Source organism: Plecotus auritus, assembly GCF_963455305.1.
Source record: "Plecotus auritus genome assembly, chromosome: 1".
Lineage (NCBI taxonomy): Eukaryota > Metazoa > Chordata > Mammalia > Chiroptera > Vespertilionidae > Plecotus > Plecotus auritus.
The window spans coordinates 63,139,062-63,260,957 of record NC_137770.1 but is presented as its reverse complement, the minus strand read 5'-3'; the positions used below and the strand labels follow the sequence as shown (position 1 = coordinate 63,260,957).

At 45.5% G+C, this 121,896-nt stretch overlaps 1 protein-coding gene across 2 annotated transcripts; it reads right to left on the bottom strand.

Moving 5' to 3' along the window:
- Positions 1-8,485: 8,485 nt before the first annotated feature.
- On the bottom strand, positions 8,486-50,545 carry TNFAIP8L3 (TNF alpha induced protein 8 like 3). Of its 2 annotated transcripts, XM_080688277.1 has the most exons (3): positions 14,398-14,753; positions 13,927-14,060; positions 9,192-10,697 (listed from the first exon to the last, which is right to left on the bottom strand). In XM_080688277.1, the coding sequence occupies exons 2-3, from the start codon at positions 13,928-13,930 to the stop codon at positions 10,135-10,137; spliced, it is 567 nt and encodes a 188-aa protein (XP_080544403.1). In that variant the 5' UTR covers positions 13,931-14,060; positions 14,398-14,753; the 3' UTR covers positions 9,192-10,134. The 2 variants fall into 2 exon arrangements, with proteins under 2 accessions (XP_080544402.1, XP_080544403.1); XM_080688276.1 differs by lacking the exons at positions 13,927-14,060; positions 14,398-14,753 and adding an exon at positions 50,227-50,545 and having other exon boundaries at positions 8,486-10,697.
- Between the last annotated feature and the right edge of the window lie 71,351 nt (positions 50,546-121,896).

Below are 121,896 nucleotides of genomic sequence, written 5' to 3'. Positions count from 1 at the left end.
CGCGCCTTCAGACCTCTGCCTTCCCCGGCTCCCGAGTCTCCGCCCGAGAGTCCAGACTCCCCCCACAAGAGCGTGGGTCCCCCGGGGCTTGCCTGGAGCCGGGGTTCAGTGCAGTTAGGACTGGGGCTCAGTGCAGTCAGGAGCCTCCAACTCCCTTCCACTAGGGAAAGCCTGTGGCAACCTCCACAGCCTTTGTGCGCACTGGCACGCGTGCGCCTTCAGACCTCTGCCTTCCCTGGCTCCCGAGTCTCCGCCCGAGAATCCAGACTCCCCCTGTAAGAGCGTGGGTCCCCAGGGGCTCGCCCGGAACTGGGGTTCAGTGCAGTCAGAACTGGGGTTCAGTGTGGTCAGAGGCTTCCTTCCCCCTTCCGCCAGAGAAAGTCAGCCAGGCTCTCAGCCGCCCTTCCTCTCTGCGCGCACAAAGACCCTTTGCCATACCTCCAATTCTCTGTGAGCTTTTCTCTTTCCTTCTAGTTGTAGAATTTTCACTCAGCCAGCTTTCCTGTGGTTCTGGATGGTGTCCGTTCTGTCTTTTAGTTGTAGTTTTGAAATTGTTGTGTGAGGCAGCAGTTTAGGTGCTTACCTATGCCGCCATCTTGGTTTCTCCTGCGCATGTTCAGTTTTGAGCAGCTTGCACAATTGCAGGAATCAGGTTGTTCAAAGAGGATCCTGTCTTCCAAATATGGGTTCTGATCACTGATTGTCACTTCTGATCACAGAGATGCAAAGAAGCAGGTGGTCATTGTTGCTGCACCTCCCATAATTGTGTTTTACCTTCCAGCTGGTGTGACCTACAGGGGACTTAGAGAGCTGGTGATACCAGTTTTTCTGTTTGGGTCTGAGTTTGTTGTCTCATGAAGTTGAACAATGAATTCATGGACAAGGAGGTAAGTGAAAATAAAATTTTATTGAGAGAGTTAGACTCCCCACAGTGGGGAGGGGGCCCAAGTTGGTTGCCGGTGAAGCTTCTTTGTCCAGGGGTAGATATATGCTTTGCTAGCTCCTGATTGATCATTCAAAGAATTCTGCCTTAGCAGCATCCATACATTTTAAAGCTCAAGTTCCCACCAGTGGGATGGGCCTGATTGAGGATTGCCATGTCAGGTCTGAGGTGATGTCACTGTCTTTTCCTCGCTCAACTGGGTTCAGCCCTGGGTCATCTTGTTTATTTCTGCGGTTTTTCTCAGAACAGGGCACAGCCAGCAAACTCTATCCTGCTATGTCTGCTATGTTCTGATATTCTTGGATTTCTCTATTTAGTTTCCCTTCTCCAGGTCCTGTCCCTAACTGCCTAGCTACCTTCTATCTCCTCACCAGCACCTTCTCCTCTTCATTTTTCCCTTCTGGGAGCCAGATATTAAAGACCAGGACATTTGAAAACAACTGCATATATGGAGATAATTAGAAAGTGACTGTGCATGCCCAGGGAAAGGCAAAGGCTCAGAAAACATCTGAAAAGACCTTACATTTATATCTTAGGCTGATCCTTATCACAGAGACAGCCTACAACAATAAAGCAAGAACAATAACAACCAAAAACAAAAACAAAAATAAACAACCAAACAAAAAAATCTAGAAAACCCTGGGAAAGGGGAGAAGCTGATATCCAGAGTTACCACATTTTTAGATCCAAATGTCCAGTTTTCAACAACAACAAAAATTGCCAATCAAGAATCCTATGTCTGGCAAAACTGACCTTCAAAAGTGAGGGCAAAATTAAGACATTCTCAGAAAAACAAAAGTTGAGGGAGTTTGGTATCACTAGGCCTAGCCTGTAAAACAAAAGCTCAAGGGAGTCCTACAAGATGAAATGAAAGGATGAAGAAATAAAGATCACAATAAAGGTAAACACACAGGCTAGCATTATTGTAATAACTTCACTTTTTGTTTTGTACATGATTTACAGGACTAATACATTTAAAATAATTATTAATTTATGTTTTTGGACATACAATGTAGAAGGATATACTTGTGTGACAGCAACTGAAAGGGGTGGGGACAGAGCTGTAAAGGAGCAGAGTTTTTGTATGCTATTGAAGTTATGCTGGTATAAATTCAACTGAGAGTGTTTAACTTGGGGACATTAAATGTACTCCCCATGGTAACCACCAAGGAAACAGCTGTAGAATACACACAAAAGGAAATGAGATTTTAGCATTTCACTTCAAAATATCAACTACACACAAAATAAGGAAGAAATGCAGGAACAAAAAGCTAAAGGCAGGCAGAGAACAAATAGTAAAATGACAGAAGTTCTTTCTTATCAGTAATTACTTCAAATGTAAATGGATTAAACTATCCAATCAAAAGACAGAGATTGGCAGAATGGAAAAAACACACATGATCCAACTATATGCTGTTGACAGGAGACTCACTCTAGATCCAAAGACACAAATAGATTGAAAGTGAAAGGATGGAAAAAGATATTTCATGCAAATAGTAGCCAAAAGAGAGCAGGATTGACTGTACTAATATCAGACAAAATAGACTTTAAATTAAAAAAGGTCACAAGAGGCAAAGAAGAATTCTACATAATGAAAGGCTAATATACAAATGACCGAATGGTGGAATGAGCGGTCACTATGATGTGCGCTGACCACCAGGGGGCAGACACTCAACACAGGAACTGCCCCCTGGTGGTCAGTGCGCTCCCACAGGGGGAGTGCTGCTCAGCCAGAAGCCGGGCTCACAGCTGGCGAGCACAGCGGCAATGGTGGGAGCCTCTCCTGCCTCCGTGGCAATGCTAAGGATGTCTGACTGACGGCTTAGGCCCACTAAGCCATCAGTCGGACATCCCCCCAGGGCTCCTGGACTGTGAGAGGGCACAGGCCAGGCTGAGGGACCCCCGCCCCCAAAGCACGAATTTTGTGCACCGGGCCTCTAGTGTTACATATTAATAAAAGGTTCAACACAACAAGAAGACATGACAATTATAAACATTTATGCACTTAATGATAGGAAGCAAAAACTGATAGAATTAAAGAGAGAAGTAGATGATTCTATAATAATAACTGAATACTTTAATATCCTGTCATCCTTAGACTTAGACGAATCCACCTCCTTGCAGAGGCCACCCTTTAAGAGGGTGGTGAGGCTTGTCTTTCCAAGAATGATGCAGAGGATGCTTGAGGCTCAACCTGGATCCACACAATGAGTCTTAGTTGTGCATGTCATTGGGATTTGTTTGTTCTGAACCTACACCTGTAGTGCATTCCAATATTGAAAAATTATTATGTGTGATGTGCAACAATATAAAAGAGCAACTTTTATATTGCTAGTAAGGCATGAATGGGCAGAGGGAGATGATAGCTAAAGGAACTAAGTTTTTTTTTTGAGGTGATGAAAATGTTCTAAAACTGTGGTTATGGTTGCACATATCTGTGAATATACCAAAATTTGCTGAATTGCATGCTTTAAATGGGTGGATTGTATGCTATGTGAGTTATATTTCAATAAAAGTGTTCATTAAAAAAGGTGCGTTCACAACACTGGGGTGCATGGAATGCAACATAAAGATGCATATTAGAGATATTTCAAAGAACGCTAGTTGTATATATGAATAAGGATAGTGTTATTTCAGTGAGAGAATGAGTTCCCCATACTGGGGTGCATGGAATACACTGGGGTGCATGTCATTGGCACAGAGAGAATGCTGAATGTATTAGGGTTATGTTAGGAGGGAAAGAGCACTCTTCCATCCCCTGGCTTGTGAAGGAAGAGCTTTTGGGCTGTAATGAGATGTACTAAAAATGTTTCAAACAGTGGGGGGAGAAGTTCTGAGAACTTCATAAATGTTCGATTTATTGGGAGAATGGCCTTATTAATATACTAGAGGCCCAAGGTACAAAATTTGTGCACTTGGGGGGTTCCTCAGCCCAGCCTGTTCCCCCTCATAGTCCGGGAGCCCTCGGGGGATGTCTGACTGCTGGCTTAGGCCCACTCCCCACTGGAGAGTGGACCTAAGCTGGCAGTTGGATATCCTTAGCACTGCCACGGAGGCCAGGGAGGCTCCCACCACCACTGCTACACTTGCCAGCTGTGAGCCTGGCTCAGGGCTTCTGGCTGAGTGGCATTCTCCTTGTTGGAGCACACTGACCACCAGGGGGCAGCTCCTGCATTGAGCATCTGCCCCCTAGTGGTCAGATCACATCATAGCGACTGGTTGTTCCACCATTCGGTCGATTTGCATATTAGTCTTTTATTTAATAGGATTTAAACCTAATTCTGATAATTTACTATGATATTTGACTCAAATCAGTAATGACTTATTCATGACTTTGCTTATCACCCTATTATCTCTACAAAGATGTATTGCTGGAGTCTGACACATTTTGATTTGAAATGTGTATCTCAGGAGAGGTTCAATCCTAACGTTGAATCCCAGCGAGCACCTGCTAAGCTGGTGACTGGCTGACTATCTGGGCCCACATTGCAGCTCAATGGTCTTCATGGATTGATTTTACCCTGCATTTTCTGGCTTAAAGCTTTTCCCTTTTGAAATCATGAACTTAGACCTACGGTCAGAAGTCCTGACGGGGATCATCGAGGAGTCATTCCTCAGTCTATTTGGAAGCTATTTCTTCATTTAAATAATGAATAGCTTCCCCCTAAGAAATCTGCAATGAAGAAATGTCCAAGCTTCTCTCCTGTGATGCTCAGAATACGGAGCTATGGAACTGGAAGCGTTCTTAGGGACCTTGTGCAACTCTCTGTCTCCCAAACCCAACTATCAATTTCTAAGGTCAAGTTGCAGCTGCTTCTTACACAGACCAGGGCAGCCCATTCCCATCACTAAGGAAATATGACCCTCTTGGCAGGGAAGACGTTGCTCTGAGAGGTGGGCAGAGGGAGCCCAGTCACCTTCGGGACGTAGCCTGCAAGCTCTTCCTTCACAAGCCAGAGGCTGGAAGAGCGCTCTTTCCCTCCTAACATAACCTAATTGCTGCTTCCCCACTAGCCTGGGCATTCAGCATTCGCTTTGTGCCAAGCCCTGGCTCCCACCCAGCCCCTCCTTGAGGTGGAGCCAATCCCCAGACTCCCTTTTCCCAGGAACTGGTCCAGAAAGGCCTTAGCAGTCAGCAAGGAAGAGTCCTATACCACGGCCTGGGGGGTCCGGTTGCCCAAACTCCGGCTGCCTGGGTGGGCGGCCAGCACACCTCCTCTATAGAGGCCTGCCCCAACTCATCAAAAAAAGGACAGAAAGGGAAAGGACAGGTTAGTGTGGCACTGAGGTGCTAATCAGGGTGGGGTATGAGAACGGCTTGCTCTGGCTTACTCCCTCCTCCTCCAGGGACTGGGAGGCATTCTGAGTGCCACATGCCTTATTCTTTAATTTAACCAAAGATTAAGCTGTTGGGATCCTGGAATCGCACACGCTCTTGACACCTGGGAATCTGCATGCTGCAGGTGCAGCTGGAACTGGGACAGTATGGGCAGGTCCAGGTCACTTCTCTTTGCAAGGAAGCTTTGCAAGCTTTCTCCACTACTCCCCTCCTTGGGAGCAGCAGTGCCTGGCATGTCCGGCGATAGCCTCTCTTGTACCTTTGAGATTTAGTATTAGGATTGCCAGGACAGGTTTGTCAATCCTTTGATTTATCCTTTGATTTATGTGGTAGCTCTACCTGGCCAGTTTTCATGTGGGAGCCTGCCCCTTTCTGCAGCAGGCATCTGTGTCCCTCAGACACAGGTTTACCTTTGAGGCCCACCAATGAGTCACCATCAAGGGCAGGGTGACACTCATTCTCTACAAACCTATACGTCCATATGTAGTAGCAACATTTCTCAAAATTGAGAACTCAGAGATGCGCAACTAGGCCTGCAGACCCCTAGGGGATGCCCAGGCCCAGAGAGAGAAACATATTAAGTTAAATAATTTTCTCTCATTTGAGTTGATCAATCAGCATGAATGACATTGTAAACACAAAGAGTAACTCAAACCCTGAAGCCAGATGGCACCAGCTGGTCATAAGATAGTCATCCCCACATGATTCGGAAGCTACTGATGTTGATCTTGATTTTTTTTTTTTTTTAAAGTTAGGATGAAACAAAAATCTTAAAACTCCATATAGAACTCATGAACTCTTGCCCCTTCCAGCTCACCCGCCACAGGATTCCTAGGTGCCATTTTGAGGACAGGATTGTAGAAAAGTCTTTTCTCTAACAAGCAAGGCAACCTTCTAAGAAAAGAGCAGGAGGTGGGCCTGGCCTGGGTTGTAGCCCCTAGAGCAGGGTCAGACTAAATAAGGGAAACCCACTGGCCACAGACTTCTGAGTGGGGAGAGCCTTGCAACCCTCTCCTTCCAGGCTATGTGACTCACGACTCCTGTCAATGTCCCAGCCCATTACTGGACATTGCAGTGTGCTGCTAACGCAGTGTCTTGGCAGCCAGTTGGCTGCTCTAGAATTTTTACTGATTGGTTTTGCTCTTGACATCTGGGACCATATAGTAATAATAATAATAAAAAAAAATCACCAAAGACATTGGGATGGAGGACATGAAGGCCTGATTTGAATTTTCTTCTTTTATATAAATGAATACAAGTTCATTGGAGCAGCCAGTGAATGTACTGATTTGCTTCCGAGAAATGTACAGATGGGGGAGATGGGAGTTGGGAGAGACGCACAGATGGAGACGTCTTTTCATTTTCATTTGTCACTGAGCAGAGACCTGGAGTTGCTGAGGGTGTCAAGACTCACAGATGCAAACACGGAGGAAGAGTGATACAGACGTATGGCAGGCACAGCCGGCAGGGAATGTGTTCCTGCAGGGTTCAGATTCACAGAGGACACCGAATCAGGGTGGGTGGGAACTTCAGCATGCATCCCTCGTGTCCTCCCGTGGGGACAGAGCCGAGTGCTCAGGGATGCTGAGACTCGGTGATGTTTCCAGATGACAGACAAGCTGCTCTGCCGCCCTCTCACCCCCTTTAAAGAATGAGTCCTTTCTCTGCCTTGGAATTGCACAGCCAGGCATTGCTCTCTGGTTTGTGTGGGGCTTGATCAACTGAGTGATTTTGTACTGTTACTTGTTTTGAAATCAGTTTTATTTCAGGTGCCACTTACATGTAGACACGCTAACCTTGCTTTTGTGGGTTCTCATTATTGAAAATTTTGTACAGGATTCTAAGCAAAATGCACATCCACAGAGTCCTGTTTTTGAAAGCCTCTGCTAGCCTGTCACACTTTTCCCAGCCAAAACAGCTTTTCAGGGCCACTAAGTAACATAGTTAAAACCCTGGGAATAAACCAATAATTAGATCCTTTCTTTGGTCACTGTTATGTAAAGTATTTGAAATTTGTAACCATTTCATTTGGATGAGGAAACTTGACAGTCACTAGAGTTTATATGCCAATGGTATGTTGAAATGTACACATAAGGTTGGGTTAGAGCAGTGGTCGGCAAACTCATTAGTCAACAGAGTGACAAACCGCGGATCGTGAGCCGCATGTGGCTCGCAAGCCTTGGTTTGCCGACCACTGGGTTAGAGGAATGGTGGGTCTCCTGCACCGGGATAGCCCAGCTCCCTCTGCTGTTGATAAGCTTGAGATACACCCAGCCGGCCTTGCAGGAGAGCTGCCTGGCTGCCGCAGTGGGGAGGCCTGAGGCCGTAGATGTTTTGGTCTACGCTCTGCTGTTGCCCCTGCTGAGACCTGTTGCTGGAAGTGCTGCTCCTTCTCTGAGCAGAGCAAGGAGGACCCAGTTCCTGCAGACTCATGGGCTGTCAGAACCTGCTCGTCCCTCCTTTGCTGCCACTGCTGTGTGCCATGGCCTGTGGAGCAGGGAGAACCTGCAATCAATCCTCTTTGGCTGGGGATCCCGTCTTCTGTCCTGCTGTGTCTCAGATGGACAGACGACAGCTCCACCCATTCTTTTTTGGGTCTCAGTTCTCTGGATAGATCCACCTGCTTAGTGAAAAAAGAACCAGCCCTCAAACTAGCACGCAGTCCTTAATCAGATGAGTACACCAAGGCAGGCATTGAGGGCTCTGCATGTAAAAATTCATGTGGCTACTGCTGGGCTGCTTGCTGCCTACTGGGTGGGTGAGAGGGGGAGTCATCTGCCTGTAATTCCCACCAGCTTTGCCCCAATGACCAACGACTCCAGCTCAGATGTGCACAAGGTATCATTGTTAGCCCTTATGTCTATGAGGAGGCACTGACTAGGCCATGCCTGTCAAATATGGAGAACAGGGGCTGACTTAACTATTCCCTATTCCTCCCTGGACATCCTTCCTATGAACTAATTTTGAGTGTTGGTAGCTGAAGAACTGAACTGAACGGTTTGCACTGATATTGACATGGGAGCCAGTTGAGGCTAAAAGGACACTCTAGGTTTGTTTCACATGTTCCCACAAACCATCTCTTGATGCTCCTGCTAGAGAGAGACCATGGAGTGGGATGTACCCTGGGGCTGAGCTAATGTGGTGTTCTACAAGAGAAGCATAGTGGGACAGGAGGTGATGTAGGAAGAGCACATCTTTTTTGTAAAAAAACTGTTTTTATTGATTTTTAGAGAGACAGAGAGAGGGAGAGAGAGAGAAACATTAATGCAAGAAACATCGATTGGTTGCCTCCTACAGGCCCCCTACTGGGGATTGAGCCCAACTCTGGGCATGTATCCTGACTGGGAATTGAACCAGTGACCTTTTGGTGCATAGGGTGACACTCAACCAACTGAGCCATACCAGCCAGGGCAAGAGCATGTCTCTTAATGTGGTGTCCTTTAGACAACATTATAAGACAATACAGTGTCCTGATGTTTATTAAGACTATGATGAAAGGATGTCAGAAGCCACAGTGTGAAAGCGAAGCTGTGAGACATTCAGAAGAGGCAGTCACCATGTCTGTGAGTTGGCTCCCCCTGGACCAGGGACACATACCCCACCTGGTTTCCCTTGGGGCCACTTCCCCATAGGGTCTAAGTGCAGAGGCCTTACTCTTCATTTTCTTCTTCCTTTAAATCCCATTATCTTTAACACTGTATCTAACACCAAGGAATTTTACTTTTTATCCTCACCTGAGGATATGTTTATTGATTTTAGAGAGATAAGAAGAGTAAGAGAGAGAGAGAAACATTGATGTGAAAGAGAAACATTGATCATTTGCCTCCAGTACGGCCCCAACCGGGAATCCAACTTGCAACCTTTTGGTGCATGGGACAACGTTCCAACCAACTGAGCAAGCCGGCCAGCACAGGAATTTTATTTTTGAATCACAATTCCAAAACCTCTTGTTGGAAGGGTAGTTCAATTTATTAACAAACTAGAGAAAACAGCACACAATGACTATGAGAGGCCAAGAAAGATGGGTAGGGGTTCACTTTGCCTGACTCTCCTGTGCAGCCAGAATAAACCCTCCTGTGCCTCACAGATTGTGCCCCTTAGAGGAGGGAAGGGGGTCCTGCAGGGAGTACAGTTCTCCGCTTCTGCGTGATGGGTGGGACTCTACCAGTCCACTGGAGGATCATAAAACCGCACATCTAAGATCCAGAAAACAGAGCTCTTGAAAAACATTTTCCCAATTTGCCGCTATACTTTTTCATACCTTTAGATTCATTTTCAATTTGTTTGAAATAGCACATCTAGAGACAGATTGCAAGCCCAGCCCACCAGAGACTATTGTTCTGTTCTTTGCTGCTTAATAGTCTAGTGGATCCCTCTCACACTCTGAAGAGAAAAGAAGACCCTACATTAGCATCTTCAAAGTCGTGAACATACATTGTTTCATTTGATCCTCACAGCAGCCCAGGGAGGCAGGCAGGCGGGCAGGATCCAGAGGGTGGAGTTGTAGCCGGTGGAGCTGGGAACCAAACCATGTCCTCTGCCTCCTGGGCCAGGGCTCCTTCCACTCCACAGATGAATCGAGCTCTCCTTGATGAGCAGGGCAGCCTTTCTGCTTAGCATAGAAGACATGTCCTTTCGGCTCGCAAACAAAGGTGGTTTAAAGTACAGACCTCGTCAGCAAGCTCAGGGGACAAACACACCTGAGCGCAACTCGGCATCCACATCAAAGGGATGAAAAGGACAGAACATGGGCGTCTTCGACGAGGGTTTCTTCCTGTTTTCTTGACTCTCACCCAGACCACACTGGGGGCTGTAACCGGAATGCAGCAAAGTCCAGGAGGAGGGAAGATATTCAGAGGACTTTCTCATCTAGCAATTTATTGATTCCTTCACACATCCTCTTGAGGCTGGGTCTACAGTTTCCATCCAGACTATAAAGGGTAGAGAGGAACTCCACATCAGCAAAGTGGTTGAAGACATGGTTGATGCGCCCGTGGGTCCTGGGGGTCAGGTGTCGCTGCACCAGTTCGTGCACCAGGTCCTTGCACTCGTGTAGGAGATTGGAGAGCACATTCCTATCGAAGGTGTATTCCACCTCATAGAAGCTGACGATGGTCATGGCTGTCTGGTTCAGCTTCTTCCTGAACTTCTCCACGATAGCAACCTCCTCCTGGTTGAACTGGTTGTTCCGGTAGAGGATCCCGATTTTGATGGCCACCTTGATTAAGTCTTTCATGATCTTGTGGGCTTCCTTCTTGTTGTGGGTGTGCTCTTTGGTGACTTTGTAGAGCTCATCAAAGATCTCACTGCTGGTGTCATCAATCAGCATGTTGGCCACGGTCTTGCTGGCTATTTTGCTCAGAATCTTTTTCTGGGCTTGAAGGGCAAAACTCTTTGAACTAAAAACATCGGGACCTAGGATAAGAAAAGAAATGAAAGTTATGGCAATATAAGAACCATTTATTATTTTCCTACAAGTGAAGCACACTAATTTGAACTTATGTTCTTAGAGCAAAAATTCATGCTTTTAGAGTCCACACTCTTTAACTAAACCCCACCCATGCCTGGTAGCCACATTGTCCTGTTCACATGACATGCTTGTTTACTCTTTGAACCTTCTAAATTGTGCTCTTCCCTCTCTGGAAGGGGGTCTCCTCGTGTTTAGGCCAAATCTGACCTTTTTACACCCACTTCATGCATACAGTCTTCCAGACTCTATTAGATCACAGAGGACTCCCTGTTGTGGCTGTTGCACTGGAAACCATTCAGTTTTGCAAATTATACAGGAGGAAATTATAGCTTAATGACAAGAATGTAGTCTTTTTTTTAAAAAAAAATCCTTACCTGAGGATATGTTTTTACTGATTTTAGAGAGGAAGGGAGAGAGAGAAACATCAATGTGAGAGAAAAAGATCCATCGGTTGCCTCCCATAAGTGCCCCACCTGAGATTCGAACCTGAAACCTAGATATATGCCCCGACCGGGAATCAAACCCAAAACCTTTTGGTGTATGGGATGATGCTCCAACTGAGCCACCTGGTCAGGGCAAGAATGTAGTCTTTTTTTCTTGGCTGAATCTCAGAGTTCATAGTTCATAGAGTCTAAGATGTATTTTTCCAGTTTGATATCTTGGAAATCAAGGTGCATTTACAGTCACTGTTGCCAGGTGGCGGTTGTGCTGTGGTTGTCATTACCTGTGTGCATATCAACTTATACAACAGGAGCCAGAAATTTGGGAGAAAAGTCAAGAGTACTTTTGTAGAAGATCTAGGAGAAACCAAGATGGCGGCATAGGTAAACACCTAAACTGCTGCCTCGCACAACAATTTCAAAACTACAACTAAAAGACAAAACGGACATCATCCAGAACCATAGGAAGGCTGGCTGAGTGGAAATTCTACAACTAGAAGGAAAGAGAAAAGCACACTGAGACTCAGAGGAGCTGCAGGAGGCAGAGGTACTGAGACACGTGCAGAGAGGACTGGCAACTAAGTGCACGGCTGGCTTTCTCAACTGGGAGGGAGACAAAAGCTTCCGACTGTGCTGAACTCCAGTTCCAGGCGAGACTCTGGGGACGCAGGCTCATTCAGGGAGAAACTGGACTGTCTGGCAGCGGGCAGAACTCGAGGGCGGCTTTCTCTCAGAGGTGCTTGCAGCGATTACCGCGGGACACTGAGACACAGGGGCCTATTAGGGCAGGGCTGACGGGAAACCAATGCTGTCTGCTCTGCCCTGAGATTCCGCCCCATCCAAGCTGAGCACAGAGGCTTTTGCAAGTCTTGTCTCATAAGGGTGTCTCCAGCACAGAAGTTCTCCCAGCATAGACACAGCTGATCCTCACAGCCAATTGGCCTGGAGGTCAATTCCTCCCAGTGATACCAACAACAATCAAGGCTTAACTACAAGACTGTGCACACAGCCCACAAAGGGGTGCACCAAGAGTGTCCACCTCAGGTAACTGGGGAGGCTGAACCACTGGACCCTATAAGGACACCTAGCACACAAAGCCATTCTATCAACTCAGAGAAGCAGCCAAAATGCGGAGAAAAGGAAAAAAACACAAATGAAAGAAATGGATGAAAGCAAATGACTGGATATAGAGTTCAAAACCACGGTTATAAGCTTTTTCAAGAATTTTCTAGAAAAGGCCGATAAATTTAGTGAGACCCACAAGGATATGAAGAAGGACCAACTAGAAATTAAGCATACACTGACTGAAATAAAAAATATTATACAGAGATCTAACAGCACACTAGAGGATCACAAGAATCAAGTCAAAGATTTGAAATACAAAGAAGCAAAAAACACTCAACTGGAAAAGCAAAAAGAAAAAAGAATCCAAAAATATGAAGATAGTGTAAGGAGTGTCTGGGACAACTTCAAGCATACCAACATCTGAATTATGGGGGTGTCAGAAGAAGAGAGAGAGCAAGATACTGAAAACCTATTGGAAGAAATAATGACCAAAAAGTTCCCCCACCTGGTAAAAGAAATAGACTTACAAGTCCAGGAAGTGCACAGAACCCCAAACAAAAGGAATCCAAAGAGGACCACACCTAGACACATCAAAATTAAAATGCAAAGGGCAAAAGACAAAGAGAGAATATTAAAAGCAGCAAGAGAAAAACAGTTAGTTACCTACAAGGGAGCACCCATACGACTGTCAGCTGATTTCTCAACAGAAACTATGCAGGCAAGATGGGAGTGGCAAGAAATATTCAAAGTGATGAATAGCAAGAACCTACAACCAAGATTACTCTACCCAGCAAAGCTATCATTCAGAATTGAAGGGCAGATAAAGAGCTTCACAGATAAGAAAAAGCTAAAGGAGTTCATCACCCCCAAACCAGTATTATATGAAATGCTGAAAGGTATTCTTTAAGCAGAGGAAGAAGAAGAAAAAGGTAAAGATAAAAATTATGAACAACAAATACATATCTATCAACAAGTGAATCTAAAAATCAAGTGAATAAAAAAATCTGATGAATAGAATAGACTGGTGAATATAATAGAATCAGGGGCATAGAAAGGGAGTGGACTGACAATTCTCGGGGGTAAAGTGGTGTGGGGGGTGCGGGAAGAGACTGGACAAAAATTGTATACCTATAGATGAGGACAGTGGGGAGGGTAAGGGCAGAGTGTGGGGTGGGAACCGGGTGGAGGGGAGCTATGGGGGAAAAAAGAGGAACAATTGTAATAATCTGAACAATAAAGATTTATTAAATTAAAAAAAAAAGTACTTTTGTAAGAAATATTGCCTCGCCAATGCTCCGACGGCACAGAGAACTGCACTGTGTGGGAAGTAAGACATTGACAGCACCAAGTCAAAGGTGCTTCAGCCGGTACTACTCTGACTGTGAAGAAGCTCAGAAAAACAAAGCCAACTTAGTTTCCACTTTATGAATGAGAAAGAGAAATACATGTTAAAAATAATATATCTAAGTAGGTCTAAAAAGGATGCTTCAATAAGCATAAAATAAAAATTCTAAGTAATAAAGCAATCACAATTTAATTGGCAGCACCTTTATCTTTCTTAAGAACAGCATCTTACAATCCATGGTGCCTTAGATCTGATGAAATCCCCTGTGAAGTCACCAATTAGCTGGAGCTGACATTTGAAATCAACCCCCCTGGCCAGCCTTACTCATTATTACTATCTTCCCAAGGAGATTCAAGTTGCCTGAAGACAGAGACAAGAGTTTCGAGTTGCCATAGCACCTAGACCCAAGTGCCCGTGGGTCCTGGGGGTCAGTTCTGTTTACAGCGATGAGATGGTGTCTGTTAAGTACCAGAGAAATATTGCAGAAGAATAAGAAAGTAGTACAATACAGTGCAAACTTACACTGAAAACACAAACCCCAACAATTTTCCTTTGAGAACTGAGGGCCCTGTAGGTCCCTACAGCTTTTGCCCAGTGCTCTGTGGCCACCCTGAAGTGACAGATGTGATATGCAGTGGACAGCCAGCTTCTGCAGTCCTTGTCTGGCCCGTCCCCATCTCATACTCCACCCCCTCTGCCCAGCCCGGACTCATTCCCTCAGTGGACAGTGATTAATCCCTGGACACTTAGGTCTTGCAGACACAGACTCAATAAACACTCAAACACAATGCTGACATAGGCCCCGGTGCTTCCTCCAGCCGCAGGCCTCTCACGACTGGCTGGGCCTTGCTCCCTCAGCCCTGGGTCATTCCAGGAAAGTGAATCCAGCTGGCAGGCTCTTCCAGCTGCAGGTCTCAGGGGACTCCACCCAGAACTAAAGCGGTGAGTGCTACGGCCTCTCACAGCCCCAGGAAGCTCCCTCCCTGAAGTCTGAGACCACAGCAATTGCAAGCAACTTCACAGCCAAGTAGCCCTGACATGGCCAAGATGTCCCTTCAGCCTCGGTGACTCTTCCGTCCCATGAGAAAGCTGACTTCCTGATTTGAGCCCTTCCAGAGTTTGAGACAAATAATATTCTTGCCCTGTCTGATGATGCACCACAGTCAGCAGACCTTTGTGTGAATAACCTTTGTTCCAAAAACATCAAATCAGTCCTCCAAAGACAAATATTTACAAGCATGTAGGATGTGCAAAAGATGGTGCTGTGTGCTCGGAAGTCAATTCCACAGGAGAAGCTGAAAGACTTTGTTATTGAAATAAGTATATGCCTCCTCAGGTGATTATTCTGACGGGAACAATGAAGTCTAGATAGATCCGTTCTGGAATATAAAAAAAACAGTCCTTTCTTTGTAGGAACAGTTCCTAAAAATTGCCTGAGAATGAAGTACTTTTAGAGGCTCTCAAAAATGCGGCAACCGTGCATTTATACAGAAGCACAAATCAACTGAATGTGTGTTCACCAGAGTGTAAGCTCTGTGGGAGCAGGGACTTGTGTCTAAGTGCTCCTGTCTGTCCATCCGTCCAGAGCCCAGTGTATTGGTGGCACACGGCAGCCAGTGGCTGGACGAGGGGAGCGCTGGCTCTGTGCCAGGCACTTCACGGTGTTAACCCTGTGAGCTGGGTGAAGCTGGCATTTCTACCATAGCCTCCCTGCCAGCCTGATTCCAAGCCCCCTCTGTTCACCAGCAGCCTTCCCAACATTGTTCTCCAGAGCACTGCCCGGCACACGTTTTGCTCAGCTAACCCCATAAGAATTTGAAAAACTACGAACCTCCTTGCATTATTATTTTAACTTGACAGCAAGTAGTTTTCACCTTATGGTTAAATAGTTATATATCTAATAGATATATCTTGTATATTGTTAATATTGCTATCTAAAAATTAACCTTTTATTTTATTTTTTAAAATACGTTTTTATTGATTTCAGAGAGGAAGGGAGAGGGAGAGATAGAAACATCAATGATGAGAGAGAATCATTGATTGGCTGCCTCCTGCACACTCCCCACTGGGGATGGAGCTTGCGACCCGGGCATGTGCCCTGACTGGGATAAACCTTGACCTCCTGATTTAGAGGTCGAAGATCAACCACTGAGCCGCACCGGTCGGGCTAAAAATTAACCTTTGAAATAATTCCTTTAAATGTGTCGTTGTAACAAACATATCACAGTGATAAAACGCCCATTACTGTCCATTTAAAAATGCTGGTGAGTGCCATTTGGGGTCCAACGTCCTTTTTATCCCTTGGTTTCTCTGCAATCATTGAGCATTTACTATTTGTTCAACTCTGCATGACGTTGAACCCCAGCTCTGAGGGCTGTGAAGGTGGACTTCAATGTGGGTAGATGAGGATGGCTACATAGGAGGTGGTTTCTAAAGGCACAGAAACAGGCCAGCAATTTTCCCCAAATTACAAAGGCCCTCATCAGTTTGTAGCATCTCTCTTGCATAAACATGTGTTTTTTACCTACAAAGGGGACTTGGGTACAAGTTCCTTGGTGAGGGCCCAGGAGGGTCACAGGTATAGCGTCTCAGAAGCCCTAAAGATCAATAGTCATCATCCAAATCACAAGGAAAGCTTTAAGAAAAAAACCACAAACAGCAACTAATAAGCAGATTCCCACACTCTGCCCAAGACCTCCAGAGTTAGCATCTTTAGGAGCAGGGCCAGTAATCCAAACTCCCTGAGTGCAGGGCCCGCCCATCATGACATGCCCCAGCGAGGATCCTTCGGAATACGTCTTATTAGATGTTCCTGGAAGGAAGGTTCTGTGGTCACTTCAGTGAGTTTGTGGAGGACTCTATATTGAGACTGGCTTTTGGCGATTCGTCATACCAGGTAGCTTATTAAAGGCCTTGAGAAGTTCTGCAGTAAAGATATCTGTGTAGTTTTATTTAGCCTACCACTTCTCTCACTTACTGGACCTTAGAAAATTATATATCCCGACAACAATATCCGGTGGCATACATTATGGGAAATGTGGGGAAAGGACTGACAGAAATAACCTCAAGACAGCACTCTAGTCAACGTTTACGACTCCCAGGGACCTGTGGGGGAGGGATGGGGAGGCACTGCTGTTTCCAGCATACATGCTTGATTGCATGATTTAAGGAGGGTGTGTGCACTGAGGGAGAGCTGGGAGGGGCAGTCCTACTCAAAATACTTTTTGCACATGGAAATCTTGGGCTTGTTTCCTACCATCCACCCTTGTGTCTCAGCTTTCTGCAGGGGGACCCTGTTGGTGACCCGCCCTCAGGAAAAACATTGCAGGCTGATGTGGAGGAAAAGGGGACACATGCTAACCTGACAAGCTCAGGGAAGGCCTGCATGGCGGCCTTGCAAACTCAGAGACCTAAAGTAACCACAAAGGATGGCCTGAAACGAAAACCATTTTAATTAAAACGCAGTTTATAGTGGGTAGTCACGTCCTAGGCCGGTATCTTCCCTGACAAAGGTTAATCTTTAACTTAACTGAGCCTATTGTCTTTTTGCATCTACGATAACATATCATTGAAATGTCAAAGTAATTTTCCTTTTTTCTGGGCCCCTCAAAGCACAGGCACCACTCTGCAGAGACCACAAATCCTCTTGTTGTTACTGAATTAATTGTTGACTGTTAACTATCTTGCACCCACCTAAGTAAAATAAGTATGTGTCTATCATTTTACTTTTTATCCAGTCCTAGAGGTTTTCCCACTTAGCTTTCTCCGGCCTCCTTAATCTGTCACCAGTGGAGTGCATGTAACCCACCTACATTTCCTCTTTTGATTGTAATGTATAAAACAAGATGAAAACCCGCCGTTCTCTGGAGCATTATCTCAATACTTTGAGATTCTGCTTCCCGGCAATTGTCGACAGTTTGGCTCAAATAAACTCACAAAAATTCTTTGCAGGTTTGAATGTTTCTTAGGTTAACACTGAGAGGAAGAGAGTGAGCCTCAGGAGCCAAGGTCAGGAGTGCACTTGGGATATCTGGGGAGACAGGCCTAGCTCTGGGCACAGGTTTGTTTATGGAAAGACCATGAGATCTAGAACAAACCTGTCTTCTTATTCCTGTGTGTAAGGCTTACTCCTGTGTATAAGGCTTAAGAAGGCTCTTTTAGCCAGGGATGATTCTCTCACCCATATTTGAACAAAAGTTCCCATTCCCCAGCCATAAAAAGTAATGGATTGTTTAAGTACCTCAGAATCTCTGAGAATGGAGATTGAAAACATGATTATGCAGCTACTGTATATCTCACCTGACTGGCACGATGAGACAAGATTGATGAAGCTACAAAATTCATCCTTGAAGAAAAAAACAGGGGCTTCCTTAAACGAAGACTGATGGAGGAGCTCAAGCGACAGCATTATGAAGTCAGTGCTCTGAGAATAAGCACCAGAACTATGTAGGGAGAATGGCATAATAATGGTCATGAACTAGTTTGGCGAAAGAAAGCAAAACATCATTTAAGTGGACCCTTCGCTGCATGGAAAAGTGCTGGGGCCAGTCTGAGTTGATGTTTCTATAAATGATGTTCAGCCATAGTACAAGCGATGTATGTTTTTACGTTTCTAGAAAACACGGAGCTCTCACAGATGGTGAAATGCCAAGCTGGTAGTGATAAACAGCGGGAAGCTGGGAGAGTGGGCAGAAAAGAGGCAGATGAGCTTCAGCATGGTAAGAACAAGGTACTACATTCTGGGGAAAATAAAAGGTGGTGAGGAGAGAGGACGGTCTCTGAGCTGTCAGCCACAGCCCAGAAAAGAGCCCTGACCTTCACCCGGGATTGTGTCCTGGTAGAGAGGGGCTGGGGGACAGACTCAACTCTTCTCTCCATACTCACAGGACTAGGTAACTTTCCTACCTATGGTCAAGGTGGGGGAAACTTGTATATGACTATGGCTACCTGTGTCAAAATTATAAAACTGGAAATTGTGTGTAGTAGCCAGTATGGACTCACATAGCATCACTTCATTTCTATCAACAGCTTAAGATGATGACGAGGCAGAGTTAGCTAAAAGCATTTAGTAGAAATTAGGAGTGGAGATAGTACCCAGAGGAAACCAATCTGTGGTGCTTAACAAACACCATCCATCAAAGCATGAGACCCAGGGTACAAGGAAGGCGGGAGGGGGGAGTTCCCAGGGCATGGGGAGGGGATGGGAAAGACCCGGGCAGAGAGGGATCTGTGGTAGTCCAAGTTGCTGGCACTCAATCACTCACACTTCAGTGTTGGAAGAAAAGTCCAAGAAAGCCTTCTTGAGATGGAACAGCCTCACAAACGACTTCGAATTTGAACTTTCACGATGCACACCCATCCCTCTGCTTAGCTGCACATGCTCTCAGAGAAGCTGATTAAACCAGTCATGTCCCCCAGGGTCCATCCTTCACTAATGACAAGGGGCCAGGAGCCAGGGGAGAGACTGACACCCTCCACTCTCCCTTCCTGCTCTTTGTTGTTCCCAGGCTGAATGAGGAGGAAGAGAGGTTGACCGTGGGGTAAGGTGGTCTGTAGGATGGCATCTCCATGGCGATGATATAGCACCTTCAAGAGAAGACACTGCTCTGCTTTAGTTCTTGGTTGCCCCTTTGCTGCTGTGGGAACAAAACCACTAAGGAACGATTAAGTAGTGTTCTGAAATAAAACCTGACACAGTTATGGTTCCCAGAAAAACTAATTGAGTTGTTGCATCTCCAGTGGAGTCAAACTGGAGAACATTTTCCTTTTCTTGTATAAAAGTGGGGTTCGTATACTGCTGGAATATTAAAGAAAAAACAGCACTGGTGGTGGTACAATGAGATGAAATCATCAAGGAACCTTTGAGTTAGGGACATGCCAAAACTTTGACCTCCTCCCCGCCCCCCCCACCCGGAAATGATCAAAGCTGAGAAGCTCATGAAAAATGCCCTTTCATACTTGAATGAGATGGCCTTTTTAAGACATTAAGAAAGATATTTTGGAATACTTTAAAAGGCATCACAGTACAATTTAGAGGGCCTGGGAGGGTCAGGAAATGGGTTTTTCTGAGTGGAGGATTAATCCAGCACATTCTTAAGGCCTTCTTAGGTTTGGCCCCTCCCCTACCTTCCTGAGGTCCCCAAGTTTCCATCACTCGCAATAAGAAGTAAGCAGCGCTGGTCCTGTGGAAGGGCTCGCCATGACTCGGAGGGCAGCAGCCCGTACCAGGCACCATTAGTGGGTGTGCACAATGAAAACATTAGAATCTCTATTCTGTTTCCTTGTTCTCTAACGGGATAAATTAAGCTTTTCTAATATTTAACATACAAGCTGGCCCTAGGACCTGGAGTAGGCAATTAGACACACATGAGCAGAATAGAAACAATAAGCCAGGTAGGGAAGGTCACCAGGGTGCGAAGACCCAGGTGCCTATGGGTAAAACTGGGAGGTCAAGTATTGTTGGGTGGAACCTCACCCCCAAGGTGACCTTCCCTCCCCTGGCATGTCCCTAGTTATGTGACAGACCCCCTTAGAGGAGGAACAAGGGGGCCAGAGAATAGCTTCAGATGACTCCCATACAAGCCCTTGCAGGACCACTCCCCTAAGCATTAAGCCCTAGCGATAAGGAGGTTCTGACCCACATCAAATAATCTTAGGAACAAAGCCTCGGGTCTAATGACCACAGAGACAGACAGAGTTTTGGACAAACTACAGATAATATCCAGGCCTCAGTTGTGTTTCAGCTCCAGGCCCAGAAAAGCAACAAAACCAGACAAAACAGACACCATGGCTACCTCAGGACCAGCTGCAATGACGAATGACCTCCTATCTGAATGCCAATCAATCAGTAGAGACCCTTAAAGGACACACCTGGAAAAGCTGATGAATATTCTATTGAGATCATCCCCTGAGACTGCCCCTAAAATCCTCGCTTTTGGAAACAGATAAAACCCCTTAAAGCAAAGGACCCAGCAAGTGCATTGCACGCTCTCTCTGGTGAGCAAGTCCGTGCCTTTCCCCACCCCTTCCTTCCTTAGGCGGCTCTCTCTCTAGAGCATTCTCTCTCTCTCTCCCTCCCTCTCTCCAGCACACCAATGCCTTTCCTCCCCCTTTCTTCCCTCAAGGTATGCACCTTTGCTTTCTTTCTCCTAAGCTCCAAAGGACCTTCTTTTGCCTCAGTAACTCATTTCTCACTTCTACCCGTGACTTTCTAAATGAACTTTTGCTTGTATTTGAGTTCCTTGGCTCGGAATTCTTTTCTTAGCCGAACTCAAGGACCGAGATATAACATCTGGTGCCTTTCCCACTGGTACGTGGTATCCTAAGGGAACCCTCACCTGGGCAGCGGGTAGTTAGTGTATCCCTCACTTTTTTGTTCCCTTTCCGCAATTTTGAATTATTTCGGCATATGTGTATGTGTGCTTGGTTAAACAGACTCACTGATTATATTATTTAGTTCTAACTAAACTAACTGTCACAAAATGTACCAGTGATTTTTAAAGATTCCTGCAAGAAACACAACTGAGGACTGAAGATGTTATGCTGATCGTGGCAACACAAGTGAACAGCAAGAACATGGCAGAGCTGACGTTTATCCTCAGCACAAGCACTTTTCCGCACCCCGCTTATAAGGTAAAAGTAATGATCTAATCAGATCTGACAAGAAATGGGCCATAAAAGTTTCAAAAGTTTGAATAAGATGATTTGAAATATGGATTTCAAACACTTTTACTTGCCTTGAGACATTCCCAGAGGCAATAAGCAGCCATGACGATTAGCAAGACAGATAAACGAATGGGGATTCTGATGCTGGCCTGTCCTATGGGCGAAGGGCAGGCAATGAGCCTCAGCAGACTGTTGGGGAAGAGTGATGAATTAAGGTTGAGGCTGGTGCTTCTCCCAGCTTGTGAGATGGGTGGGGTGGGGCTCATTAAGGCACCCCCAAAGGCAACAGGCATCTGGGAACGTGGGGGGAAGATGACTTCTCCAGTCCAGAGCATGCTGCGTTTGGGAGACCCTGGGGGGGCATGTGGGCCACACAAGGCTGTGTAGTGGGCACCTCCAACTAAACTTGTCCTACCCTGCCTGAGCTTCTCATTTTCCCATCCAAACCCTGTCTCTTCCCATAAAAGCAAGACATGGTGAAAAGACCCTTCTTCCCTAAATAATTAGCCAATTAGGGATTCTGAGGGATAATGCAAATATCTATTTCGGTGGTGTAAGCTACTCTCTGTTCACAGCTTGCTGGGCATCACTGTAGATCACTGTGTCAGAGCTACACTTTATCCTTCCTAGGCAGTCTCTCCCCTGTGTGGTCCACCACCAAACCAGCCCTTTTCCCTCACCAAGAGAATGAATTATTCTATATAATAAAGAGGTGATATGCAAATTGACCCTCACACTGTAACGCCGTCACAAGATGGCTGCGCCCACAGCGGAGGTGGGGTTCCCGTAACAAGGGATCAGCAGCTACCTGAGACTGCATGGCACCAGGCCGGGGTAGGGGACCTGAGGCTGTGCCCCCCCGCCTGGTGGGGCTTGATGGAGGACCTCAGGCCGCATACCCTGCCCGGCGGGGCTTGACAGGGGACCTCAAGGCGTGCCTCCCGCCCTGGCCCGGGCTGGCGGACCTCAGGCCGTGCTCCCCACCTGGCAGGGCTTGATGGGAGACCTCAGGCCACACCCCCCACCCTGGCACCAGACCAGGGGACCTCAGGCTGTGCCCCCTGCCCAGCGGGGCTTGATGGGGGACCTCAGGCTGTGCCGCCCACCTGGTGGGGCTTGACAGGGGACCTCAAGGCACGCCCCCTGCCCCAACCCAGGATGGGGGACCTCAGGCCGCACCCTGCCCTCCCCACTCAGCGGGGCTTGACGGGGGACCTGAGGCTGTGCCCCCCACCTGGCGGGGCTTTACGAAGGTGGGGCTGGCTGGGTCTGGATCTCGCCCAATGGGGGTGGGACCAGCCAGTCTGGGTCTCACACGATTTTGAGGCATGCACAGGTGGGCGGGAACTTGACTCTGGGTCCTGCAGCGTGTCCCAGACTCTGACAGGAGGAATATTTTCATATACATTTTACTAATTTTCTTTCATCTCTGACACATCTATTATAGAGAAAGGGCAAATAGCAATATTAAAATATTTCCTCTAATTAATTCCCTTTTAATGTGCACAAATTTCGTGCACCAGGCCACTAGTTTAAAAATAAGGGTTGGAATTGAAAGGCAGGCTTGGGAACAGTGGGTTGGCAGTTGGCAGATGGAGGGAGAAAGGACTGAGTTGCCAGAGACAACTAAATGAAGAGAGGGGGTGTTGCATTAGCCAGTCTCCACTTCCTCTGCCATGTGGCCAGTCACCCCTCCTCCAGCTTGAGCTTGGGTGTCTCTGAAATCTTGCCTTTGGCTCAGGCCTGGGAGCAGGCACAGAGATTCATTCATCCAGTGGTCTGTAGAGAGGATTAAGTGTTTTGGGGGGACACGCATGATGAAATTTCTTGGCTGTATTGGATATTTGAGGGTGCTGAGCAAGGATATACAAAAACAATGGTAGTCAAACAGGGCACTCCTTATAGGAAAGAAGGTTCAGATTATTGCAATACCTCAAATTAGATAATTACACGTTAAAAGCAACATTTGACCATCTTCAAGATGAAATCAGCCCTAACCGGTTTGGCTCAGTGGATAGAGTGTCGGCCTGTGGACTCAAGGGTCCCAAGTTCGATTCCAATCAAGGGCATGTACCTTGGATGTGGGCACATCCCCAGTAGGGGGTGTGCAGGAGGCAGCTGATCGATGTTTCTCTCTCATCGATGTTTCTAACTCTCTATCCCTCTCCTTTCCTCTCTGTAAAAAATCAATAAAAAATATATTTAAGAAATAAAAGATGAAATCATGTTGTTGTTGTTTTTTGTTGCAAAAATAAATTCCTGGGCCTTGAAATAACTTATTGTTTCAGGTGAAATGGGAGATATTTGTAATACTATCTACAATAAAATATATGTTAAAAAAAAACTAAAAACAAAAACAAAAAACTAAAAAAACCTAAACAAAACAAAAACATTGGCAGGGGCAGCTGTAAATCCTACGAGCTCCTTATCTCATCTTGTGTTAGTTTCCCACCAATCCACCCATCCATCAGCACAGAGGAATCTGTAACTCAATTAATAACCACGTCAGAGATAATGTTAACTTTTGAGCACAGATTTTGTGCCCAAGGCAGTGTATACCATGTATTGGATCCTCACAAGAGTTCTGCAAGAGAGGGACTATGAGTTCCGTTTTATAGATGAGGAAACTGAGGCACAGCAGGTTTAAGTAATTCACTCAAAGCTAAGAAGATAGTAAGTAGCAGAGCTGTAGTTCAAATCAGCTCCAGACAAAGCCTGCAATCTTTGCTTTCATGCATCTGCTTTCATAAAATTGTCTTTGGCTCCCTAATGACTGTGATTTCGCACTTATTTGAAACATTAGATAGACCTCAATTAAATCCCCATCTAACAAGGAGATTTAGATTTCATCCTTTTTTTTTTTATAAATACAAAAAGCCAGTCTTACTATACAATGGAATAATACCACATATTCATCAAGATGCATGAAGCTTTCATTTTTAAAGGGAATTTTATATATTTCAACAGAGGTACATATTGATTTTGTTTTTCATATTGATTATACAGATGGCTCTGAAAAATGAATGAGTGATAATTTTACTTATGAGAGCTAACTGTGAAGTCACCGGGGGGTGAATCATCTCCAACTCAACAGGTTAATTTTGGAGATCCAAGAGATATTTTTGTCTCACTGCAGAAGAAGAGCAACCATCACTAAAAACATCTACTTACATGATTTCTTTAAACACTTAATGCCCAGCCAGTGTTGCACAGTGGTTGAGCATTGACCTATGAAACAGGAGGTCATGTTTCTATTCCCGGTCAGGGCACATGCCTGGGTTTCAGACTCTATCCCCAGTGTGGGGCATGCAGGAGGTAGCCGTTGAATGATTCTCTCATCATTGATGTTTCTATCTTTCCCTCTCCCTTTCTCTCTGAAATTAAAAAAATTATCTATATATATAAAATGCTAATATGCAAAGTGTCCCCTCGGGAGTTTGACCAGGAGTTCGATCGCTGGCTATGACATGCGCTGACCATCAGGGTGTGGCACGGAATGAAGGAAGGCCCTGATTGCTGGCCAGGCCTAGAGACCCTATGTGTGCACAAATTTTGTGCACTGGGCCGCTAGTATAAATATATAAATACACACACACACACACACACACACACACACACACACTAGAGGCCTGGTGCATGAATTCGTGCACCAGTGGGGTCCCTTGGCCTGGCCTGTGGGATCGGGCTGAAACTGGCTCTCCAACATCCCCTGAGGGGTCCCCGAAAGTGAGAGGGCACAGGCCAGGCCAAGAGACCCCACTGGTGCACGATCAGGGCTGGGGAGGGACACAGGAGGTTGGCCAGCTGGGGAGGTACTGCGGGAGGGCTCCAGGGCGTGTCTGGTCTGTCTCACTCAGTCCCAATCGGCCGGACCCCAACAGCAAGCTAATCTACCGGTCTGAGCGTCTGCCCCCTAGTGGTCAGTGCACATCATAGTGACTGGTAGACCAGTCGACTGTCTGCCCCGTGGTGGTCAGTGCACATCATAGTGAGCGGTTGAGCAGCCTTAGCATATCATTAGCATATTATGCTTTGATTGGTTGAACAGACGACCGGGCACTTAGTATATTAGGCTTTTATTATATAGGATATATATATTAAACAACACTTATTCATTCCTCCCCCACTCTTTTTGTATCTAACAAATAACTAGTGTCTCTCCACCCAGTTGGAACAAATCTTAACATTTTGTCCTCGGAGACAGAGTGAGGTAAAGCCCTCCTTGTTTTCAACTCCCTCTCTTTCCCTTCTATCTCCCCAGGTTGAATTGAATTTCGGAAGTTGATGTGTCTTTGTCTCATCTATGTTTTATACTTTTGCCCATGAGTATGCATCATCCACATTATATTGCTCAGTGTTCTTACACTTTGGATAAAGTCATACTACAGAATCTTTTGCAACTCTTCATTCAACATCATGCTTTCTAATTTATCTAATTTAGTCATTTAGTTGTTTATATGAACATGCTATATAACCAACCATGTTTCCTGTTGATGGACATTTAAACTCCTCCCACTTTCTGCAAGAAAAAAGCCCACAGACGTGTCTCTTTGTGCACACACACAACAGTGTACCTAGAATGCAACTGCCAGGTCCTGTACCAGAGAGGCTGCCAATTGCTTTCCAGCGAGATTGCACTAATTTTCACTCCCAGCAGCAGTGTATGACTTCCCACAGTTCCACTTCCTCATCAACACTTCAAATAGTCCACCTTTCAATATTTTGCCAATCTGATAAGTACAAAATGGTATCTTGTTTTAATATAAACTTCTTTGATTCCTAGTAAGATTCAATATATTTTCTGTGTATATGGAACATTCAGGTTTTTTTTATCTGAGTTGCTCATTCATATAATTTACTCATTTTTATTCCCTCCCAATTTGATTGTATGTCTTTTCCCAGCTAATTTGTCAGAGCTTTTCATACCTTATGGATGCTAATTCTCTGCTGATCACACTATTGCCTCTCAGGCTGTAACATTATCTTTTAACTTATGTGGTATCTTCAGTCATACAGAAATTAAAAAGTTTAACATAGTCACATTTATCAGTATTTTTCTTTATAGTTAGTGATAAATTTGCATTGTTTTTTTAAAATATATTTTTATTGATTTCAGAGGAAGAGAAATAGAAACATCAATGATGAGAGAGAATCATTGATTGGGGCTGCCTCCTGCACGCCCCCTACTGGAGATCGAGTCTGCAACCTGGGCATGCACCCTTGAACGGAATTGAACCTGGGACCCTTCAGTCCTCAGGCCGACGCTCTATCCACTGAGCAAAACCAGCTAGAGCTGCACTGTGTTTTTAAAAATCTATTCCTGCCATTAGGTGGTAAGTGAGTCTTACAGATTTCCCCCAAATTTTAAGGTTTTGCTTTTCACATTTAGGTCTTTAATCCACCTGGAATTTATTTGTGCATATTGTATGAGGTACCTTTTTCTTCTCACAAGTTACTCAATTTATTGAATAGTTTAACCTTCTGCTGCTGATCTTTTAGGCCATCTTTTGTTTATCAAGTTTAAATAATTCAAGGGTCTGAGTTTTTTACTCTGTTCCATTGAGCAATATCCACTTCAGTACCAATATCACAGTCTTGATTGCTATAAAATTACGATACTCATAATAAACCTTGATAAGCCATAGGGAAGTTCTTCTCATTTTGTTCTTCTTATAAATTACCTTGACTATTTTTGCCTTTTTCATATGAATTTTAGGATCATTTGACCAAAGGCCATGAATACCCTGTATTAATATGGGGTAAACTGGAATCTTTATATTAAGCCTCCCATCCAACATGATGTATCTCTTCATTTAGTTGGATCTTCTGTGTCCTTCAATAATGTTTTATAGTTATTTCCATAAAGCTATTGCATATCTTTCATTAGATTTACTTCTAGGTCCCATATAGTTTTGGTTGCTACTATAAGTATAATTTTTTCTATTATAGTTTCTAAATGGTTATTAAGGAAATATAGGAACCCAAGTGATTCCTGTATATTTATCTCCAATTGAGAGATTCTGCTGAGTTCTGTTATTAATTCTAATAGATTTTATGTAGCACATCTTGTATTTTTTTTATGTGAACAACTACATTGCCTGTACAAAATGATTGTTTTTTTCTTCCTCCTATTTCTTTTTCTTGCCTTATTGAACTGGGGGTAACCTCCAGTACAATGCTGAATAGTAAGTATGTTATTTGGCATCCCTGTCTTGTTCATGACTTTAACAGAACTGTCTCTAAAATCTTCCCACCACATGACATCTGAGGTGGTTTTTTGATGGATATCACTTATCCAGTTAAGGAATCTTTCTTCTGTTCCTGTTTTGCTAACGCTTTGTTTCAAGGTAGGAATATATATCTAATTTTATCAAACACTTTCTTTGTACCTACTGAGATGATCATATGGTTTATCCCTTTTAATAAGTGAATTTAACCAATTATTAAAAGATCCTTTGATCAAAGTCATCTTTGCTTTCCAAAGATAAGCCGTACTTGGTCATGATGCATATGAATTTAATATACTGAAGGATTCTATTAGCAAATATTGTATTTAGCATATTGTAAATATGATAAAAGATGAGATGGGTCTATAACTTTTTCCTAGTACTGTCCTTGTCTGATTTTGATGTCAGAGTAAACTATCCTCAGACAATGGATCGAGTGGCTCTCTTTTTCTGTTCTCCGAGACTGTATAAGATGAAAGTTAACTGTTTTCTGAAGGTCTAGTAAAACTTGCCCACAAAGCCACTTGTGAGTAGTGTGTAATCTGAGAGTGGAGAATCAATTTCGGTAATGTTTATTCATGTGTGGGAGAGCAATAATCCCCCAAACAACAAAAAATTTCAATTTTTGATTTAACAACTATTTTAAGCTCTCTAGCTTTTTCTTTTCTTTTTCTAGAGCATCCACAAAGTAGGCAGTTTGTCTGAATGGGAGATCATTCTCAGGAATAAAGTGATAAACACCATCACTGGCATAATTTTCAATACTATCTTGTTTTATTTTGAGAGGAGAGACTGAGGAGCTATTTCTCAAAATATTTTTTCTTCAATAATTTACTTACAAAAAATGCTACATGAGCACTGAGAAAGTCAGACAGGTGAGCTAAAGGAAGAAATGAGTCCCCCCAAATCCCACCATGCATCATGGTTAGCATGTCTGTATTTTCCCAAACATTCTCCCAGGCATATATGCTTTATTATTCACAAACACTCTTTCACTGATGCTCAGAGACTTGGTGTATGCTCACAATTTGGGCAGTGTCTGCCATGTAGAAGTTGTTCAATAAATGTGAGATAAATGAATGACTGAATGCATGATTTAGTATGTCTTCCTCATTCTTTATGGCCCAGATTCTATCTGTTCAGGGTGTTCCCTGGAATGAGGTGTGTATTCATGAGTGCAGGCTGAACTGAAGGCACTCAAATGCCGTCTGAACTCAGCACAAGGTCCAGCCGTTGTCTTTCACATGGAGCCTCCTTCCTGGCCCTGTGGGGCTGCCTGTCTGCACTCCTATAAGCAGCAGCAGCATCTGGGGCACCAGATGCATCACCGCCACACCCTCGGTGCTCAATTCCTGCAGGAACCCTCCCTCCCTGACAGCAGCCCCCACCCCTCCTACCACCCCCAGAGCCTCCTCATTCACGCTCACCAGCTATTTTAATACTCAGGAGCTGTTGGGGATCCAGATAGCACAGGCCACGTCTGTCTCTCTGGTGATCCTCTCTCTCTGCTGTTAGTGCTCAAACTGTTCACCACAGCAGGCGCCCAAAAATCCAGGCTTAGGCCACCAGGCTGCTAACAAGGATAGCAGTGGGATGCTGAATTCAGAACTGGGGGAGGACGCCAACTTGGTAATATGTGAAATCAGTAAATAGATCGATGCAATAAAAATGTCAGTCTTTGGAAATCTTCATTTTTGGAGTGCAGGTGTAAAACCTAAAATGTTAAAAAGCAGGCAACAAAATGGAATAAACTCTAGTCTTTATTGGAAAATAAAATATGGCCTGAGACAGTGTATATTTCAGCTTAAAAATGGAGGCTTTTGGAAAGTGCTGGAGTTAGATAAAGATAGTAATGCATTAACCTTCAGCTTAAAAAAAGAAAAGAAAAAGATAAACGGCTAGCTGTATTAGAAAGGTCGAAACACCCGAGGGAGAAGAAACCAGAAGGTACTTCTGGATGGGAGACCATTTGGCAGACAGCACCGTGCCTCGCTCAATGTTCTACTCAACTTCTTTTAGTGAAATATCAATTTTGTGCAATGACATTTTTGGATTTCAGTCAATTTGAAAGTGGAGCAGCAGGAAAGGAACACGTAATAGATCACTTATAATACCCCTTACGTATATTCTGTCGTAATCGTTTTATTGTTCATGTGTTTGAGATCTGAGACATAAATCAAGCCTCATTTTGGATATCCACGGTGCCATGGTCAGTATCTAGCCCAGCCTGCAGATGGGAGGTGGGCACCTGCAAGCTCTGAGGTTGGGCTCCTATGCTCTGCGGGGACCCTACTCTGATGGAACCACCCTGAGCCCGGGAGTCCCAGTCACATCCCTCAAGAAGAGCCAAACCGATTGTGGGGACCTGCCTTCCTGGAAGTTACTCAGAAATGCATCTTTCTCTGAGGCTTCCTTTGTAAATTACACTTTCCCCATACTTGCCTCAAAGGCAGTAAATAACTATATATATAAAATATAAAACCCTAATATGTAAATAGACCGAATGGACAACCAAATAACCGATCGCTATGACGTGCGCTGACCACCAGGGGGCACGCGCGGAACATAGCGGGCTTTGGCAGCAGGTGGCAGAGCGCGGAACATGGCAGGCATCAGGCTGCGGTGGGATGGTGGAGCCGGTGAGCGGAGGCGCCAGACCAAGGTGGGATGCCGGTGGCTGTCATCGGGGTGAGCCTCTGGTGGTTACTGAAAATTCTTTGCTCCTATGCGCTGTGGTCCCGCCCGGCGCTTGCACCTACTGCCGGCTCCCAGCGCCAGCCCCAATTGCTTGGTGCCATCAGTGGGTGCGAGTGGTGGCTGCTGGCTCTGATAGTCCCTGAGGGCTTTTCCACCTCCCCCTGCTCCTGAGGGGTGATCAGGGCAGCAGTCGCTGCTCGCACCCACTGCTGGTGCCGGCCCCAATCGCTCTGCGCCATCAGCGGGTGCGAGTGGGGATGGTGCTGTCAGTGTGTGGGAGTGGTGGTGGTGGGAGTGAGGCTGCTTGCAGACAGGGGGCCAGGAGCCATGGTGGGAGGGGTCAGGCGGGGGTGCGGAGGATGGGCTGAGACCCGCCCCTGTGCCCACTACAGCCTCGCGGCCCACAGTACCTTTCAAGGTGCACAAATTCGTGCACTGGGCCCCTAGTCCTATATAATGAAAGGGTAATATGCAAATTACCCGGTTGCTATGACGTGCACTGACCACCAAGGGGCAGACGCTCAATGCAGGAGCTGCCCCCTGGTGGTCAGTGTGCTCCTACATGGGGAGCGCCGCTCAGCCGGAAGCCAGGCTCATGGCTCACAGCTCACAGCGTTCGCTTCACGGCTGGCGAGTACAGTGGCGGTGGTGAGAGCCTCTCCCGCCTCTGCGGCACTGCTAAGGATGTCAGTCGAACATCCCCCAAGGGCTCCTGGACTGCAAGAGGGTGCAGGCCGGGCTGAGGACCGCCCCCCCACCCCCACCCCAGTACATGAATCTTGTGCACCGGGCCCCTAGTCTCCAAGTAAAATTACATTTTGTGGTAATATGATAGTGCCTCCAAAAAGTTTCAGATCAAGTCACTGGATATGGTCACTCCGAGATGCTGACAGTGTCTGTCCTGTGGAGTCAGGATGCCAGCGCTGGGGCCACGGAGTCCCTCCCCAAATACAGGGCAAACCCCACATAGAAAACTGGAGAGCGGATCCCGGTCCTGTCTCTAGCCATCCGGGGCGGCAGCAGGGTGTGGAGGTGAGAGCCTGGCCCCACAGTGCACTCAGCGTGCGCCGTGGGCTCAAGTTTTCACCTTCCTGGTTTCTCGGTCTGTTTAACGAGGGAACTGAGCTAGATGATTCTAATTTCTTTTATAGTCTCAGTATAATAGTAACTTCTTCAGAGTCAGAAATTGAGTTTTTAAATCCATAAAGAAAACAACCCTGGCATATATGAGACGTGAGCCAATGGCTTATTAGTGTTCCCTCCTGTCTCGGGCTCCTCTCCATCCACGTAGCTGGCTTCTGGCTCTGCCACTGTGGTGCTCCTGCAGAGGAATGGCTCCTGCCTTTCCCTCCCTCTCAAACTCCTGGGGCACTGGCCTCGGAGCCTCCAGCTTTCCCTTTCTGTGGCTTCCCTCCAAAATGCTTCTCCATCCCCTGATTTCATGGGGCCCCGACTGCTCTGTGAGACGTCAGCCTGTGCTCATGACAGAGCAGGGGTCAGCAGACTCCCCAAGACCTCCTGGGCTGGTCTCAGGGCCCACAGACTACACTGCAGATTGCCAGCCCCAGCGGGCTGCCCTGTGCTGCCACACCTGGCATGGGAGTCGTGTCCAAAATCCGAGGGCCTCACATCCCTCTCTTCCCACCTCTTTGCCCCAAAGAGAAAGTGCCTCACCTTTCTCCAGTCTCTGTGCATCTTCTCCCCAGATCCAAGTGCCCCTCCTCCCTTCCTTGACCCCCCACATGGCCTATTCCAGCACCTCCCATGGGGCTGAACTTGTTTGTTCCCTGCAAGCTCCTGGAGTGCGGGGGAGGCCTGGACTGCCGTATCTATTGTGGTATCCCTGGCACATAGTAGGAGCTCAATAATACATTTAAACCTCAGAAAATCAACAGTGAATGGTCAGCCCAGGAAGTGATGTCACAGGGGATAGGATGGGGTTGCTGAGAGGAGAGGCCTGAGGGAGGATGGCCAGGGTAGGGGGTAGGGGGCCAGAGGAGCTGTGGTCTCCTTCCCTGGCTACACCCCAAACTCAATGGCAACTGCTTTCACCAACTTCATCCAGTGGCCTCTAGTTGTCCCTGAAGAGCGTTTGGACACATGGAAGGACATTTTTGTTCTCACGGGATGTGAGTGGAGGGTTCTATAGGCTATTAGTGAGTGGGGCCAGATATGCTAACTATTCTGCAACATACAAACAACTCCGTAAGACCAGTGGCACCCTGACACACCCCTCAGCCCTAGGCTTACCTGACCTCTGTAGCAGGGGACCTCAGTTGGTCTCTGCTTTCCTGACCACCCCACCCCTTGGTCCTTCTCAGCCTCTCCAGGGCTCCTTTGCCTCTGTCCATGCCTGAAGTCTGGCGTTCTCCTGAGTTCACGCAGGACTCTCTTCTCTCCTGCCTCATACTCTCCCCGAGTGAGATGTCACCCTTGTCCAGGTGCTGATCCTTCCTGCTATGTCCCCAGCCCAGGAGTCTCTCCTGAGGCCCACCCCCACATATATTACTGCTTACCAGACCCCTCTACTAGAGTCCCACAGACCTCCCCGCTCCACACGTCCAAAACGTGACTCATCTCCTTTCTCCAATCCTTTGCAGCCCTCCCCCTTGTATGATAAGTGGCTCGGCTGCCTGCCAAATGTCCAGACAAGAACCTGGGGGCCATCCTTGCCTTCTTTTTCACCCTCACCTCCCACATCTAATGGTGCATCACATTGTCGACTGAGCTTCCTTGGTATCTTCAAAGGCATCTGCCTTTCTCTGCCTCCCTGACACCACCTTAGAACAGACTCTCATCATTTCTCACCTGAACAACAGTCTTCTCACTCCTCTCTCTACTCCAGCTTCCATTCTGTATTCCGCTGGGCTGAGAGCTGGCTTTGATGGTGCTACTCCTTCCTAAGAACTGGCTTTTCTATGTTTACCTTTCTATATTTAAATTACATACTGATACCGTTAGTTCCTGATTTTATTTGCTTTTAACTTCCTATTATGAAAGGTGAGGATTTAAATCTCTTCTCCATTTGTTTCTACCTTCCCATTTGGTTCTATTTTACATCAAACTTCCTATAATTTAGATACCATCCATAGCTGAGTCATGGATGTTCCATCACTTCCATGACTGCACTTCCTTTCATATTCATCTTGTTTTCCCAGAGTTAAACACTGCCTTATTTTGGTTAGTTTTCTATCTGTCACAAATCCACCCCCAAAGTTCCTAGCAGAATATAAAGTCTTCTCAATAGTTTCAAAGTCATCAGCTAATGGTCCACTTCACCTTCCTTTCTGGGAGACTCCTCGGGAGCACTCCGCCATGGCTCGTGTCTGGGTGCGCGTCCCTCTAAGCCTGCTCCGGGCTGTCCCTCCCAGCTCTCCCTGCAAACCTGTCCCTCCGCTCCTGTGTCCACCTCCTGTGTCTTGGCTCTCCTGGCTTCCTCTTTCTTCACTTATTCCCCATCTCAGGGGACCATTTTGTCTAGCACAGGTGCCAGCAAAACACCTTGAAGGGCTAGAGAATAAAGGGCCAAAAGCAAAACAGATCAAGGTATTTATATAACTTCTAGAGGCCCGATGCATGAAATTCATGCAAGAGTAGGCCTTCCTTCCCCTGGCTGCCAGCACCAGCTTCCCTCTGGCACCCGGGACCCAGGCTTCCCTCTGGCTGCCAGCAGGCACCTGGGATCTGGGGTTCCCTGGCAGCCCTGGCTTCGTCCGGAAGGACATCTGGTCTAATTAGCATATTATGCTTTCATTATTATAGAAGATTTAAGATGTAACCATTAAAAAAAGTACAAATGCTCTTAGTTTGTGGGTGATAAAATATCGGTAGCAGGCTGGACCTGGCCTGGGGGAGCCTCAGCTGGCCGACTCCTGATCTCGCAGCTTCCTAAGGACTGGAACATGTTGAGTCCTAACATATCTTACAATGACTTTATTCCTCCTGCACACTTGATTGATGCTTTGACTGGATTCAGAACTCTGTCAGAAATCATTCACCTGGAGAATTCGAAGGCACTGTGCCACTTGTTGTTTAGCTCTTGGTGTTGCTATTTAGAAAACTAGTAACATTCCTAAAGGCCTGGTTTTCCCTCTGGAAGCTTTTAAGATCTTTGCTTCATGACTAGTCTCTAGTCATGGCCACAGGCCTCAGAGTTTCCACTGCCTTAGTCTCTCTATTGCACAGGAGGGCTTGTGGGTGGGTGGGGGGCCAGAGGCAGAGTAAATGGAGAGGAGCACCCGGTCTGAGGGGCTGCAAAGAAAGGGAGCATCAAGGATGAGGCAGAGATCTGGGGCCAGGGAGACAGGGCGGAAGTGGAGAAGTCAGGACTTGCTTCTGAGGTGAGAGGTCAGTAGACCCCTTGCTTTGGAGCCAGTATTTCTAAGTTTTGGCCTCTTTAAGGTTAAGAAGAGCTACCTTCCAGGTGGAGAGGCCCAAGAAGGCTAGCACAGCCATGAGAGGCAGACCCGCTGCAGGTCAGTGACTCTTGAGAGAATGGTCCTGCCCTCCAGCCCTCTGCCCCTCTGGCTTCCCTGCCACCTGACCCAACCGCCAGATCACCTGACCAGCTGTGCTTAATCCTTGTCGGCTCTCCCTCCTGCCTGAATGACACTCTCAGCCCTAATTACCAGCAACCTTCACCCATCTTCAGACTTTGCTTAGACTTCAGCTCCTCTCATTGGGTTATGACCATATGACAGAGCTATTTTTATGTGGAGAAGTTTGTTTTTTTAAAAAAATGAAACAAACAAAAACCCAAGGATGGCTGGAACCTGACTTCTTCACCCACCCATGAGCCTCAGCCCATCACTGACCTCCCTCCTGAGTTATTAGTTCTAATAGTTGTGTGTGTATAGTCCAGGGGTTGGCAAACTGCGGCTCGCGACCACTGACCTAGACTCTTGATTCCAATAATTACAGGCTGTTGTTGTTCCTTGTGATTAAGCCCCTATCCCAGTGGTTGGCAAACTCATTAGTCAACAGAGCGGCAAACTGCGGCTCGCGAGCTGCATGTGGCTCGCGGGCCGCAGTTTGCCGACCACTGGTATAGTCTCTAGAGGTTTCTGTATATATATCTGCAAATAATGAGAGCTGTACTTCTTCCTTTCCAATTTGAATGCCTCTTCTCTCCTTGTCTTGTTTGCTGTGGCTAGGACTTCTGATACTATGCTGAATAGAAGTGGTGATAGTAGGCATCCTTGTCTTGTTCCTGATCTTACAGGAGAAGCTTTCAGCTTTTCACCTGTATGATGGGTTTGTCATAGCCTTTGGTATCTTGAGATATGTTCCTTCTGTACTGACTTTGTTGAGAGTTTTTATCATAAAACTAGTGACCCGGTGCACGAAATTCATGCACATTAAAAGGGGATTAATTAGAGGAAATAATTTAATATTGCTATTTGCCCTTCCTCTATAATGGAAGTGTCAGAGATGAAAGAAAATTAATAAAATGTATATGAAAACCTTCCTCCTGTCAGAGTCTGGGGCACGCTGCGGGACCCAGAGTCAAGTCCTCGTCCACCCACATGCACCTCAAAATCGCATGAGATCCAGACCTGGCCGCCCACCGCCCTCCCCCCAACCCCGAATTGGGCTAGATCCAGACCAGGCCAGTCCCACCCTTGTCAAGCCCTGCTGGGCAGGGGGCATAGCCTCAGGTCCCCTGGCCTGGCACCAGTTCAGGGGGCATGGCCTGAGGTCCCCCAGCCCAGACCGGGGTGGGGGGCATGCCTTGAGGTCCTCCGTCAAGCCCCACCAGGTGGGGGACACGGCCTGAGATCCCCTGTCAAGCCCCGCTGGGTGGGGGGCATGGCCTGAGGTCCCTTGTCAAGCCCTGCCAGGCGGGGGGGGGGGGGGGGCGCGCAGCCTCAAGTCCCCCGGCCCAGCACCGGGAGGGGGGTGCAGGCTCAGGTCCCCCGTCAAGCCCCGCTGGGTGGGGGCGCGGCCTGAGTTCCTCCGACCCAGCACTGGGGGTGCACCTTGAGGTCCCCTGTCAAGCCCCGCTGGGTGGGGGGCACGGCCTGAGGTCCCCTGTCTAGCTCTGCTGGTGGGGGGCGCAGCTTGAGATCCCCTGTCAAGCCCTGCCAGGTGGGGGACATGGCCTGAGGTTCCCTGTCAAGCCCCACGGAGGGCATAGCCTCAGGTCCCTGCTGATTGCTTGTTAAGGCTCCTTAAGGGAACTTGGCCTCAGCTGTGGGTGCAGCCATCTTTGTGACAGAGTGATGGTCAATTAGCATATTCCCTCTTTATTAGATAGGATGATTTTGAATTTTATTAAATGCTTTTTCTGCATCTATTGAGATGATCATATGGTTTTTAGCCTTTATTTTGTTAATGTGATATATCATGTTGATTGACTTATGAATGTTGAAACATCCTTGGTGATTATACAAGGATGTATCCCACTTGATGATGATGTATAATCCTTTTAATGTATTGCTGAATCCAGTTTGCTAATATTTTGTTGCAAAATTTTGCATCTATCTCCATTAAGGATATATGCCTGCAATTTTCTTTTTGTGTAATGTCTTTGTCTGGTTGTGGTATCAGAGTAATGCTGGCTTCATAGGATGAGTTTGGGAGCATTCCTTCCTCTTGAATTTTTTTGTAATAGTATAAGAAGCATAGGTATTAATTCTTCTTTGAATAGTAGAATTCATCTGTGAAGCAGTCTGATTCTGGACTTTTATTTGTTGGATGTTTTTGGACTACTGATTCTACTTCATTGCTGGTAATAGATCTGGTTAGATTTTGTATTTCTTCCTGCTCAGTCTTGCAAGGTTATATCATTCTAGAAATTTATCTATTTCTTCTAGATTGTCAAATTTGTTGGCATATAATTGTAGTATTCTGCAATGATTCTTTATATTTTTGTGGTGTTGGTTGTAACTTCTTTCATTTATAATTTTATTTGGGTTCTTTCTCCTTGTTTCTTGGTAAGTTTGGTTGAAGACTTGTCAATTTTATTTCTTTTTTTGGTTATTTTTTATTTATCTTGTTCCATTCTTGCTTTCTTCAAGATTGTCTCTTTCTCTTTAAATTTTGCCATTTTAATTATAATAAATCTTGGTGTGATTCTCTTTGGGTTTGTCTTGTTTGGAACTCTATCCTTCTGTTTCCTTTCCCAGGTTAGGGAAGTTTTCAGCCTCCCTCCCTCCCTCCTTTCCTCTTTTTTATAAAATTCTTTATTGTTTAAAGTATTACATATGAATACTTCCCCCTCCATTGACCTCTCCCCGCCTCGTTCCCAACCCCCAAGCACATGCCCTCACCCCCCTACTGACTGTGTCCATGGGTTATGCATGCATACAAGTCCTTTGGTTGTTTTCTCACCTGCCCCCTCCTTCCCCTCTCCCTTCCCCTGAGGATGGATGGTCTGTTTGATGCTTCTATGTCTCTGTATCTATTTTTGTTCATCAGTTTATGTTGTTCATTATATTCCACAAATGAGTGAGATCATGTGATATTTATCTTTATCCAACTGGCTTATTTTGCTTAGCATAATGCTCTCCAGATCCTTCCATGCTGTTGCAAATGGTAAGATTCTTTCTTTTTTATGGCAGCATAGTATTCCATTGGGTAGATGTACCACAGTTTTCTAATCTACTCATCTGCTGATGGGCACTTAGGCCTTTTCCAAATCTTAGCTATTGTAAATTGTGCTTCTATGAACATAGTGGTGCATATATCCTTTCTGATTGGTGTTTCTGGTTTCTTGGGATAAATTGCTAGAAGTGGGATCACTGTGTCGAATGGGAGCTCCATTTTTAATTTTTTAGGAAACTCCATACTGTTTTCCACCATGGCTGCACCAGCCTGCATTCCCACCAGCAGTGCATGAGGGTTCCTTTTTCTCCACATCCTTGCCAGCACTTGTTGTTTGTTGATTTATTGATGATAGCCATTCTGACAGGTGTGAGATGGTACCTCATTGTCATATAACTTAACAAAAGGAAATAAACAATCCAATAAAAAAATGGGCAGCTCTAGCTGGTTTGGCTCAGTAGATAGAGCGTTGACCTGTGGACTGAAGGGTCCCAGGTTCGATTCCAGCCAAGGGCACATGCCTGGGTTGCAGGCTTGATCCTCAGTAGGGGGCATGCAGGAGGCAGCTGATCAATGATTCTCTCTCATCATTGATGTTTCTATCTCTCTCTCCCTCTCCCTTCCTCTCTGAAATCAATAAAAATATATTCAAAAAAATGGGCAAAAGACCTAAATAGACCTTTTACAAAAGAGGACATAAAGAAGGCCAAGAGACCTATGAAAACATGCTCAAAGTCACTATTCATCCGAGAGATGCAAATCAGCCATTATTTCTTTAAATAAAGTTCCTGTTCCTTTTTCTCTTTCTTCTCTGTCTGGGATTCCGTAATGCAAATGTCTGAGTACTTGATGTTCTTCCCAGAGGTCCCTTAAACTGTCCTGGTTTCTTTTATTTGTGCTTCTTTTTTTTTTAAATCCTTTTTTTTTGGTGCTATTCTGAATGGTTGATTTCCACTCGTGTGTCTTCCAAGTCTCTGATCTGTTCTAATGAGTTTCCAATTTGCTGTTGGTTCTTTCTAATGCGTTTTTCATTTCAGTTACTGCATTCTTCAGGTCTGCTTGGTTCTTTATTACACTTTCCAACTCTCTGTTGAAGGTCTCCTCAAGTTCCTTTGCTCCACCCTCAAGTTTGGTCAGCATCCTTATGACCATTTCTTTAAATTCTTTATCAGGTAAATTAGTTACCTCCATTTCCCTTGTTTGTGTATCTCTCCCCGCCCCACTGGTATTTTTCTTGTTCCTTCATTTGAGAGATATTCTTCTGTCTTCATTTTGTTTGACTTCCTATGTTTGTTTATATGAATTAGGCAAAAATAGCTATCTCTCCCAGTTTTGAAAAGGTGGCCTTTTGTAGAAGTGGCCTCTGTGTAAGCTGTGTGTGCTGGGTGGTTTGGGCAGGCTGGTAGGAGCCGAATGGGTGCCTCAGGCCTCAGGGGCACTGGCCTACTCAGCCAGAGTGGCTCTGGGTAGAGGGGCCAGATGCATATAGCAATGCCTTATTGATCCTGCTTGCTCCTTTTGTTTGGGGCCAAAATGGACTCTGGAATGAGTCTGGAAACCCAATGCAGTGACCTTGCTGATAGGCCAGAGCACCTGGCTAGAACCCCTACCCACTCTATGAGGCAGAGGGAGACATAAACAAAGGTCCTGACCGGGCCCTCCAACCCCAAAGAGTTCCTGCAGTCCTTAAAGAGCTCCTGTGGCTCCCAGCCTTCTTTATACGGTCTCTCCTGGTTTGTTAGACAGAAAGTGGTCGCGTGTAGAGGCAACCAGAGTGTAGGCAATATGTGCCAGGTGGTTTGGGAAGCTGCTTAGAGCTGGGCATGCAATTCCCACCCCTGAGGCACTGGCCTGCAGGCTGGAAGGCTCTGGGCACTGAGGCCTAGCAGTGAAGCGCCATTGTTCCTGCTTGCTCCAGAGGGAAAAGGCTCCAGCAAACGTAGCTGGGGGGTAATGGTGATTTGCAGGTAGGCCAAAGCACCTGAATAGAAGTGGAGGGAACGTACACAATGCTGCTCCTGGGCTCCTGTGCTCCCACAGCTCCCTGAGGGCTCTGGGGGCCTCCCAGCTTTCCCCATTGGGTCTCTTCCACTTGCTTGTTGTCAGAAGCTGTTCATTCAGCCCTCGGGTGTCTCCAAGGAGTAACTGCTCTCTATTTGGTTTGCTCAGGGGACGGGGAAGCTCAGGAGTTCCCGTTTCCCATGCCGCTGCCACCTTAGACCTCCTCTCACTGAACATTGAGATTGTTTAGGCAGAATGTTTATGTTTGTTTCTGTCCCCTTTAAGGGGGGGGGGGGAGTTTTAAATAGTAAAAATCCACCACTTACTTTCTGCTTTTGTATTTCTTCCTGGCTCAGCCTTGGAAGGCTATATACTTATGGACATTTATCCATTTCTTATAGATTTGGTAATTTAATATTTCTGAATCTGTTTCTTCATCTGTAAGCTGAGATTAAGAATACCTGCTTTATCCATGTCCTGTTTGTGCTACGAGATCATGTGTATAGGATATTTCATTGTTCTTATGACTTCTCAGCTGTTTAAGTTGGTGGCTGTTGAGGCCACCTGAAGAGCTGGGAAAAGGTGAAGGAAAGACAATGATCTGGGTATGGAGATGCTGAGTTGAGGTGTTTCCTAAACCAGTGGTCGGCAAACTGCGGCTCGCGAGCCACATGCGGCTCTTTGGCCCCTTGAGTGTGGCTCTTCCACAAAATACCACGGCCTGGGCGAGTCTATTTTGAAGAAGTGGCGTTAGAAGAAGTTTAAGTTTAAAAAATTTGGCTCTCAAAAGAAATTTCAATCGTGGTACTGTTGATATTTGACTCTGTTGACTAATGAGTTTGCCGACCACTGGCCTAGACAGTAAGGAGGGGCCCAGAGGCCTCTGAAATGCAGGATTCTTGCTCTGGAGAGAGAACTGGGCTAGGCCACAGCTTTGGGAATCTTTAGTTTTGTGCTGTAAGACTGGTGATCTCTTCCAAATAAAGGTGTACTGTCAGACAAGAACAAGGCTAAGAGCATGGTCTTAGGGAAAACAGTGAGGAATGCCGCAGGAGCAATTGTGGACGGGTACAGGGAAACCAGGATTATACACAGAGAGGCCAACAGGAAAAAAAATGCAAGAAAATTCAGGTTTAATTTCCATTGGATACAACTCTGGGCTCTTTAAAAGCAGACTCTGTATTAACTTAGTCCTGCCTGCCTTGTTTGGCTGAGACTGAATCGCTAAATTATGCAGTTAAATTCTAAGGGTAGAGAGGCTGACAGATGAACAAATTTCCGTACAAAAATGAAAAATCAATCTAAACAAAAATAAAATATGATTGGAGAATTAGAGGCCAATAAACCTATTCCTGACGCCTCGTAGCTATTAAACTAAAAGTAAGTTAACCTTTGCAATTAATAGTCACTGGGCATCTGTAAAACCTACCACATATCTCTTGGGTATTAAAGAAAAAAAGAGTAAAAATCTTCCGAGTGCTCCATGTAGGGCAACTCTGACTGAGAGACAGGTGTGGGCGGGGCCAAGGAAAGGGCCTGGGTGGGCCTGTGGTGGCCAGACCTCTGGGCAGATGTGCCCAGGAGGGAGAAGCCTCAGGAGAGGTAAAAGAGTGAAGGGGCAGCAAGAACATGGTGGAAAGTGTTAGAAGTAAACAGAGTAGGGGTGCTTTTGATATCCTGACACCCAGAATAACTTGGCTCCTTTTAAAAAAATTACATATGTTTTGGAAGAAGGGTAGAGGAGCCAGAGGATCTGGCTTCCAGGTCTGGTTCTGACACTGTCTGGCAGTATAGCCAGATGTTTTTAGTGTCCCCAAGTAAACATTTCAGAAAGGGGGACTCCAATCCCATATAATAAAAGCCTAATATGCAAATTGACCCAATGGCGGAACGACCAGTCGCTATGACATGCACTGACCACCAGGGGGCAGATGCTCAACACAGGAGCTGCCCCCAGCTGGCAGGTCCCAGGCTGGCCAAGGCAGGTGCCAGCGGGGGCCCCTTGATCGCCCCACAGATTGGCCTGGATCGCCGGCCAGGCCTAGAGACCCTACCTGTGCACGAATTTTGTGCACCGGGCCTCTAGTTCTCTTATAAAGCTCCCTTCTTTCCAAAATAAAGCTCTCTTGCATCTTTTCAAAACTGCTTTAGAACTACGCTCATTCCTTTGGAAAAGCATATCTATTCTTAGGGCTCTATCGGATTGTCGTCTTTGTATTGTTTTCACATATTCTACCAAGAGCTTGCATTCTTTTGGTCAGAAAATAATGTTACTAAAAAGCAGTAATTAAGAGATAGAGCTGAAAACCCAAACCCAAGTTGTATAGCTCTGAATCTCAAGTTCCTGTCACTGTGCTGCAGTCTCATCTTTGAGTTTTTTTCCTCCCCCTTGAATCCAACTGGTTACCATGCCCTGGGGATGTTATATCTGAAAAGATTCTAAATGCTGGAGTGGGGAAAAGCGGTTTAGGACCCAGCTAAGGTACACTCTGGCAAAGAGAATGTTGGTTTGTCTTCAGCACCTTTCTTGACTGCTGTTCAACCCTTCTCTCCCCTCAGTGTTTGCCACATTCACCATCCACCAGGTCCCCCTCACTCTGGAGGTAAGAGTGGCTGCAGGGTCCTCCCAGGACTTCCTCTCGATGGCAGCAGCTTTATGCTGCTCTCCCCATCTTCCCTCCCAAGCTACCCCTCAACAGCCCCTGTTCCGGAGCCAGTGCCAACCATCCTTGCCCATGTGTTACTGGGTTAATGCAGGTAATGTCTGCAGCTTAAAACAGAGTCCTAACCAAACAGAAGGAACCTAATGAAAGATCCTAATGGTCAAGGTTCTGGGTCTCATGGGAGCTGGTAGGAGATGCAAAGAAGCCTGGTGGCATCCACTGATCTAACTACATAGTCTACCTGGTACAAGAACACCATTTTTGGAGTTAGACGGGTTTCATATCCACCGACAAGCTGCACATCCCTGAGCAAGTTACTTAACCTTTCTGTGCCTTAGTTTTTCTGGCCTATAAAATGGGGCCCAGAAAGCCGGTATAAGGGTTAAATATAAATAGTTAACCCAGTCTCAAATACACTGTGCATGCTTAATTAATATAAAAGAATAAGTACAAACTCAAAACATCACTATTATTTTATACTCAGTACTAGCCCGCTGGGGCTGAACTCTGGCTGGCAAAGACTATCCTTACAGCTTTTCATCTTGTTTGATATTAACCACAACTTCTTGCACCCTAGTTTCTCTTACCCTGTAACCCCAACCCCAGTCTCTCTCGGGAATTTCTCATTGTTATCCCAAGGAAACCAAGGAACCAGACTCCAATGTGGTCAGAAAGAGGCCTGCCCTGCAGATGGCCCCATCACCCCTCTCCCATATTTTACACTGAAAGATCAGTTAATCTCAGCATAACCACAGGCCCCAAATCAGAAATGTGGGGTGTGCGTGCTCACCAGAACAGTCCTTCACAGAACTCCCTCCTGCACATAAAATCAGATGCCTCTACCATAGAAAAGAAACTGGGAGTCGCCATAAAGCTATGTATCACCAGAATGCTTCCTTTCAGGGCTAGAACGGTTTCACAGAAAGAAAGCATATTTGACTTCTGAGTAGAGAACCTAGAAGCCGGTGGCTGCTCCTGTGGCTTTTCAACAGTTGAAGCCAATACTGGACATTGCCAAGCGTGTCCTTTTTTTCCTGGAGAACTGAGTTACAAAGCACTGGTTTCTATTAGGGTGTGTCTAGCACTTTCTGTGCCGCCAAGCCTGCCATTTTTTATAGACTGCACACTAGATTTTCCATGAACAGCCTCAAATTTATTCCCAGGCAGTAATGTTTAGGAAACCCAATATGAACGGGAAGATTGTTCTAAGGCAGCCTCAGAATTTGTGCCATGCAGTAGCCTAAAAAGAGTATTTCTGATGCATAAAAAAAATAATGTGTATTTTTGGCATGCCTTAATATATGTGGGGCAAAGGGTAGTCACTCTTTTGATATGTTTTCTTGGATTGGGTTGCTAGGGGAAACTAAAAAAAAAATTCTTCTCTCTTCTTTATTTCTATACTTGTACAAAATATAGCCCAAACACCCACCTACACAGGCATTTTACATAAAGGGTTGGAAGCCAAGTGACTGACAAACACAACAAAATTATGTATATAGTGTTTTTTCTAGAGATTTACATGTGAATTCAAGTGGGAGCCAAAGGTAACTCTGGAGGAAAATAAACCAGTTAGAGAAAGTGCTAATGGGAAGTGTGACTATAATTTGGTTTTGTTGACAAATAAAAAAGTAAGTGCCATATTTTTAAAGAGAAATATAACAGGAAATAGAGCTTTATGTTTACATTCTCTCACCATCTCTAGAAACTTACATGTTGGCTACAACCACCACCACAGCACCCAGTTTTATGTTTTGAGGAAGACAGCTCTCTTCTCCCAGGTGGCCTCTTAGGGGGACTCCACCCTCAAGGCCATCCTTCCATGAAGCCTTTTCACCAGAACTCCAGACACCATGCCCCATGCTCCAAATCATACACTAGTTATTGCTGATGCCGCCCGGCCTTGCAGAGCCCAAACACTCCACAAGCTGTTGGGAGTGCTGCCTTCAGACGGCCCTCAGCAGAAGTATAATAAAAGCCTAATATGTAAATTGTTCAAACACACCAAGGGGCGGCGCGGAACATGGCAACATGGTGACGCTGCGCTGGCAGCGGGTGGCAGGGGAGGCGCTGCCGGCCCTGATGGGCCCCTGACCAGAGCAGGACCGGGGTGGGATGGTGGAGCAGGTGAGCGGGCGGTGCCAGGCCAAGGTGGGTGTGAGCGGGACCCTATTGCTCTGCTGATTGATCACCCTGCAGACAGCGACCAGTGGCGGTGGTGGGGGGCGGGAGGGAGGGAACTGGGGGGCCCAGCCCCGATCGATCACGCCACAGGTGGGATGGTGGAGCAGGTGAGGGGGCAGCGCCAGGCCACGGTGAGGTACCAGGTGGGGCTTCAGGGCTTCAAGGCTTCAAGGCTGGGGGTGTGAGCTGGGGCTACAAGCTTGGGGAGCTAGCTGGGGCCTGATCCCCACCAGCACCCCTAGGGACCCCACCCGTGCATGAACTTGTGCACCGGGCCTCTAGTTATATATAAAGGCCTGGCCCCTCACCACATCTCAGAACAGTTCGAAGGGCTATTCCAGCTCCAGAGCATGACACTTGGTTAGTTCTGCGTTACAATCCAGTGTCCCTCTATTTCTCTTTTCTTCTCCAGGTATTGATCCCAAGAGCAGTCTCAGATAAACCTACTACATCCTAACCTGCATCTCAGAGCCTGCTTCCTGGGGAACCAACCTACAACAGCATCCATACATCTACCTACCCATCCAGCTAGCAACCTACCACTATGTTTAGGGCACAGGAGTAGGGTTGGTGAGAGGTGAAAAAGACCCAGACGTTGGCCTTAGGACAAGAGATGAGACATATACAGAAATAACCATAAAGCACACAATGGAAAGTGGCTGGTGTCAAGAGAGAACATAAACAGAGATGAGGCTGAGGTGTAATCCCAGGCAAAGAGATGAGGAGTCGTCATGCACTGGCTTAGCTTGTGGTAATCAGTGTATGTTTCCTCTCCTCCCACCTGATCTCAAGCCCTGGTGGACAGGGTGGACTGTGTCCTTATCTCTCTTGGCTCCCCGTTACTTTCCAACACAGTGTCCTAGACAGTGCAAGGAATCTCAAAGCAATGAAGCAAAACCAAACATGGCAGGGAAGCGTTGGCAGTTCCGCTTCATTGGACAGGTTTCTGGCTGTTTATCTGGCCTTATAGTGCAGACTTCTCAGGAGGCTCGTCAAGATCTCATTTATTTATTATGTCCATAAAAATCTCGGGAACATGAAAGCACAAGACAAGGTCCTGACCCTTAAAGCAGCTACAGCCCACTGTGTGGACAAGGCAGAGGCCCCTGAATATGTCCACAAACAGGAATAAAACACGGGACTGGGACTAACAGCCAAGTGGTACGTCATCCCCAGGAGGTCCCTGCTCTCAGTTGGTCCGTTCATTAATCGTCCTTCTGTCAGTTGACAAAGGTTACTTACTGTACAGCCTCCTCCAGGAACCTAACAATGAGAATAAACCAACTCCAGAACCTCACCATCCCCAGAACTAATGCTCTGGCATGATTTACTGTCTACAGGGGGAAAGTACCTTTAAGGCAGACATCACGAAGTTCCTGATGGAAGGAGGGGCTGGGAGTGCGTCTCCTGCATTTCCCCACCCTCACCCCAGTCAACACGGCAGTCTCCTTCCACTCTCCCTTTCACTGCTTTGTACAATCTGTCACCAACTTCAGTTTGTTCTTCTGAAATGGCATTTGCGTCCTTCCTCTTCTGCCTTGCCGTAGCACTGCCACCCCCTCTGATATTGTGCCCACACCCTGGGAGCTGAGGCTCAAACCTGGGTCAGTCAAATGTGGCTTCTGCAAACCCAGCTCCCAGTTGGTCACATCTCTGCTCAATAGTAAGCCCAGGGGGATTCTCTCATCACCATCAGGACCAAGTTACTAAGAACCTCTTATAAGTGGCCCTTCCTCCACTCATCTAACTTTATTTCCCAGTACTCCCTAGCATATTGTCTCCATTTCATTCACCTCCCTGTTTATTTGTGCCTTTGCTCAAGTGGTGTCTGACTTTGGAAACACCTTCTCTCCTCTTGACCACCAATCGGTCCTATGCACTCCTTGCTACTTTGTTCACATGGACCAAGCTTAGGACCTAGGGGATGAAATGTTAGGAGCCTGCCGTTTTCCACTTCCTTTATTGTCTTCAAGTTCTGCTACCACATCTGCACTCCATGGCACGGAAATGCTTGTCTGCAGTACCTACCTGGCAGCAAGGATGCCTCGTCAGCTTGGTTGCCCTGGACCAGCTAGCTGTCTGCCTTTAGCTGGGTAGACTACCTTGGTCTTACAAGCCAGAAAGGGAAAAAGCTGACATTGCTAACGTTTACTCGCTTGTTGCATCTTTGGACAGACTCTCAATCACTGCGGAGTTAATAGACCAAGCTCTAGGGTTTCAAAGGACAGACTGCCAAGTTGGGTCTCTGGAATGAATCCAGTGTTCCATAAACTCTGCTTCTCTCCTAATCATAGAAAGAACCATAAAACAAGAGAAGGGCAGAGACGCTGCAGGCAGCAGAACGACACAGAGCATCGCCTGTGCTTCCTGAAAAACAGAAAATGCAGATTGAGACAGATCTCACCCCCCTTGGCCCTCCTATGCATGGTGGCGCTAGATGAGAGATCTGCTGGTGCTGAGATCTTTGGAAAAGTCTCTTGAAAGGGGTAAAGAGTAAGTGGTCCTTGGAGATGTCCTCACTCCTCTGCCAATTCGTGACTGGTGAGATGGGCAAAAATGGAAGAGAGACCAGGTGAGTACCTCCCGTGCCTCCTGCTACCTTGAAGGGAAAAATGTGTGTGTGTGTGTGTGTGTCCATGGGTAGGAGGGGGGTAAGGAGGTTACACCCTCTTCTCCTATTTGAAGTGGCATGAAAGTGGCCAATCTCCAGGTTACCAGGTGGATTGGGCAAGGGGTTCTCTGCTTTTTACAACTTTTCCTAGAGCTGGAGGAAAGGGTGGTGAAAGCAGATTTAAAATCCCCATCTTCATGCCTTGAGCTGGAAGATGATGAGGGTAAAAAGAGGTAAATTAAAAATAATCTACCCAAAACAAACAAGCAAACACACACACAACACACACACACACACACACACACACACACACACACATCATCTTGGAGAGAAAATTAAAAAAAAAACTCCTTAGACAGTTGCATTAATGTGATAATAATGACAACAATATTAATTGGCTTACAAATGCCTATGGGTTTACATTTTACAAAGCACTGGGGCGCATTATTTAGCAGTGTTCTTATGCCACATAATCCAATCAGGTGGTAATCAAAATAGCAGCTACCATTTATTGAATGACTATCAGGAATACTTTTCATGTGTTATTTATCCTCCCAGCCCCTTGTGGTACTATCGCTAATCCCCATTTTACAGAGGGGGAAACTATGTTTGGAGAGGCTAAGTAACTTGCCCATCAGGTAGAGATTGAAATCTAGGTCTTTCTGATTCCACAATCTAGGCTCTTGACCTTAATAAGGCCCATTTTAGGGCAGGGCTTTTTCACAGATTCAGGAAGGGCAGGGCATGGAGGAGGAAGGAGGCCTTATATGGCAACTCCCTATGAAATAGGTATGTGGGTGCGCGCGCGCGCGCGCGCGCACACAAACACACACACACACACACACAGATATCCAAGAGGTCCACTTGCTCTCCTGTCCTTCTGAGTTAAAACCCATCCAGCTTGCACAGATACCGGTCCACACTCCTTAGAGGGACAAAGGTCAGTCCCTATGGCTAACATACCTGTCATTTAACCTGTATCTGAAGCTGCAACAGAGTTTCCGTTTGACAAGATGCAGCCACAGCAAGGTGGTGAATTAACATCAAGCTTTGAAGCTTTGTCTCAAAGAATACTTTAAGACTGAAAATAATGAGTGAGACAGAATGCCGTGTAGCAGAATGGCTCGTGGCATTCAAATAAATGTTCAACTTGTGGGATTCAAGCACATGGAGAAAGAAGAAATGACTGTAGAAAACAGTGAGGCACAAACAAATGGTGACAGCTTACAAGAGCCGGCTGCCCTACTCTTCATCTGGCCGCCTGACTTCAGTGGTAATGTTTGCTGTTAGCTGTGCAGAGGCCTTCTGACACGGACCTGAGCACATTCAGATACTCAGCGTTGGGCAGGCTGGAGGGAGCAGCAGCAAGATTCTTAAGAATACCTTACTTGCCCCTTTCAGTACTAACTTTTCTAGAATGTCTCCCCCCTCCCCACCTTCTCCTCTTCTCCCCATCAACCCCAAAGGAGATCTCAGGGTGGGCCTGGAGAGCTTGTTAGTTCCTGGGATTTTGAGAAAGTAAAGTGTCAGTGTCACTGCCCGCCTCATTCAATTTTGAAGATATACTTAGATACACACAAAACACCCACTGCAACTTTTAAATGATGTGAGCAGATCCACAAGTCACCTGTGAAATGAAATCTTAATGTTTCACAGTCACAGAAACATACAGGCAGGCAAAGGGCTCATGTGTATTAATTACATACACAAAGCAGGTAGCCCTGGCGCACACACAAGGAATCTTGGTGATGCCACCTTTCCTTTCTGCAGCCTCTTCCCACCCACCTGAAGGTGTTGGCCACAGCCGTCCTGTGAGAGGCTGAGGGGTATGACCCAGTGGAAAAGGACTCCATCCTTGGCTACTCCCTGACTGTGAGATGTGGGCAAGCTATGACAGTCACCTGGCCAGGGGCTGTGAGGATGAAGGGGAATGATACATGTAGGGGCCTTGGCACAGCGCCTGGGGCTGTCCTGCCTGGTTCCAGAGCCTGCCTTTCCTACACCCACTCTGGGGCTGATGGTGCCCTCTTGTCACTTGGTCCCCATCCTTAGGACACTGGTCTGACATTGGGAAGAGTGGGGACTAGTCTATACCAGGTGGGTCCCAGCACTCAGGTCACAGGTCTGCTGCCGAGGGCTGGCCTTCAGGGTCACACAGGGGGCCGCAAAAAGGGCACGTGGCGCGGATGTTCTTGTCTCCGGTGCCTGGACTTCAGGGCGGCGGGCGGAGCCAGCCAGTGGAGGTGGGCAGAGCCCAGCAGTAAGTCCACCCAAGGCTGTGGGTGGTTTCCTCCTGTTGCTCAGTATCAGGGAGAGGCGGGGGAGGGCATTCATTTTTTCCTAAGCATCCACCCATTGCTTCAATAACTATTGATTGTGAAAAGCCTGCGGTGCCTCTTCCAGGTGAGGCCCGGCCGCAGCGCGCCCCCGCGCCTGTGTTCCGGAACCCTCCGCGGGACCTCCTGCGCGCGTGCGGGACAGCGGTGGGCTAATGCTTCTGCTTGGGCTGGTTTAGCGAAACGGCAGCCACTAGCTGTGGTTTGACCCCTGCACGTCCACCCGCGGGGTATTTCTTTCCCGGGTCCCCAGTCATATCCTCGCCCCGGGTCACCTGCTCCGCAGCGGCCGCGTCGCCCCGGATTCGAGGACGGGGCCAAGAGCTCGGAAAGTTATTTCAGAGGCAGATATGTTGCAACCCTCACCGTAGCAAACTGCAGGTCTTGGATTTCCCAAACCCTTCCCCACCCCCATCCAGCTCCGGAGACCCGAGCCCGCTGCGGGAGACCTGCTGCGCCGGAGCTACACGCAGACGCACCTCCTTTGCCTCCGGCGCGCCCCGAGTGTAAAGGGGGGAAAAGCCCTAGCAAACTCACAGCGCGGAGCAATTGCCAGTCGCTGCCTGGAAGGGACCCAGCTGCTGGGGATTGGCCTCCCGCCTGGCAGCTCCGAGAAATACTCGCGATTTCCTGCCCCGGCCTCTCCTCTCCCGGTCCCAGCCCTCCCGGCCGTGCTGCCGCGACCACTCAGTCAGTACCTGCGGCGGTCACGGGCTCGCCCTCACTTTGCTCGCCAGAATCCGAATCCATGCTGCGGGCTGCTGGCTGGGCGTCCACAGCCTCCTGCCCGTCTGCAGGGCGCTGGGAGACGGCGTCCCGGCTCGGGCTGTCCGGCGCAGTCGGTGCGGTCAGCCAGGAGGCGGCAGCCCGGGAGGTGCGGTCTGGGCTGTGCGCGGTGGCCGCGGCCAGGAGGCGGCTCCGCAGAGGCGAGCGCCGCCCGCTCCCCACTCCCGGCGCCCGCTGGCCGGTGCCTGCGCGAGGGGAGCGCGGGGCGGAGGGTGGGGCGCGCCTGGAGAGAGTGGGGAGGAGAGAGGGGAGGCGCGAGTGGTTAAGAGCGGGAGCAGCCGGCGCCTCGCAGGATCCAGACGGGGGTTAAATACCCCGGGGGCGGTGCCACGCCTCCTACCCGCGCCGGGAGTCAGGAGCCCGGACTCCGGGAGCGCGGTGAAGTGGCGCGGTGGGCGAGGCTGATCCCTTTTTCTTGGGTGTGGCCAAGTTTGGAGGATTCTTAGGTGAAAAGGTGCCAAACAGGAAAATGTGAAGTTCCGAGTGAGAGGCAATCGGGGCGCTCGGGTTCGTTGTGACTCCGCCGCTTACAGACCTTGGGCGGAGTGACTCAACTTGGGTCTTTTTCCTCACTTGGAAAAGGGGAAAGAGGAGAGTTTCCTTTTATCCGGAATGTTTTGGGGGAGTAAATAGAATAATGCAAGCGAGGGTTCAAGGGAAGTAAACGACGCCCGGCAGGTAAAGCTAACTCTCCAGGCGTGGGCAGGCAGGGTGGAGCAGCCGCAGGGGCGCTGGTTCCCAGCGCTGGGAACCCTGGGTCACATCAAAGGCAGGACCCACCCTGCCAGACTCGAGGGGCAAGAATTGATTTTAAAACCTTTTCTTTGTCTTTAACACAGAGTGTGCTGAACTTCCTCAATACGTCCTCTTTCCAGTTTCTTAAAAAAAGCATTTGTAAATTTATTCAGTCATTAAAAGACTAAGGGAAAAAATACACGGAGCAGTAGGGCCTCAGGAGATTGTTTGTTGTTAATTCTTGACTATCCACACAGTCTTATTGTCTCCTTGAATTATCAGCTCCAGCACTTGTATAACCTCAGGCTAGCTTCTCTTCATATGAAGTGTAGGCAGAGAATACAGACGAACTTGACTGAGCAAAATGAAATCAGGAAGAGCAGTCCACTAAAAAGCACCATTTATTGAGTGTTTCCTAAGCGCACTCCTACAATGATCCAATGAAAATTTTAGGTGAAGCCGTTTGAAAATGCTTTGTTGGAGGTCAAAAATTGTTTCAAGTTGGCAAATTTATAGAATTCAATCTATACTCTTATCTTCATTTTATAGATGTGGAAACGGAGTCTCCTGTTCCAGTAGATAACTTTCCTGTGGTCTCAGGTCCAGTAAGTGGGTGAGCAGGGACTTGAAGTCAGGGCTATGCCATGTCCAGGACAGCTCCTTAGGGTACAGTGTCACAAGTGGATTTGGCCTCTCTGTTACCTGGGGGGCTGCTTCCTTTAATCAGATATGGGCTTCCCAGATTGTAAATACAGCCCTACCTTGTGTTCTCAGAAAATGTTTTCTGGGTGACCAATCACATGGACTTCGGTAAAAGTTACATGGATTTCGATGGAGGGGTGGGAAGAGCCCCACCCTAAATGTGGGGTCTTGGGCAAATGGCATAACCTTCCTCAGTTTCTTCCTGTGTTGGCATCTCCTTCATAGGGTGGTTGTAAGGCAGTAAATGAAATAATGACTGTGGAAGCTATTACCCAACGCCTGGCACACAGTTCATGTCTGGTAAGTGGAAAGAACATTCATTCTTAGATCTAATCAATCCCATTTAGAAAAACAAATATTTAAAATCACATTCTTAAGGGACAAGAAAAAATTCATAGCAATATTTGGATAAAAGTTGATACTCAAAAACCAAATAGCTGAGATCATTTTAAAAGTTTGCCATCAGAGCTTTGCAGTCTTAAGGCAAAACAACGATAGCATCAGAGAACAGAGCATATTGGATGGAAAAGGCATCCAGCTTCCTCTAACTACCACCAAAACACCTCTGCATCCCAGCAATAGAGGAAACAGGGAAGCTCACTGCTGGAGCTTGATCAATAGTAAGCAAAACACCAGGAGTGCATGATTACGACACGCATGCCCATCAGTCATCAGATCTTCACTGAGTACCTAGTACTTTTCAGCCCAGAGATAAAATGGGGGTTGGGGGGCTGCTGGTCAAGGTGATCCTGAAAAGTCTATGAGGTGAGTCTTCAATAAGTAGCAATTATCCATCTACCTGTTCCTATATTCAGTCATAGTGTATTTCTGCAAAGGAGGCAGACATAGAATGAAAAATTGAATGTGGAATTAAACAATGGAGAAGAGAGATCCAAACTAAATAAGGTCCCCATTCCAATTTCCGATGATATGCAATCTGTTGTCATGGGATAGCAAGACAAAAGGAAATGACTGCTGGCATGCATGTGTGTTTAATGAGGAACATTAGTGGAACATACCTTATCTGTCCTCTCCCAGCATGGAAAAATCTGTATAAGAGAAGGAAGTCCTTAAAATAGTATCCCGCCACCATCACCCCCATGAACACAGTGAAATCTGTGGTGGTGAAGCTCCTTTACAAACCAACCCTAATATATTTCTTTAAGAAAGGAAAGAGAGAAAAAGCTCTTAGAAAAGAGGAAAGGGTTTCCGTAGTTCCTCTGTATATTTTTAGAAGAATGGCATCACTTTGCAGACTTGAATCTAGAGTCTGAGGGTTATAAACCACTTTCCTCAGTGTTTCCACTACATCTTTGCAGCCTGGCTGCTCTTCAGACATGAGTTTCTAACTCTTATTGGTCATTTCTTAGCTTCAGCCAAATGAAACTGTTGGCTTTTTAAGGAACTTGCCTCTCTGGTGGGAGAAGCATATCTATTTGTAAGGTGTCAAGAAACAGATAATAAAATAGATCCAGTTTTGCGAGCACAATAATACTTCTTTAATCTGAGCCAGGGCTATGACTCATCTGCCTGTCTCCTCTTGTGGGATGGAAAGGGAGCTGTCTGCAGACCTTCGGCAGGCAGCTGGGAGGGGCGAGGGAGGTTCCTCTCACCAGCTAGGGCTGCTGCTCTGCGTTAAAAACCCACATGGCTCTGGAACTGCGTTTCTCTGGGCTGAAGTGGCCCTTGGCACTTCAGGATGAGAGGTTGGCCAAGACAACTCCATTTTTAATAACTTGTGTCTCAAGGTGGATGCTGGCACCAAGGAAGCTTCTGCCCAGAGCCAAGGCCGCCTCCGTGGGGCTCTAGGCAAGCCGGGCAGCGGGGTGTGAGCTGGCTTCTTGCCGTCTGACGGAACAAGGTGCCAGAAGGCAGCCTTTAAAGAGTGGGCTTTTCCTATTTCTTTCCGGTTAGCAAAAATAAGTTTCATTGCCCCTGCCCCGATTTCCAATGCAATTCACACTATTGTAGAAAAATTAGAAAACACATATAAACAATGAAAAATAAAAATTTAAAATCCATTCATAATTCCACCGGCTACAATAACGTACATATCTTTTGAAAAAAACTCTCTCTTTGTGGTGTATAGCATTCCATTTTTGTAACTTGCTTTTTCCTTTTAACAATATGTTGTGAACATTATTCCATCCACTCTCTGACAACATGATTTTTAATATCTTCACAATATTCTATTGTACACATGTATGGGTATACCATAATGTATTTAAACACTCCTCTTTTGTTGGGCATATAGGCTGTTTCCAATTTTCTGTTAATAGAAGACAGCATCAGTGAACATCATCATGTCTAAATCTGTGCACACATCTGCAATCACTGTCTATGAACCTTCACCAACCGCATTTGGTCTTGGGAGAGAGAAACAAGACAGAAAATTGTACTAAGGTAGCTAACAAAGCAATCATTGTAAATATCCCGAGACTTTAAGGTTATAAAGAATTTTTATGGACATAATCTTCTCTCAGCAGAGAGTGGGTTGTTTTAGTTTATTCTTGCATGTATCGAGCATTGATTGAGCCCACAGGGGGTTCCTCTGGGATGAGGAGTGGAAAATTTCCTTCCACATTTTTATTGTGGGCGCTGTATACGCTGCACAGCCCCATCCAAGTCCAGACACCTTGTGGGAGGCTGGCAAATTGGCCATCAGGCTGTTCCCTCAGGTTCTTCGCTTTTGCCCTCCTTAACTGCCTCCTTAGCTGCCTGAGAAGCTAATGCAGTTATAGTGACTCTAAAGCACTGATTCAGAGGGAGAGGAAAATTGAGATGGAGGAAGGGAAAGAGGGAGAGAGAAGAACACTCTATGGCTCCAATCTCTGTTGTGATCTGGCTCAGCTTCCTGTGGGGTTGTTTGTAAGCCTCTTAAACAGCAGCACCAGGATTACAGGTTCAGCCCTGCTGGGAGAATCCCTGATTGCATATGGTGTCTGGTCCCACTGAGGCATTCACTCTGGGGCTGCAACTGCTGTATTGGAGCTGGTTTTACAGGGACCCACATGGCTCCTATGTGGGCACCTTAAGGGACTGTTTTAGCTGTGTCCATCTTCCCGGATCCTTACACAGCTCTGTTACATGGAAAGGGTCAACATTATTCCTATTGGGGAGAAGAGGGTGTCAAGACCCATGAGGCTTAAGCAGCCACTAGAGTCCCTAAAGTTTTTAGGAAGATAAGAGAATATCCAGAGGAGAAACCAAGATGGCGGCATAGGTAAACACCTGAATTTGCTGTCTTGCACAACCACTTCAAAACTACAACTAAAAGACAAAACGGGTATCATCCAGAACCATGGAGAGGCTGGCTGAGTGGAAATTATACAACTAGAAGGAAAGAGAAAAGCACACTGAGACTCGGAGGAGGTGCGGAAGTGCAGAAGTGAAGTGCAAAGGTACGGAGGCGCACGTGGAAAGGGCTGGCAACTGAGTACACTGTTGTCTTTTTCAATCGGGAGGGAGATACAAGCTCCCAACTGCTCTGAACTCCAGTTCTGGGCGAGACTCTGGGGACCCAGACTCATACGCAGAGAAACTGGACTGTCTGGCATTGGGCGGCACTAAAGGGCGGCTTTCTCTCAGAGGTGCTTGCAGCGATCATTGTTTCTGCACGGTGCCATGGGACACAGAGACATGGGACCTCTTCCAGGCAGGGCTGATGGTTAGCCATTGCTGTTTGCTCCAACCTGGTGATTCCCTGAGACCCTGCCCCACCCAAATTACAACCCCACCCAAGCTGTGCACAGAAGCTTTTGCATATGAATGGCCTGGCCCTCTGCAATCTGAAACCTAACATACTGCAGCTGGGTCAGAGAGCCCCAGAGCCGCCAAAAGAAGACCCAAGGCTCCACAGCAGGTTGCATTGCATCACAGCTGGACCTCATCTGGGCACATCCAAACCCCAAAGAAAGAGAAGGAATCTGCAGATCTCTTTGTAGCTCCTGCTGGGTGGCCTCTCTCCTTGGAGATCCAAGAGCCAGTGTATCCAGTGGTCAGAGAGAGACCATCTAGACTACAACTCTTCAGATCCATAAGAGACACACTCAGGTGGCAGACTCAGTGAGCGCCAAAGCCCCACTGAAGCAAGTCCTGCCCCATAAGGGTGTCTCCAGCACAGAAGTTCTCCCATCATAGACACAACTGATCCTCACAGCCAATTGGCCTGGAGGTCAATCCTCCCAGTGATACCAACAACAATCAAGGCTTAACTATAACAAGACTGTGCACACAGCCCACAAAGGGGTGCACCAAGAGTGTCCACCTCAGGTAATTAGGGAGGCTGAGCCACTGGGCCCTATAGGACACCTAGCACACAAAGCCACTCTATCAGCATAGGGAAGCAGCCAAAATGCAGAGACAAAGAAAGAGGTCACAAATGAAAGAAATGGAGGAAAGCAAACGACTGGATATAGAGTTCAAAACCACAGTTATAAGCTTTTTCAAGAATTCTCTAGAAAACGCCAATAAATTTAGTGAGACCCACAAGGATATGAAAAAAGACCAACTAGAAATTAAGCATACACCGACTGAAATAAAGAATAATATACAGAGATTCAATAAGAGACTAAAGGATCGCAAGAATCAAGTCAAAGATTTGAAATATGAAGAAGCAAAAAACACCCAACTGGAAAAGCAAAAAGCAAAAAGAAAAAAGAATCTAAAAATATGAAGATAGTGTAAGGAGCCTCTGGGACAACTTCAAGCGTACCAACATCCAAATTATGGGGGTGCCAGAAGAAGAGAGAGAGCAAGATATTGAAAACCTATTTGAAGAAATAATGACCGAAAACTTCCCCCACCTGGTAAAAGAAATAGACTTACAAGTCCAGGAAGTGCACAGAACCCCAAACAAAAGGAATCCAAAGAGGACCACACCAAGACACATCATAATTAAAATGCCAAGGGCAAAAGACAAAGAGAGAATATTAAAAGCAGCAAGAGAAAAACAGTTAGTTACCTACAAGGGAGCACCCATACGACTGTCAGCTGATTTCTCAACAGAAACTATGCAGGCCAGATGGGAGTGGCAAGAAATATTCAAAGTGATGAATAGCAAGAACCTACAACCAAGATTACTCTACCCATCAAAGCTATCATTCAGAACTGAAGGGCAGATAAAGAGCTTCACAGATAAGAAAAAGCTAAAGGAGTTCATCACCACCAAACCAGTATTATATGAAATGCTGAAGGGTATTCTTTAAGACGAGGAGAAGAAGAAAAAGGTAAAGACAAAAATTATGAACAAAAATGACAACAAATATCTATTAAGTGAATCTAAAAATCAAGTGAATAAAAAGTCTGATGAGCAGAATAAACTGGTGAATATAATAGGATCAGGGGCATAGAAAGGGAGTGGACTGACAATTCTTGGGGGGAAAGGGGTGTGGGGGTGTGGGAAGAGACTGGACAAAAATCGTACACCTATGGATGAGGACGGGGGGCGGGTAAGTGCATGGGGTGGGAACCAAGTGGAGGGGAGCTATGGGGGAAAAAAAGGAACAACTGTAATAATCTGAACAATAAAGATATTAGAAAAAAGGTTATTTAGGTTATTGGAGTGATAATGGTTAATAAAACTATATAGGTTTGAGGTGTACAATTATATGATACATCGTCTGTATATGGCAGCGATTTTCAACCCCTGTGCCGCAAGAATTTTTAAAACATGCAACACCTGACTGTTTAGTCAGGGGCACTGACCTCTTTTCCCTTAAACTGTTAAATAAAAAAATGACAACAGCCAAAAAAAAAAAAAAAAAGAAGAAAAAAAAAATAAAAGAGACTATCCAAAGACTGGATAGGGACAGCATGCTCCAGCTTTTAAAAGGAAAAAAGGATTGGATTCCAGGAATAACATTGGTAGCATTTTTGTCACTCTCAAGCAAAAATTCTGTAGCAAACAGGTTTATAAACATGAAAAGAAGAAAATGGTGATCATCAGCAGCCAACATGGCTTCATTATCATGTCCCATTAAAATGACCAGGTAGTTTTCTTTAAATAGAGTCAATAGGTGTATAAATCAAGATAACTTCATTCAACTTCAATGCAGCAAGTATTAGTGGAGCACCCTCAGGTACAAAGTGAAGGGAAATGATTGTTGTACATAAAGCACTTGATGAAGTCTTATGTAATTCTCTTGCTATTAGGTGGGTTTGAAACTGATTGAAAAACCCTATCCAGGAAGCCTTGATTCATCATTCTTAGTTAATGTGGAGGGAAGTCTCCAATGGAGTGACACAGAGCTCTGTCGTTGGCTCTGGTCTATTTTATTTTTTAAAAAACCAGTGTGTATGTGTGTGTGTGTGTGTGTGTGTGTGTGTGTGTATATCTCCACACAAAAGCCCCATTGATTTAGAGGATTAATTTGGTTGTACTTATCACATGTGTAGATTACCCTGCTAGGACAGGTTAGGAAAGGCTGGGAATTGCTTGGAATTATATCAAGAAGATATAATTCCAAGGTCCTGCTTGTCCATAAACTCAACACGAGTTAACAGTGGGATAGCAGTGCATTGCCACAAGAAGAGCAGGACTAATCCTCCTGTATTTGGGCTGGTATTATGGACATCTGGGGTCTCATGAACATATGGTGACACATTTTTTTAAAAAAATATTTTTTTATTGATTTCAGAGAGGAAGGGAGAGGGAAAAAGATAGAAACATCAGTGATCAGCTGCCTCCTGCATGCCCCCCATTGGGGACCGAGCCCGCAACCCGGGGAATGTGCCCTTAACCGGAATCGAACCTGGGGCCCTTCAATCCGCAGGCTGACGCTCTATCCACTGAGCCAAACCAGCTAGGGCTGGTGATACATTTTAAGGAGCCATTCCAGGTTGCTCCTGGAAGAGTGGAACCAGAACAATGAGGGAGATTTGGAAAGCATTCTATATGAGGAAGTTTGAGTGTCAGTCTGGTAAAGAAAGAAAACAAGGCATGACAGAATGGATGCCCTCCTGTGTGAAGACCTAGACTCTAGGCTGATGGATGACTAATGGGTAGTTGTTATAAGAAAGTAGAATTTGGACCTAGTGCCAGTCCAGGCCTGCTTGTCCTCAGATCCATCCCTTGCCCTTTCTCTGCTCTGTATGGAAGAGGCCTGACCCCTGCAGGCTGCATTTGCCAGGCTCCTGGAAGCTGGTCTCTAGCTGGATCCAGCCAGTGTGAGGCACTGACAGAAGATTGGAAAACAGGGGAAAGAAGAGCCAGAATATTCTCAATCCTCTGTCCCTCAGATCTTGGCACCTCCGACAATGGCTGCATCTCCTCCAAGGCTCCAGCTCCTACCAGATGGACCCACTGTGGTTCCAGCATCCATCTGGTGACCACAGCCTCTGTGTTCCAGTCACAGTACCTCTTCCCTTTCATCCCTCCAGCTTGGAGTGGCATTGGCCTTTTGCTGTTGCTAATAGGTTGCCACACTGTCTTCTGTTTGGCTTCTCAGCTCTTCCATAACTTAGTTAATGTGGAGGGAAGTCTCCAATGGAGTGACACAGAGCTCTGTCCTTAGCTCTGGTCTATTTTATTTTTTTTTCTACAGCCACTTCTCTTTATTACACTTTTGAAAAAAATATAACTTCTGCTTTCCTAGTTGGACCCATTAGTACAGACACATAGAAAGAGGAAGGAGTATTTTAATGAGAACAGGTGGATGACCATATTGTGGGAGGCTAGAGTCCATGATCTTTAGGATTCCTTTGGAAGTTGGGGCACATGCTCAAATCCTCAATGTGGCAGAGTTGGGACTAAAACTCAAGGTTCCTGACCCCTATGTCAATAACTCTTTTCTCTCCTGCATATATCTTTATTAACCACCCACCTGTGATTTGTCTTAATCACTCTTCTTATCTATGGAAGGGAAAAGTGAGTCTCCTATATGATTTTTCTCATTTATTTCTCTTGGAATTATGTGACAACCCAGTTCAATAATGCTCACTTGCTAATTATTTTACAGAACAAATACTGCTTGCCAAGTGTTGAGTGGAACCTTTTTTCCTCTCTTCAAAGCATCTGCTACTTAGAAAAACTAAATACATGTTCCTGTCTGGAACTTTCATTTACCTAAGTCTCTGATTTCATAACATCTATGTTGAATTGGGGGCTGTAGAAGAGAAGAGGGCTGTTCAAGGCTACCTAAGTCTGACTCCATCACTTTAGATATAAAGAAACAAATCCAGAAAGATGGAAAAACTTGCCAAAAGTTAGGGGCAAAAGTGAGACTAGAACCTAGGTCTCCAGCTCTAGTTCAGGACAATCGTCATACTGCCTGGCTTCTTCATGGACCCTTTACTCTGTTTCTGCCTTCTACTCCCAATATCTTTCCTCAATATAGGTATTTCCCACCCCCCCTTTTTCCCCCTCCTGCACACCAGTATTCCAGTAACCTATTTCACCTAGAATGGAATTATCAAAAACAGGACTTAACCAATCTCTCTTTTCAATTTCTTCATCTCATCAACGACTTTCTTCTACTCCCTTCTCTTCCATCCCTCCCTCCCTCCCCTTCTCTTCTGGATTCTCAAACTTTCCATTCCTCTCTCCTCTCTAGCCAACATTTTCTTTCCCACCCAGTATTCCATTGGAATTGTTCTTTAATTGATCCCTTTCTTCTGTGTTCAAAGCTCATCTGTCTAGTTGAAGCCATCAACACTTTCAAGGGAGGAATCTTTCATGCACTGGATCTGATTTCTGGTTGCCTAAAGCTTTTGATCATCCTCTGATAAAAGCCATAAATTAATGTCATCCCTGTGCCAATCTCTATTATTTCCCTGGTTTCTCCACTGTGGATGTAAGCATATAACACCTCAAACAGTATGTATAGATGGGAAATCCTCTATAGAATATAAAATTTATTTTAGTTTAAACCATTAACACATATTGTCCCATGGGAGTTTCCAGTGCTTGAACAACTTTCTCTTTTGGCTGTCAGTATTAATCTTAGCTGGTTTTTAGATCTTTCCAAATTTGTTATCTAGACATCCGTAAGTGGTTGTATTTATTTAAGCTCTTCCGGTTAACATCATTACAATACAATATTTCAGTCACAGTGACCTTGTTCAAATAAACAAGTCCTCCCCCCAAATAGACACATTGACACCACATTTCCAGTTGGCTTAATTATATTCCTCTATCCTTCCAAATCATGTGTTACTTTCTTCCAATGTGGGTTTTGTCAAGTCACATAGTTGTCAAGAATCCATGAACTCAGTTCACCCTTCACATACTCATACTTTAATTTCTCTTGATGAAGTTGATAGGTCTAAGGACTGAGTATTGGATTTCTGGTTCAGAAATAAGTATAGGGGACACCTGTTTCTTTCCTTAGCACAATGACATTGCTGCAAACAGAAACAGCGAGTGACCTACAGGAAAGAGGACAGCCTTGGACATCGTAATGCAGTCCTCTCCTAGATACAAAGTGGAGGGTGGGGTCAGAGGAATCCACACTCTCAGTTCCAAACAATCACATCTTCCAAAGTCTCCATTGTCCCAGGGCGCCAACAGCCTCCCAGTTCCTCAGGCTCATAGTCTTCAAATTAGTTCCCTAATTTCTGTCTTATTCCTACTTTGGCATTCACAGTCTTATCAAATTCTACTGCTATTTCTTTCACGAGTCTCTTGATTTTACCCCTTTCTTTCTATATCTGCAGTCTCCCTCCACCCAGCTCTTCACTCATGTCTTGATTGCTGCAACAACACTTTCTCCATCCTTGCCCACATCCCACTACTCCCAAGCCAGAGCTCAAGGCCTTTTTCTTCATCTGAGAACTTGTGTCTTTACCATCTGCTCTGCTCCCCATGCATGGGAGAGCCCTGAATATGTATCAAAACAAAGAACTAGCCAGAGTCTAGGCAGTGATGGGTTTGTCCCACGTCCACCCCACTTCAATCTCTCTTTGCAGACTGCCTTGCTCCACATTTAATTTATCTGGCTCTCTGTTTGTGGCAGCCCCATCCCTTGCCCCTCTTCCCCCCAGTCTCCCTATTTCCTGCCTGCCAGCCCATTGCTTTGCTGTGAAACTCGAGGTTTGGACTCTCTGGTTTGGCCTCAGGCCCTTCTCCCAGAATTATCCTCATGGGAACTTTTGGCCAGTGTGCCATGATGTCCCTGGAACCCACATCCTGTCCCTGGCATTGCCTCTGGACTACTGAGTGTTGGGTAATTTCTGCTGTGGTAGATTGAAGACACCTGGATTTTTGTCCTGGTTGTTTATAAACTTGATATGTGACTTCAATTAAGTCAATGCTGTCTGTCCCAGGCCTTTTCAGATGCCAGTTTTGAGGACCTATAGTTTACCATCTCTCATGCCTTGAACATGCCCCCCACTTCATTGCTAACATACTGACAAAGTCCCCTTCCCGTCGTGAGACAAGGGAGGGGATGAGTCCTGTAACCTGGTGTCCAGCATACCCGGGTCCCTGTGTATCTGCTGACCCACAGCTTTCCCTTTGGCTGTGCCTCGGTGAGTAAACCAGTGTGGTTGGGCTTTGCCTCAGTTTCCCCACTTGCACTCAGGTGTCCTCCTTGGGACAGTAGCCCCACCCCGAACACGGACTCTTTCTGAGTTCTGGCATCTCCTATTACTTGAGGCAACACGAACAGTCAGTTTTCATCTCCAGAGCATTTGCCTAAAACAACCTGCCATTTGTAGATTCTTACTTTGCTTTAAAAATTAATTTCATTGGGTATTTTTGAGTGGCCCAAAACAATTTTTTTTAAAAGAACTAGCTGTCTTACAACATCTTTTAAAAGAATATAACCCGAAACCGGGAGAAGTCAGAAATTAAAGGCCCCTGAACCATCAAAAAAGGTATCTTTGACTCAGAGGAGATTCCCTTAGGCTCTCACCCATAATCTAGTTTTCTTTCTTTACCCCCAAATTCTGTCAGGTGTGAGAACAAGAGGGAGGGATGGAGCAGGCACTCCAGGCAGCACCAGAGCCAGAGTGCAGGAGCTTCTGTCCTTGCCCACATCCCCTCGGCATTCACTTTCCCCTATATCCTGCTGGCTTCCTACCGCAAAACCTGCACACTTCTGGAAGTACCAGGGAGCCACGGGGAGCAGCTCTCAAAGAATGATGGAGAGGCCCTGGCTGGTGTGGCTCAGTTGGTTGAGCATAGTCCCATGCATCAAGAGGTGGATCCCAGTCAGGGCACATGCCCATGTTGAGGGCTCAGTCGCCAGTAGGGGGCGTGCAGGAGGCAGCCAATCAATGTTTTTTTCCTCTCTCACTCCTCCTCCCTCTCTCTCTAAAATTAATAAAAACATATTTTTTAAAAAGGATGATTTGGGGGTATATTCTAGGTTCCTGTTCCTTATGTGGGACAGCTCTGCAGAGGCTTGTAGAGGCTCCACTGAGCCCCAGCTGCCTCCCGGGGTAACTTGCACCTGTAAGGAATGCACCTGTACAGGCTGCCTTCCCTTTCCTGTCACACTTTCAGCCCCCTACTGTTGCTGGAATCACCTCCCAAGCAAGCAACGTGCCCTCAAATCCTTATCTCAGAGGCTGTGTCTGGGAACCAATCCTAAACCACGGCACAAGAACAAAAAGCTGAGAAATGATGGAAAAGAAAATAGAAGAACTTTGAAAAAGCAGAGACAGAAACGAAAGTATTTGGGGCCCTGGGGTTTTAACAAGGACCAGTGGAACTCAAGGGTCTGTGACCTGATCACTGAGGGCTATCATCATGATCTGGGTATAATGGATATTCTTTAGGAGGCCTGGGGAATAAATACCACCCTTTAGAAAGGTTTTTGCCTGAAAGAGTGAAAATAGGTTGTGATGCTTAAAGGAATAATTCATTAGCTATCTAGAAACTTGAGTTTCCTGCACAACCCTTTCCTTAATAGCCAGGATTTATTGGGTTTTCAATTGAACTAAAATCATTGACTTCAAGCTTCAAAGCCCCTGGCTCCAACAGCTTGGCTTGTTTAGATTTGTATTCTTTGTGTTTTTCATAGTCTTTGATTTCATCCTTTCTCACCCCCAGTTTGCATAATGGAGCTCTTTTGAAAAAAAAAACCACAAAAAAAGCCTGCCTTCTCATGGGAGTCCCCTTTCCCCCTTGACCACCTCAGTGGCCCTTCTTGTGCACCATTATCTCATTCTCCGGGTACAGGGATCGGCTCTGCATTCAGTATTCTGAAGGCCAGTACACTGAGATTTGTACTTCTGTTTTGTTTCCAATCCAAATTGATTATTTTTTCAGTTTTCATCCAGATGTTTGATATCATGTAAACACAGCTTGAAAGTGTTCCTGAACTGCTTACAGATGTACACCCATGAAATCCTTTCCAAATTATATATAATGATGCTCTGGGTCTATTTATATCCATGTCATAGTCTCTGGCTTGAGTTTTAGCTACAAGTCTAAGTTAGAAAGAAAGTGAAAAACTCACATGTATGGGTGATTTGTCTATTTGATTAAAGACTCCAGATATTTGGAAATAGGAATTGACATCATTTTCCACTGAATGCTGGCTTGTCTATAACTGTGGCATTATGGAGTGAATGTTTGTGTCCCCTGCAAACTCATCTGTTGAAGCCCTATTCCTCAATGTAAAGGTGTTTGAAGATTGGGCCTTTGGGAGGTTATTAGGGTCAGATGAGGTCATGAGGGTGGAGCCCTTATGATGGGATTAGTGGCCAAATAAGAAGAGACACTAGAGAGCGAGCACACTGTGAGAAACTGGCCATCTGCAGCCCAAGGCGAGAGGCCTCAGCAGAACCTGACCATGCTTGCACCTTGATCTTAGACTTCTAGCCTCCCTAATTATGAAACATTTGTTTTAATATCTGTCGTTTAAGCCACCCCAGTCTATGGCAGCCTGAGCATAATAATACACACAGGGACCCAGATCTGTTGATCCATTTAACATATGGTTACAGTAACTCTAAAACCTGCTGCACACCTATTTAGACCAAGCCAAGACCTCCTCATCTGATGTTTGGCACCAGAAAGACACCCTGTAACTCTTTAGGCCCCCTTAGTTCTTATCAAAATCTTGGTTGCAGGATATGGTATTTATGTGTGATTGCATAAAGGATGTCAAAGCAGATTGCATTTTTTAAAGATGGTAGCAACAATATCTCCTGTTCACATGCTTTTCTACAGTGTGACTTTGACAGACTTCCTATCAAGAAATGGGGTCTGTGTCCTACCCCCATAATCTGTGTGGGTTTGTGACTTGCTTGTAACCAACCAAATGCAGTGAAAGGGACTTGGTATAATTCTGAGGCTTGACCAGAAAAGAATATACAGCTTCTGGCTGGTTCTATGGGGCACTCATCTTTGGAGCCCTGAGCTGCCATAGGAGAATTCTTACTACCCTCAGGCCTTCATGCAGTGAGCAAGCCATAGCCAAATAGAGAGGCCATGTGTGAGCACTCCTGTTCCAGCCAACAGCCAGATAAACCACCAGACATGTATATGAAGATGCCTTCATATTTCAGCTTTGGAGTGGGCCCTAGGTGAGCCCCAAACATCTCCAAATTCTTAGCCCACAAAATTGGAAGCAAAATAAAATGGTAGTTGTGAGTTACTAAGTTTGGGTGTAATTTGTTATGCATCTATAGTAACTGGACTGGATGTATATTTCATTGATTCCTCTGTGACTAAAATCCCACCCCTGTGATCAAGCCAGACCAACAGAAACCCTCATTGCTTTGGGCTTTCTTGAGCAGCCCTCATGTGTGGTTTTGTACCAACAGGCCCGATCAGAGGCAGCTCTCCTGCAGAGATGCTGCTGAGGATGGGGCAGAGTTCACTTAGAGTTTACTGCAGGAAAATCTGTATTTCCTGGAAGCAGCTGGTATCTTTCATTTTGAATCTTACTGTTGCTCAGCTTTCCCTCTTTGCTTTGGCTTCTGAGAAGCTCCGGATCAACTTAGTGACTAACTTGTAACAACTAATTTTATCTTTTTGTATCCTGTTGTATTTATTTTTGTAAACTCCCTCAAAATAAGTTTGGAATAAGGTGGGATAGAAATGAATTAATGGGAGGATGAGTGTTTCTCCAATCATTCTAGTACACATTTGAGAATATCATTAGACTAAGCTATTTGTAGCATATAGGTTTATTATAACTAAACATCAAACATGTTCTACATTCTCTAAAACTAAAATAGAAGAAACTAAAAGGGGTAGTCTAGACCAGCAATTAAAAGAAATAATAATCCACTACAAAGAATATAATGTTATTTAGTAAGCAGCACAATGAGGTACTTAGGTAAGGAAAGCAATATTTATAGAGCACTCCCAGCCATTCCCTAGATCTGTTATGTACACAATTTCATTTAATCATATTTATTCTGATAAAACAACCTGATGGGCAAAAAGTTGTTTTATTTTGCAAATAAACAAACTGAGGCTCAGAAACTGAGAGGTTAATAAATTTGCCCAGGATCACACAGCTAAGTGGGAGAGCTGAGACTCAAACCCCATTCCCTTGCCAGTTATGGTGGGTGTCAGTGACACCTTTGAGGCCCAGTTAGAATTCTTCCCCTGGCACCGATCAAGTCTTGTTCAAGTGAACACTGTGCAGCTGCATCTCTGTCATAGGAGTGGGGTCTTATTGTAACCAGTTTTCCCTTGGATGCAGCAGGCAGGGAAGGCTGAGCCGCAGGAGAGGGGACAGCGACACGCTTGCAGGAGAGCCTCTTACACAACCACCGCTCGCTGAGCTCACACTTTCGGAATGGGATGTTTTGTTTCCTTTTTCTCCTCCCATGTTATCACCACCATACCCAGCCCTCTCTAGAAAATATCCCGCTTCTTCAAGGAAGCTCCCGGAAAACCTCTCAGATGTTGGCCATGGCTGTGGGTGAGGTTTCTGTCTCACTCACCAGGGTGACAGCCTGCTCGTTTCCGGACACTGTCACATAGGGAGGCGTTTGCCATTTCTCCCACATATGGACAGGAACTGCAGAAATGTGTTCTTGGTTCCGAAATACTGCCTCTCACTGGGTTCAGCCATGAGCAGATGGGTGAGCATCATGACCGTGGCTTCTGGGTGGGGGTTGGACTTCCTTGCCCTTGATGTTGTGACGTGTTCACAGTAACCATACCCTGCTTGCTGCGTCCTTTGCCAGGCAGTGATCTCTGGGAGAGGAAACCCCGACTTGTGGGCAAGAACTCCACCCCAGCTCTAGCCACTTTTGTCCGGGTTAGTGCCACCAAAACTATGACTTTAATTCTCAAGTTTCTCTAATGACTTGTCTGCATAAATGGCCTTGCGGTTGCTATTGGAGTTAGCCTTAGCAGTAGATGTGAAGTGACTCAATGGGTGTGATTTGGGTGAGCCAAACAGCTTGACACCTTTTCCCCTGCTGGCCACAGTGCCTGGCAGAGGGACCAGCTGGGCGAAGGGCCTGGGTAGGGAGCACAGGTGGTGTGCCGAAGGGCCAGCAAGGGGCCTGAGGGCTGCGGGGAGGCATGGGGAAGGTGGTTGGTGAGGAGGACAGAGAGGAGGAGGTGGGCAGGAATAGTTATTTCTGATTCCCAGTATGAGTGCCGGAAAGACTTGGAGTAAACCCTTGACTTGATGCAGCGTCTCATCCAGAGGGCCAAGAAGCTCCTTCCAGGGCCCCAGCTTACCTGGACGAGGCCCTGGAAACTCCCTGCCCATTTCCCTGGGGGCTGTAAACCGTCCCTCCCTCTGCATCAGCAAGTACCATCCCTTTCCATGCTCCCTGGGATGGTCCCTACAGGCTTCAGTTGGCCACCCCTCACCCCTACTCTGACACCAGGTGGGAGCAAGTCGCCTTGTAGATTGGTGCTCCTTAGCCCCGCCCAGTTCCAGCTTCTGTGCCACCCTCTATGACCCCAGCCAATCCTCCACCCCATTCATGAGGTTGCTTCTCTCTGCATGAAATCAGTGCATGGGAAAGGAGGCTGTGGACAACACCTCCCTCCTTGCAATTTTGGCTGCCCCCCACCCCCAAGCAGGTCTCTCCTGCCCTTGGGAGATTCAGTGAGTGATTGGTATGTGCTAAGCATGTGCTTTACATGTGTCAAGATTTCCCAATGAGACGGGTGCTTTTAAAGAAAGGCTAAGTCACTTGCCCAAGGTCACACAGCTGGTAGATGGTAAAGTTTTGGTTGAAACCCAAATCTGTCTTCCCCCAGGGCCCCTCCCAGGAAAATAGCCCTAGTTGAGTGTGTTCAGCGAGAGTTTCTGAACTGAGCATTGGAAGGGGCAGCTCTGTGGCTCAGGCTTGGAGAAGCTCATCTGTGCCCCCTGCTCACATGGTTCGCCCGCCAGGAACGAAGGTCTTGGAAACAACCTGCTAAACCTCCCAGCGACGGCTCTACTACACTAGCATCCAAAACGGTGCTGCTCCTCTGGCCTGGAGCTCCTGGTCGCAGAGAGAAAAGAACTGCGTTTGTAGTATTTCCCCGTGGATAAATGTTCTCTCTCCTGGCCTGAATGCTTGGCTTTGTACATCAGACATTTGCTAAGTGCTTTCTGGGACCATGGACTGGAGATACAGCTAATTATGGCCTGGTCCTGGCTGTCATAGGGCATCCAGAACACAAGACTGAGTGACCTCTTGAGCTGGCTGCACCATGACCCTGTTTTCCTGAGGAAAAGGCCATGCTGCTGCCTCCCCACAGTTCCCCTGAGATCTGCAGGTTCTCACTGAGCCCCTACTACCTGGGAAGTATGGGTGAGGCCTGCTGAGGGTACAGAGAGAAATGGGACCCTCTCAGCCTTAAGGTCTCAGTTAGCTAGAGTGGGGTGGGGAGAAATAGGGTGTGTCCAAGACAAGTACCCAAAAAGTTGACTAGCTGGCAGAACATTGGCCTCTGGTTGCTTAGCTATGTGCTTCAAAACAAAACAAGACAAAACAAAACACAAATTAAATAAAGGCAATGCTATTTTAACAAGATGGGCCTGCAATGAAAATGAACATGATCTAAAACATTTCTTCATAGAACATTCAAACTGCAGGTTATTTTCAGTGAACTTAAACCTCACATAGTTTTCCAGGAGGTTATTGCTTCTGTGCAATAGGTTAAGTCTGTTTTCCTGTAGTCTAGATGTAAAACTCATAGGGAAAGTCGCCCCCGCCCCATTTCCAGGAGTAAAGGCAAAAACATGTACATAATTTCCCTTGGTTCGCTGATACATCTCAGGATAATTTGTTTTCTGTTCCTGTTTCATCCAGGTCTCCCCACTTCCTCAGGGATTTCTGGGGCGGGCCTTCCCCAGAGGGGACTGTGGGGAGGTCATTCCTTCAGGTGGCACCTGTGGGGCACAAGGAAGGACTCAGCTGCCAGCAGGGAGTGTGATTTGAAAGGTGTCAAAACGTCCCCTCGGCCACCAAGTGTGGCCCCCATAACCTGCTATGGTGCCTACAGTCCCACCATTAGAGGTTGGTTCCCTCGGATGACATTGTTCTCAAATTTGTTCTGAGGGCATAGTGGTAATGCAATGGAGCTCCTTCTGCAAATGAGCTCTTGTACCCAAGGCCCAGATGTACATGACGACGTGAATTAGGGAACTCTCTCTCCTGGCATTTTAGGTGAAATTCTCTAGACATCTCCCCTTTTTGCCATCTTTCTTATCTGTTTTCACACCCTGATGGAGCCCTGGGGTGTGACAGTCCTGTGGTCCCCTCAGCTTCGGCTCTTGTGTTTCATTTTCTCTTGCATCCACCCCGCTGGCGGATGGGGCTACACTTGGCGGCAGAGCTCAGCCACACTTTGGTTTCCATGGGACACCCATTATGGAAAGTCTTTTGTGCATTTTGAAGATGTCCCTGAAGATTCTGTGGAGATCAAAGGAGAGTTCACTCCACCAGCAGCCTCACCCTTTCCCCCCTGTCTTCTCTCACACCCCGACCCTCCTGGGGCTCCAAATTCTTCTCCTTGCACTTGGATGACCAGCTGGTGACCTCAGCTCTCCTTGGACCCACCGAATGCCCCTCCTCACCACTGCACATGCTCCTTCTGCTGGGTCCTGGAAGACTCCATTGTTTTCCTGCCGCTTGACCTGGAGACTGGAGTCATCCCTCTTTGTGTCCCATGTCCAAATACCACATCCTGTCTACCCTAAATATTCCCATTTCTCCAGGCTGGATAGAATTCACTGAGAGAGAGAGAGAGAGAGAGAGAGAGAGAGAGAGAGAGAGAGAGTAGCGGGGAGGCATTAGGGAATAATCTGCTGGTGGAATAGGGGTGGGACTGGGGGCTTGTTTCCCAGCTATAGGTTCATTGTCAATGCCCTCTTTTAAATGGAGTATCAGTTTATTTGGGGTGACTTTTGTAGATGAGTTGATGGAGATTATGGGCAATGGCTAAGGTCCCCCAAGCCCTCCACCACCACAGTTACTTCTCTCAATCCCCACTGCTGCTGTTCTCACCAAGGGACATAGAATGATGGAATGATGGCATGGCCTTCCACCCCTTCTGATCCATTCTCCACACAGCCTTCTTAGACTGGCTTCCAGAGAGTTGAATCTGATCCTGCTGTTCCCTAGAGTCAGTGACCTTCACTGTCCTACAGCTAAAGACCCACATTCTTTACATGACCTGCAGGGCTCACCACAGTCTGGGCTCACTTCTCTAGCATCACTCTTGCCTCCCCCAAATCCTTGTTCTCCATTGCAGCCAGACTTACCTGTTTTCAGTGCCCTGAGTTCACGCGTGGTATTCGCACAGGCTACTCCATCTGCTGCTAACACTCCATTCCCAGCACCTGGGGAAGCTCTCTGTGTCTCAGATTAACCTCCCAGGTAGACAGCACTTTTCTGGGATAGGTTCTTGACATCATAGACTATCTTATAGGGTGCTGGCTTGGGATTTTTTTTGCTAGAGATGATAATAATGGCCACACAGCTGAGGGCTTCCCTTGCTGACAGTACGTGGCAAGAAAGAGATAAAAGACACCAGAAGAAGGGGAACTGGGAGAGGAGGAAGGAGGACCCTTCCTTTGAGAGGAGGGCGAACACAATGTTGAGGGTAGTGCAGAGGAATTGAGAGCTACAAAGCAGGAAAATGGAGGGAGTCCCCTGTCTTTTGAGGGATGTAGACAGCAAGGGTGTTGGTGAGAAAAAAGAGGGAGAAGGGCTGCTTTTGAGGAGATGTTACCAAGCTGCCACAGCTCACTTTACAAGCATTTTTTTCCCCATAATGGAAGCATCTTTATGGCTTGTGTTGATCATAAGCATAATAATACTTATAAAAATTCCAAATATTCAGAAATATAGACAGATGACAGTGAAATTTGAAATTTTCTCATTATCCCACATCCTAGAAATTCTCTCTCTCTCTCTCTCTCTCTCTCTCTCTCTCTCTCTCTCTGAGTTTTGTTACAAAAAATGGATTATGTCTGCTGCTTTGCACCCTGGACATCTTTTCAGCTCCATTCATTTGATTCTTACTGTTTCATCATTTTAATGATAGCATAGCATTCCATATTCTGGATATATCATAAAGACTTTTGTTCCTTAAGCTACATGATTTAAAAATTTTTAGAGGCAAAATGATGTTATATGCACTAAAGACTAGACACACAGAAAAATTTGAGGACAGAAATAAAATGGTCCCAGGATGTGGAATTATCTTGGGATTATCAGTGGCCAGTCTTCTTTGGGCTGGACTCCCTCCCACAATGAACCTTGACCATTGAGCACCAAAAGCCACTCGTTGGCTACTACCTTTCTTGCTCTTTTAGGTATTAAAGCAGAAAGCAGAATTTTCAGGTGTGCTTCTTATTCTAAGCAAGAGTGTGGATTTATTCTGGACATTTTGGTCTCTGTCAATAAAACATATAAGATGTTTAGGTCAGGGTTTCTCAACCTTGACTCTATGACATGTTGGGCCCGATAGTTCTTTGTTGTGGAGGATAGGCCTGCACATTTTATGATGTTTTAGCAGCATCACTGGCCTCTACCAACTTGATTCCAGTAGCACCTCCCCAATGGTGACAACCAAAAATGTCTCTAGATATTGTCAAATGTCCCTTGGGGGAGTAAAATCACATCTGGTTGAGAACCACTGGTCTAAATAAAAAGATTTGGAAGTCAGTCCATCATTCAGATGTTCTGTTGGTCTAGGTAACTTACACACTGAATTTGAAACCCAGTTTTCCTGACCTTATAACCTGGGCTTAGGAGGTAGGACCTCAGGATAATAAAGATCAAGGATCTAGAATTCAAATGGCCTGGATTAAAATCCTGAATCTCCTAGGTCTCAGTCATTAACCTCTGTAGGCTTAGTTTCTTCATTACGAAGTGGGGCAATGATAGTATTTACATAACTTGATGTAAATTAGGGATCTCTCCCTCTTTGAATTCTGGATGGTTAAGCAGATTAAATGAGATGTTTGCAAAATGCTTATCACAATACCTGACATTTAATAAGGCTGAAATCCATGTGGCCTATAATTGTTTGTGACGATAACTTCCCATGATGAAAAAGATAACTTAAATATCTGCATGCATTTGGCAGCATAGGCTAACTGCTATAACAAACAACCATGAAGTTTGTTATATAAGAGGGTATTTTTCACCCACCCAATAATCCATTACTGGTAGGTCTGCTCTCCTGGGCAGCTCCAAGCAGTGACTCAGGGACTGATGTACCATCCATCTCTTGGCCCCTCCACAATATCTTTCCTGAGTATAAATGTCGTGTGTGTGTGTGTGTGTGTGTGTGTGTGTGTGTGTGTGTGTGTGTGTAATTTCTGGGGTCAAATGCATTTGAGAAATAATTCACTTATAACTTCTTTCTTGGGGATAAAATGTGTCCATTAACATATGAAGGACTCTAATGAGTTCTACAGTAAAACCCGTTGAACTTCATTTCTCAGTAAGTCAAACAAGTCTCAATAAGTCAAACTTATTTTGGCATTGCCCTCCCCTCTCCCTCTCCCTCCGCCCCGCTTTTTTAAAAGTGCCCTACCAACTGTTAACATCCCACAGGACAAATGTCCTGTGCAGTGACCTTTGGGAAACGGATTTCTGGTTCTGAGCAGAGGAATGACGTGGTCAGGCCTTTGTATCAGGAAGGGAATTCCAGTCTCAGCTTAAGGTATGGTTTATAAAGGTGAGTGATTACACTCAAAGAGAAGGCTTTTGTCACAATGCAGGCAATGACAAAGGCCCAAACTAAGGCAGTGGCAGTCGGGTAGGAGAAGAGGGACTAGAGACATAACGGACATATCTTAGTCTGTTAGGGCTGCCATAACAAAACAACACAGGCTGGGTGGCTCAAACAACCGAAGTTTATTACTCACAATTATGGAGGCTGGAAAGTCTAAGAGCAAGATGCTAGCAGGTTTGGTTCTGGGGGACTATCTTCTTGGGTTGCAGATGGCCACCTTCTTGATGTGTTCTCACATGGGAGTTTCTTCCTCTTCTTGTAAGGACACCGATCCCATCGTGGGGCTCCACCCTCATGACCTCATCTAAACCTAATCACCTCCCAAAGGCCCCACCTCCAAATGCCATCATAGTGTGAGTTAGGGTTTCAAGATATGGATTCTGGGGGCGGGGGGAGGGGGAGGATACAAGCATTCAATCCATAACAATTCTACATTTCAGCTATAGAATTACTTGGACTTACTACGGTGTTTCCCCGAAAATAAGACAGTGTCTTATATTAATTTTTGCCCCCAAAGACACGCTAGGTCTTATTTTCAGGGGATGTCTTATTTTTCCATGAAGAAGAATATGGTACACATTTATTGTTAAATGAAAATAAAGGAAATTTATTACCTGTATACAGTACGGTAGTACGGTAGTTGTCAACACAAACCAGACAAACTGTGAATCCTACAGTATCAAGAATTTACTCATTTATTCAATGACAATCATGTCATCATCTTCTGGAACATCATCATAACAATCCAATTCCTGAATTTCCTGGTGAATTTCTTGTGACTCCATTTCTTTCAGAATCAGTGGACCAAATCTCTCATGTTTAGCAATAGCACTGTCTTTAAATGAGTACTTCTTGTCAAGGTAGCCTGCTCGCAGTGCATTTGCAATGGAACTGTCAGTGATTTTCTCCCATGAATTCTTCACCCAAGTCACAACTTCTTGCAGTTTAGGTTTCACAAAATTTCCACACTGATTTCTCTCCATTCTATTTTCAATGTAGTCATTAATTTCCATGCGCAAATTGTCTTTGAATGGCTTGTTTATTGCAATATCAAGAGTCTGGAGATAGGCCTTCATTCCTGTGGGAATCATTATCTGATCTATTTTTCTTTCGTGAAGAAATGTCTTCATGTCTTTAGCGCGGTGAGTGCTGGCTGCATCCCAGACTAGCAGACCTCTTTGGCTCCCTCGCATAACAAGCGGCAGCATTAAATCGACCCACTTCCTTATAACTGCTTGTGTGGCCCAGGCTTTTTCAGTTTCAAGAATAAAAATGCCCAAAACACGTTCAATCTTTTCCTTCTTGCCCTTAGAAATGATTAAAGGTGGGATTTTAGTGCCATCCAGACGAATTGCCAAAATACAGGAAACACGTGCACTTTCGTAAGCAGTGGAGGGAATGTACGCCAAGGAGGCACCCCGCTGTTCAATTGTTGTTTGAGATGATTGGCCCATAAACACTGCAGTTTCATCCATAACAATCATGTTGGAAAGATTGTATTTAGAGAAGTCAGCATCATCAATAAAGGACTTGAATGCAAGTGCTCGCTTAATAACTTGAGTATCTTCCAACCTAAATAATGTTGTAGATCTTCTTAAAGACAGTTCACTTCGCTGAAGGAAATTATCCAGCCAGTTGTGATGCTTTGAAGTCTTCGGGGGCTATGTCAAACTGTGGTGCCATTGCAAGGGCAAATTCTTGAATCTGAGCCCTATTCACAACCAAAGCCTTTGCTCTCCTGTCAACAACCCATTCACAGATCAGGTCTTTCAGCTCGGAAAATAATGGTTGCCGACCTGATCCACACTTGCGCTTTTTAGCATTTCCCTTGTCCACTTGTTCGGTGAGGTTACCATACTCTGCTCGCCATTTTCGGACCAATCGGATACTCAACATCTTCTCTTTGCAGAAAGCAGTAAGATTTTGGCCCCAAGAGTCCTCCACGATTCCTTTCTTGTACTCCACGGAGTAGCTTTTTCTTTTTGCGCTCATTTCTAGGGGTAAAAAAAAAAGGAATTGGGGTATCAAGGTGGGGGGAGGGGGATCACTCAAAATGATACAGGGGGGATCAGAGAGGGGAATCAAAATGGCACAGGAGAATCAGAGGGGGGATTACCATTTTAGTAACCCCTTTTGATCCTCCTGTGTCATTTTGATTGTCCCCTCTGATCCTCCTGCGTCATTTTGATTGTCCCCTCTGATCCTCCTGTGTCATTTTGATTGCCCCCTCTGATCCTCCTGTGTCATTTTAAGTGATCCCCCTTCCCCCACCCCTGTGCCACTGAACACCTTCACCAGACATCACCCCTACCCCTTTATCAGACATTTACCTCCTGGGGCCTGCCTGGGGACTGTTACTGGGCTTGCTGGGGCCTGGATCTGGGCTGGAGCAGGGTCTGCCACTGACTGAGAACCTTCAGTCATCATGAAGGCGGCCGCGAGCATCAGCTAGTGTCACCAGAGACAGACCAACACTCACCACCTTCGCCGCATCCCGTCCGCTCTAATCCTCCTGTTCTTCTACACGCATCTGTGAAAGTCTCCTCCTCTCTCCTGCCCCGCGCTCACCGCTCACTCCAACCTCCGCTCCGCCTCCACACAGCAGTGACGTCAGGACTCCGCCTAACGTCACTGGTTGCTAGACGCCAGTCTGGGCGGCCCTAGCAACCAGTTTACGGTAAATTAATTTTCTTTCTGAGACAAAGCCTGGGGGCCTTATTTTCGGGGGATGCCTTATATTTCACTCAGAAGGAAACCTGTAAGTAGGTCTTATTTTCGGAGGATGTCTTATTTTCGGGGAAACGCGGTAGCTGTCTAAGTGAAATGGAGATATCAGCGTTGTCTACACTGAGTGAAAGGAAAGCCTAGACATAAAGGCTGAAAGAGAGGTCTTGGAGGTTTGGAGGGAAGCTGATGAGTCTCTGACATCATCCAGAGCAGCAGCCACCAACCTTTCAGACCTCAGGGACCACCAGTGGTCCACAGACCACCGGTTGGTGACTGCTGATCCAGAGAAAGATCATCAAAGAGAAAAGCAGAAGGCTCAGGGCAGAGTCTTGGAGAACCATCCATTTGGGAGGGTTTGGAGATGCTCAGTCATAGAGGAGAGGGGAGGGCTGGGGTTGAAGCATGTCCCAGAAGTCAGAAAAGAGTGTGTTTTGAGAAGGTTCAGGTATCAAATGCTGCAAAGGAGTCTTCTGGGAAAGGGAAGAAAAGCCAGCATTGGATTTGACCTGGATTTAAGAGCACAAAGTTATAGAATGCAGGAGTGGAAGCTGACCTCAAGGCTTAGGGAGGCCATGCAGCTATCAAAGGTAGACCCCTCTCTGGGAAGTCTGTCTAGGTAGGGGGATTGGAGGGAGAGATTTAGGGGAGAGAGTTCTGAACCTTTCTGTAGAGAGGGGAGTCAGAGGTAAGAGAGAGATCGAAGACACCAGAGGAAGGGGATCTGGGAGAGGAGGAAGGAGGACCCTTCCTTTGAGAGGAGGGCAAACACACTGTTGAGGGTAGTGCAGAGGAATTGAGACCTACAAAGCAGGAAAATGGAGGGAATCCCCTGTCTTTTGAGGGGTGTAGACAGCAAGGGTGTTGGTGAGAAAAAAGAGGGAGAAGGGCTGCTTTTGAGGAGATGTTACCAAGCTGCCACAGCTCACTTTACAAGCATTTTTTTCCCCAAAATGGAAGCATCTTTATGGCTTGTGTTGATCATAAGCATAATAATACTTATAAAAATCCCAAATATTTAGAAATATAGACAGATGACAATGAAATTTGAAATTTTCTCATTATCCCACATCCTAGAAATTCCTCCCTCTCTCTCTCTCTTTCAGTTTTGTTACAAAAAGTTGGATTATGTCTGCTGCTTTGCACCCTGGACATCTTTTCAGCTCTATTCATATGATTCTTACTGTTTCATCATTTTAATGATAGCATAGCATTCCATTTTCTGGATATATCATAAAGACTTTTGTTCCTTAAGCTACATGATTTAAAAATTTTTAGAGGCAAAATGATGTTATATGCACTAAAGACTAGACACACAGAAAAATTTGAGGACAGAAATAAAATGGTCCCAGGATGTTTAATTATCTTGGAAAACAACTCTATTTTTTTACAGTTGTTCTTACTATGGTTCCTCGAGGAGCTGTTTGTTCCCATCTTTCTAGTTATACATAATTTCTGCAGAATAATTCTTGGCGCAACCACTCCTTAAAATATGTTATATTTTATTTGCAAATGAAAATATACTGCCTCCTGATATGAGACATTGAGAAGAACTCAGCATCCCTTACCTAGCAAAAGGGCATACTCTGAATCTGATAATGACAAAACATCCAGCAAACCCAAATTGAGAACATTCTACAAAATAACGAGCTATTCTTACAACTTTTTTTGTGAGTATGAAATTATGTCTAAAATAAAAATTAAAAATATTTTGAATGAAAATATGAATATAAGCACTTTCATTTTTATTATTGCCCAAAGACCTAAACATGCAGCTTGAAGTGGTTCCTTGGAAATGGTTGAGTCATGACTCATTAACCTCAAGGAAAATCACAGAAATTTTGCTTTCTTTGTCACTGTTGCTGATCACTCACCAGCTTTTTGGTTTTTTTTTTTAATTTAATAAATCTTTATTGTTCAGATTATTACAATTGTTCCTCTTTTTTCCCCCCATAGCTCCCCTCCACCCAGTTCCCACCCCACTCTCTGCCCTTACCTTCCCCCAACTGTCCTCATCCATAGATAGGTGTACGCTTTTTGTCCAGTCTCTTCCCGCACCTCCCACACCCCTTTCCCCCTGAGAATTGTCAGTCCACTCCCTTTCTATGCCCCTGATTCTATTATATTCACCAGTTTATTCTGTTCATCAGACTTTTTATTCACTTGATTTTTAGATTCACTTGTTGATAGACATGTATTTGTTGATCATAATTTTTATCTTTACCTTTTTCTTCATCTTCCTCTTCTTAAAGAATACCCTTCAGCATTTCATATAATACTGGTTTGGTGGTGATGAACTCCTTTAGCTTTTTCTTATCTGTGAAGCTCTTTATCTGACCTTCAATTCTGAATGATAGCTTTGCTGGGTAGAGTAATCTTGGTTGTAGGTTCTTGCTATTCATCACTTTGAATATTTCTTGCCACTCCCGTCTGGCCTGCATAGTTTCTGTTGAGAAATCAGCTGACAATCGTATGGGTGCTCCCTTGTAGGTAACTAACTGTTTTTCTCTTGCTGCTTTTAATATTCTCTCTTTGTCTTTTGCTCTTGGCATTTTAATTATGATGTGTCTTGGTGTGGTCCTCTTTGGATTCCTTTTGTTTGGGGTTCTGTGTGCTTCCTGGACTTGTAAGTCTATTTCTTTCACCAGGTGGGGGAAGTTTTTGGTCATTATTTCTTCGAATAGGTTTTCAGTATCTTGCTCTCTCTCTTCTTCTGGCAACCCCATAATTCGGATGTTGGTACGCTTAAGGTTGTCCCAGAGGCTTTTACACTATCTTCAAATTTTTGAATTCTTTTTGCTTTTCCGGTTGGGTGTTTTTGCTTCTTTGTATTTCAAATCTTTGACTTGATTCTTGTGGTCCTCTAGTCTGCTGTTAGGTCTCTGTATAATGTTTTTTATTTCAGTCAGTGTATGTTTAATTTCTAGTTGGTTCTTTTCCATATCTCAAGGGTCTTGCTGAATTTATCGGCCTTTTCTAGGAAATTCTTGAAAAACCTTATAACTGTGGTTTTGAACTCTATATCCAGTCATTTGTTTTCCTCCATTTCTTTCATTTGTGATCTGTTTCTTTGTCTCCGCATTTTCGCTGCTTCCCTGAGTTGGTAGAGTAGCTTTGTGTGGTAGGTGTCCTCTAGGGCACAGTGGCTCAGCATCCCCAGTTACCTGAGGTGGACACTCTTGGTGCACCCCTTTGTGGGCTGTGTGCACAGCCTTGTTGTAGTTAAGTCTTGATTGTTGTTGGTATCACTGGGGGGAATTGACCTCCAGGCCAACTGGCTGTGAGAATCAGCTGTGTCTACGCTGGGAGAACTTCTGTGCTGGAGACACTCTTATGAGATAAGACTTGCAAAATTGCAAAAGCCTCTGAGTGCAGCTTGGAAGGGGCAGAGTCTCAGGGAGGAGCAGACAGCCTTGGTTTCCCGTCAGCCCTGCCCTATGAGGCCCCTGGGTCTCAGTGTCCCTCGGTAATCACTGCAAGCACCTCTGAGAGAAAGCCACCCTCAAGTTTCTCCCACTGCCAGACAGTCCAGTTTCTCCCCGAATGAGTCTGGTTTCCCAGCGTCTCACCCGGGACTGGAGTTCAGTGCAGTCGGGAGCTTCCTTCTCCATCCCGCTTTAGAAAGCCAGCTGCAAACTCAGCCGCCTGTGCACACAGCCACCCATGCACACAGCCACCCGTCTTCTCCACGTGCGAGTCTCCGTACTTCAGCCTTTTGCAGCTCCTCTGAGTCTCAATGTGTTTTCCTCTTTTCTTCTAGTTGTAGAATTTCCACTCAGCGAGCTTTCCTGTGGTTCTGGATGGTGTTCGTTTTGTCTTTTAGTTGTAGTTTTGATATTGTTGTGCGAGGCAGCAGTTTAGGTGCTTACCTATGTCGCCATCTTGGTTTCTCTTCCTCTGTTAGGAAGGCACTCACCAGCTTTTATGCCTGGTTCTGATGACACACAATCTATCAGCTCTCTCCCACACTTGCCCTCCTCTCATTGAATTTGTCCATTCATCCACTGACTCCTCCCCAGCCTGGTTGGGGCTTGTGCAGAAGGCAAACAATTGGTGTGATATTTCTCTCTGTCTTTCCCTCTCTCTTCCATTCTCCCTAAAAATCAATGGAAAAATATTCTCGGTTGAGGATTAACAACAACAACAACAACAAAAAACAACAAAAAAAGTGAGGCCCTTTTCACCCACTTTCTACCTAAATAATACTGTAGGATGGTGGCCCTTAAACTAGTGTGTATTAGAAACACAAGGGGCCCTTGAAAAATTAGATTCCAGGCTGGCTGGTGTGGCTCAGTAGTTGAGCATCAACCTATGAACCAGGAGGTCATGGTTCAATTCCTAGTCAGGGAATATGCCTAGGTTGTGGGCTGGATCCCCAGTGTGGGGTCTGCAGGAGGCAGTTGAGCATTGATTCTCTCTCATCATTGATGTTTCTATCTCTCTTTCTCTCTCCCTTCCTCTCTGAAATCAATAAAAATATACTTAAAAAAAAAAGAAATATTGGATTCTAGGGTCACATCCTCAGAGAGTCTGACTATTTGGGCCTGGGGTTGGCCCAAGGAATCTGCCTTTTCACTAATCAGTGATTCTAATACAGGTGGTCTAATACAGGCCACCCTCTCAGAGATCCTGCTTTAGAATCATAAAATTATCTGAAGGCAGAACTGGAAGGGACTCTAGGTTACTTCATTCAACACTCACTCCCCACTTTGCTGAGAGAGACACTGAGTTTAGGTGACTCACCCAAGGTCACACAGGGAGGCAGTGGCTGAGCTAAAATGGAAACTCAGGTCCCCTGACTCACAGAGTGACTGGCTACACCAGGAGGCTACCTCCTCTTTATCAGGAAACAGAACCTTTCCTGGCTCAAGCTAAGGTTGCCCTGAGCAACATCTTGGCAATGGCTTCAGTGCTCAGCCTTCTTTGTCAAAAGACCTTCTAGAAACTGTTTTCTACTCTTGTATAACAGCTTTTTATTTCTTTCTATAATCTTGTTGAGAGCATCTTCAGATTAGGAAACATTTCTTCAATTATTTCTTTGATAGTAACAGATGCTTTCCTGCACTTATTTTAAAGTTTCTTCTGGCATCCTTCTTAATTAAAGACTGCAATACCTTTTAATGAGAAACCTTTCTTTTGGTTATTTTAACCCTTTCATTGTAAAACAAAACATAAATAGAAAAACAACAACACAGAAAACTAATGATAGTTACTGGATTGTTGTAAAGCAAACATCCTACTTACCACCCAGGTGAAGACCTGGAATTCTGCCAGCTACTCCAGAAGCCTTCCATGTACCCTGTCCCATTGACAACCTCCTCCATCTCTCCAAAAGTAACTGCAATCCTGATTTCTTTGGTAATCACTTCCTTGCATATCTTTATAGTTTATTACCCCCATTCTGCATTCCTTAACAGTAAAGTTTAATTTTTCTCTTTAAAAAAATCTGATGTCTCTTAAATATCTTTTAAACTGCAGGTTCCCCCCACCCCTTTCTTCTTCCTACAATTTATCTTTTGAAGAACGTGATCTATTTGACCTATAAAGTTTCTTTCACTTTTAATTTTGCTGCTTGTAAGAGGTTTGATCAAATGACATCTGATCTTTTTAACTGGATTATTAGTGGTATGTGTTCTTTCATCAGGACACACAGACTGTCTATTTTTAACTCTTTTTCTCTTATATCTGGATGCCTTGATCCATTAATTTATTGGGGGTTGGGAGGTGGTACTATTCTCTCATTTTGTTTTGAATTATTTACTGGAATAATTTAATTAAAGGGGACCACTCCTCATTTACTATTTTTTAGTTGCTGACATTGTCACCTGAGTGAGAGACGTATTCCCCAGAACCCCTTGTAGTAAGGTATGACCATGTGACTGCGTTCCCACCAATAAGCTGTAAATGGAAATGTCAGGTGTGACTTCCAGAAAGTCTCTTTAAAGGGAGAGGAGGACATTGTTTTGGCCTGTCCTCCTTCCTGGTGCTTAGGCTGCTAATACGATAGTTGGAACTCAGCAGGCATTGAGCCATATGGTGGTTTTGGAAGCCTCCTGTTAGGAGTGAGGAGTAAGAAGGAGCCTGGGCCCCTGATGACAAAGCGAAGCTTCCACACTAGGCCTGTTTTCTACACCCGGGCTACTGCTAAGTGAGAGACATAGAAACACCTATCTTGTTTAAGCCACTGTAGGTGGGTTTCTGTTATATACAACTGAACATAATCTTCTCCAGTACCCTCCCCTGATACCGTAGAGGAGGGACATGTGCCAGAAGACATGGGTCAGGGAGAATTGCCTAATGAGGCCACATCAGGGAAGGCTTTCCTGAAGAAGCTGGGACCAAGCTAGATCTCAAGGAGAGTCAAGAGGTAACTGTTTGAGTGGGAACTCAGGAGGATGTAAAAAGCCTTTGGCAAAGGAATGGTTTGTGCAAGGCTCTGTGGTGGGAGTGTGTCGTATAAAAGAACCCCAAAAGGTGAAAGAGTAGCTGGTCTCAGACAGTACTTCCTGTGGCTGGAGAAGTGAGAAGTTTTATCTTCCTCCTAAGAACAATGGAAGTGTTTTAAGCAGGAGTGGGGACCCACAATCAGAGTTTCTTTCAATAATGCCATTCTGGCTGCTGAGAGAGAAAGATTGGACAAGAATGCATGTGGGAAAGCCAGTTGGCCAGGTGAGGCATGATAAATTAACTTGGTGTGGTGGAGCTGAAGAGAAGGGGCAGGTTCCAGAGATATGTAAGAAATACAGCAACAGAGCTCTGCGGTGAATTGCAAGTGGGGGTACGAGGGAGAGGAAGTTGCCTTCACTGCTTGTGGGTTCTGGCTGATGTAATGGGATGGAAGATATGCTAAAAGCACTGAAAGAGTCCAATCTGGTGGACAAGATCATGAAATCAGACTTGGCCTTTATAAGGATGGAAAAATCTTTTTTCCTTCCACCCATCTTAGGTCCATTAGCTGGGGCCCTGTAAATTAGACTGACAAAAAGACAGATTAACAAGAGGAGAACAATGAGAAGTTTATGAACATGTGCAGTGTGTATACACATGGGAAGACTCAGCAATAACTCAAAGGGGTGTTTACAACTTGGGCTTATATAGCATCTTAACAAAGAATAATAAATTTTTAGAGACGTGACAAGACAAAGGAAAAGGACTTTGAGTTTCTAGGATGACAAGTTGTGGGAAGGCAAATATATGGGGGAACTAATGGAAGACAAGGGCTAGGTAGTAAAGTTGTTATGCAGATTCCTTTGGTGCTAGCTCTGGGCTGACAAGGGTCTAGAATTGTCTCTGGTGATTAACTTTTGTCCTTCCTTGTAAAAAAATTTTTTGTCCTGTCCTGGTTTTAGGCAAATAGGGGGAGGGCAGAGAGCTTTTCTTAGATCTGCTCTTTCTCAATTGCTGTCAGCTTAAAATAACCTTTCTGCCAAAATAGCATATTTTAGATGACATATTCTGCTACCCTTCATCTTGATAGGTATAAAATGTTTGTATTTGTTTGCAAAGTACCACAAATTGGGTGGCTTAAAACAACAGAAATCTATGATGTCAGTTTTGGAGATTAGAAGTTTGAAATCAAGGTGTTGGCAGGGCCATGCGCTCTCTGAAGGTTCTAGAGGAGGATTCTTCTTTGTCTTTTTCTAGTTTCCATGGGTGCCGGCAGTCCTTGGGATTACTTTGCTTGTAGCTACATCACTCCAATATGCTTCCATCATCACATGGTCTTCTCCCTGAATGTCTGTGTCTCTACTTTTTTTTTTTATTTAAAAAATATATTTTATTGATTTCTTACAGAGAGGAAGGGAGAGAGATAGAGAGTCAGAAACATCGATGAGAGAGAAACATCGATCAGCTGCCTCCTGCACACCTCCCACTGGGGATGTGCCCGCAACCAAGGTACATGCCCTTGACCGGAATTGAACCTGGGACCTTTCAGCCCGTAGGCTGATGCTCTATCCACTGAGCCAAACCAGTCAGGACTGTGTCTTTACTTTTTTATAAGGACATCGCGTCATATTGGAGTTAGGGCCCACCCTAATCAGTATGACCTCACTTTTAATGAACTAAATCTACAAAACCTCTATTTACAAATAAGAACAATCTCACAGGGACTTGGGGTTAGCACTTTAATATACACTGAGTGGCCAGATTATTATGACCACCTGACGTTTGTAGGCAAATTAGCCGTACACTGCATCCTATGGGATATGGAAGCTGAAGGCCTGTTCGAACACCTTTGCTGTCTGCAGTTACCAAGATGAAACGTCTCCAATTCGCACAGGAATACAAGGATTGGACAGTTGAGCATTGGAAAAAAGTCATGTGGTCCGATGAATCACTTTTCCAGTTGCATCATGCAGATGGCAGAGTGAGAATTTCGCAGAAACAGCATGAAAGCATGCACCCCACATGCATGAGTACAACCCTTCACGCTGGTGGGGGCAGTGTTATGGTTTGGGGCATATTTTCCTAGCATGATTTGGGCCCTTTAATTTGTGTGGAACAACGTCTGAATAGCACAACATACCTAAGTATCATTGCTGATCAAGTTCATCCTATCATGTTGATGGCCTATCCCAATGGAGCTGGCTTCTTCCACCAAGACAATGCGCCATGCCACGGTGCTCGTATTGTGCAGGAGTGGTTTCAAGAACATGAGGGAGACTTTACTTGGCTTAGGTGGCCCCCACAATCACCAGATCTCAAGCCAATTGATCATTTGTGGGATAAAGTCAAAAGAGCCATCAGGCAGCTGGTTCCACAACCATCAAATCTCACAGAACTGGACAGTGCTATTCATCAGGCATGGTGTCAGATTCCTCGCATCACCTTTCAACATCTCGTGGAGTCAATGCCAAGAAGAATCACTGCAGTATTGAAGGCAAAAGGTGGCCCAACGAAGTACCAATGGGGTGGTCATAATAATCTGGCCACTCAGTGTATATTTTGGGGGAACACAATTCAACTGAAATGGTGTCTATTCTCCAAGTGGAATCAATAACTAACGGGGAGTGGACCATGAGAATCGTAGTGATAGGGCTGTGGGAAGAGTGGAATATAGTGTTGATTGTTAACAAATAGCCAGATATTTTTCTACCAAAATGGGTTTATTTGGGAACAACAAAGATTTGAAATTAGGAATAGGCAATCTAATGGCAAACCATCAAAGTTTAAAGAACAAAGGAGAGGAATGCTCTTTATAGACTTGATATGGGCTGTTGTAAAGAAAGAGTCCATTGGAGGAAATAGAAAGTTTGAAATATAGTGACTTTTCGTTGGCTGAACTATGGCAGTCTCCCATTGGCTAAGTGGTTACTGGGTGGGGAGGACTCTTCCTGCTGAGGTAGTCAAGTAGTATCACTTCCTGTCTGAGATGCAAGGTGTGTCTCTTCCTGTTGGGGTCAGTGGAATGCAGTTGGTGAACCTATGTGAGAGTCCTCTCTTCTAACTTCCTAACTCCATTTTAAATGAGGTTTCTGTTTATTAATTTTCACAATGGCAAGAAACAAATGGTGACAATGTAGTGTGAAAATGAGCAAAGTAAATGTAAAAGGAGAATTGCAAGGTGGGGTCTGTGGAGGAAGGAGGGCAGAGGGAGTCCACAGAGATGTTAATTGAATGGGAAGCTGAGTAGGACTCTTCTGGGAAGGCAAGGAGCAATGTGAGCAGAAGCATGGAGAGGTGAGTGCTCACCTGCAGCCTTTGGGGTCTGTAGAGTGCAGGGAATCACCTGGCTTGGGGTCTTGAGAGATTTGGGTTTTGTGCTATGCTTTGCGTGCAACCCTAAGGCAGAGACAGCTGCTGGGGGCTTCTTGTGCGATCCACAAGATCAGATTTGAGTTTTAAACCAAAGCTAGCAAGCCTGCATTGTAAATGGACTGAAGACGTTTTTGTGGGGGTTTGGTAAGTTAGGATACCAGCATCCTGGCTGCCCGCTCTCCCATGCATTCGGACTCTGATTCCCTATTTATTTATTTATTTATTTATTTATTTATTTATTTATTTAAATAAATCTTTATTGTTCAGATTATTACAGGTGTTCCTCTTTTTTCCCCCCCATAGCTCCCCTCCACCTGATTCCCCACCCCACCCCATGCCCTTACCCCCTGCCACTGTCTTCATCCATAGGTGTAAGATTTTTGTCCAATCTCTTCCCGCACCCCTCACACCCCCTTCCCCCTGAGAATTGTCAGTCCACTCCCTTTCTATGTCCCTGATTCTATTATATTCACCAGTCCATTCTGTTCTTCAGATTTTTTATTCACTTGATTTTTAGATTCACTCGTTGGTAGGTATGTATTTAATCTCATTTTGTTGTTCATAATTTTTATCTTTACCTTTTTCTTCTTCTTCCTCTTCTTTAAGAATACCCTTTAGCATTTCATGTAATCCTGGTTTGGTGGTGATGAACTCCTTTAGCTTTTTCTTGTCTGTGAAGCTCTTTATCTGACCTTCAACTCTGAATGATAGCTTTGCTGGGTAGAGTAATCTTGGTTGTAGGTTCTTGCTGTTCATCACTTTGAATATTTCTTGCCACTCCCGTCTGGCCTGCATAGTTTCTGTTGAGAAATCAGCTGACAGTCGTATGGGTGCTCCCTTGTAGGTAACTGTTTTTCTCTTGCTGCTTTTAAGATTCTCTCTTTGTCTTTTGCCCTTGGCATTTTAATTATGATGTGTCTTGGTGTGGTCCTCTTTGGATTCCTTTTGTTTGGGGTTCTGTGCGCTTCCTGAACTTGTAAGTCTATTTCTTTCACCAGGTGGGGGAAGTTTTCTGTCATTATTTCTTCTAATAGGTTTTCAATATTTTGCTCTCTCTCTTCTTCTGGCACCCCAAAAATTCGGATGTTGGTACGCTTAAAGTTGTCCCAGAGGCTTCTTACACTATCTTCATATTTTTGGATTCTTTTTTCTTTTTGTTTTTCTGGTTGGGTGTTTTTTGTTTTCTCATATTTCAGATCTTTGGTTTGATTCTTGGGGTACGTTGATCTACAGTTGAGTTACTGTATATTCTTTATTTTAGACAGTGTATGCTTAATTTCTGACTGGTCCTTTTCCATTTTTTGGCATTCTCATTAAGATCCTTGAAGGTCTCACTAAGCTCCTCGGAGGTCTCATCAAGTTTCTCAGCGGTTTTTAGAAGATTCTTGAGTAACCTTATAAATGTGGTTCTGAACTCTATGTCGTCCAGTAGTTTGCTTTCCTCCATTTCTTTCATTTGTGACATGTTTCTTTGTCTCTGCATTTTGTTGCTTCCCTGTGTTGATGGAGTGGCTTTGTGTAGTAGGTGACCTATAGAGGCCAGTAGCTCAGCCTCCCCAATCACCTGAGGTGGACGCTCTTGGTACACCCCTTTGTGGGCTGAGTGCAAAGTCTTGGTGTAGTTAAGCCTTGATTGCTGTTGGTACACTGGGAGGAATTGACCTCCAGGCCAATTGGCTGTGAGGACCCTCTGTGTCTATAATGGAAGAACTGCTGCACTGGAGACACGCTTTATGGTGCAGGACTTGTTTCAGTGGGGCTTTGGTGCTCACTGAGTCTGCCTCTTGAATGTGTCACTTATGGATGTGAGGAGTTGAAATCTGGTGTCTCACACTGACCACTAGGTACACTGGCTTCTGGATCTCCAATGGGGTGCAGGTCAGCTACTGTCTGAGGCCAACCAGCAGGAGCTACAGCGAGAACTACAGTTTCCTCCTCTTTGCTTGTGGTTTGGAGGTTTTGGAGCTGTCTGACCTGGGCTGCAAATTTGCTATGTTAAGCTGCGATAGGGCAGGTCATTCATATGCTAAAGCCGCTGCTTGGAGCTTGGGTGGGTTTGTAGATTGTGCGGGGCGGGGTCTCAGGGCATCGCTAGGCTCAGCTTTTCAGCTCTCAATGCTCTTTTCTCTTTCTTTCTAGTTGTAGAACTTCCACTCAACCAGCTTTCCCGTGGTTCTGGGTGATAGACGTTTTGTCTTTTAGTTGTAGTTTTGAAATTGTTGTGTGAGGCAGCAGTTTAGGTGTTTACCTACGCCGCCATCTTGGATCCTCAGCTCTGATCCCGATTTCGATACCCACCTCTTACCCTAGCGGTTTTGCTGACTATCTGGCCTCAGATGCTGTACAAGAGTTTTAGCTCTGTTTATTCCCCACCCCATTAGTCAGCAAGCCAGGTTAACTCAAACTTGCTCCAAAGCCAAAATGCTGACAGTACAAAGGTTGCATGGCACTACATTGCATCAGAGACTCAGAAAATTTCAGAGCTGGGAGGACTTTGGGCATCAGGTAGTCTAAGCATATCATTTCCCAATATGGAAGTAGAAACCCAGAGAGATGAAGTCACCTGCCCCAGGTCACACAGCTAGAAAGTAGGAAGCAGAGCCGAGATGAGAGCCCAAATTCTCTGATGCCTAGTTCAGTCTGATAAATCTTTTCCCTCCTATTATTTTGATAGAAAAAGAAAAGTGTCAGTTTGCCACATAGAACTGTGAAAGTATTGTCATGTGATATTTAATCCACGTTTGGGCCCTTTTCTTCACACTGTCAGAGGAATTATCAAAAGAAAATTATTGGAAAGTGTTAGCTGTGTATTATGGCTTCCAAACGCATGAGCACAGATGTCCACTGGCAAAGTTGAAATAAAATTGGAAGAAATTAAAACTCATTTTGTTTTCCAGGCCCTGCTAATTCTTGCTGCAGATGAGTGCTCAAGCTTAGTCTCCTCCCCCTTATTATTAAACAAAAGCAGAACACAACAAAAATAGATACTAATGCAGAAATCTGCTCCAGTTTCTTCTTTTGTGTACCAATGTTTTTGTTGGCCAAATCACATTACAGAACGTCCATTACAATGGTTTATCTTTGTAAGCCTCAAAGTGACTATTAGAATGTGAAGGGATGGTCCGGTCTAAAGCAAGATGATATGAGACCCTTATCTCTTTGGTCTCTATACCCCTGAACTAGTGATACAGAGAGTAATTAAGCATGAAATCCATCCAAGGATGAATAAGACAAGAAGCCATGTCACCTGGTGGTTAAGGCTACAAGCTTTGGAGCCAGACTTTCTGGGTTCAAATCCCAGCTCTGTCATTGACTAGCGGTGTGACTTTGGGCAAGATGTTCAACCAGTTGGTGCTTTCATTTCCTTATCAGTGAAGCGGGGATGATGATTCTGTCCCTGCCTTCCAGGGTTATTTTGAGGACTTAGAACACTAAGGCCAAGTGCTTGGCTTGGTAACTGTTAGCTGGACCATCATGGCACATGACCACGCTTCTCTCCTTGACCAAACTTTAGTTGGGCTCCTCTTCGCCCTCTTTGATTGAGCCTCAACCTGTGCTTCTGGGCCTGTTCTTGCCAAGCCCAGTTTTAGTAAGAATCCTGCTAAATCAACTTAGAGGAAATCTCGCCCCCACTACTGACATCTGGTCATCCTCGGTATATGATCAAACTTTTCATCCCCCACCTTTGGTATCTGAATATCCTGACCTGCCTTCAGCAAGAATCCTATAAAGTCAGTTTAGCAAGAATCCCCCTACTCTTGGTATCTCCTCTTAGTAATTTTTCACCCACTCATCATTGAATACCTCCTAGGCCCCAGGTCCTGTTAGGGGCAATGGTAGAATCAGATGAGGTTTTAGCAACATGGAGATTATAACTGAGTGCTCCTTGGCTATAAATCCCCACTTGTCTTTGTTGTATTGGGTGCTGAGTTCATCTCTCTCCCTTACTGCAAGACCCCTATTGCAGTGTACAGGGTCCTTTCTGTTCACTCTCTCATTTAATTTTTGCCAAAAGCCTGTGGCTAAGCACTGTTACCTAATTTCAGAGATGAGGAACTGGAGTCAGAATGGTTGAATGACTGCCCAAAGTCAATCAGCCCATAGGTGCAAGGGAGAGGGTTTGGTGCTAGAGCCCATGCCCATGCCCCTCTGGCCCTGTGGGAGGCCTCATGAGTGGTGGGCACAGATGAAGGATGGGGTACAGGAGAAAACAATGGGAAATGGATCTGACATTTGATGTAACACAGGGCCACACGTAGGGGTCTTTAAGGAGTTGTTGGGGGCCAGGGATTAGACTTTCTTGACTGATACTTCAGACCAAACAAAGCATTTGCTAGGCTAGTAACGGTGACCTGGGAGATGAGAGAGAGAGAGAGAGAGAGAGAGAGAGAGAGAGAGAGAGAGAGAGAGATTGGATAAAATTTCTACACCATCTCCTATGTTCCAGCCCAGAGCTTACCACCTCTTCCTCAAAAAGGATTCTTGACCCCTGGGCTGGCATCCACAGACTCCATGGTCTATATTGGCATCGATCCCACTCTCCTCCATGAGAGGGTGTGCTCTGGCCAGTGGGGCCCTCAGCCTTGGGGCCATGCACCTGAGCCAGAGATGGTGCAGTCCAAACTCTTCAATTTATGGATGATGAAAATGAGATCCCAAGAAGCTAAACTGATTTGTTTGGATTCACAGAGAAGCAGAGTTAGATGTCCTGATTTATTAATTTATCTGATAAATAGCTATTGGGCATAGCACTGTTCTGGACTCCCAAGCACAGCCTTTCAGGAACCTCTGAGAACCCTACCTTCTCTATTTGAGCTCAAAATTCTATTTTCTTTGCTCTTTTCCTAACTCATCATTGAATTCCTCCTAGGCCTCACGCCCTGTTGGGGACAATGGTAGAAGCAGATGAGGTTTTAGCAACATGGGGATTGTAACCGAGTGCCCTTCTGTGTTCCCAGGTCCTTCACTTGCTTTGCTTGTCCACTGCCTTCAGCTCTCCCCAACCCCCTTCCAGATGTCTGCTTGTTTCCCTCTGAGCTTCCACATCCACGTTCCTAGCATTTGTCATTCACATCAGCAGCCTCCAGTTTTCTCTCTCTGCCAACTCGTTTCTGGACTTTCTCCAATCTGCCTCTATCCAAAGGATTAAGTGGCTCGTCCAAGGTTACATGGCAGTTCCATCATGGGCTCGTCTTTGGACTCAGACTGGAGATGGATTTGCTCAGAGGGAAAAGGATCTATTATTTTATGAAAACTTACCAGAAATGGCATATATCCCATATATACATTCCTTTCTTTTAAAAATTCAAGCTTTAAAATAGTAGACTCAAATTCCTCATGTCCTGCTTTTCTGCTCAGCTCTGCCCTTTCCTCATACCGTTTCTTTCCCAAATCACCACCTTGGTCCTTCAGGCCTTTGCTTTCTGCCCACAGATGAGACCTGAGTTTGAATTCCAGTTCCACCCCTCAGTAGTGCTGTGACTTCGGGCAAGTTACATAACTAGCATTTGTGGGCCTCAGTTTCCCTTTCCGTGAAACTGAAAACTATTACCCAGCTCACTGGTTGCTGAGACCACATGTGAAATGCATGGCAAGTATGTAGTAAGTGTTAATTTTCTCCCCTTTTAACTGTCCTAAGAGGACTTCTTCTAACAGAAGGGAGCATCCATCTTCCTTTTTCTGTTTTAGAATGTTGTTACTCACCCTGTGTGCCAGGAGTGGGGGTTGGCACTGAGACTCAGGCTTGGCCCACTCTTCTCAGGGTGGGGAATAGTGTGAGGGAGCCATCTGCCCCTGCCTGTGAGGACTGGCTGCTGGTCTCTGGGGGAGCCTTTGTCCCACCCTGCAGGAGAGGATGTTTGTGGCCCTTCCCTGGACCCCACTGTGATCTGCTCTCTATCCCATGCTCCAGGGAAGCCAAACAGGAAGTGAGCACTGACACATGGGCAACACCCAGAACCACCAGCCCAGGGTCAGGGCTCAGCTCTGCATTTGGTGTGTGCACCTGTGTGTGTGTGAGCATATGCACATGTGCGAATCTACCTGTATACGTGTGCATGTGTGTACATGTGTGTATTTTCTCACAGCTCCACAGGACCCTGCCAGGTGCAAGACAGGGGAAGTGAGGAAGAAGGATTTAGTACAGATCTGGGGAGCCAGGAGGCCTCTGCCCCTGCCTCCTCTCCCAGCCCTGAGATTGGCTGAATTGTCTCTCCTACTTTGATTCTGGATGACCACAGCACTGTGCTCCCAGCTGGCTGCCAGTCACCTCATTTGGGCAGCAGGGTTGCAGGTCAGCTTTGTGGCCTGGAGGGTGGCCTGATAGTGATCTGTGCAGTCCCTGGTCTCTGAGTGCAGAGCCACAAGGGGCTGGAGGGGCAGGGGTTCAGGTAGACAGCTATTGAGGGGCAGCTGGGTAAGGTGCTCCAGACATCACAACTGTTGGCATGGGAGCCCAGAGCTGGCCCCACAGACCTCCATGGAGGATGGCTGGCCCCTTGCTGCCTATCCCAGCCTCCTGTCTACTCCTCTGCCCTCTCCTCATCCTGGTCCCTATAGTCATCACTCTAAGCACCAGCTTTCCTACTCATTCTCCACAGGAACGTGTCATCTGCTCCTTTTGTCTGTTTGTGAAAACGCAAGCACAATGCTGCCTGAGAATATGTGAGCCCTCTCCAGGCCCCAGTACCACCCCTGGGACCAGGAGGCTCTGTTATAACACCAATAACTCGAGTTTGTGGGCAATAGTGGCTTTGCCCATTGTTACTAGTGCACGTGCCCATATCCAAATGTCTTCTCTGAGAAGGGTTTCAGAAATGTCTGTATCCTGTAAGTTAGGGTGCAGGGGCCCTGGTGTTGGGGGCGGTGTTGGGGGAAGGCCACTTGTTGGTTTTTCCTGTGGAGCTATAAGACCCGAACCCCTCTAAGCTCTAGGATTGGCCATAGCCCAGGCTCTGAATTCAGGAAGATACTGGTCTTCAGACCCATCCATGGGATAGTCCTAGTGGATATCCCTGAAAATACTTCCTCCAACACTTTAAAGCTTAATTCTCTTCGTTGCACAGCTCTATGATCCTTCTTTGTAACAATAGTGTGTAGCAGAGTACCTGGCATGTGGTAGGAGTTTAATACATGAATGTGGAACAAATGAGGTTTGGTTGCCTGTTAAATGGTATCAGTCATGCTTACCCTAGTGCAGTGATCAGTAAACCGCGGCTCACGAGCCACATGCAGCTCTTTGGCCCCTTGAGTGTGGCTCTTCCACAAAATACCACGGCCTGGGCGAGTCTATTTTGAAGAAGTGGCCTTAGAAGAAGTTTAAGTTTAAAAAATTTGGCTCTCAAAAGAAATTTCAATCATTGTACTGTTGATATTTGGCTCTGCTGACTAATGAGTTTGCCGACCACTGGCCTAGTGTAAAGGAGCGTTCAATCTTTCCTGGTAAATAAGCATGTGACAAGGCCGCACAGGGTGACTAAAGACAGCTCTTGTCAGTTTGGGAGTCGGTCTATGCCAGCCTTCCTTACCCCTCCAATCAGCGGATGCCAGTTTTATATGATTTACTTTCAGCCACCTTCAGGAGCCATGCGAGGTGACCATGGGTGGCCCAGTCTGAGAGTTCAGAGCAGAAGATGCCCCCAAGCTGTTGGTGTCTCAGGCTCCCCGGGTTCTGTCTGCAGACAGTCCAGGCATGACTTTCTAGGTCATTGCTGCTGCCCCTCCTGTGCGCAGCCTCAGAAATGGAGTGGCTGCTGTCATTGCGCTGGTAGGGCTCGTGGGAATCTGGACAGTCCGTGGAAGCTTCCCTGGTGATGTTACACAGTCCCCAAGTTGGGGGAAATGATTACTGAGGTGCATGAATGTTGCCTGCAGAGCCCTGGGAGCAGAAGGAGGGAGGAGAGCAGGTAGGAGCTTGTCCTGCTCTGCCCAGGAATTCTCTCTCTCTCTCAGAAAGAAGGAGGCAGTGGCTGATAATCCCATTAGCCTCTGAAGACAAGAGGAGAAATTGCCATAGGGCCTGCACTGCTCAGCGTGAAGTGGAAACTTGGCAAATGAGGCGTTCAGACTCCAAGACCATCAGACCTTGAAGGTACCCCTGAGAGCATCTGTCTGGTCTCCTCGTTTTAGAAGTGTGTTGCTTAATTTCCAAACAGTCGGGGATTTTCTTTTTATTGGTTTGTTATTGATTCTAGCTTGATTCTCCTGTGGTTAGAGAACATACTCAGTAGGATTTCAGTCCTTTAAATTGTGTTGAGACTTACTTTATGGCCCCAAGAATGGTCATTTTTGGTAAATGTAAACATTTGGCAAACTTGGAGAAAAGTGTGTGTCCTACAGTTGTTGGATGCAACATCTTGTATAAGTTAATTGGATTAAGTGTATATATGTGTATTAGATATTTTTGTGATTTTTTCCTGCTTGTTCTATCAGCTTCTGAGAGAGGCATATTAAATCTTCTACCATTACTTCAGAGTGCCTGTTTCTCTTTAATTTGGTCAAGTTTTATCCATATTTTTGAAGTTGTGCTATGAAGTGCAGTTGAATTTAGAATTGCTATGGCTTCACGGGAGACTGACTTTTTATTATTATGAGTTGCTCCTCTTTATCTGTAGGAATGCTTCTTGCCTCAAAGTCTACTTTGCTATTAGGTTCCACTCCACTGTGTTCCTTAGGTTTATGGTTATATGGTACTAGATGCCTGGTGTACCCTCTTGCAATCCAGGACCCCTCAGGGGATGTCGGACTCCTGGTTTTGGCCAGGCCAAGGGATCCCATCGGTGCACAAATCCGTGCACTGGGCCTCTAGTTTGCATATAAGATCTTTGGTTAATCTCTTCCCTCCCTCCCCGCTGCCCCCTTCACTCTGAGATTCATCAATCTGTTCCATATTTCCATGCCTGTGCATTGAGTGTCTGCCCCCTGGTGGTCAGTGCATGTCATAGCTACTGGTCGAACGGTCGAACAGTTGAATGGTCACTTAGGCTTATATATATATAGACTAGAGGCCAGGTGCATGAAAATTCATGCACTGGAGTGGGGTCCCTCAGCCCGGCCTGCCCCCTTACAGTCCGGGAGCCTTCAGGGGTGGGAGGCGACCTGGCAATCAGGGGAAGGTGATGCCCCCATCACACCTCTGCTGCTGCCACTGCTGGCAGCGAAAGCCTTGGCCGGCCTTGGTTACCTGAGCCTCGGGCGGCCTTGGGTGGCTGGGGGGCTGAGGGGACTGGGGGACTCCAGAGGCAGGTGCACAGAGCGGCCAGGCCCACTTGGGTGCGGGCCTGGCTGTGCCGTGCACCTGCCGCCCCAGCAGGGCTGAGGGAACTGGGCGCCACCATCTTGTGGCTGTGGGTACCGCCATCTTTGAGGATGTGGCAGTCAATTAGCATAGTCCCTCCTTATTGGCTGTGGGCGCTGCCATCTTTGTGAGGGCACGATGGTCAATTAGCATATTCCCTCTTTATTAGATAGGATAGCTTTTTCCATTCTTCACTTGACCTTCCTGTATCTTGATATTTAAAGCATATCTTTTACAAGCAGCACATAGTTGGGTTTTATGATACTTTCTGTCTTTTGGTGGATATATTAGGACCACTTACAGTTATTGTTTTCTTTTGACCCACCTGTTCTGTATTTCTTCTTCTATTTTTTTCTTGCCTTCCTTTGGATAAACGAAGTATTTTCAATATTTTGGTATTTAAAAATTTTTATTAAAGTGAATCATATAACATAAAAGTAACCATTTTAAAGTGAACAAGCCGGTGGCCTTTAGTACATCTACAGTGTTGTGCAACCACCACTTCTATCTAGTTCTAAGACCTTCTCATTGTCCCAGAAGAAACCCCATACTCATTAGGTGATGCTCTCCATTCCCTCCTCCCCTTGTCCCTGGTAACCACAAATGTGCACTCTGCCTCCATGGATTACAGATAAATCAAATACATTCATCATTCCCTTTCCTCCTGGAATAGCCTGTTATTATACAGTTTTAACTCTTCTTTTACTGGTTACCACAGAGATTAAAGTACACACTCATGACTGGCTAGATTTTACTTTAAATTAATACTTTTATTGCTTCCAGATCAAGGGAAATATTTTAGATGCACTGCATTTTTGTCTCTTCAACTGTGTGCAGCCAGTGAGAGCTGAGGTTAGCTTGCTGAACTCATAAGTTCCCTTTTCTGCTTGACTTCTTATCCATCACTCCAAACTACTTATGAATCAGCAAGAACATTGTGGGGCAAAGTGCTGGCAGATTGTTGAACTCACTTCAGTTGGTTCCCTTCTCTCTGAAATCCTGGCTCTTCAAGTTCTGGCTGCCAAGGTCTCTCTCAATACCTTAAAAAAATTTTTTTGGCCTTTTATATTTTTGTCTAGCTATTTGAGACATTCTCAGTGGAGGATTGGTCTGTAACAAACTACTCTGACATTATCAGGAGCAGAAATCTTGCGCTCTCATTTTATAACGTAAGAAACTGAGGTCTGGAGGGGGAATGTCTGTCTAGTTTCACACTGCTAAGTAAGCCAGAGCTGGAAATAGAGCTCCAGAACCTGATAGCTATTCCAGTGCTGTTTCTACCACATGCTGGGCAACAAAGTGATTCGGTCTATCAAACGCTCGTCCAAGCCATCATTCATTCATTCCACAAATATTTTTCAAGGACCTGTTCTGTGCCAAGCACTGGGCAAATGAATGTGTGTTTTTGTTTTTCTCCCAACTGCTTTCAAGATTTTTGTCTTGGTTTTCAATAGTTTTGTTATGATGTGTGTAGGTGCGATTGTCTTTGTATTTACTCTGCCTAGTGTTCATACATCTTCAGATATTCCATCTGCCCTATGCTTTTTCTTCTCTGATTCAGAAATGCCCATTACATGGGTGTAATCCCTTCAAGAATTATACAATCTTGGTGGCAGGGGGGTTTGGAGGTAGGCAAGTATATTATTTAAGAAATAGGTTTAGCTGCTTCTCTCAGCGACACAGGATAACAGTGGCTTAAATAAAACAGTTAATTTCTATTCTCTGACAGAATGGAGGTAGGTATCCCAGGTTTGGTATGGTGGCTGTGCTCCATTGGGTGTTGCCCTCATCTTCTTGAACCAAGATGGTTTATAGTACATCCCTGCTCCACCCAGAAGGATGGAGGGAGTGGGAAAGAAGACCACAACCCTTCCCCTCAGTTTATCTCTGGAAGTTATCTATCTCACTTGCTTTCACACCCCATTGCCTGGAATTTGGTCATGTGGCCACAATTAACTGCCAAAGTGGGTGAGAAATGTAGTCTTTCTTCTGGGAGGTCACTTCTTGGGCTAAAATTTAGGGAGTCTATTGCTTTGAGGGAGAATGGTATGCAGAACCCTTAGCAAACAATTAGCATCCTTTTCCACAGCAGATAATCACAATATAAGGCAACAGGTGTCAAGCTGAAGTCTCAGAGGAGGAAGCTGGAAAAGATGTCACAAAAGAGGTAACATTTGACTGAGTATTGAAGGGTGAATAGGAGCCCATTGAGTGAAAAGTGATTAAAGGGCTCTCCAAGCAGGGGCACTGGCATAGGCACTGACTCCTGAGAGCACAGCCCACACAGTTTCATCTTTCTGACTTCAGTGCCCAGCACGGAATAGGCTGCTATATCGGTGCTGTCAAATAGAATTAACTGCGAGGCAGAAAGAGGGAGGCTTTTGCTCTGGAGGGTGGAGGCCTAGTGGAATGGAAAGGTGCTACTGTGGGGGTGGGAGAGGATTTATGGCATTATAGACATATTGGGATTTAAGGTGAAAACAAGCATGCCCAGTTGAAATTGTTGGGCAGGCGCTGAGAGACAGTGGGGACTGGAGGTGTGGGTTTTGGAGCTGTCCTTGGGAGAATGATAATTGAGGTTGTTATAGAGACTGTTTTCTTCTAAGAAGAGAATACATTAAGGGTAAAAGGCCAGGCAAGAACTGAATCATTGTGATGGAGGGGAAGAACGAGTAGGCAGGAAGGACTGCAGTGCAGGGCAGGCTGTCCTTGGAGAGCTTTCAGCATCCTCCTTCTTCTCCAAAGGGCTTGCTGACACATCCAGCCTCGTCCACTCCCCTGGACCTGGCCCCACCATCTTCCAGCGACTTGTTCTTCCCTTGATCCTTGATAGCTTTCAATTAATGATTAACCCAATTTTGTGTTCATTAAACTTCATTAGGCAATTTCATTTTACTCCTAAAATGATTTGAGGGAACAGTCTGGCTTCATTTTTATTACACAAGTAATACACATTCACTTTGGAAAAATATAAAAAAATGTAGTTAAACAAAAGAAAGAACATCAAATTACCCATAATCTCTCTGCCTAGATGAACATTTGGTATATATGTGTCCAGACTTTATCTATGCTCTCTCCCTTACTAATAATATTAATATAAACAACTGCTAATATTTATGAGCCCTTACTTTGTGCCAGTCACTGTTCTGTTTTATAAATGTATGATGTTACTTAAACCTCATAGCAATCTATAACATATTTATTACTATTACCCCAATTTTAAAAATGAGAAAACTAAAGCATAGAAAAGATTTGACATTTATCCAGATCGTTGAACTAGTGTGTCATTCTAATCTATACATACATATTTGTTTTAAAACTTTTGACTATGAAAAATAATCAAATTTATACAAACGTAAAGGGAATAGAATGGTGAAGTCAGTACAGCCCAACACCCCACTTCAGCAACCATCCATTCACAGTCAATCTTGTTTTACCCATTTCCCTAGCCAGCTCTCTCCCCAATTATTCCAAAGCAAATCATAGACATCATCCCAGTTCATCCACATTACACGTCTTTGTAGACAAGGGCTTTTTCTAAGTGGAACCACAATAATGTTGGCACCATTCATCCAAGTGAACAACTCCCTAACACCATCTACTTTCTACTAGTGTTCGTTTCCTCAGTTGTCTCAGAAATATTTCCCATTTATTTGAATCAGGACCATACACGCTCCCCCATGTGGCTGGGGCTGGAATTCATACCTATATTGGTCTGGCCCCAAACTCATGCTCCTTCCAAACACCAAACTCACATTATGAATGGAAAAATCTATATGCTTTATACTACAGTTAACTTGAGCATATGCACATATAACAATTAATAAATTTTAAGTGTTTATTTGGGCAGTCAAGTTAAGGAATAATTTGAATAATTCTAATCATAAGGAACAGATGAAAACCTTCTATAGTCTGCCAAATTTCTCTTTCTATACCCTGTAGGGCTTTTGATCTCTACGTTTTCTACTCTATCTTTTGTCTTACAATAGATTGTTATTTTATTATATAAGGATCTTTATTATGATTTTCATTTACCCATCCATTCATCCAAGAAATTAATTGAGCACTGTAATTTGCCAGAGACTCGAATTGGCAGATAATGGTCCCTACTCTTGTGGACTTATATTTTATGGGGGAGAGAGACAAGCAAAAAGTAAATGGACGAATACTTAAAACTTTTTTTTTTTTAAATATATTTTATTGATTTTTTACAGAGAGGAAAGGAGAGGGATAGAGAGTTAGAAACATCGATGAGAGAGAAACATCGATCAGCTGCCTCCTGCACACCTCCTACTGGGGATGTGCCCGCAACCAAGGTATGTGCCCTTGACTGGAATCGAACCCGGGACCTTTCAGTCCGCAGGCTGACGCTCTATCCACTGAGCCAAACCGGTTTCGGCTGAATACTTAAAACTTTTGAATTGTGATAAATACCATGTAAAAGCAGTAAGGAGTGACTCTAGAAAATAATGGTGAAAACTACTTTCAAAAGCATTTAGAAAATGATTTGTTTCACTTGCTCAAAGTTCTTTTTCAATGCATCCTCCATCATTGGTGTTGTTCAATCCATAAATGTGTTTTTAATTGAGTTGCCATGGATTTATTGAAAAATTTAAATGATATGAAAATTTGTACATAAAATAAAGTCCCTATGAAGCCCTACTCCTTCCACTCTCAATTCTCCAGTACAACCCGAGTGGCACTTTGGTGTGCCTCCCCCCTCCTTTCCTACACGTATGAGGTAAGCTAGAGTAGACTGGAGAATGCCAGCACAGATAGATGTATGGATGGGGAGTGTCCATAGGCTACGCTTAATACAAGAACCCTCTCTAATGAGCACCCAGAGTTGTCGGTGGCCATCACACTCCAGGGCACGGGGAGCTTCGCTTGCATTGGCCTGTGTGTTTACTGATCCTGAGAAGTGTGCCTTGTGAGTTGGATACATTCACTTGTCACTTGGCAGGTGTGGAGGCAAAAACATAACTTGTGTGTGTGACCATCTTGTCATTGTGGGACTTTCAGCTATTTTTCCAGACTGAAACACACCATGCATGAAAGGAGAGGATTTGACCCCATCCAAATAATCAAATGTAACATAACAGACCATTTGAAGGTAATTTCAAAAAGAGATGTTCAAATAATATTTCAACAGGCACCACAGCTGCTGGAACAGTGTAAATATGCAAAAGTAAATTGAAAAACACACACACACACACAAAAAAAAAAAAGAGAGAAAAAAACAAACAAAAGAAACAACAACAAAAAAAATAAAAGCAAACAACCAAAAACCAAAAGTAAGCACTGATTATTAAACAAAAAGCATTTTGGGTATATATGTGAATTTATGCATAATGTTCTGCAACTTGCTGTTTTCACTTAACAATATCCATAATAGAGACTTTTAATCTCATTCTTTTGATAAAATACATAACATCCCATAGAATGAATATTTTGTACTGTATATAACCATTTCTCTATTAGTAGACATTAAGGTTGCCTCTGATTGTGTACTATTACCAATAATGTTGCAAGAAATATCTTTGTACAGATATCCTTGAATAGGATAGATTCCCTAAAAGTGCATCTCTGAGCCAAAGGGTATAGATATTTGAAATGTTGTTAGACTTTTTTTTTTTTTTAATAAATCTTTATTCAGATTACAATTATTTCTCCTTTTTCCCCCCATAGCTCCCCTCCCAGTTCCCACCCCACCTTCTGCCCTTACCTCCCCCACCACTGTCCTCATCCATAGGTGTATGATTTTTGTCCAGTCACTTCATGAACCCCCCCATACCCTTTTCCCCCTGAGAATTATCAGTCCACTCCCTTTCTATGCCCCTGATTCTATTATATTCACCAGATTATTCTGTTCCTCGGGTTTTTAATTCACTTGATTTTTAGGTTCACTTGTTGATAGATATGTATTTGTTGTTCATAATTTTTCTCTTTACTTTTTTCTTCTTCCTCTTCTTTAAGAATACCTTTCAGCATTTCATATAATACTGGTTTGGTGGTGATGAACTCCTTTAGCTTTTTCTTATCTGTGAAGCTCTTTATCTTCCCTTCAATTCTGAATGATAGCTTTGCTGGGTAGAGTAATCTTGGTTGTAGGTTCTTGCTATTCATCACATTGAAAATTTCTTGCCACTCCCGTCTGGCCTGCATAGTTTCTGTTGAGAAATCAGCTGACAGTCGTATGGGTGCTCCCTTGTAGGTAATTAACTGTTTTTCTCTTGCTGCTTTTAATATTCTCTCTTTGTCTTTTGCTCTTGGCATTTTAATTATAATGTGTCTTGGTGTGGTCCTCTTTGGATTCCTTTTGTTTGGGGTTCTGTGCGCTTCCTGGACTTGTAAGTCTTTTTCTTTCACCAGGTGGGGGAAGTTTTCGGTCATTATTTCTTCAAATAGGTTTTCAGTATCTTGCTCTCTCTCTTCTTCTGGCACCCCCATAATTCTGATGTTGGTACGCTTGAAGTTGTCCCAGAGTCTTCTTACACTATCTTCAACTTTTTGGATTTTTTTTTTTGCTTTTTGCTTTTTCGGTTGAGTGTTTTTTGCTTCTTTGTGTTTCAATTCTTTGACTTGATTTTTGTGTTCCTCTTGTCTGTTTTTGGGTCTCTGTATAATATTTTTTATTTCAGTCAGTGTATGTTTAATTTCTAGTTGGTCCTTTTTCATATCTTCGAGGGTCTCGTTATATTTATCGGCCTTTTCTAGGATATTCTTAAAAAGCCTTATAACCGTGGTTTTGAATTCTATATCCAGTCGTTTGTTTTCCTCCATTTCTTTCATTTGTGATCTGATTCTTGGACGCCGCATTTTCACTGCTTCCCTGAGTTGGTAAGGTAGATTTGTGTGCTAGGTTTCCAATATGGCCCAGTGGGTCTGCCTCCCCAGTTAACCTGAGGTGGACACTCTTGGTGCACCCCTTTGTGGACTGTGTGTACAGCCTTGTTGTAATTAAGTCTTGATTGTTGTTGGTATCACTGGGAAGAATTGACCTCCAGGCCAGTTGGCTGTAAGGATCAGCTGTGTCTATGCTGGGAGAAGTTCGGTGCTGGAGACAGCCTTATAGGATTAGACTTGCCAAATTGCAATAGCCTCTGTGCTCAGCTTGGATGGGGTGGAGTCTCAGTCTTGGCTTCCTGTCAGCCTTACCCTTGCGCGCACGTGCGCGCCTTCAGACCTCCACCTTCCCTGGCTCCTGAGTCTCCGCCCGAGAGTCCAGACTCCCCCCACAAGAGCGTGGGTCCCCAGGGGCTCGCCTGGAACCGGGGCCCAGTGCAGTCAGGAACCTCCGACTCCCTTCCACCAGGGAAAGCCTGTGGCAACCTCCGCAGCCTTTGTGCGCACTGGCGCGCGTGCGTGCGCGCTTTCAGTCCTCCGCCTTCCCTGGCTCCCGAGTCTCCACCCGAGAGTCCAGACTCCCCCCACAAGAGCGTGGGTCCCCAGGGGCTCGCCTGGAACCGCGGTTCAGTGCAGTCAGAACTGGGGCCCAGTGCATTCAGGAGCCTCTGACTCCCTTCCACTAGGGAAAGCCTGTGGCAACCTCCACAGCCTTTGTGCTCACTGGCGCGTGCGCGCTTTCAGTCCTCCGCCTTCCCCGGCTCCGGAGTCTCCGCCCGAGAGTCCAGACTCCTCCCGTAAGAGCGTGGGTCCCCAGGGGCTAGCCTGGAACTGGGGTTCAGTGCAGTCAGAACTGGGGTTCAGTGCGGTCGGAGGCTTCCTTCCCCCTTCCGCCAGAGAAAGTCAGCCAGGCTCTCAGCCGCCCTTCCTCTCTGTGCGCACAAAGACCCTTTGCCATACCTCCAATTCTCTGTGAGCTTTTATCTTTCCTTCTAGTTGTAGAATTTTCACTCAGCCAGCTTTCCTGTGGTTCTGGATGGTGTCCGTTCTGTCTTATGGTTGTAGTTTTGAAATTGTTGTGCGAGGCAGCAGTTTAGGTGCTTACCTATGCCGCCATCTTGGTTTCTCCTTCCAGACCTGTTGTTAGACTTTATCAACTTGTCTTTCGAAGGTATTAAAACAAAACAAAATGTATGAAAGTGACCTTTTCTTCAATATTACTGGTCTTTATATACACTGAGTGGCCAGATTATTATGATCTCTGAATGAATAATAATCTGGCCACTCAGTGTATATCCTATATAATAAAAGGCTAATACGCAAAATGTCCCCTCGACCAGGAGTTCGACCAGCAGGCAGGCCGGCCAACAGCCCATGTCCCCTCCCCCTGGCCAGGCTGGCCGGACCCCAACCATGCACAAATTATGCACCGGGCCACTAATATATATATATATATATATATATATATATATATATATATACACACACACACACACACACACACACACACACACACACACACACACTGAGTGGCCAGATTATTATGCATTCAGAGATCATAATAATCTGGCCACTCAGTGTATTCCCAATATGATAGGTCTAACATAGTATCTTATTTTATTAAAAAATATTTTTATTGATTTAAGAGAGGAAGGGAGAGGGAGAGAGATAGAAACATCCTATCTAATAAAAGAGTAATATGCAAATTGACTGTCACTCCAACACACAAGATGGCCACCCCCATGTGGACACAAGATGGCTGCCACAAGATGGCTGGCAGAGGAGGGCAGTTGTGGGTGATCAGGCCAGCAGGGGAGGGCAGTTGGGAGGGACCAGGCCTGCAAGGGAGGGCAGTTGGGGGGAACCAGGCCTACAGGGGAGGGCAGTTGGGGAGGACCAGGCCTGCAGGGGAGGGCAGTTGGGGGGGACCAGGCTGGCAGGGGAGGGTAGTTAGGGGCAACCAGGCCTGCAGGGGAGAGCAGTTGGGGGGGACCAGGCCTGCTGGGGAGGGAAGTTGGAACAAGGCCTGCAGAGGAGGGCAGTTGGGAGGGACAAGGCCTGCAGGGGAGAGCAGTTGGGGGGAACCAGGCCTGCAGGGGAGGGCAGTTGGGAGTGACCAGGCCTGCAGGGGAGGGTAGTTGGGAGGGACAAGGCCTGCAGGGAGGGCAGTTGGGGGGAACCAGTCCTGCAGGGGAGGGCAGTTGGGGGGGACCAGGTTGGCAGGGGAGGGCAGTTAGGGGCAATCGGGCTGGTAGGGGAGTGGCTAGGGGGTGATCAGGCTGGCAGGCAGAAGTGGTCAGGGGCAATCAGGTAGGCAGGCAGGCGAGCAGTTGGGAGCCAGCAGTCCTGGATTGTGAGAGGGATCCCAGATTGGAGAGGGTGCAGGCTGAGAATCATTGATCAGCTGCCTTCTGCATGCCCCACACTGAGGATTGAGCCCACAACCCAGGCACGTGCCCTGACTGGAATCGAACTGTAACCTCCTGTTCATAGATCGACGATCAACCACTGAGCCATGCTGGCTGGGATAGCATCTTATTTTAATTTGAATTTCTCTGATAACCAGGGAGAATGATCATTTTTCAATGTATTATCCCTTTGCATTTTTCCTCTAAAAGTTTCTTGTTCATTTTTCTGTTGAACTGTTTGTTTATATTGATTGGTAAGAGCTCTTTTTGTCCGGCAGAGATATTAGCCTCTGGATTGTTACCTATATTGTGAATTTTCCATTTTATCAAATGTTATTTATCATGCTTTTCACTGTACAGAAAGAAGCCTTTTCATTTTAGGAAGCTAAGATTTCAGTCTGTTATTTCTGGCTTCTAGGTTCTGCTTCTCCCAATATTAATCATTAACCATCTTCTTTCTCTAACTTGTAATTGCTCAAGTGGTTCTTGTTTAACTACTTCATGCACATAAGTAGGTAGGCTATAATCAGAAGTGGAGAGAATGGAGAGAGAAAGAGAGAGAGAAAGAGAAGATGAAGAGAAAGGGAGAGGAGAAAGAGGTAGAGGAGGAGGAGGAGGAGGAGGAGGAGAACAAGAAGGAAAGAAGAAGAATGAAGTGTGAAGAGAGAGCTGAAGCCAGGAATTCTTAGCAGAACCTGCTAGCTCCCTTTCTTGTCTCTAAACTTTAAATGGCTCTTGCAACCAGGCCAGTGTGGCTCAGTGGTTGAGTGTGACTCATGAACTAAGAGGTCCCTTGTTCGATTTTGGTCAGGCCAGGCAGGCTTGATCCCCAGTAAGGGGCAGCCGATCGATGTTTCTCTCTCATCAGTGTTTCTAGCTCTCTATCCCTCTCCCTTCACCTCTCTCTGAAATCAATACACACACACACACACACACACACACACACACACACACACACTTTTTTTAAAAAAAAAAAATTGCTCTTGCTCTCCCCACAGATCCTCCTAGGAAAGCTAATCTCAGGGATGGGAGATGTTTGCATTTCTCAGGCTCCATTCCTAAGCGCGCCCCCCCACTTCCACTCCAACATGCTGCTACCTCCTGGAAATTTTCTAGAGTGCCTTCTCAGCCACAGCCCCCATTTCTCATGGCTTCTCTGGGGTGGAGCTTTGGGCCTCTTTCACTAAAGCAAACCCTGATGCTCTTTACTTGAAAGGACATGTCCCACTGGAGGTGTGGGAGATACTTTTACTAGTAGGTGATACAGCAAGCCAACATAAAATAACTCTGAATCACAGGATTTGAAAGTTATTCCCTTTTTCATTTGTTTCCTAATCTTTTAAATTGTATCAAGGATAAATTTAGCCTGGGGTAATGTTTGTCATACTTCCCTAACTCATGCTAATCTCTCTCTTTAACAGAGAAAATAGGCCTCCTGGCTGGCATCCTTTGGCAGACAATCATTTAGTTAGAATTTAACAACATGCTATTGTTTTCATTGTATTTATTTTCTACAATTACATTCTATTTACAGCTAATGATTCTGGTAGGGATTTAAAGTAGAGATATAAAGTTTCCTTTAACATATTTATTTTTAGAAAAACAAAGTCAATAATAGTGCTTAAGTTACCAGAACATAAAAAAAGTCATGCTGGTGAGCCCTATTTGGCTCAGTGGATAGAGGGTCGGTCGGCCCATGGACTGAAGGGTCTGGGTTCAATTCCAGTCAAGGGCACATACCTCGGTTGCAGATTCGATCCCTGGCCCTGGTTGGGGCGCATATGAGAGGCAACTAATCGATGATTTTTCTCTCTCTGTATCTTCCTCTCCCTTCCACTCTTTCTAAAAATCAGTGGAAAATATCCTTGGTTGAGGGTTAACAACAACAATAAAATCATGCTGGTGATACCCCGTGGAAGGGAGTTTGGGAAACAGGTAGCTGCCTCAATCAGAGTGTACACAGGCTCCCATTACCTCTACTCCCCTTTACCCTACCCCTTATCCAGGGGCCTCCGCTACCCTTTCTTTGCTGCCAAGAGGCCCCTTTCCCTCCTGGCCCCAATTCTACCCTGATCATATCAATACTGACCCAATCTTGGGGCTCTTTTTTCCTAAAGTAATCTGTTGGGTGTTATCTATTCAATTTAATAATGTCATTTTAATAATGATAGTTCTCTTAGTTCAAGAGAGAGAGGGGAAGAGCCTGTGAGTTCTGTGGTCAGATAAGTCTCAGTCTAATGTCTACCTTAACCAAGCTGTGACCTTGGACAAGTCAATTAACCCGAAATAAGGTTAGCGTACTGGAAATTTGGGGAAGGGAGAAAGACAGCCTTGAAGGGGACACAGGCAGAGCCTTAAAAAGCCTCCCCTAGTGTCAGCGAGAATAATTAGACAAGGAAAAAAACAAGTAAAATCCAAGTTGGAAAGGAAGAAGTAAATTGATCTCTGTTCACAGATGACATGACCTTATATATAGCAAACCCTGAGGGTTCCATACAAAAGAACTGTTAGAACTAATAAACTAATTCAGCAGGATACAAAATCAACACTCAGAAAGTGGCTGCATTTCTATACACTAACAGTGAACACTAGAAAAGGAAATGAAGTCCTGGCCAGTGGGGCTCGGTTGGTTGGGCATCTTCCTGTGCACCAAAGGGTTGCTGCTCACAGCATGTACCTGGGTTGCAGTTTGATCCCTGGTCGGGGTGTGTATGGAGGGTGGCCAATCGATGTTTCTCTCTCTCTCTCCCTCCTCTCTCTAAACATGTCCTTGGGTGAGGATTAATGAAAAGAAAAAATGGCCGGCAAGGCAGAATTCAGAACCCAGCAGTGGAAGTGCAAGTGAAATCCCTGTGGCAGAGCATCTTGGCCCATGTTGTATTCCAGGCAGCCTCAGGGGTGATTCCTCCTCTGAGACGAGAAGGAATGTTTGTGCTTGTGTAGGTGTTGCCTTCCGTAGTTATTTTCCCGATGGGCTCTGTGCTCTGGCAGCGCCAAGCAGCCTGAGGGCCACTGTGAAGAAGCCAAGGGTGTGTGATGGTGGGAAGAAGTTGGGGACTGGTTGGACCAGGTCTTGGAAAGAAGACGTTTGGGCTCCAGGAGGCAGGGAGTGCACACACGCTGAAGGTTGGAAGCTGAAGGTTGGAAGGGGCCCAGGGAGGGCCAGGGAAGAGCAGGGGAGGGAGGTCCCCTGGAGGGCGGTCCCCACCCCTAAGAATGAGGAGAGGACCCAGGGAAGACTACTGCTGGCTTACGGTCCTGGGATGTTGCACTTATGTCCCCATGTGCTTTTGTTCTTTAAACATTTTTAAAAATTATGAAATACACTACACTACACACACACACACACACACACACACACACACACACACTATTATAGGCTTTAGAATCCCCTGTCTCTCACTTTAGAAAAATAAAACCTGAGGACGAAGGCAAAGTCCCCTTCCGCTCTCCCCAGAAGTGCCCACTCTCCAGAACTCAGTGCTCATTCTGTGTGTGTGGTTCTGCACACCCTCCCATCCTCTGCTGAGGCTCCAACAGGTGTGTTTGTAATCAGAGGTCTTGGCCTTGCAGAGAGAGCGAAGGTTTGGACACACAGGTTCAGAGGCAGGAGCTTCTGGAAAGCAGGGGTTGCTTAGGACAAGGAAGCTGTGGGAAGAGCGTGGGAAGCTCCATGGGTCCCGGGGAAATGAGAAAGCAAAGGGCAGGTCTGCAGTGGTGGTGTCTGAAAGGGCGGATTTTCCCAGGGAAGTGCTGTGAGCTGTGCGGTGTGACCGCTCCCTGTGACCCCACAGGCATCAGAAAAACTGCAACGATAGTGAAATGCACAGAACCTCGCTGGCTGTACACGCGCTGGTCGGTGTGAGCGTGTGTGTGTGTGTGTGTGTGTGTGTGTGTGCGCGCGTGTGTGTGGCGTGGGGGGGGGGGGCGCACAGGGAGGGGTCACACCGGTTGCTTCTGGTTCCTCCCAAAACGCTGGTCTATGCGCAGGAAAGTATGTATGCATCTGGGCCTCTCTCCCTCTTCGGTTTTCCTAAAATGCTGGGACTGAGAAGTACATGGGATGATTAGAAAATGACCTAATTACTCCATTTCCCTGATCCAACAACACTCCCCTAACACTGTATCAGGCCCTGGGGAGTGTGCAGAGATGGTCATGCCAAGAGGCTCAGACTCCGGGGACACAGCCTGGGTCCCAGTCCCAGGGAGAGGCCTGCTGTGGGAGAGAGATCGGGGCTCCTGGAACAACCACAGAGGTGCACGAGGTTCCGTGGATGGGGCAGGAAGAGCCCCCCGAAGGAGAGGTGCTGAGAGGAATCTCTAGGTACAAAGAGGCCTGGAAGCTGAATCGGCAGGACTGAGGCTGGAGAGAACGATGTGCACATGGAGGAGAGCGCAGGGAGATGGCGGGGCTTGCTGAGAAGCAGGGGCGGCCCCCTGGGCAGTGGGGAGACACTGTGGATTTCTGGAGTGATGTGAATCCATCAAGCGTAAGAAGATCGCCAGGAGGGGAGGGGTCAGTGAGGAAGCACCGCCCTCTTCCAGGTCAGGACAGTGAGGGACGGACAGGAGGCTCTGGGGATGACCCAGAGCAGCGCCACTGCGCATGTCCACCGAGGCCTCCTGGGTGTCAGGAACCATGCCAGGTCTTCACTCATATCCTCTCATTCGTTCCTCTGTAGACGAGATTGCTATTCTAGCATTTTATAGGGGAGGAAACTGAGGCTCAGGGAGGTGTAGTCACCTGCCCAGGGCCCGGAACAGGTAAGGAGCAGAATCAGAATTAGAAGGCAGGTATGTCTTACATTCTGCACTGACCTCTGCCACTCCGATCCATGCCAAACCCAGACCTCCTGTCATTTGGCTGTCATAGAAGAAGGAACATCCCCTGGTCCCCTAATGGGCAACAGGTCGTAAATGCTCAGCATTAGGTATCTGTGTGCGTATACAGGGTGGGGCAAAAGTAGGCTTACAGTATGCAAAACGGAGTTTATTCTTGTATTCATTTATTAATTATTGTATTCTTTTCTTTTTTTTTTCTTTTTTGTTAATCCTTACCCAAGGACATTTTCCCATTGATTTTTATAGAGACTGGAAGGGAGGGAAAGAGAGAGAGAGAAACATCGATGTGAGAGAGACACATCGATTGCTTGCCTCCTGCACATACCCGACCAGGGCCTGGGAACCTGCAACTGAGGTACATGCCCTTGACTGGAATCAAACCCGGGACCCTTCAGTCCACAGGCCAATACTCTATCCACTGAGCCAAACCGGCTAGGGCTATTGTATTCTTTTCCATACGGACAACTGTAAATCTACTTTTGCCCCACCCTGTATACCTTCTAGCCACAATGCCCTTTGTCATCATTACGAAAGAACTATCATCTGTGTGTCAGGGGTAAGTGGGAGGCTGAGGCAGGGCCAGGGATGGCTGGGTGAGAGGCAGGACGGTGGGCGTTCTGGGGAAAGGCTCCTGGAAGCAGCCAGTTGGAAGTGGCCCAGGGAGGGATCCTGGCTGACTCCTAAGAGGAGCCCTGGGCTCGGGAACCACCGGCAGCGGTGCCCTGTCATTGAAAAGGCACCGTGAGCAGTGAGAGGACAGGGCTCGGGAGGCTTTGGCCACATTCAGGGGAGCCTGCCAGGTGTCAGAAGCCAGGAGGGAGCAGCGTTGGAAACAGTGATGGCCAATTGCCTCTTTGAATCTTCCCCACTCATCCCTGCTCTTAGGGGCCTTCACAAGCTTCCTCCTGGTGGTGTGTGGGGTCAACTGCAGGCTTCAGCAGCCTGAGAGACCCATGACACCCCATCAAACGGAATGCCTGCATTTTACTACCCCTAACTCTTATTAGCCCCTACCTCTTGCCCACAGAATCTCAGCAACCCCTTCAAGCTTCCCTCTTCCTGTTCTGGGCATTCTGGGGTATCTGATGTGACCACGAGCCCCTGCTGCTCCAAAGGATTCCCTTCTCTTCTCATGGATCCCTAGTTTGTCCTGTGTTAGGACCCTAATTGTGCACATGGTTAACGTTTTTTCTCATAATGCTCTCCAGTTCCCCGTATAACAAGATGCTTAGCTGCTTCACCCAACACCACACAGGAGAGGAGCCCAAACCTGAGTGTTGTCCCCACTGGAACTCCTCACACAGGAAGAGTGGGAGGAGAGGTGGACAGGACATGTTTGTTGAGCACCCGCTGTAATGGCAGGACTCTCCTGAGCACTTTAGACAACTCATCCCATTTAACCTGACCCTTGGGCTGGACATTACTCTCCTCATTGTTTAGATGGGAAACGGAGGCTCGGAGGTTCCCCTGACACGGCAGAGTTTGCACAGCTGGGAAGCAGCAGGCTGGCGGGTCTGTTTGACTCTGGGCTCCTTCCATCACACCTTTTCTTTCCTCTCTGCCCACCTCCCCATAGTGTGGAGAAGGAAGTACTACCAGGAATATGGTTACACATAGTTTCTGAGCTGGTGCTGGGATTCCGGGAGCTCTCAGGAGACCTTGGTTTTCTTCCCACCTCTGCACATCCTTCCTCTGGACCCCTCTCATCTGTGAAATGGGAGGGTTGCTCTGTTTACCTGCAAGGCCCTTCCAGCGGTGACGTGACCTGCTCTGTGGCTCTTCACCCTCTGGCCCTCCTCAGGGATGGTTGGGAGACCCTGAAAAGATGCCATTCACACCCTGGGGTGCCATGCGCCATGTTCCACGCATGAGCAACCAGATGCCAGAGGGGCTTCTAGGATGGACCTGGGCTGCTTTCCTAGAAAGAGGAACCGGCCATGGTGGCTGGAGAGCTGGGGAGGTAAAGGGCTCTGCCTTCAGGTGTTTTGGGCCTTGTTTTATGTTTAAGGGAGGCATATTTTTTTCTTTTTATCTTATACACGGCCAGCTTTACAGTAGGAAGTGAACAAGCAGACAGCAAATACACAAATCTGTGTGATAATTCTGACGGGCAAAACCAGGGCATTGCTGTTTTCTAAGGAGACTTGGCAGCCCCTGACCAGCTGTGAGACTGGGCAAGTCACGTCATCTTGCTGGGCCCTGGCTTCCCCGCCTGCTCAGGAGGGGTCTGGTTAGGCGCGGGCGGTCCGGCGTTCCCTGGCTCTGTGGATGAGGTGGCAAAGGTGAGCAGCAACAGGGCCAGCTTCATGGGCACATGGCCTGTGCAGTCTCAGGTTTCTGTATTAGACGGGCCCACGCTGGGTTGAATGCTCTGCTCTCACTGTCTTGAAATTCATATTGTTTTTTGAGGCCCGGGTCCTGCAGGTTGTATAACTGGTCCCGGCTGGCAGTGCTAGCCCTTGGCCACGCTGTGAGGTGGGGATCCTTGCCCCGGGCCCCTTTCTCCGGTGTTTCTAAGTCCTCTCTGTCTGCGTGGAGCCCAGGCCTCCTGCAGACACGGGTGCTTCTCTGGGGCTGCCATCACCTCCATGTGGGCCTGTCTGGCTCCGCCCACTCGGCCCCTCACCGTCCCTCTTCTTTCAGTGAAGCCCGCTCTGTGCGTGCCCATGGTAGGGCTTAGCGAGCATTTGTTGATTAAATAGGTGATTGACCGGTGAGCAAGCGAAAGCAGAGGAAGGAGTCAGATCTGGGCTCTGTTCACGCCACTGCCCTGAGCCTCCTGTTCCTCGGGAGCAGGAGTGGGCTGGGGAGACGGCCGGAGCTCTCTTCCAGCACTGCGATGCAAGCGCCTCTAAAGCAACGCCGCCAGCTCCAGCTGACCCTACACCCGTCCTGGAGGAAGTCACCTCAGCTGTCCGGTGACCAGAGGCCACACACGTTCCTCTGTGGTAGACGCCTGGGGACCCACACTTCAGAGTGAGGCTTGAGGAGGGGGGTTAAGGAGGATATAAAGGTGGGGGGAGATGAGAGCCAGTTCCTAAAGTTCCAATTTTCCAGGATGGAATCTGGAAGGTCACAGCCTGGCCTCCTGCTATCCGGGCCTGGGAGCTGAGTGGATGTTCCTCCTGGACACCCAGCCGGCTCGATAGATGTGATTTCATTAGTTGTTTACTTCTATCAATTACTTTACTGTTGAAGTTTTAAAGTGAAGTCAGAAAACAGTTACTACCAAAACCATATCCTTAAAGGGATTATTTATGAAAATTCTTGCTTTTAAGTATATGGATATTGTCTCCTCACAATAGGGCCTTGGTCATGCTTCACTCGGGGTGTGGGGGAGGGGCGGTGCTGTCAGTTCCTTTAGTTTCCTTTGCGTGATTCCCTCTAAGTTAAGTCTATAGATGTTTGAAAGTCAAGGCTGAGCTATCATAAGAAGCAGTGGACTGTCCACCAAGAGGGCCCCAGAAGGGCATTGCCATGGTGAACTGGCCATCATCCAAGGTTTGTGGGCTTGGACATATGTCTTTCTCACTGATTCAGCACCAAAGAGCCCACTCAGGCTGACAGAGTTTGCAAGAGACTGACTCCAAGCCTGAATGTCAATGTGCTGATTAAAAATAGCTGTAACTGACAGATGGACTGCCCATTCAGGCACCCTCTCTTTGAAATGAGGTACAAAGAGAGGCAAATGGGAAAATGTCTCTCGATGAGCATGAGCAAGGGAAGAGAGGAGTTACAGAAGGTGGATCTCATTTAATGGCCCCAGATTCCAGCAGCCCTTCGCATGCAGCTCCCCAGGAGGGAAGAGTCCTCCCGGTGGAACGAAGCTTGCGAGGCCCTGGCAAGGCTGGGCGAGCACTGCCGGTGGCTTCCTCCTCGGGGCTCCCACAGCTGCCCTGACTGACACTGTCTTTCTTAAACTATGTTAGTGCCATGAGGTCTTATTTGAACGGGACCCAGGCTCCCTAAGCTCCCTGTTGCTCATCGGGTTCTCTAGAAAGCAGACTCTCAAGTAGAGATCTGTGTGCAGGGAGCTTTAAGGGACTGTGCTCTTGGGATCACCATTCATGGTGGACCGAAGGAGGCAGGATTGGGAAGAGGGAGTCGAACTGCGATGCAGATGTGACAGAAGTCCCAGCCAATCCCATTGGAGGCCCTGGAGCTGGAATGGCCCCTTAGACTTGTTCTGTGTGGAGCATCGGGCCCTGGCTTCCCCTGTTTTTATCACCGGATGTGGGTTAGCTATGGGAAAGGGTCATGACTTTGGATGAGGCAGCTCTCTTCATCTGGGAGCAAGTCCTAGAGGAAAACTCGTAGGAGCCATCAGCGGCCAACGCTCCTACAATGCCCACAGGTCAGTCCACACTGTGACTTGTAAATGTGGGCCTTGCTCCCAGCGCCTGACTCACAATGACTGCTGAGCCCCGTACAGCCCCAGCCATATCAGTGCAGCGGCATGTGAAACAAGGATCAGAAGTGGCTGCCTGGGATTTCATTCATTTAAAACCTTATTATTCTTACAGCCTCAGAGAGCCTCGGGTATAGTAAATCCATATGATGGGGTGAATATATGGCCACCACATCCAGAGATACGACGGCATCTGGGTCATTGTCACACTAGTCATGCATCTCCTCTCCCTCCCTCTCCTTCCACCTGCAGCTCCCCCCCCCCCATCCCCTGCCCCACCTCCCGCTGATAAACTCCTACTCATCTTTCAGGGTCCAGTGTGAATGTCACTTTCTCTCAGAAATATTCCTCAGCCAGCTCTCCCCACTGCCCAGCAGAATTGTCATGCCCTTTCTGGACCCCAGAGCACCCATGATCCCTGCCTCAAGCAGCTCTGTTGGTACTGATGGGTGTGCTGGTCTGTTTTCCTCTTGATAATGGTCTTTAGGGCCTGGAATAGATCTCACCCCATCTGCATCTTGGAGCACAGAGCAATAGACTCTATGGATGAGCTAAGTGAATGAAGGAGGGGACTCTGAAGGCTTCTGAGTCAGGAATGAAGGAGGGAAGTCAGGCTGAAGAGGAGGCCTGGGAAGAGTTCATGCCAGGAAGCTCAGCAAGGAAGCTACTCATCCTTGACCTTAGCTGCCCAGTTTCTCTACCGGTGTCCTCATCTCTACTTGTGCCCAGTCAAAATAGATTGAATCAATGAATGAAACAAGAATTTGAGGACAAAGACCAGGATTGGGGTGTGGCAGTAGAATGAGAGGATTCATTTAAAATATATTTTGAAAGCAGAAATGAGAGGCTTGGGTGACAGGCTGTAGTAGCTGGAGAACAAGGAGGGCAGCATGTCACAGGTGAGGTCAGGTCTGGAGGCCGGAAGAATCAGGTAAGTCAGGTTCGGGCACAGAGAATGGTCAGCTCAATGGATATGAGTATTAAGTCAACAAAATAGCTCTGTGGTTAAGAGAAAATGTGGCAATAATATTGGAGTGCCGAAGAGGAGCATGACACCCAGATCAGGGGAGCACTCCTGTTCAGATTGTGATGCTTCACTTTAAGCAATTTTTCAAGATCTTTTAACTGAGATGTGTTTCTAATCAGAAATGTCACTCGATTGTGGTTTGGACTGCTAAGACTGCTGTGGCCTCTCAGTGGCTGTCTAGGTATGTCATTCTGGCGAAGAGGTTGGGGGCTCCAGACACCTATGAGAGTCTTCCCCGCTGTTTCTTATTTAGAAATGTCCACTAGGTGGCGACATTGTAGAGCCAGTGCTTTTTAAAAATAAAATTAGCCTGAAGATATTACATCCAGCTCTATAAAAAAGATTCCCCTTTGTAAAACACAACACAAAACTTTATGATATAAAATAATTGGAACTTTAAATATATGGAGAAGATGATTCAAAATAAATTTAATGACTTTTTCGCTCTAACCAGGCACTATCCTACCTGACTTTTCCATTGGGACTCCTAACTCAGAGTTCTGTCCGTTGGCCTCAGCTTCTGTCATATTGTTTTGTTGGAGTTTGTTTCTGCCCTCCCCTGGTTTGATACAAACAAACTGCACTGTTTGGCTCTTCCCTCTACAGTTACTTGAGCAGCCTTTGGAAGACGGACAGGGAAGGCTTTTTTAGCTTCCTGAACAGAAGCACTTCTTTTGTGGAGCTCAGGCAAGCCATGGCTCTCTGACCTTAGCTTTCTCACCTGTAAAATGAAGGCATCATGACACCTTCCACAGGGGTTTTAAGATTGGATAAGAAGAGGCCAGCAGACACTCCAAAAATTGTAAATCACTGTGCACATTTGTTGATCTACAAAGATCTCTTTTACAAAGATGCTGCACTGGAAGAGAAACCGTTTAGTTTATTTGTAAACTCATGCTAGCTTTGGAGGGTTCTTTCCACAAAGATGACATCTACTAGTGTGCAGGGCGCTCCACCCTCCTTTGGGGTCTAGAACATGGACCTGGCTGCCCTCGTGTTCGAAGCCACAGCAGTTGCCGTGGACAGTCCGCCCAGGATAAGGTGTCACACCCGGGCATCATTGGAGGAGGCTGTTATGAAATCGGCCGGTTCCTGGAGCTGGTCATTGCTGAGATGAAATAATGTTAAAATTCAGAAGCTAATGTTCTACTTCTGTTTCTGGTGCAAAGCAGGCTTTTCATCATCCCATCATTGTGAGGTGATGATGCTCCGTGTTGAGTGGGGTCCGAGGTGGCCTGTGCTGCGTGCCTCCACAGTGCACAGAGTACTGTGCAGGCTGGCCTGCCACTCAGCGTGGAGGTGCAGGAGTAAGGGTCAGAGCAGGGAGGAGCTCACACTGGTTGGCCTGAGGGCCTGGGTTACATCTGGCCTGCACACTGTTTTTTGTTTTTAAGAATTTGAGCTAGCATTTCAAAACTGGGAACTTCCTCAGGTTAAATCTGGATTTCTGTCTTCTTTTAAAGAGTTGGAAAACACAGAAGCATGGATCTTAATTGCCCCACGGAAGCAACTGAGGGGCAGCTGCCCTTTACTGGGTGGGGCACCAGGTGGGTTATTTGCCCCAGTCCCCACCTTTCCCTATTTTATCACTGATTTCTTACACCTGCCTGGCCCCTTTCTGTGTGTGCATTTTCAACCTCTGGGTCAGACGATTAACAGTTTTTGGAATTATGCTAGTCATTTTTAAAACTTTTTCTTTTGTTTCTTTTAAGGACAGTGTGGTAACTGCAAAGCTCACACCCTAAATGGATGTTGGTTATAACATTTGACAAGCATTGCAAAATCTTTCACATTTTACCACTCAGTCTCTCCTTTCTCACTCTCTTTTCACTTTGCATCATTTGGAACTTATATAAGTTGAGACTAGCTGAAGAAGTTTTTTCTTTAAAAGATTTGCTAATTGGAAATTTATACTATATACTGTCCCAAAGTTAGCATTCTGAATGTTCTATTTTATGAGAGAGAGAAAAAGAGGGAGATGGAGTGGGAAAGAGAGAGGGAGAGAGAGAGGGAGAGGGAGAGAGAGAACTGCCTGAAGTTGCTTTTGGTATGTGGCCCTAGATTCACTTCCTACTATTGGGGGTCAGTGATTGATACAGAAAAAAATAAAATCCTCTTCCTCCCATTAAGTGATATAAGCTTAGAGAACTTATGAACTATTTAACTACTTATAAAACATTTAACTATATGTAAGCAGCAATCAGAAGATATGATGGGAGAAAAGAATCCAGATGAAATCCCCCCCCCCCAATAAAGTTAAGCATACAAAGAGATTTATATGAAAACACATTTAAATGCTATTTTAATAAAAAGGGAAGATGCAAAAAGAAGCCTTAAACAACAGAAAGGTCTGCAATACTGAGCATGCATACTGGGGAGACTCAGTGTCACACAGATGTCAAATGTCCCTAATTTTGTCCAGAAATATGTTACTTTCCTGATAAAAATCACATTTTAAAGCATATAAACAGAATCTAAGGTCACATGAAAAACAAGCACATTCTTGGAGAGAGAAATTGTGGAATAAAAAGGGTAATGAAGAGATAATGGTCATACTAAATATAAAACATTATCAATCTACACTAATTTGAACAGCATGATAAAAATACATAACTAGGTCAATTATATAGACTAAAAAATTAAACCAAATAGGGGAATTTTGTATATGATAAAAGGTACATCAGTAGGGAAAAGGTAAATTATTCATTTAATGGTGTTGAGACACTAGATCATTATATAAGAAGTTGGATTTATAACTCACTTGTTACACCAAATTAAATTCTAGATGGAGCAAATATACAAACATAAAAAATAAAATCATAAAAGTAGTATGTGAAAATATGAGAGACTTAACTAATAATACCAGAATGGGAAAGGCTCCTTTAAGAAACAACACACACACACACACACACACACACACACACATTAATAAATTATGCATGGAAGCAATGAAAAAATTATGCATAAAAAAGGATACTCAAACAAGATTGAAAGAAAAAGGGCAAACACAAAACTAGGAGAAATGTTTGCAGCTTGTATAACTTATAAAGCACCATCTTCCATAATATATTTCTTTATTCCATAATTATTTCTTTGTATATTAAAAATACTCCTGCAAGTAAATATGAAATGGACAAATTATAAGAACAAACAATCATCAAAAAAGGAATACAAATGATTCAAACATGACAAGATGCTCAATTTCAGCCTATAGTAGTAGAAATGCAATTACAAGTATAATGAGATTTTTTTGTTTTTAAACCTATTGGATTAGCAAAAATAATCAAAAATAAAAGAACAAGGAACTTTTTCAAATATGAAAGCTTGTGAGCCAAACAAATGGATTCTATGCTTTTCAAGAATTACTCTGAAGTCTGGACTTCTTGAAGAAATGTAGATTCTGATAGTAAAACTTGCATTTTAAAATAGTTTGCAACAATACCACAATAATAATTGTTGCAGGCAAAAATCATTAGTAGGTGCTAAAATTAGTGGACAAAAGCATGATTAAGATTTAGAATATTTTCATAGTCTCAACCTATCCCCTATAAGCTACATATTAATTACAAAGTGAGAAGTAGTAACTTTACAGTGGTAAATCCAGGCAGCCTCAATCCTGTAATGTAAGGAAGCTCAACTAGCCACATGGAGAGGCTCCCAGCAATAGACATCAACTGCAGGTAAGTGAGTAAAGGAGGCTTCAGATGATTCCAGTTACTAGCTTTCAGATTTTCCAACCGAAATCCCCAACATCATGGAACAGGGACAAGCCACCCCTGATGTTCCTTTGTCAGATTCCTAACCTCTAGGATCCATGAGCATAATAGATGACTGTTTAATGGTGCTGAATCCAAGGGTAATTTGTTATATAGCCATAGTAACTGGAACAGATGGTGTCTGGCAAATTTCTCCACCATAAAGTTACCATTTTCCCTTTTGTTAGTTATAAGTAATTTGTAGGGAAAAACTTTAAGGCTATGTAAATATTCTGTTCCTTGTGAAACTTTCACCTTCATTAAACTAGTATTATTCTCCACCAAGGAATTTCTAATTCCATCATTCCTTCTATGTTTATTAGTTAGCATTTTTTTTGTCATTAGGAAGAGCTTTATCTTTTCCCCTACTTACATATATGTATGTATGCATGTATGTGTATAAGAATGTAATCTCATAGATTCTTATTTTATTCAGTGAATATAATGCATTATTATTATTGTTGCTCAAATTGTCTCATATTTTGCCAGTAGAAGTTCCTTCAAGCTGATCCCAGGTCTTCGGTATTTTCCCAACTATTGATTATCTCTTTAGTTTCTGTTGCACCAAGATGTTCCAGATTCATCTTGTACTTTTCATATGCCAGTCCTGGTATATAAGACTTTTCTCCAGGGAACTCTGGTTTATTTTAGTGGCAAATGATATTTAGAAACCAAGATCTAAATGCTAGATGTGCTTATTGCCATAGGGGTGTCATTGCTCCTAGGAGCTCTCCTGGACAGGGCTAAAAATATAGTTATCTATGTATCTACATATGAAAAAGCTCATACTGACACTTCCAATTCTAATCTGTAACGTCAGGGAACATTCTAATCTTCCCCCTTTTCCATATTTGTAACCCTTTTCTCTGACAATAAGAAACCTGGCTCCCATTCTTCTTAACATATTTACTCATTTGCTCAAGCCTAGAATATATAGAAAGTAGTTTCAGAATTGCTAGCTCATGCCACTGAGAAAAGCAAGCCTACAAATTAGAGTCCAGTTATGTTTTAAGGTAAAATTTCTACAGAGTGAAATGTATAAATCATAAGTGTACAATTTGCAGTAATTTGACAAATGCATGCGTGCGCGCGCGCGCGCGCGCGCACACACACACGCACACACACACTTCTATTAAAGCATAGAACATTTCCATCACCTCAGAAAGTTCTCTCATGTCCCTTTTTAGTTAATCCTCCTAGAACCAACCATTTTTCTATGTTTTTGACTATAGATAGTTTTGGAGTTTGTTTGTTTTTCGGTAGAAATTCATAAAAATAAATTTATATAATGTCTACTCTTTTTTTGGCTGGCTTCTTTCACTCAGCATATTGTCTATGAAATTCGTCCATCATGTGTCAGTAGTTTGTTTCTATTTGTTGCTGAATAGTATTCCATTTGATAAATATACCACTTTGTCTGGGGCTGAAAACTTGGGTTGTGTTCTGTTTTGACCATTCCGTATAACACTGCTATGGATATTCTTGTACAAGTATTTTAGTGGGTACACATTTTTATTTCTCTTGGGTAAACACCTACGCACACAGTGCAATAAGTACAAGTTAAACTGTTTAAGAAACTAACCTTTCCAAAATTGTATGATTTTACATTCCTGTCAGCAATGTATGACAGTTCCAGTTGCTTCTTATTCTCATCAACATTTGGTGTTTACAGTACTTTTAATTTTAGCCATTCTAGTAGTTTTAATTTATATTTCTTGGATTGCCAATGTCTTAGCACTCTTCTTCCACTTTTTAAGCATGGGCATCCCCAAGGCTTGAGTTTTGGCTCATTCTCCACTCTCTCTTGAATTGGATTTAGTTCATGGAGAGGGAGTAATTGTGTGGTTAAGATTTTCACAATTAAGCTTGAAGAAATGGATCAAAAAGTTCAAGGATGCTCTTTACATTCCTAATTCAGATTTACATAAGCTTTTGTTAATGAGACAAAAATGTAGTAATTAGTCACGTGCATATGATTTAGTTGTGTTTGTTCTGTTTGGTAGAGCTGATTTCAATTATGGATATTTATAAAGAAAATGAGTATCTGGCATTGTTTACATGCTAACACTTCCAGAGTTTTTATGAAAATTTTACAAGTGGAAAGATGAATTCTCATGAAATTTTCTTAGCAGCCTTTCCTATTTTTAGGAAGTAATACAAACTGTTCAAAGTTAGCAGCAACATATTGCTAGACTGATCATTGTACTGGTGTTTTCATAATACTTTCCTTTGTGCATGCAGTCAGTATGCCCACCGCATGCCCATATGGTATTATGTGCATTTAACAGGTAGAGAAATGGGGGCCTTGCCGGAAGCCTTGTGCTTGGTAGCAGATCAGGAATTAAAACTAATGAATCTGTGTTATGGCCCATGTTGACTCTATCAGGAGTTGCCAGGGCCTCTCAGTGAATCCAATGTGTACCTTGGCCCTAAAAACAACTTGTTTGTTTGCTTCATTTAAAGAGCACCATGGAACAGCCCAGGGAGCCAGATCCAGCCAGGATGGGGAATGTCTATATTTAGTCTGAACCCCAGAACTATCCGCAAGGGGCTGATGTCTCTACTGGCTTTCTGTAGAGCGGGATGTGTCTTTAGCTCAGCATCAGTGCGAGCAGCCCTCATGGCAGAAACAGTTGCAGGATGGGGGCTGAAGGAGGTCCTGCTGGAATCTTTGTAGGAAGGCAGGGTCTGGGTTGGGATGTCCAACTGAGCTGAGCCCACCCTCTGCTCCTGGAGGCAGCACCAACAGTGTCTTCCTTCTCCTCCCTGGTTCTCTGGTTAGAGAATTTCCGTTCTTTACAAGGCAGCCTCCTTCTATATTTCTAGGCCCTTCACCTGGGTGTACATCCAGTGCCAACACCCTTTTCCAACTTTTTCATTCCTCATTCTTAATTAAGAGGGGTAGGGGCATGACAACTCAGGCACCGCCCTGTAGCTGCAATCTGCAAGTTGTTTGCCCAAGGAAAGCCTCACCCTAAATATTTATATGTCTGATAATATTCTTGTCTCATGTAGATGCTTCTCAGACTATGGAACAACTTTGACTGGAACTATATCACCAGTATACAAAATAATTTGTAAGGAAAAAAAAAACTAGAAAGTATTTCAAAGAGAACTAGTTATATGCTGAATCTTATGGCATTTTTTTTTATTACAGACTTTCATAAAATAAAAACATTTATAGTTAAATCTAAAGATAGCTATTTGGGTGCTCATTAAAATACTGTATCTTTTGATGATGCAAATTAGTCTAAACTTGAAGGCATGAGGCCTAAGGGTGTTATGTTAAAATACAGAAGAAATTGTTGTCAAATGAGAATTTGGCTACAAATTAAGAATAAAAATGAGAACATTTTAAAAAATCAGTATGTTAGCAATGGAATATTCCTTTGTGTAGTCAAATCTCAATTCATCCTTGAAAAACATGGTGCTTGAAAATACATTGCCAGATATACAAAGTCTATGGGAAATCAGGAGATGGAAGTATGATTTGATGACTTTCTTTCATGTGTCTGAATAGTGTGTCGAGCCTGAATAGTGTAATAGAGCCAATAGTCTTTCTGACATCTTTGGTAAATGGGGAATCTCAGGCAGTTAGAGTTATGTTCTCAGAGATCAGGTGGAAATAAGGGCCAATGAATGGGATTTGAACCTGAGAAGTCTAGAAGACAGGGTGGGGCAGTCGCAGGCCTGGGGTTTTGCTGTGAAGAGGGAAAGGACTAGGGGAATCGTGGATGGTGGCATTCTGCAGTGGACAGGCCCGGGGCAGCACCGAGCACAGCGTGGGAACCCTGGGGTTTAGGGGCCAGAGAAGGAAACCACAAGTCAGGGGCTGGGACAGGGAGCAGAACAGATGCCCAAGGACCCTTCCTGTTCATTCCTCGTTTAGTTCCTCCTATAGAGTTGGTTGTTTAAGCATCACAGGGAAGTTTTCATAGCCTGATGGGTTCTCTCTGGAAGGCTACA

Excerpts from the sequence above, each read along its gene's own strand:
- TNFAIP8L3 (XM_080688276.1), bottom strand. The coding sequence starts at position 50,278 with ATGGATTCGGATTCTGGCGAGCAAAGTGAGGGCGAGCCCGTGACCGCC. Across the intron at positions 10,698-50,226 it reads CGAGCCCGTGACCGCCGCAG|GTCCCGATGTTTTTAGTTCA; the intron begins GTACTGACTGAG and ends TTCTTATCCTAG.